This window comes from Erinaceus europaeus, chromosome 9, assembly GCF_950295315.1.
Source record: "Erinaceus europaeus chromosome 9, mEriEur2.1, whole genome shotgun sequence".
NCBI lineage: Eukaryota > Metazoa > Chordata > Mammalia > Eulipotyphla > Erinaceidae > Erinaceus > Erinaceus europaeus.
In genome coordinates this window covers 13,145,859-13,287,528 of record NC_080170.1, presented here as the reverse complement: position 1 = coordinate 13,287,528, position 141,670 = coordinate 13,145,859, and the positions used below count along the sequence as shown (strand labels likewise).

Below are 141,670 nucleotides of genomic sequence, written 5' to 3'. Positions count from 1 at the left end.
CTTATGGTGGTGCTGGAACCTGAGAACTCTGAGCTTCATGCATTGCATAATCTGTTGTACTAGCTTCCCTAGCCCCAGATTTGTCTTTAGGCACACCAAATGATTTGGAATAAGGTAAATCCTCAATCTACAAATCTTTGGGAGGCTGCATGTTGCCTTAGCTTCTGACAGGTAGTTATGATTATTATTTTTTAAATTTATTGGATAGAGACAGAAATCGAGAGGGAAGGGAGGGATAGAGAGGGTGAGAGACAGAGAGACACCTGCAGCACTGCTTCACCACTTGTGAAGCTTTCCCCTTGCAGGGGGGGACCGGGGGCTCAAACCTGGGTCCTTGCACATTGTAACATGTGCGCTCAACCAGGTGTGCCACCACCTGGCCCCGATTATTTAAATTTTTAAGCATCTACCACTATCCTTAAGAATTTCCTCTGCCGATGCCCCTCCCACCCCACCCTTCTTGTAAGATTTATTGTCCGTGTTCACCATGCTTTTATTACCATTCATCTGGTTCATTTCCTTATATTGCACACAGAGTTGAAATCATCCAATAGTTATCATTATCCTTCTGAATCAGTTCATTCCTCACAATCCCCTGAAGTCCCTGCTGTTGTGTTGCAAGTGGCAAACATACACCAATTGCCATTCTTCTTGGATACTAACAACAGTTTAGCATTCAGCTCCAGCTTCCACTTGATTACAAGGATGCCAAGTAGGAATCATCCAGATGAGAGCCTAGTTATGGTACCAAGACAAATGCTACTAAGCTGTTGATTTTTCTTTCTTTCTCTTTCTTTTTTTTTTTTTTTTTTGGCATTGCTGGCAATCCATCCTCTAGGGGTGACTTTCATATTGATAGACATATAGACAGATGATAGATAGATAGATAGATAGATAGATAGGAAGAAAGGAGGAAAGGGATCACAGCACCGAAGCTTCCCCCAGCATGGTGGGGGCTGGTCTCAATTCTGGGTGACAAAGCAGGCAAGCTGCCAGGTGTGAAATCTTGTTGACCCAAACTGTTTTAAACCACTGAAATTTTATTTTATTGATGTGTATTGATGGTTTAAAGTATCCTCTTTGATACATAGTCACAACCTCTCATCTCCCTTTGATTGCTGTCTAGGAGACACAACAGGATTTTAACGTCCCTTCCTCACCTTCCTCTGTCCTTTGCTTTAGTGCAAGATGCCACACCCAGTTCAAGTTTCACCTTATGTTTTCCGTTAATATTCTTTGTTCTTAAGTTCCACCAATAAGTGAGCTCATTCAGTATTGGTCTTTCTTTTTCTGGCTTGTCTCACTCAATATGATACCTTGGAGTTCTGACTGAAATTTTGCAAAGGAGATGACCTCATCATTTTTGATAGCTGCATAGTAGTCCACTATGTTTTTGTACCACAACTTCCTTAGTCATTCATCTGTTGTTGAGCATCTGGGTTGCTACCAACTGTGCTGCTATGAACATAGGTGTGCACAGGTCTTTTTGTTTTCCCTGGCTAAAATCCTAGGACAAGGATTGCTGGATCACAAGGTAAGTCTATTTCTAGAGTTTTGGTAAATCTCTAGCCTATTTCCCATAGGACTAGACCAACTTACATTCCCACCAGCAATATAGGAGAGCCCCTTTCCCCCAACAGCCTCCCTAACAATTGGTGTTTCTGATGTTTCTAATGTGTGACCTTCTCACAGTTGTAAGATGTAAACCACTGAGAGGGATTTAGGGGGGAGTTATTACACAGAAATGTACAACTAGAATGCTTTCTCATTTGATCATGCACTAATCTTACCACATGTTTATATGACATAACATAAATTCAAATTTTCCAAAAACTTATCCGATATGGAGATTCCAGTGATGCTAAAATTCAGTGGGATGCTCTAAAAGCCATGTTTCCACATAGGTTTGGTTTGTTCATTTTCATACAGTGTTAATATTCCAACATTTATTCACTCTCCTATTGAAAGGCTATTTTTAAATAGTTTCTATTATGACTTTTGCTAATATATATATATATAATATAGGATGCTTTTAATATATATATATATATATATATATATATATATAATATAGGATGCTTCACAAATTTTGTGTCATCCTTGTGCAGGGGCCATGCTAAACTTCTCTGTATGGCTTCAATTTTACAATATGTGCTGCTAAAGTGAGCATGCTGCTAATATACTTATATCGTAAATCTTTTTAGTGATCGTATGAAAATATTTACCGACACATGCTCAGGCTTACAAGAAGTCAAATTATATGTTTATGGTAGAGTATGGTGCACGTTATTTCATATGCATTCCCTTAATTTTTGTTTATGTTCTTTAAAAATCCTATCTGTGGTCCTAGCTTGCATTGTTGACTACACATGAAAGGATCTTTTTGTAGATCAGTAATTCTACTTTTATGAAACAAGTAGGCATGTATCCAGACTCTTTCCACTAGACGATGTGCTTTTAATTTATGTGTACAAATTAATTTAAAATTCTAGATGGTCAATACTTTAGTGGGCATATTGTAGACATCTCCTTCTATATCCTGTCTTGAATTTTCACTTCTTTTTGTAATACTTTAATAAGTAAAAGCTCAGAACTGGGTGCTGGCACACCTAGAACAGCACACAGTATAATGCACAAAGAGCTGGGTTCAAGCCCTTGGTCACCACCTGCTGAGTGAGAAGTTTCACAAGCAGTGAAGAAGTGTAACTGGTCTCTCTTGCTTTCTGTCTTCCCTTCTCTCTCAATTTGTTTCTAGCCAAAAAAATTAAATTATACATAAAAGTTCTTTAGTCTGAGCAAATAACTTACATTGTTTGTATCATGTCAGAAAAATCCTTTTCTATCCTGAGATCATAATTATTCTTTCTGTACTTTCCCAAAATTATATTATTCCCACTAAATTAATTCTTGTACAGTTAGGAATTCAATTTCTTCTATATGAATAAGTCACTTGCTCTTTTATTCATTTTATTATTTATGTACTTATTTATTTTTACCTTAGCGCTTATCAGCTGTGTCTGATGGTGGCACAGGGAATTGAACCTGGAACTTTGGAGCCTCAGGCATGAGAGTCTCTTTGCATAATGATTATGCTATCTATCGCCACCCATTGCTTGTTCTTTTAAAGCCACTGTTGAAATTTATTCTTTTCATGCAGTGATTTTTGTCATAAATACTTCTGGTATTTTGCCATTTTAACCATATTTTTTGGTAAATACTCTACTTGGTTAAACAGGTTCTTTTCTTTTGCTTTTTGGAATAAACCAGGAAGGTCTTCACCAAAACAGATCTTTTATTTTTATATTTATTTTCCCTTTTGTTGCCCTTATTTTTTTTATTGTTGTTGTAGTTATTATTGTTGTTATTGATGTTGTCATTGTTAGATAGGACAGAGAGAAATTGAGAGAGGAGGGCAAGACAGAGAGGGGGACAGAAAGACACCTGCAGACCTGCTTCACTGCCTGTGAATACACCCCCATGCAGGTGGGGAGCCAGGGGCTTGAACTGGGATCCTTAGGCCTGTCCTTCTGCTTCACACCATGTGCACTTAATCTGCTGCACTACTGCCTGACTCTTTCAAAACAGATCTTGACCTTGAACGTTCCAGTTATAAATAACTCTGATAAATGAGTTTATTCATACACTATCCAGTCAATAATCTTTTGTTAAGAGCAGTCCAACTGGAATAAGGTAAGGCAAGGTGTTTTCCTAGGAATTTTTCCACCTCAGGTAACTTGAGAATTTAAAAGTATGATTGTGGATTATTGTACATGGAGAATTAAATGTAGTGTGACCTAATTGAATTTTCCTTTGGAATACATATGAGTGGGGTAGGAGTGAGCATCATCTGATGGAGGTGAAAGCACTCCCATTTACTTTACCTCCAGGGAGATGACCCATATTACATACTGATACTGGGCCTTCCTCAGGGCAAATAAACAAGTAACTCAAGAAAGCAGGAACAGTTTGGGAGCCAAGAGTTGAGCTCTCTCTACACTCTGAGAAAAAAATTTAAGTATATCAGTAAACTTATTTCCCCAAACAGTGAATATCTGAATACCCTTTATTTCTCAACACTGCAAAGGTAATCACTTTATGAGACAATCAAGTAAAATACCACATATTTTGTAACTTGAAATGGTATTAGATCTGATTCAGAGTATAGAACAAGTAGTCAGGGAGAAAACTCACAGGACTGTATAACTGCATAGTTGACTATAATTTTCTTTTCAGGCTTAGAAAGTACGAATAGAGGGCTAGACAGTGGTGCACCTGGTTGGGTGCACACATTGCAGTGTGCAAGGACCAAGGTTCAAGCTCTGCCTACTCACCTGAAGGAGGGAAACTTCACAATTGGTGAATCAGTGTTGTAAATGTCTCTCTTTCTCTCCCACTTTATCTCCCCTTTCCTTACCAATTACTTGGTGTGCATATCCAATAAAGATAAAAAGAAAGTGATGAATAAACACCAAAATTTTAAGAACCAAGTATACATAGAATTTTCTTTTAGACCATTAAAACTTTTTATTGATGTGAGGTAGCTACATGTCACTTGCTTACATATTTCTCCAAAACTTTTTTCTTGGTACAAATGACTTGTATAATGTTTAAATGTAGTTTCAAAAATATATTTTACTAAATTAATCTGAAAGTTGGATTTTATGGCTGCAATTCTGACAACAGTTAACATGCTTCTCAGTGACACTCATGAAAACTGGTAGAAGTTATAAATCACAACAAAGAAAATATTACTAGTAATCCTTTGCTCTTATACATTCTCAATCTTATAGTAATAACTTAAGGACATATATTGGTATGTTCCCTTCCCCCCCGACCTCTGAGAAGAATTGGTTTGCCCCTTGCTAGTTTCACACCCCGCTTTCTCCCCGCCCCCTATGCTAAGGACTGGGCAGAGTCCCAGCAGCGGGCGGAGAGAGGATGATGGAGAAAAGCACAAGGTGTGGTGATTTGCCCGTTCGTGAATAAAGATTAAACTGCGTTCTCAGCCCAGCCATGTGTCTCTGGTTGTCTCTGTTACCCACCCGTGAAGCCAGCCCGGATAAAACAACATATGGCGCCTACAACGTGGGACTGGACCTGCGCATCTCTCAGATAAGTGAAGACAATTTGGCTACCTATGCACAATGGCCTTCTCTTCTGCTTGTGAAGAGATCTCCAAAGGCATCTGCCCTTTCTTCACGAGACTGTTTTGCTGTTTCTGGAACATTTATCTCTGGACCACTCTGTGGTTTCTGCCCAACACCAGCCCGCAGGAGCCCAACGCCAGCCCGTATGAGCCAGCTTTCCGCCGAGTGGTGCGGGGCACTGGGCGTGGGCTCCCTCCACGCTGCTCGGCCACTGGGAGCAGGGCAGCAGACATGGCAGGGCCATGGGGCAGGGCCACGGCAGCCTATCATGGCCGCCACCCCGGGGCACCTCGGCCCGCGCCTTCTGCATAGCTGGCCCGCCCACCCTTGTGCTATGAAGTCTGGACAGATCCCGGACCACCTGGAGACCACAGGCACCCTGCCGAAACTGGGCCCCCTGGCCGAGATCTCCAGCTTGGGTCTGAAGAAAGACGAGCTAAAATACGCAGAGATTCATTCAGAGATCACAACGTGCAATTCCTAGAAGTGAAGCTGCCCAAGAGGCCATTGCTGGACAACGCACTCCCAGAACGGCTAAGACAATATAGATCTAAATTTGTGTTTAAAATGACATGTCTTCGTAACAAAAGTTTCTCTCCTTGTATATTGAAGACCATGTGTATGTGTGTCTTTAAAGTTTGGTAACATTAACTTTAAGGTTAAGAATATAACTTTAAGGCTAAATTCTTACCAGGCAAAGTTAAATGAAAACGGTTTTCAACATAATTCTCATAAAGATAAAATTAACTTACATTTAAAGTCTGAGGTAAAAATTAGTTAACAATCAATATATTTTAACTAAGTTGGTCTAAACAAAACCTGTGCACACCTAGGGTGTGTCTCCATCTTAAATGGGTGTAACAAAAGGTTAAATAGACTTGTTGATATGTAAAACTCTCGATTACCTTCCCTATTAGAAATGGTAGATTACACAATGGCTATGCTAATGATACTCATGCCTGAGGTTTTCTTTCCTTGATTCTCATGTTTACCTTTTCACATTCTATTGTTTAAACTTTAACCAACCTTAAAATCATTCTAAAAAAGACTTCTAATTGTAATAGTTATCAATTGTGATAAACTTCTAACCTGCTACAAGTTTGTTTCATAGTAAGTAAATTGCAGCTGTCAAGTTCTCTACAGAAAAGCAGAATTCCGGCAGCAGACCTTCCTGATACAACGCTCCACCCCCTGGCATTCTTCTGTGGACATCTGCTTTCGACTGGCACTCCTATTGGACTCACTGGTACACCCTTGGACACTTTGCATGAAGTGTAAAAGTGCGCTATATTTCTCAAACACTGACTGCAGCCAGCTGCCTTTGGGACTCTAGGCTGTTCCCCGCCCCCATGCTATAAAATGCCCGTTGAGGCAAGTACGCCCCCCAGAGGCAGGAAATGTTTTTTTTAAGCTGATAAAGTTTTGCCCACAGAGGCAAAAAATGGCCCCCTCAGGCTCTCCCTTGGCAGCACACTGGTTCTTGTTACTTGCTTACATGTTTCTCCATGTTTGTGCCAGTTTCTTTTTTGAAAATGCCTGTATGATATAGGTTTCTGTTCACCCCACACCCCTGATACTGTGGTCATTTAGTTAAAAACAGAAGGGGGAATTGTTGGTATGTTCCCTTCCCCCAGACATCTGAGAAGAACTGGTTTGCCCCTTGCTAGTTTCACGCCCCGCTTTCTCCCCGCCCCCTACGCTAAGGACGGGCAGATTCCCAGCAGCAGTGGCAGAGAGAGGATGATGGAGAAAAGCACATGGTGTGGTGATTTGCCCGTTCGTGAATAAAGATTAAACTGCGTTCTCAGCCCAGCCGTGTGTCTCTGGTTGTCTCTGTTACCTGCCCGTGAAGCCAGCCCGGATAAAACAACAGACATATAAACATTTTATAGAAGTTTCCATAATATTACTTAAGTTATACTGCATCATGGAAACTGGTATTTGATGAAATTGAAGTTCTGAAATTTAACCCACAATTAACTAATATTTATCACTGTCTCCCAAGATGAGTTACTAACATTCAGTATGAGGTGAACATCATTTGGAAAGTTTTCTGCATGCATTTTATTTATATTTTTTTCTAGTATGAGTTCTCTTATGATTTGTAAGGGATGAGCTCTGACTAAAAGATTTCCCACATTCTTTACATTTGTAAGGCTTTTCTCCTGTGTGAATTCTCATATGTGTCATAAGGGATGAACTTTGTCTAAATGCTTTTGCACACACTTTACAGTTGTATGGTTTTTCTCCAGTATGAATTCTCTGGTGCTGAATCAAAGCTGAACTTTGGTTGAAGGTTTTTTCACAGTCACTACACTTATACGGTTTTTCGCCAGTATGAATTTTTCTATGAGTATTAACTGCTGAATGGGAACTGAACGATTTTCCACATTCTTTACAATGATATGGTTTCTCTCCAGTATGAATTCTACTGTGTATATTAAGTCGTGAAACCCAGGAGAAAGCTTTCCCACATTGGCTACATTTGTAGGGTTTTTCTCCAGTATGAATTCTTTGATGTTGTATGAGAGCAGAGCTTTGGCTAAAAGCTTTCCCACATTCTTTACATACATATGGCTTCTCACCAGTGTGGATTCTCTGATGTATAATAAGGGCTGAATGATAACTGAATACTTTCCCACACTCATTACAATTAAACGGTTTCTCACCAGTGTGAATTCTATGGTGTCTACTTAACCGAGAGATTGAAGTAAAAGCTTTACCACATTGACTACATTCATATGGTTTCTCTCCAGTATGAATTCTGTGGTGCTGGATAAGAGAAGAGCACTGGCTAAAGGCTCTACCACATTCATTACACTTATAGGGCTTTTCTCCAGTATGAATTCGCTGATGATTATGAAGGGATGAGCTACCTTTAAATGTCTTTCCACATTCACTACACTTGTAGGGTCTCTCTCCAGTATGCATTCTCTGATGTCCAATGAGAGATGTAGTGAAACTGAAAGCTCTTCCACATTCACTACATATATAAGGTTTCTCTCCAGTATGAACTCTCTGGTGCTGAGTTAGAGATGAGCTTTGGCTGAAAGCTTTCCTACATTCTTTACATTTATAAAGCTTCTCTCCAGTATGGATTCTTTGATGCTTACCCATGGATGAACTGTGAAGGAAGACTTTTTCACAGATATTACATTTATAACACTTACGTATTATATTGATTCCCAGTTGTTTAAATAGAATTGAATATTTCTGTGAGTTTGGTTTCCTTCCTCTGCATCCAGTACTGGGTTTTTTATTAAGTGATGACTTCAGGCCTATATTTTTCTCAAGTTCAATGCCTATAAAATTCCTCTCCTGTATGTAAGTTTTCTGGATTGTAACAAAGACTGTCCTGAAAGGATTGTTCATTTTGCCTTCTTGCTTCTCTAGATTGTTTTCATTTATGCAGGCTTTTTCCAACTTGATGTCAAAAGTATCACTTATGGGCTTATTTATTAATCCCTGGTTTTCTTCTTGGCAAACTGTGGTTTCAGACAACCTCTCCCATCCTAAAATAAACAAGACATGTAAATTTCCTTTCACTGAGAATAAAGTGACCAAAAAAATCCATAAAAATAGTTAGCAAGTGGATCCAAGTTATTGTCTGGGGAGATAATGTCATGGCTGGAGAAAGGACCAGAAAGCTGGATCAGGGAAGAGAGTAGCTCCCAAATATGGGAAAGGTGTATAAATACTGTTGACTATAAACCCAAAATGGAGACCCCCACAACTCTTCATCTGCACTATTCCAGTCTTTAGGTTCATAATTAGTCAACAATTTATTTGGCTTTATATGTTAACTCTCTTTTCAGCCACCAGGATCCAGATGCTAGCACGATGCCAGCCAGACTTCCCTGGACAGACAACTCCACCAATATGTCCTGGAGCTCTGATTCCCCAGAATCCTCCCCCACTAGGGAAAGAGGCAGGCTGGGTGTATGGATCAACCTGTCAACGCCCATGTTCAGTGGAGAAGCAATTACAGAAGCCAGACCTTCCACCTTCTACATCCCACAATGACTTTCCGTCCATACTCCCAGAGGGTTAAAGAATAGGAAAGCTATCAAGGGAGGGGATGGGATACGGATTTCTGGTGGTGGCAACTGTGTGGAGTTATAGCCCTCCTATCCTATGGTTCTGTCAGTGTTTCCTTTTATAAATAGAATAAAGTAAATAGTTAGCAAATATAAACTTGGAATTTTGAGAGAGGATGGAGAAGAAGGGAAAGAAAACAGCAGAAGGAAAGATGACTTTTAGGTGAGAAAGGTCTAAAGAAATGTATACATTCCCAAGTTGAGAAATTCAAAGGGAGGTATTCCAACAGAAGGAACTAGGTCTGTCTACTAATCAAGCACAAGTTATTTTTAAGTCAAAAGACTATGTTATTCCTCAACTTCTCCCATGCCAGCCACCAGTACAGTCAAGGTAATTCCAAGAAAAAACTTCAGAGGTAGTATATAAATAAAAAGTATAAGTGGTACTGTCTATACGCAGCTCTCTGAAAAACAAGGGCTCAACTACTGATATCTGAGGACTCATCTGAGAGCAATATGTCATGTGATGAACTACTGCTGTCTCAAACACAAACAATATTTATTGAGTACCTACCATGATCCAATTAAAGATATAGCCTCAGAATTACAAGAAACAAAACAGACAAAAGTTCAATTTTCACAGGGTTTATGTGATAAAGACCAACTAACCAAATAAAAAGTAATATTATAGAGTAATGATAACTCTAAGAAAACAAACAAAAGCTTGCACCAAAATAAAAGATTCTGGGGTAGGTAGGTGAGAGAGTTAATGTCCTAGAACAGGATATCAGAGGACCTAGTGGGGGTGGTATTGTTATATGGAAAACTGGGATATGTTATGCATGTACAAACTATTGTATTTACTGTTGACTATAAAACATTAATCGCCCATAAAGAATAAAAAAAGAAAAGTAAAGGGGAGAGATATTTGGATGTTATATGTGGCTTAGAGGAGAACAGAGGATTAGACCTGGAAGGAAAAGGGGGCAATTACATAAAAATGTAGACAACAGTTGTAGAGATGACAGTTAACCCATGTCTGCAATCTTGGGAGAACTGCAGTGGTATGCAATAGTGGGACTTGGGATGCAGAACTCTAATGGTGGGAATGATGTGGGGTTTTACTCCTATTGACATGTAATTTTGTAAATCAATATTGAATCACTAATGAAAAAAACACTGAAAAAAAAGAAACAAAAGCATGATGATGGACACATAATAAGAAAGAAGAAGTTAATTAATACATTAAACTGATAGAAGTTTTTTTTTTTACTGAAAAATAAATGTTCAGTTCTTGATATTTTATGTAAATATCAAGAACTGAACATGAAAAATAAAGTGAGTATAGAGTTTATTCAAGTGAGAAAGAACAGGTAGCAAATATAAAAATTAAAATACCCATAAGCATACAAACATAATCAATGTTAATAGGTAACTTAGATAACCAGAATTTGTATAGACAAAAACATTTACTTAAAATATAAAAATAAGGGGGCCTGGTAGTGGCACACTGGGCTAAAGCACACATAAGTACTAAGCACAAAGATTTGTGCAAGCATCTGGGTTTGAGCCTCCTAGTTCCCCACTTGTAGGAGGGTTGCTTCCCAAGCTTCAAAGCAATTCTTCAGGTGTCTATCTTTCTCCCTCTTTACCTACCTCATCCCTCTCAATTTCTCTCTGTCCTATACAACAAAATGGAAAAAAAATAGTCACCAGGAGAAGTGGATTCATAGTGCTGGCACCAGGCCCCACAGATAACCCTAGATGTAAATATATATATTTGAAATTAAGCCAGCCCCCTGCCTTCTCCACTTAAAAAAGAAAACTGTTAAGTACAGAAATTCAAACAGTAACTAAAAGTTTACCTAGGAACAAATGGCAGGAACCATATGGCTTCATTAGTGAATTCTACCAAATTTAGAAAGAAGACCTAAAACATATTATTCTCAAACTCTTCTAAAAACAATCAGAGGCTGAAAGCTTCCAGGCTCATTGTAAGGCAATGCTTCTAACACCAAACAAGGAGAGTGAATAAAAGAAAACAAAAGACTGATATATCTGATGAACATATATAGAGAAATTCTCAAAAAAAAATCTTGGCAAATGGAGTCCAACAATATAGTAAGAGATTCACACATCATGACCTTACATTTAGGGATGAAGGATGATTCAATATAAGCATATCAATCAATGTATAGCATAACAATATAAGAAAAGACAAAAACTGCATGATTAATAGATTGAAAAATATTTCACAAGAATCAGTAGTCACTTATGATAAAAACTCTCAACATAAATTTGAGTTAAAAAGTACTGCAGTATAAAGAATATGCATGACAAATCCACAACTAACATCATACATAAGGGTGAAAACTGAAAGCTTTTCCCCTAAGGTCAAAAAAAAAAATTCAATGTCCACACTCATTACTATTGTTGAACATAGTTTTGGAAGTTCTAGTGAGAGCAGTTAGGCAACAAGGAGTGATAAAAGAAATTTAAATTGAAAAAGAAATACTTACCTAAAACACTTTATAGGTTCAGCTCCTATGAAAATCAATGGCATTTTTTAAAGGTAACAAATAACTCAAACTCTAAAATTAGTACAGAACCACAGATGAACCCATAAGTCAAAGTAATACTGAGAATAAGTAAGAAAAATGGAGGTAATATCACTCCTAACTTCAAAATATAATACAGATCAATATAGGGGTCAGGCAGTGGTACACCTGGTTGAGAACACATTACAACACACAAGGACCTGGGTTCAATTTCCTAGTCCCCACTTGTGGCAGGGGAAGCTTCACAAGTGGAGAAAGGTGTTTCTCTACCTGCCCTTTCCCTATCAATTTCTGCCTCTGTATAATAAATACAAAATAAAAAGAGATACAAAAAATCAGTAGTAATCAGAACAGTGTGGCACTGAAATAAAAAAAATACATGGACAAATAAAACAATACTGAGAGCCCTTAATAATCTCACACAAATGCATACAGTTTATAACAAATGAGTCAAGATTATATAATGGAGAAGAAAAAATATACTGAGAAATTTAGATAGCCACATGCAAAAAATAAATAAGTAAGAAAAGAAGAAAAAACTAGATTATAAAAAATGCCTAATCCATAAAATGGATCATAAAGAAGCACTGGCAAGGGTGTGGAGAAGAAATAATTCTTGTATACTGCTGGTGGAAATGTAAATTGAGTCTCTATGCTGAAGAGGTTTAAAAAAGAAAAAGAAAAATATCATATGATCAATAATTTCACTCCTAAAGAATATGAAAACACTAACTTGAAAGGACCTATGCACCACTATGTTAACAGAAGCACTATTTGCAATAACCAAGACATGGAAATAAGCTAAATGCCCACTGACTGATGGATGGCTGCAAAATAAGCTTTTGTATATATACTTGGTGGAATACTGAATGGTAAAAGCAAACAAACAGAAACACAACAAAAACAACTGTTAGACTGAAAAATATATTGTAGCTGTCAAAGAAAAAGAGAAGTAATGAGGAATGGGTAGAGAAGTTAACTTGATAATTAAATTTTTATATTTAATAATCACAGTATTGATTATTTTATGTAAAGTATTTATAAAAGCATCATGAATATCTGCACTGTCACTCTAGTGGTGAGTGCAGTGTGGAGTATACACATATCAAGGTCGAAGCTGTGTTCTCAAAATATATGTGCTTGAGAGTTGGGCGGTAGGGCAGTGGGTTAAGCGCATGAGGCGTGAAGCCCAAGGACCGGCATAAAGATCCTGGTTCAAATTCCCGGCTCCCCACCTACAGGGGAGTTCTTTCATAAGTGGTGAAGCTGGTTTGCAGGTGTCTATCTTTCTCTCTCCCTCTCTGTCTTCCCCTCCTCTCTCCATTTCTCTCTGTCCTATCCAACAATGACGACATCAATAATAATAGTAAGTACTACAACAACAAAAACAACAACTGGGCAACAAAAAGGAAATAAATATTAAAAAAAATATATATATATATATGTTCTCTACATCAATCAGAACTGTATTTAAAAAGTAGATCAAAATAAAAGATACTTGAAAACATTTACTGACTTCCTTTTATGTTAATAAATCATTTAGTGACATCATCATTTTAATGACCACATATATTCCAATGCACTAATATGTCATAATTAAATAAATTTCCCTCTGGGAATCATTTAAATTTTTTTTACCCCAAATAATGCCTGAGGTTGTAATAAATATTCTCTTATACTATCTTTGCAACTGTGCACAATTATACATTTATTAAGATACATTTTTAAACCTGGGATGAATTTTCATAAAGACATATTTTCTAGAAAGTCTTTGCCAATCAAAGTCCCACTAAAGACATGCTTACTATGCATAATAGAACAAAAGATTGGGATATAAATTTTCTAAACTCTGGTGCTTAAGAGCAAGAAGAATATCTTATTTCCTTAGTTTGAGGTTCACTGATTATAATTCAACAGCTTTATGAAAGTTCTTGTGTGAATGTTCAATTCACAGTCCTTGACTTTTTCTCGAGCATTAGTCTGTATTCTGGCACAAGTGGTAGTGGGACTGAACTCCCCGCAACTCACTCAGGAGCTAATCCTTGAGAGCTCAGTGCTCTATCTTTTGAATCACCTTCCAGGTTGTCACATCTTTTGATTTTTTTAAATCTTAATATTTGTGAGTTTGTACTACAATTGTGTACTCTTTGCATTTGTATCTCTACATTATACTGTTGTATTCTATAGTCATCACTATAATTAATACTAACGACAGGAAAAAATATAAGCTAAGATTTTCCCCAAAATTTGTTTAATAAAATGTGGTATAACTTTACAACAGAATTCTTTCAATGAAACAGGCCTCTACTTTTTTTTTTTTTTCTTATTTTTTTATATTTATTTATTTTCCCTTTTGTTGCCCTTATTGTTTTTTATCGTTGTTGTGGTTATTACTGTTGTTGTTATTGATGTTGTCATTGTTGGATAAGACAGAAATGGAGAGAAGAGGGCAAGACAGAGAGGAGGAGAGAAAGATAGACACCTGCAGACCTGCTTCACTGCCTGAGAAGCGACTCCCTGGCAGGTGGGGAGCTGGAGGCTCGAACCAGGATCCTTACGCCGGTCCTTGTGCTTGCACCATGTGCGTTTAACCCGCTGTGCTACTGCCCAACTCCCCACAGGCCTCTAATAAATGCCATGACGATGGAAACAGGCTTCATAAACATATATGTAATCCATCTGTTTCTCTCTTGCTCTACAAACCATATAAAAATATACTCAATCATATAAAATATACTTAAACATTCAGTCTAATAGATAAGTAGTAAAATATCAACAAAAATTCATCATAACTGGCAAAATTTCAGGCAAATCACTCTCTCCTCTCTTTGATCCACTGTCTCTATTATTTGAAATGTAACAAGTATACCTTTTATGAATTAAAAATAATCATTAGTATATACTTGTAAAAGAACAACACAGCTATTTGATATTAATGACTTTCTGAGATTCAAAGTTACAAAACCCATGGCTATTTGTTCTGGTCCTTAGAACAGAAGCATTTTATTCTGTTTTTCTTTGAGTTTCATTTTATTATATTATTATTAATATTATAGTCAGCTTCCTCAAATTGTTGGTGGAATGGGAAGAATCTCATTAAGCATCAGAAAAAACAGACTCCTGAATGAAAAGAGACTTGGATCTTCAAAGGGCCCAGTGAGTGCTAAGTAACAATATTAAAAACCAAACATTCCATGATAAAATCAAAGAATTTCCTAGACTCCAAAAGACAGAGGAGATCCTATAAGATTCCAAACAGATGATAAGGGGAAAAATATGTTATAGACAGCAAATATAGAAAAATAATTAACAGATTAACAGAAAACTTTCTGTCAACAACCATGAATGTCCAAAGACTGTGGAGCAAAGTTTGAACCACTCTCAAGGGGAAAAAATTATGCAAATTACAGATCCAGGTGGTGCACTGGGTTAAGCGCACATAGTATGAAGCACAAGGACCTGCAAGAATCCTGGTTCAAGTCCCTGGCTCCCCACCTGCAGTGGAGTCATTTCACAAGTGGTGAAGCAGGTCTGCAGTTGTCTATCTTTCTTTCTCCCTCTCTATCTTCCTCTTCCCTCTTAATTTCTCTCTGTCCTATCAAAAACAAACAATCAGAAAAAAAAAAGGCTACAGGAGCAGTGGATTCATAGTGCAGGCACTGAGCCCCATCAATAAACCTGGAGGGGGAAAAAATTACAGATGCAAAGCATCATCTCCACAGGAGACTGGTTTTGGACATGAACACCTGACATTCCTGAAAACATTATTCAAGAGTATGTTTTAGAAAAACCAAAAGGACAAATATGGAGCATTACTGGTGTAATGCTGGAAACACAAGAATGAACTAATACAAAAGCTCTCTCCTGTCTTGGAACGAAACAAATGTTGGTTAAGAAATAAAACAAGGGTCGGGGTATAGCATAATGGTCATGCAAAGAGACTTTCATGCCTGAGGATCTCAAGACCCAGCCAGGTTCAATCCCCCCACACCGCCATAACCAGAGCTGAGCAGTGCTCTGGTAAAAAAGAAAGAAAGAAAGAAAGAGAGAAAGAAAGAAAGAAAGAAAGAAAGAAAGAAAGAAAGAAAGAAAGAAAGAGAGGAAGGAAGGAAGGAAGGAAGGAAGGAAGGAAGGAAGGAAGGAAGGAAAACATAGAACTATCCTGTGTCAGAGACCAAGACAAAAGTCACTGTAGAACAGAAAGACAACTATGATATACCCACCCATGGCAGTTTCAGAGCTTAATGTCAGTCCTCAGGGCCAGGTATGGAACATATTTTGAATTTTTTATACAAAATATTTAGAAGAGTGCAGTGAAGATTATCTGAAATCCTCTGTCTAAATCTATTAACTTACTATGTTGCTGCCTCTGCTATACCTCTCCCTTTCTCTCTGGTATGTATGTCAATACATGTAGACCTGCTTTTACTTTCTTGCTTAACTATATATATAATAGATTTTTTAAAAAAAAGCAAAAATCCAAGATGAAACTGTGAGGGCTGTACTGAAGTGACAAAAGATCTGTTTAAGTCATATAAGGAAAATAAGGATTCAGGAACAAGAAACAAAATAAGGAGAATCACAAAGTCTTACATACCACATACTATGTTGTATACTGGGCATTCACACTGCAAGGGACATATGACAAAAGAACAGCCCACACTGGGAGAACTCAGTCCTCTCTGACACCTACATAACAAGAACTGGCAAGGGTGAAGAGGATGTACCTGCATGAGAACCTGGGTTCAAGCCCCCACTCCCTGCCTGCAGGGGGTAAACTTTACAAGCAGTGAAGCAGTGCTACAGGTGTCTCTCTTTCACTCCACCTCTCTATCTCCTACTCCTCTTTCAATTTCTCTCTGTCCTATCAAATAAAATTTTTAAAAAGTAAAAAATGGCTGCCAAGAGCACTGGATTCATCATGCAGGCACCGAGCCCTGATGAAAATCTACTGGCAATGAGAAAGAAAGGAAGAAAAAGGAAAGAGAGAAAGAAAGGGAGGAAAGAAGACAAAAAAGACATTATAACTTTTCTGACAACCCAGTATTTCTGGCTGGGGAAGTAGCTTAACTGGTAGAACACAAAGCATGCATGCCTTGAGGCCTCCAGTTCAGTCTCAGGCTTCACATACACCAGAGCAGTACTGACTGTCCTCCTCCTCTCCCCCCTCATGTGACATCTCAATCACATATGAAATAAATGTGGAAAATAGAAAATGAAAAAGAAGAGGTTGTGGCCTTCCCAGCATTCCTCTCCTGGCCTGGCACATTGGGGAAGGTCCTGCTCAGCTGCATCTCATCTTCTAAGTCCAGCCTCTCTGCTGATGCGCAGAGCCAAGTAGTGAGGAAAAGCTGTCTGCCACGTCCCAGTGACCCAGCCTCTCACCTGGACACACAGCTTGACAAGCTTCATTTTCCACCATCCAGGGGTCTTCGCCTTGCTGTAACTGGAGGATAACCTTTGGTTTTGAAAACAGAATTCCTGTCCATGAGTAAGAAAAAGAAAATAAGGCCAAGGCACAAATCTGATCAGTCTCTCTAGGACACAGATCCAGCCCTCCTGTCTCTGGGCAGAGGGATAAGTGGAGGAGAAAGAAGGCTTATTCTGATGGTCCAAATGGGGCTCTCCTAGAGGATGGTCAGGAGTGATCTCAGGAAGAATGTCACAGGCTGTGCACACTGCCAAGCTGGATCTTCCCTTGAGGTCCCTGGTGGGGAGGGGTGGACAGATTTCAAGGAACAGGAGACAGAGCAGATGTGCATCACCCCTCTATCACGCTGCTGTGGGGAAAGCAACCAGCATTCCTAGACCCCCCACAATCCACACGTGGCAGCCCACAGCTGTCTGCATCAGGACGGATAGTCCTTACCTATAGAGACCAGGGTGCTGTAGTTCTCCAGCATCACCTCCCGGTATAGATGTCTCTGTGCAGAGTCCAGGCACAGCCACTCGTCCTGGCTGAAGAACAGGGCCACATCCCTGAATGTCACAGACTCCTATAAAGGTAAAGCCCCAGTGCTGCTCACCAAGGACCATAACGGATGAGTAAGCAGCAGCCTCGTTAAGGAGCTGAGCAGCTCCAACTGAGGATGTCCTGACCCCCTCTCAGTTGTTAACTGCCAGCTTCTCATGGCCCTACTGTGAGGGATGCTCACTGTGACAGAAGCATTGTGTCCTCCGAGGGACTAAACACAGCAGCCACCAGAGATAAACACTTGAGGTCAGTAGACAACATTAGGGATGGACACACACACACACACACACACACACACACACACACACACACCTGTAGACTTGGAAATGTACAATCTCCTAGATCAAAGTCTCATTTTACAGATGAGGCCTGGAGCTTAGGGAAACTTAGCAATAGGTGAAGCATGTTAACCACCTTGAAACCAGAAGGTGGTTTAAGAAAGAGGCCGTCACTCACCTGAGCCTGGGCTGGCAGTAATCCTGAGGCCATGCCTCCTTCCCCAGTGCCCTCTGGGAGACAACGCCTGAAACCAAAACACAAGCTCTGAGGGCTCCATCCTGAGAAGAACTGGGAGACAGTCAGTTGAAGAATGCTATGTTAGGGCACACACCTCTGGATTCTTCAGAGGTTGGACAAGTATCAGAAAGGTTGATGAAAAGAGAAAAAAAAAAATTAAGCCTTGGTAAGAATATGCATATTTTCTGCATACAATGGAAAAGACCTAGCAAGACAAGTAACTTATCTTCTGATGGCCTAAAGGCAACTAAAACAGTTTCAATAAGACAGGGAACACTGGCAAAGAGAAAAGAGCTTATCAGGGAAGAGGCAGTAACAAAAGTGGATTTCCCTGCCTTTTCCACTGAAAAGACACAAGGAAATGAGGCCTTTCCAGAACAGTGTCAGAGATGGCCTGGCAGAGCTGACATGTAAATTCCCAATGAGTGAATCCAATGGACAATTACAATGGATCACTGTGCCCCTACACTGATCACAGAGCTCCTTGAAATCAATAACTCTGGATTCCAGAAGAATTTAAAGATGGGTGCTATCTTTGTTGATCTCACAGCAGCCTATGACACGGTCTGGCACCGTGGTCTCCTAGTCAAGATGTCAAGATGCCTGCCTCCATGGGTGACCAACACTATATTGTTTCTTCTCCAAAACAGAAGATTTCGGGTGCATATGGGTGACAAGTCTAGCAGATGGAGACTTGTCTCAAGTGGCCTCCCCCAGGGCTCTATTCTGGCTCCTACGCTATTTAATATTTACATCAATGACCTCCCAGAAACTTCTTCAAGGAAGTTCATCTACGCCGATGACATCTGCTGTGCAACTCAGGCATCCAAGTTCGACATCCTTGAGGAAACACTCACGAAAGATATGTCTCTGATATCTTATTACTGTAAAAAATGGCGACTAATCCCTAGCACTGCAAAAACGGTATCATCTGTTTTCCATCTACACCATGCCTCGGCCTCGCGTGAGCTTAATGTGCAGCTTGGCGATACGAGAATCCGAGAATCCGGCATGAAGCCCATCCAGTCTATCTTGGCGTTACTCTCGATCGCACTCTGTCATTTCACAAACATCTCATAAAAACTGCAGCAAAGGTGGGCGCGAGGAATAACATTGTTGCAAGACTGGCCAGCTCCTCATGGGGCGTGAGTGCTTCCACACTATGATCATCCTCTCTGGCATTATGCTATTCCACTGCAGAATACTGTGCCCCAGTATGGTTCCGTAGCCCCCATGTCCACTTGGTCGATTCCAAATTATATTCCTCCATGAGGATAATTTCTGGAACCATCCGTTCCACCCCGGTTCCATGGCTGCCAGTTCTTAGCAACATCGCCCCGCTAGATATTCGTCAGGATGCGGCATCATCTAAGTTCATTTCCCACGTCTACGCTCGACCGGACCTGCCAATATACGCGGATATCTTTGCCCACCCTGTTCAACGCTTGACGTCTCGTCACCCAATCTGGTCCCCTACGCCTACACTGAATTTCTCTGTTCCAGTCTCTTGGAAACAGAGTTGGCAGTCAGCTGAGGTAAAGAACAAACACCTCATCACAGACCCCTGCAAGTGTCAACCCGGCTTTGACCTAGCACGTTATGATTGGGCCCTCCTCAATCGCTATCGAACAGGCCATGGCCGGTGCGCCGCTATGTTCCATCGCTGGGGAGCCAGAGACGACCCAAACTGCCCCTGCGGCTACAGACAGACTATGACCCACATAGTCAACGACTGCCACCTCTCCAGATTCAAAGGAGGTCTCGAAACTTTACATCAGGCTCAACCTGACGCTGTTGACTGGCTACGGAAGAAGGGCAAACGCTAGAAGAAGAATAACTCTGGGAAGTGGGTGACAGCTACCCTAGGGGATGACAGCTACCCTAAGGTCTGTTTTCAGTGTACACAGAGACAAACCCTATAAAATTCTTTCTATCTCTCTTTCCTTCTTTATATTTTTCTTTTTTATTATCTTTATTTATTAGATAGATAGCCAGAAATCAAGAGGAAAGGGGGTGATAGGGAGAGAGACAGAGATACGTCTGCAGCCCTGCTTTACCACTCATGAAGCTTTCCCCCTGCAGGAAGGGACCAGGGACTCGAACCTGGGTCCTTGCACATTGTAACATGTGTGCTCAACCATGTGCGCCATCACCCAGGCCCTTTCTTTCTGTTTTTCTCTCCTAAATATACTGCCTCCTTCCTCGAGACTCTGTAGCCTCACTGACATGGCCAGATGGTGGGTTCCATGGCACTGTTGATGTCCTGATGTACACATCATGCCACAGTGGCCTCTCTTCCCAACCTAATCTGACCACTTTCCAGCCCGTGGCCCTTTGGGCCAGGGGTTGGTGAATATGGACCATCAGACTAGAGGAGCAGAACCAGCTCAAGTGCACTAACAGAGAAAACAGAAACCACACAGGTGCACAAAGATGTTAACCTCAGGAGAACTTAAGCACTCACATTACAGGGCACAAGGACCAGGGTTCACCTGCAGGGGGAAAGCAGGTGGTGGAGCAGGGCTTCAGGCTTCAGGTGTCTCTCTATATCTTTCTCTATCTCCTCCTTCCCTCTCAATTTCTCTCTGTCTCTATCCAATAAAAAACAAAACAAAACTCCTAGGGGACCAGTGGTAGCACACTGGGTTAAAAGCAAATAGTGAGGGGAGTTGAGCAGTAGCGCAGCGGATTAAGCGCAGGTGGTGCTAAGTGCAAAAACTGGCATAAGGGTCCCGGTTCAAGACCCTGTCTCTCCACTTGCATGGGAGTCGCTTCACAGGCGGTGAAGCAGGTCTGCAGGTGTCTTTCTTTCCCTTCTCTCTGTCTCCCCCATCTCTCTCCATTTCTCTCTATCCTATCCAGCAACAGTGACATCAAGAACAACAACAATAATAACTACAACAATAAAACAACAAGGGCAACAAAAGGGAATAAATAAATATTTTTTAAAAAGCACATAGCAAGAAGTGCAAGGACCAGCACAAAGATCCCAGTTCAAGCCCCTGGTTCCTCACCTGCAGGGAGGTCACTTCACAGGTGGTGAAGCAGGTCTGCAGGTATCTGTCTTTCTCTCTCCCTCCCTCCCTGTCTTCCCCTCCTGTTGGTATGCTTTAAAAACCCCTTCTGTTTCATTTGGTTTAATCCCCCCTGCATTCTATTTACATAACACTGTATTCTATTTACATAACCTCTGTTAACAAGCACCACCTTCCCTCCAGGGCATTGGTGGTTTAGTGGTAGAATTCTCACCTGCTCCGCCCCCTCTCCTTGTCATACCCTGATTTTCACCAGCCACTTTTCTTTCCACCCTCTCTGCATCGCATCCTGTTCCCACCCTACTGGGCTAGTATATTTATAAGGACAAGATTGTTTGTAGTGTTTAGTTTAGCTTAGCTTGGTATAGATTGCGCTGCATCCTGCATGAATAAAGAGATACTGTGTACAACCCAGCCATGAGTCCCTGGTCATCTGTTACCCGCCTGTGAAGCCAGCCCGGCGAAAACAACATATGGCACCCAACCTGGGGCCGGACCTGCACAACTCCCAGATAAGTGAAGACTTTGCCTACCTATGCACTATGGTCTTCTCTTCTTCTTACAAAGAGGTTTGCCAAAGCCTCTACTGTTTCATCATGAGACAGTTACTCTGTCTCTGGAACATTTTGCTCTGGGCCACACTTTGGTTCCCTGACCAGGAACTTTGGTTTCTTGTGACCCTAATCATAGAGCTTGGGAGATGCACGGAGATTTCTCCTTGGACTTTCTGGATTCCCTTGCCCATGTTTCCTGAGGAAAAGGGAGACATTTTGCTCCAGGTCACAATTTGGTTCTTTATGACCGTGATCGTAGACCTTGGGATATGCATGGGGATTTCCACTGGGACTTTCTGGACTTCTTCTCGCATGTTTCCCATGGAGAAGGACTACTCTAATTTGAGGAGCGTTCTCCAGTACCCTGGAAGTCCCCAAGAATGGAGACACGTGGTTAGTTCTACTCTCCTGATTGGATTCTTTCTTCGATGGGAAGACACTTTTAAAAATGGGTGCCTGAAGCAATCCAGCAGGTACAGTCAGAAGCACCCTAAATGGAATTTCAAGGAGCTTTTTGGACTAGGACGCACTCCGGGGACTCTTAATCCTACATGGTGAGATCTGTTTCATAAGAGAGTGATTTGAATGACTGAATTTTTATATGACATTGACTTAAAAAAAAATGCTAGACACAGCCATGATTTCTAGAGACATCCAGAAACAATCCAAAAAATTGTTTTTTCCCTCCTTTGATTTCTTTTTTACGTCTTGGCCTAAATCTGAAACGTTTAATCCTGAAACAGTATGAGTTATGGGTGGGGCAGATAGTGCAATGATTATGTTAATTATCCTCATGCCTGAGGCTTTTAACTGTGATTCTTCTGTTTACCTTTCCACATTTTATTGAGTTTAAACTGTTTAAACAACCTTAAAATCATACTAGAAAGGACTTCCAATTATAATGGAGTTATCAATTATAGTAAACTTCTAATCTGCTACAAGTTTTGTCTGACAAGTAAGTGAATTTCAGCTGTCAAGTCTTCACATGAAAAAGCATCTACTCAAATGGAATTCCTGGAAATCCATTTGGATCCTGTTCTCTGACATCGCCCACAAGATGGAATGACTACAACACACCCCCGGAAACCAATGATGTGACCTGGCATGACCTGAAGAAACAGATTCACAGACTCCAAACATCACTCTCTACAGAAAAGCAGAATTCTGGTGGCAGACATTCCCCATCGAGACAGACATGCAGCGTTTCATCCCTTGGCATTTTCTTCTGTGGTCAGCTACTTTGGACTGACACCTCCATCGGACTTACTGGTACACCCTGCTGTGTTTCTCAAAGACTAACTTCATCCAGTTGCCTTAAGACTTTATAGACCATGTCCCCTCGCCTGCAGGCTCTGTGCCCAGAAGCAGAAAACTCTCCCTCCTTATTAGGTTATGCCCACAGAGGCAGGAAATGCCCTTCTTCTTCTAGCATTTGCTCTTCTTCCGTAGCCAGTCAACAGCATCAGGTTGAAAGCTGTCAGGAGCTGCTTGTTGCTGGCTTTGAAAGTGACTGGGATCCATGTGGATTCAGTCGGCTAGGAAGGATCGTCAGTTTCCCCAATGAATGGGTACTCACGGGATGCACCACATGAAGGTCGATCCAAGGAAACACCCTTTGAGGCAAGAGATGCCCCCAGAGGCATGAAGTGCTCCCAGAGGCAAGAAATGCCCTTTTACCTGCTAGGCCTTGCCCTTTGAAGCAAGAAACGTTCCCCTTGGCATCACATTGGTTATTGCTGCTCGCCTATTTTGTTTTCCATGTCTTATGCCAGTTCTTTTGAAAACGCCTGTACAATATAGGTTTCTGTTCACCCCACAATCCTGATACTATGGCCATTAGTTAAAAAGAAAGGGGGAATTGTTGGTATGCTTTAAAACCCCCTTCTGTTTCATTTGGTTTAATCCCCCCTGCATTCTATTTACATAACACTGTATTCTATTTACATAACCTCTGTTAACAAGCACCACCTTCCCTCCAGGGCATTGGTGGTTTAGTGGTAGAATTCTCACCTGGTCCGCCCCCTCTCCTTGTCATACCCTGATTTTCACCAGCCACTTTTCTTTCCACCCTCTCTGCATCGCATCCTGTTCCCACCCTACTGGGCTAGTATATTTATAAGGACAAGATTGTTTGTAGTGTTTAGTTTAGCTTAGCTTGGTATAGATTGCGCTGTGTCCTGCATGAATAAAGAGATACTGTGTGTTAAAGAGCGAAATCAAACCACCATCCACTGCAAGGAAGCAAAATATGTTTATTCACGAATTGCAATCCGGGCCGAGATGGTGACTGGTGTCAGTCTACCAAGCTCGACCCTGAACAAAGCTCAAACCATACAATTTATAGGAATTCAGACTACACTCAGGGAGGGGGAACACATCACCTTATCTGCCTATATCCAATCATTTCAAACTTAGCAAAAGCCTGATCCATTCAGAGCAAAGCATGGGCTATTTCTAAACATCACACCAGACCAATAGGTCATTGCCAAAGTGGGGGTCACCACATTTTTTTGTTCTTTATTGGGACCACCGACCATCTGTTTGCAATCTATCAGGTCATCATTTGTCAGGCCATTTTTAACTGTCTGGTAACAGTATTCTGTTGCAGAGGTCATGATGAGTCCTGCTCGCTGCAGGGTCTGTCAAAATAATTGATGGCCTCTCAGGTTCTGTCGAGGGGAAAGGGGCAAGGAATTTTCCACCTCACTGGTCAGGAAGGCAAAAAGCAACTAAACTATTCTTAAAACTCAAACTTAAAAAGCAACTATAACTATTTTAGAGTTACTGCCTCTAACATTCCCCACTAGTCTTAGCTGGGAATCAAATCCTTGATTCATCTTCTTCTTCTTCTTCTTCTTCTTCTTCTTCTTCTTCTTCTTCTTCTGAGCTATATTGCTCCTCGACATACTGAGACTCCAGGAGCATAACCTTCTCAGTTCTCCTTTTAATCAAGGAGATCAAAGACCTCCATAGACAAGGCCCCAGGGTAAGAAGTAGAAGTAGGGTGATCAGAGGCCCTGCCAGGGAACTAATTAGTGTTTTTAACCAAGAGGGCCAAGAAAATAGATTTGCGAACCAGCTGTCCTCGCTCAGGTCCCTTAGACGGTTATCTCTATCTTCTATTCTTTTCTTGACCTCACTTAAAGTTTTCTTCACCATTCCGGAGTGGTTGGCATAAAAGCAACAGGCCTCATTCAGGGCCACACATAACCCACCCTGTTTCATGAATAACAAATCAAGTCCCCTACGATTTTGCAGGACCACCTCGGCCAACGAAGATAGGGACCCTTCGAGAGATTCAATAGTGCCCTCTAGTGTGGCCATATCTTGATTGATCTGCTGATCTAACTGTACTAGAGTAGTCTCCTTAGCTAGGGCTGCAGCTCCCATTGCCGCTGTCCCTGCTATGGCTGTCCCCACGAGTATAGGAACTACTATCGGGACACGTTTCCGTCTTATTGGTCCGAGGTAGTCTGTTCCTTGCCGTTCAAGGTGAGCCCAACCTTCTTCGCCATGGGAATAGTATACATGGGGCAGGATATGGGCCAAAACACAGAGGTCCTCTTTGGTCATTCCGTAGGGGGTGATGCAGGGGGTCATGCCCGAAGTACAGGCCCACCAAGTCCCCTCAGGGGCTTTGAGGAGGGTCGCCCACTCTTGAGTCTTACTAACTTTAATGGTTAGGTTGCAATTTCCCCTGTACGGGGAGGATTCCAATTTATAGTTGGCTGTGATAATACAAGTTCCTGTTCCCTGGATATCTCCCAGTGTCATGTGGGGCTGTACTCCCCACTTACATTCTGGGCCCTTAGAGTTGCTAGAGGATAGAGCCAGCTTCCTTATGTCTCCCTTCTGGCTACCTATTCCTGCAGAGGCAGCCACACCTATGTAATAAGGAGGCTCAGGGTGTAAACACAGCCAGCAGTTTCTGGTTATGTTAGGGTCAGACTCATTCAAAAGGTAATACATTAATTCTACAGTTTTCACTAGTGGCTTCACCCTGGGATGCAAAGGTTCTGTGTCAGTCAGTTTAGTGCCACTTGGTGCAATGTCAGTCTGATCCCCATTAGTCTCATTCTCTTCACCCATCCGTAGAGAGGGGGAGAGAGTAGGTCGGGGGTCTTCTCCTAAAATGATGGGTCTCAAGGGCCCAATAGGATTCTGAGTCCATGGCAGCATCCGCAGTTGAATAGTGAATAATGTCCCAAAGTCCTTTTCAGAAAAAGGAATCTTAATGCCCCACATTCTCCCTCTCATCCATGAATCAGTCTCATTCCAAGTTTTAACCGTCACCTCCACAGGGTTACAGTCTCCAATATAGCAAGTACCTGGTTCGGTCGGGCCACCTGGTCGAATCACTCTTGTGACTTTCAGGTGCTTATCACCATCCCTCCCTGGAGATGCTGTCAGACATTCCCCCCACAACCCACAGAAAAAATATGGTTCTCCTCTGCAGTTGGTGGGGCTGTCTTCTTTGGGACATACATAATAGGGTCTGTCCCAAAGGCGAGCCTCCAGGTCAATGGAGCCACACCCCCCATCTATAGTAGTCCCTCCGGTTGCAGTCTGGCCGGCATAGATTACCCTGGTCCAGTTGGCATCAAATAGATCACACAGATCAAGAGTGAATATAGGCTGCCCGGCAGTTAGTTGATTGGCGACCATCTTTCCCTCTTTGTTTTTCAGCTACCATACATACAGAGAGGACACTCGGGGGTGGGAGGCATGTGAGCTTGGGCAGTGGCAGAGGTAAAACAGAAGTGCACCAGGCAAAACACACACACAAGTTAGCAGGAGACCAAGCGGACCTTCATTGGGTCTGGGGTGGCTACGGCACACCATTTCCTCAGATTCTCTATTTCCGGGGGGTCCGCCACAAATTTCTTCAGGCGAGTATGATGAATCCAGTGTCGTTTCCCGGCAACCTTAGCAGCAGTTGGCGTACTCAGAATCACGGTGTATGGTCCTTCCCACCGGGCTTCGAGATGGTCAGGATGCAGCTTCTTCACCAGTACGGAATCACCAGGCTCGAACAAGGGGACTTGGCCTCGGCTTTCCTCCCTCCGGGTCCCAGGCTTTTCGTCCCGGACGGCGGCTCTGGCTTTTCCTCGCACCACCTGCAAGGCCTGTAGGGACTTGAGGAGTCTGCCCCGTGACACTTCGGCCAATTTTTCAGTCTCAACCCGGGGCACCAAGGTTGGCAGTTTACCATACACAATCTCAAATGGAGTAAATCCAGACACGTATGGGGTATTCCTGCTTTTAAGCAAAGCAAAGGGTAAAAGGGAAATCCAGTCCCCGCCAGTCTCTATTTTTAACTTGGTTAAGCTTTCCTTAATAGTCCTATTCATTCTTTCTACTTGCCCCGAACTCTGGGGGCGGTAAATGCAATGTAATTTCCATTTAATTTTTAAAATTTCTGCCAATTGTTGGGTGACCTTGGCAATGAATGCCGGGCCATTATCCGACCCCAGTGAATAAGGGAGCCCAAACCTGGGGATAATTTCAAAGACCAGTTGTTTCACTACTACCTGGGAAGTCTCTTTCTTAGTGGGGAAGGCTTCAGTCCACCCTGAAAAGGTATCTACCATGACTAAGAGATACTTATATCCTCCTTGAGCCACAGGCATCTCAGTGAAGTCCAATTCCCATTGTTCTCCAGGTTCCCCCCCCCGCCACCTGGTTCCTGGTCCTTTCACTTGTACTGGGTTAGCGTTGACTCTGGCACACGTTGCACAGCGACCTGCCACACTCTGAGAGATCCTGTGCAAACCAATTATCAAATAAAATTTACTGATCAGTTCAGCTAATTTGTTTCCCCCAAAATGGGTACCTTGGTGCGTTTGAGAGACCACCTGTCTTCCCAGTGGCTGGGGTAATAGAATCCTATCATCCGGGAGGACGATCCATCCTTCCTCATTTAATCTCCCCCCCAGTCTCCGGCTCATCTCCTCTTCCTGTTTCGAGTACACTGGTTTCTGTCCTTTTGTCACTTCTCCTGGTATAGGGGTAGCCACCACCAGTTGGGCCGTGGTCCCCACTAGTCTTTGGGCCGCTTCCCTAGCTGTCTGGTCTGCCAACCGATTGCCTCGCGAGACTTCTGAGTCATCCTTCTGGTGTCCCTTACAGTGGATGACAGCAACCCTCTCTGGCCCCCAAACAGCTGCTAGCAGGGCCAGTATCTCCTGAGCATGCTTGATAGCTTTTCCCCCAGCCGTCAGCAGTCCTCTCTCTTGATATAGTGCCCCATGGACATGGACGGTGGCAAAAGCATACCTGCTGTCGGTGTACACATTTATCTTTTTCCCTGCTCCCCACTTGAGTGCTTGAATGAGTGCTATCAGCTCCGCCTTTTGGGCTGATGTCCCTTGTGGCAAGGATGCAGCCCACAAGACCTCCCGGCTGGTGACCACCGCGGCACCTGCATACCATACGCCGTCTTCCACAAAGCTGCTCCCATCCGTGTAGAGGGTTTCCTGTGCGTCTGGTAGCGGGACGTCCGTCAGGTCAGCTCTCAATGAGGTCAGGGCTTCCAAGATTTCTCCACAGTCATGGGTGGCGTCTTCCTCTGGGTTGGGGAGCAAGGTAGCTGGATTTAAGGCTGCAGTCTGTTTGAAAGTAATGCGGGGTGGGTCCAACAACAGTACCTGATAATGGGTGACCCGAGAATTGGTCATCCATCGGTCCGGAGGGGAGCGAAGTAAGCTGGCAAGATTGTGGGCTGTGGTGATTTCTAGGGTCTGCCCAAAAGTTAGTTTGGTAGTCTCTTTCACCAGTAGGGCGGCTGCTGCCACTGTCCTCAGACATCCAGGCCATCCGGCCGCTACTGGGTCCAGTCGTTTAGACAGGTAGGCGACAGGCTTCTTCCAGGGCCCCAGGGTTTGAGTGAGTACTCCCTTAGCCACACCAGCACTTTCTGCTACAAACAGCTGGAACGGTTTGTTCAGGTCTGGGAGACCTAGAGCTGGGGCACTTACCAGGGACTCCTTCAGTGCCTGGAAAGCCCTTTCCTCCATCTCAGTCCATTTCAAAGGAGTGTCGCCCCCTCCAGTGGCGGTGTAGAGGGGCTTTGCTAGTTCAGCGAACCCTGGGATCCATAGCCTACAGTAGCCTGCCGCTCCCAGGAATTCCCGGACCTGTCTCTTGGTAGTGGGGGTCGGGATCTTTAGGATAGCCTGGACTCTTCCCTCAGACAGGGCCCTTCGTCCTTCTTTAATTTGGTAGCCCAGGTAGGTTACTTCTTGGGTACACAGCTGAACCTTTTTGGCCGATACCCGGTACCCCAAGTTCCCCAGTACCTCGAGTAGGTCTCTGGTTGCCATTTCGCAATCCTCTCGAGATAAGGCAGCGATCAGCAGATCGTCCACATATTGTAGGAGGCTGCACTCAGGGTGCTCACTTCGGAAGGTCAGTAGGTCCTTGCTTAGGGCTTCATCAAACAAGGTCGGAGAGTTTTTAAAACCTTGGGGAAGTCGGGTCCAAGTTAGTTGTCCTGACTCACCTTCCTCGGGGTCTGTCCATTCAAAGGCAAAGATAGGTTGGCTCTGTGGGGCCAAGGGGAGGCTGAAAAAGGCATCTTTCAAATCTAGGACGCTATACCAGGTTCGATCAGGCGACAGTAGACTGAGGAGAGTATAAGGGTTGGGAACTGTGGGATGAATGGTCTCTACCCTCTTATTTACCTCTCGCAGATCTTGCACTGGTCTGAAGTCGTTCGTTCCAGGTTTTCGGACCGGGAGAAGGGGTGTATTCCAGGCTGACTTGCAGGGCACCAAGATACCAGCCTCTTTTAGGCGTCTAATATGGTTCCTGATACCATGCTGGGCTTCCCGACTCATGGGATACTGCCGGACTCGGACTGGGGTGGCAGTGCTGACCAATTGGACTATTATGGGGGTCACATGTTTAGCCAACCCTGGGGGGTTGGTCTCTGCCCAAACTCTTGGAATCTCCCGCTTCCACCTTGTTAATAAGTCCGGGTTGCCTACATTCTGTGGTGCTTCATAGAGACGATATTCCTCCCTTACCGGCATGGTGAGCAAAATTCGGCCACCTGCTTGTACTATTGGTCCTTCATTTGTCTCAAAGGAAATGGTGGCCTGTAGCTTATGAAGGAGATCCCTACCTAATAGTGGCTCAGGGCACTCGGGTATCACCAGGAAAGAGTGAGTAATAGTCTTCAGGCCAGGGCCAGCGACTCTTCCTATGGACTTTGGATAACTCCTTGCTTCCCCAGTGGCTCCTATAATCTTAACCTTATCTCTTCCGGTGGGTCCAATTGGTTGTTGAAGTACTGAGTGGGTGGCCCCGGTATCCACCAAAAAATTAATTACTTTCCCCCCTACCGCGAGTTTTACCCTAGGCTCCCGGGGGCTGGAGGAGCCCTGACTTCCTCAATCTAAAACTAAGAGGGGGGCTTCCTTCCCCATTCTCTTTCCTTCCTCTTCTTTTCTTTTTGGACATTCTTTCCTCCAGTGCCCTTCTTCCTTGCATAGGGCACACTGAGTCTTTCTCAGTCCTCTCAGGGGTTTATCTTTTCCCTTCATCTGCCCTTTTTCTCTCATATACCTCCCTCTTTCCTCTCTATTTCCTATTTCCCTAGCCAAAAGGACCTGTGCCATCTTCTTATTCAGTTCCAGAGTGGCTTTCGCGGGGTCCTCTCTATTATCAAAAACCTTCTGTGCTACAGCCAACAGCTCCGAGAGAGATTTCCCCTCAAAACCCTCTAACTTCTGCAACTTCTTCCTAATATCTGGGGCGGATTGGGCCACAAACTGGAGGGCGACTGCCTGCACATTCTCAGGGGCTTTGGGATCTATGGGCGTCCAGGTTCGATATACCTGGTACAACCTCTCCAAGAAGGCAGTCGGACTCTCGTCTGCACCCTGCTTACACTCGGTCGCCTTAGACAGATTGGTGGGTTTCCGACCCGCAGCCCGGATACCCCTTAATAGAGTCTGGCGGTACCTGGTGAGGGCCTCATACCCGGTGCTTGTGTTGGGGTCCCACTTAGGTCGGGATTGGGGGAACACCTCCTCCACCACGTCCTGGTCAGTGGGAGGCTCTCCCTTTTTATCCCGGACCTGCTTCTTTCCCTCGATTTTAATTCTCTCCCTTTCTTCTAGAGTGAATAGGGTACTCAGCAGCTGCTGACAATCATCCCAAGTAGGTTGATGAGTGTAAAAAACTGACTCAAGTAGAGTTGCCACCCCTTCCGGGTCTACAGAGAAAGGAGGGTTTTGATTCTTCCAATTATACAAGTCAGAAGTGCTAAACGGGACATAAGTTCGGAGGGGCCGTCCTGACATATCTAATTCCCCCACCTCCCGTAAAGGAAAAGTCCCGACTGGTGTGGACTCTGACCCAAACATAGTTCCTGCTCTGGTATGAGGTGGGCTCAGGACTCCTGATGGCAACCCAGAAGTGGAATCGGGTTCAGGAGTGGTAGCCCCTGAAGTGCCAGCATACGGTGGAGGGTTCTCATCCCTCCTCTTTTTCAGTCGTATGGGGGATTCGGGCTTAGTGGGGAGGACAGGAGGAGCTGTAGGCCTCCTAGGGAATCTATCCCCCTTCGTGCCCTTGATCACCAACACTCTCGACCTGCTTTTGACCTTCTTTTTTCCTTTGGAGTCTCCCTGACACTCCCGCAGATACCTTGGTTTATCATTAGCAATACTCATCCAGATCTCAATATATGGCATTTGGTCAGGGTGCCCGGGATTCCCAAAGATCACATCGTGCACTGCCGTGCACTTTCCCAGGTCGAGACTTCCCGTCTCAGGCCAGCCAACCTCAAAGGCTGGCCATTCCCTTTCACAGAACTTCCTCAGTGTGAAGACGTCCACCTGGGCTCCAAACCCAGCAGCTCTCCTGGAAAAATCTGAAAAATTTTTAGTCAAGCATTCAAGGGGGGTTAGCGAGCTGGTTTTGGACTGACTCTGTCCCATCTCCTCGTCAAAGTGGAAAAGAAGGGAGACAAACACTGCAACAAGAATCACAGCAATTAGACCAAAGATTCCTCTCACTCTTCCTTGTACTTGCTGGCCAGCACACCATACACTCTCACACGTTCTCTCACTCTCAACCGTTTTTCCTGCTAACCCAAAGGGTGTCCACCTGGGACTTTCTCCCTTAACTAGACTGCGCGGAGCTTCTATAAATGAGGACTCCAGTTTTCCTACCCAAGAGTTCCTTATTATTATTTTTTTCTGAAGCCTATTGGTGTCTGGACACAGAAAGACAGCTGACACAGAAAGAGACAAACAGTGGGTGTTGGAAAAAGAACTGACATCCGATGGATGCCAGACAATCAACTATGCTCGCCTGGCCGGGCCCCTCGCGGGACCTTAAGGAGTCTTAGCTTAGGAGTAGCCGTATAAACCCCGGCCTCGGTCTCAGCAGGCTGAGAATCTCCACTTAGCTGAAACGACTCCACGGACACGCAGGTTGGAGCCCAATCAAGCCCCGTAGTCTTTCGACCGTGAGGCATGCAACAGGCACACTAGCATTCACATCAAACCATTCATCCAGTCAAGGGAGGGCGATTACCTTTCCGGCCATCGCTACTAAGGCATCACAGGTTAGGCCTTCAGGAGTCACCGGAGAGTAGCTCCGGCCAGACCCGTCAGTTGCACTAACAAGGTCAACCTTTTCGCGAATCGCCAAAGAGGAGAGAAGACAGACACAACAAATGGCCACAAAAGACAGAACTAATATCCTGGGCTGTCGGACCCTATTTCAGATCCTTAGGGTGTGGACCCTGTTTCAGATCCAGTTATCACCCAACCCTGGGCTGTCGGACCCTGTTTCAGATCCTTAGGGTGCGGACCCTGTTTCAGATCCAGTTATCACCCAACCCAAGCAGCCTGGAAGTCGTCACTTCCCAGCGCTGCAGTCTGGGATTTCAATGCGGCGTCCCGCAATCCACAGACCCAGGCCCCGCGGGGACACACAAGCACACAAATGAAACGGTACCGTGCACAAAAATCAGGCCTGACTTACCGGCGCCGGGCAAAAGCTTCCAAGGTTTTTCCTAGGATCCGGACCCAGGATGGGGTGTCCTCAGGAGCCTCCGTCTGAGGATATCTCGCTGGAGCCTCCAAATGTTAAAGAGCGAAATCAAACCACCATCCACTGCAAGGAAGCAAAATATGTTTATTCACGAATTGCAATCCGGGCCGAGATGGTGACTGGTGTCAGTCTACCAAGCTCGACCCTGAACAAAGCTCAAACCATACAATTTATAGGAATTCAGACTACACTCAGGGAGGGGGAACACATCACCTTATCTGCCTATATCCAATCATTTCAAACTTAGCAAAAGCCTGATCCATTCAGAGCAAAGCATGGGCTATTTCTAAACATCACACCAGACCAATAGGTCATTGCCAAAGTGGGGGTCACCACATTTTTTTGTTCTTTATTGGGACCACCGACCATCTGTTTGCAATCTATCAGGTCATCATTTGTCAGGCCATTTTTAACTGTCTGGTAACAGTATTCTGTTGCAGAGGTCATGATGAGTCCTGCTCGCTGCAGGGTCTGTCAAAATAATTGATGGCCTCTCAGGTTCTGTCGAGGGGAAAGGGGCAAGGAATTTTCCACCTCACTGGTCAGGAAGGCAAAAAGCAACTACATTTAAACTATTCTTAAAACTCAAACTTAAAAAGCAACTATAACTATTTTAGAGTTACTGCCTCTAACACTGTGTACAACCCATCCATGAGTCCCTGGTCGTCTGTTACCCGCCCATGAAGCCAGCCCGGCGAAAACAACACCCTCCTCTCTCTATTTCTCTCAGTCATATCCAACAACAACAGCAGCAGCAGCAACAATAACTGCAACAACAATGGAAAAAAGATGGCCATGGGGCTGAGTGGTGGTGCACCTGGTTGAGTGCACGTGTTACAGTGCTCAAGGACTAGGTTCAAGCCCCCAGCCCCCGCCTACAGGGGGATAGCTTCATGAGTGGTGAAGCAGAGCTGCAGGTGTCTCTCTATTTCTCTCCCACTTGATCTCCCCACTCCCTCTCTAATTCTGGCTATCTCTATCAAATAAATAAAGATTAAGAAAAAAAGAAAAAAGATGGCTACCAGGAGCAGTGGATTCATAGTGTAGGCACCACACTCTAGCAATAACCCTGGCGGCAAAATAAAAACAAACAAAAAAACTCCATCATAAAAATGAGAAGCTTTCTCCACTCACGCTCCCTACCCCACCCCTAACCCCCCATAAAACACAAGATTCAAAAGCAACCACCTCATTGGCTAGTAATGAACTTAAAACATAGAGCAAAGGAAAACAACTTTACAAGAAGACAAGGTTAACTGTAAGGAAACCTCTTAGAGAATCTGGAAAACACCAGAGGAAGCCAGGCACTGTCTAGCTTATCTGGGAGGGGAGAGGGAAAAGGAAGAACACTTGGAAGTACTAACAGGTGTAGCTGTGTCTTAGAAAGGAAGTGAAGGGGGAGGGGGGCCCACTGGTGGTGCACCTGGTTAAGCACACATAGTACAGAGCACAAGGACCCATGCAAAGATCTGGGTTTGATTACTGTGTGTGTGTGGGGGCACTTCATAAGCAGTGAAGCAGGTCTGCAGGTCTCTCTCTTTCTCTCTCCCTATCTCCCCCTCTCTCAATTTCTCTTGGTCTTATCCAATAAAATGGAAAAAAAAAATGGCCTCCAGGAGCAGTGGATTCATACTGCCAGCACTGAGCCCCAGTGATAACCCTGGAGGCAATAAAATACATACATAAATAAAAGAAAAATAAAAGAAGTGAAGGTAGGGCTGCAGAAGTGAATTGAAATGAATACCTATCTATCTATGTGGATATACATAGCAGGGGTAGGTAGCAAAATGGTTATGGAAAGAGACTGTCATGCCTGAGGCTCCAAAGTCCCATGTTGAATCCTCTGCACCACCATAAGCCAGAGCTGAGCAGTGCTCTGGTTAAAATATACATATATTGGTCAGTGGCGCAGCGGGTTAAGTGCACATGGCACAAAGCAGCAAGGACCAGTGTAAGGATCCAGGTTCAAGCCCCCGGCTCCCCACCTGCTGGGGAGTTGCTTCACAAGCCGTGAAACAGGTCTGTAGGTATCTTTCTCTCCCCCTCTGTCTTTCCCTCCTCTCTCCATTTCTCTCTGTCCTATCCAACAAAGATGACATCAATAACAACAACAGTAATCACTACAACAATAAAACAACAAGGGCAACAAACGGGAATAAATAAATAAATATAATCATAAAAAATCAAAACCATATATATGGGGGGGAGAGACAGACAGAGAATAGAGAAATAGTCAATCCATACTTATGACCTTGGGAGAACTATCACAGTTTCTGCTAGAGAAGGATGGGGACACAGAACTCTGGTGGTGGGAATGGTGTGGAATTATACCAGTTAACTTATGATTTTGTAAATCACTAATAAAAAACTAAAGCTAAAAGAAACCAGCGCTGGGGAGGTAACTCTGTGGGTTTGTAAACCATGAGGCCCCAGGTTTCCCCACCACCATTGTCTGCCAGAGTGCCCTCCATGTCTCTCTCCACCTCTCATCATTTCTCTCCATCTCTCTCACCATCTCTCTTTCTCCATCTGTCTCTCCATCTCTCTCCACTTCTCTCTCAACTCTCCATCTCCATCTCTATCTCTCATAAGCAATAAACCTTTTAAAGAAAGGGGGAAAATAGTTAAATCAGTCTAAGATTCACTTGATGAAAAACAAGACCAAACAGGTCAGAATAGGAAAACAATGATTAAAAAAAAAAAAAGTTTAAACTCCAGGGAATGGGCGAAGGCTGCTGATTCGCGGGACGCCCTGGGCTTCACAAGCCCCCAGACCCAGCTCCCTGCACCTGGGGACGGTTCCTGGGGAGCGCGGCCGGAGGTCGGGGTGCTGGGGGCCAGGGGGAGGAGGGGTCCCCGCGAAGCCCCTCGGGCACATCCACCTGCTGCAGCTCCTGCTGACGGCGGGGACTCCAGGGTGGCCGGTCTCCGCCCTGGCCCGCCCCGCCCTACCTGGGCGCAATCGCTCCCAGTGCAGACCCCACCAAGGCCAGCAGAATATCTAGTAACGCGACAGGGATCTTGGGGGGGGGGGGGGGGGGGGAGGGGAGCTCAGGCCGCGGGGAGCCACTGCGGTTGCGCGGAGGAGTACCTGCGGGTCCCGGCTGAATCGCAAGGCTTCCACTTCCAGACTACATTTCCCAGGTGCCGCCGCGGCTCGTCCTCTGTACGGTGTCCGAGAAGGACCAAGAATGCCAAAGCTGAAGTCGGAAGTCTTTCTGGATCAATGCCTGAGAAACTGACTGCTGCCTAGTTTCAAGGACTCTAAGCACTAAAATCATAACTATACGAAATAAAGACATGAAAGTGCTATCCTTTTGCACACCCATTTCAATTCATAATTAAAACGACACTGATAATAACATGCCAAATGTTTCGTAAGGCATATTTGAAGGTAATTTAATAACGGGACTGAAAATTCAGGTGTTGATAAGAGAGCAGTGGTCATGCTTCTGCAAAAGACTGTAGCTGCAGCTCTGAGATCCCAGGTTCAATGCCCAGCCCTCCTCACAAGCCAGAGCTGAGCAGTGCTCCAGTAGAAAACAAAACAGTGGGAAAGGATATGATAATAGGCTGCGGCTCTTGTCTTATTCAGGGGAGAGACGTAAACATTTTTACTGTGTGTTTGACAGACAAGAGACAAAGGTCAGAATGTCACCCTGTCACTATATAGTGTTGTACCTGGATCCGTGATATAAAGAAATCCACAAGGAACCAAAGGTGATGTAAAAGCAGAGAGCCTTTATTATATTCTAGCCGGTTAGGGCTGAGTTACCGAGGGGCTGACACACCAGCTCTCTGGTAATCGACCCTGTACCCAAGTCCTATTAAGGTTTATATACCTTTCAGATTACATGGCTACGTGACAAGGTTCAGCTACACAATGTGGTTACATGACAGTTTTACATCGATAGCCCACAAGTGCAGGGAAGGGGAGGGGGGTCTTTTTTTGTCCTTGGAGTTATCTCTTTTTCTTGACTCCAGGTTCCCAGGCTGTTTTCTCAGAGTCTGCCCTTGTATTTATCTCTGGCCTTACAGACTACCAGGCCTGTCTTGTAATTGCTTACTTAACCCTTAGGTTGCCCGAGTCTAGGTTCATTTGTCTGTTCATATACCATTTTACATTTATTACTTTTTGCTTAGTCCCTACAATAGTGCCTCAGATCAAACCCAGGCCTCATGTATACAAGTCATGTGCTCTGCCACCGACCCACCTCTTGAGCCAAGTAAATGTAACTGGCCCACTGCACATGTAAATCTAAAATTACTTAGATATATTTTTTATGTTGAGTATATAATAGAAATCACTTTGGCAAATAAAAGTCCATGATTTTTGGGCCAGGAACCTGATGTGGTGCACCTGGTTAAACACACATTACACTGTGCAATTCTTCTTCTTCTAGCATTTGCCACACTGTGCAATGACCGAGGTTCAAACCCCTGGTCCCCACCTGCAGGGGCTGCAGGTGTCTTTCTCCCTCTCAGTTTTTGTCTCTATAAGATAATAAAATTTAAAAAGAAATACATGATTTTCGAACGAGCTGCAGAATATCTTAAAGCACGTTTAGCATTCTTTAATGTAGATTATTCTATTGATCGCCATAGTAGAGCTTTATAATCAAAGTGGTCTTCTCACCATCTGTGTTTTAGTAATAGATTGTAGCTATGAGCAAAAAGTCAGTTGTCTGGAAAATGATAACTGTCTATTCGGTTTGACAGAAATAAAATCACATTTTCCTTGAAATACAAGTTTTTGTTTGTTGCACAGCCTTTCACCATGCATTTATGCCAATTTGTTGTTGTTGTGTTTTTATTTTGGTAGTTTAAGTAGTGAAAATTACTTGTGCTGCTTCAGATTTGGGTGTTGGCTGCTCCCACACAGCCTCAGCCTTCTCTCTTCATCTATTATGGGTCTCCCCTGCAAGAGGGAATTCAGGCTTAATGAACACACAGTCCTGTCTTAGGCTCCTTCAGGAGCTTCCTTGGCATCCTATTCCTGGACAGTTCAGCCAACAATCAACAGTGATCCAGGTCAACAGTGGTCCCATAGGCTGCGTCACACAATCTAAGTGTGTGTTTAGCTCTAACCACCTAGTTTTCCTCGTTGATGTTTGCACAGTGAGCAAGTCACAACATCATGTGTCTCAGGCTACATACATGTATTCTGTTTCTCTGGAGAATCTTCAACTGGAGTCAAGCATTTTGAATTCAACCATCATGTTTTTTTTTTGTTTTTGGTGTCACTTCCCTAGGAGTGATAGATAAATGGATTGTGTTATCTTCTTCAGAATTTAAATACAATACATAACTTGAAATGACTCTTCCATCATTGAATATAATATCTGTTATGTGCTGCTGGTGGCCAACTTTATCAGGCTAAACTCAGTTGCTAAGTTCTTAAAACCATGACTGAATATTGGGAGTTATTAAGTGCTTTTTTTTCTGCCTCCATTTAGATAATCATGTTTTTCTCTTTAATCTGTTAATGCACCAAATCACATTAATAAATTTTCTAAGTCACTAATCGGCTCAAGTACATTTCTAGGACAAACAAAACTTGATTATGATGATTTTATTTACTGTACTTTGAAATTAAAAATATTTAATTTTTTAAGTTTTTTTTGGTAGCATACTATGCAGATGTTTTGAGTATTTTTTTGTTTTAAATCTAGGCTCCTTAGTTAATTGTAATTTCCATTTCTTGTCCTAGGTATGGATGAGACTAGTAAAACGCACTGGGAAAATTTTTTTTTTTTTCCCCTCCTCTGACATTGTTTATGAAGTACTGTGCTCGTGTTACAGATTAGGTTGGGGTTATGCAGGTTTTGGGGTTCACATGAGATTTTCCCCAGCACATTGCCACTTTATACTCCACAAACGAGCATCTGAGTGCAGACCAGCATAGCTGAGACCTGAAGTACTGGAGGAAACAGGATTGCATCTGGTATGCCTTTCTACTTCCTGTCTCTCCTTCTGCTCCAGGTAGCCACCTGCTCATTCTTGTGTGCTCTTGTTCTCTCTCTCTCAGGTACTTCTCTGTGATCTTCAGGATTCATTGGCATCAGCCACTCAGCAGATTCTCCAAGGTGCTTTCATCTTTCTTAATGGATGTTTTCTTTCTCACACACACATCATATGTATGCGTTTACACATACACACATAATATAGGTGTTTCTATTTGTATCTTTAATTACAATGTCTTTTAAACTAAGCTATTATCATTTTAGTATTGTGGCTTTGGTATCTGAAAGGGATGAGGATAAGGCAGTCTTGTGGACCTGAGTTCTTGCCCTAAAGGGCTAATTCTTACCCAGGCGCACAGTGTTGGGACGAGTAACACTGTAACTCAGCTGATGTCAGAGAATCTCGGGTGAAGAAAGTGCACATCAGAATTGTTATCAGAGTTGGCAAGGTCGACTCTCAACAGGACCTTGTTTGGAAGAAGGGCGTTTGGGATGTAAATTAGTTTCACTGAGGTCATGAGGGTGAGTGTCTTAACTTACATATTGGTGGGCGAACAATCTCCCAGGTGGAGAAGAAAGATCATTTCAGCACACAGTGGGCAGGGAGAAGGCAGCCCTCTGAAAGCCAGGGAGAGCCCCACCATCTCCCGCCATGCTGACACCCTATCTTGGCCTCCCAGCTTCCAGAACAAGAAGAAATAAATGTGTGTGGGGTTTCCTTAAGGCAGCCAGAGCAAATACCTCATCGCTGGGCCAGGGAGGAATCAGGGGTCCTCTGAGGAAGACTTAACAGTTCATCTCAGGCCTTCTATGAACCTCCCCACCATTTCATAGGGCTCAATACCCTGGGGTCTGCTGCGGGGTGTCCCCACCAGCATCTGGGCTTCAGGCTGGATAGGTGACTTTCCAGCCTCAGTCAGCTTCATTGCCAACAACACTGGTCCTCACCAGGCTCTGCAGTGGGTTGGGGCACCCCCTACTGGTGGTGCATGAAATGTGCATGTTTGCACAGTCCAGTGGCTCCCAGAGTGGGTGAGGACTTCCAAGATCTGAGTGGTCCTGGGAGGAGGGGCTCAGGAAAGTTGTCCTCCAGGGACCAACAGAAAGCCTGGAGGGAAGTGGTGGGGGGGGTTGGTGACAGCCCATCCCCTGCTGTTGTGCAGGGATGCAGGGTGGGGACCCCAGAACCAGCCATCAACAGTGCTCCCCTCCCTTCCCTTAGGTGAAGGGGCTGGGGAGAGGGTGGCTCTTGTTACACATGCCTCATACTTATCCACACCAGGTATTCAGGGAGGGGGGGGGGCCCAGGTCCAGATGCCATGCTTCTGCTCAAGCCCTGAGGAAGATCATGTCCTCCACTGTGGTGGGGGCAGAGAAGAGCAGCAAAGCCTTTGCCCGCACTCTCTGCCAGCTTTTCCCAAATCCCCTCGGCTACTTCCCTAATCTACAGTCTAATGGGGTCCAAGCTGCTCAGCACCCCCAGGGCCAGCCTGCTAATCCCAGGAGGAGGGGGTTGCCACCTGTCTCTGACACGTCCCTGGCCTCTGGGGATTGGAGAGTTGAACTGGGGTCTCCAGTAAGGGATGGTGATAAGTGTCTTTCAGTGAAGCCCCCCTCCCTGCCCCTCAGCCCTTAGGGCAAAGTGAGACAGGCACAGATGCAGAGAGCCCAGGGCCTCACTTGTCAGCTGCTGCTTTAGTCTCTCAAACCAGGGAGGCTCTGTACACTGTCTGAAGATGCTTCAGGCTTTCTTAGGCCCCAGCCCCTCCCTCCTGTCCTTTGTCCATCAATGACAGTGTGGGCTGGTGGAGCAGGTCGTGGTGCTGACATGTGCCAACCATGTGCCCCTAGGCCTCCAGCACTGACTGAGCTCTGTTCCTTCGCCTGTAAGATGGGCTGGTGGTGAAGATCAGCTTGCAGGGCTGCTGAGTGACTTGCACAGACCTGGACCATAGGAAAGGGTGCCTGGGGGTCCCCTCCTGCCCAGCTCTTATCTTCCTCCTCCCCCAGGATGCTCAGCTCACTATGACTTCCCTGGTGCCCCCCTTCCACTTTCCTGCAAAGATAATTAGGGAATCCCTTAGGCAGCTGAGTCAGGAAAGGGGTGGGGAGGGAAAAGGAAGAAAGAGGGGGAGAAGGAGGAGAGGAATAGGAAGAAAGGAGTGGAGACAGGGAGGGAAATACATAGAAACCAAGACAGAGACTTGTGTGTGAGGGGGAGGGACAGGGAAAGAGGAGGAGAGAGAGGGAGACAGGGGGAGAGTGGGAGGAAGTGAGGGAGAGAGAGAGGGAGAAAGAGAGAGGAAAGGCAAAGAGGGAGAGAGGGAGAGATAAAGGGAGAGAGTGAGGGAGCTTGAGAAAGAGAGGGAGGGAGAGGGAGGGTGAGACAGAGAGAGTGAGAGAGGAGGGGGAGGGGAGAGGGGGAGAGAGAGAGGGGAGAGAAAGGGAGGAGGGAGAGTGAGAGAGGAAGGGAGAGGGAGTGAAACAGAGCTGGGGTCACACAGGACTCAATGGGAGGAGGAGGGAAGTTGTGGGGGCAGCTGGCTCAGAAGGGTTCCCGCCCTCCGGGCGTCACCCCCAGACTTAAATCCTCTCCGTGGAGCCCCAACCCGTGGGTGACAGTCGCGGCAGCGAAGAGGGAGCAGCAGGGGGTCCCCGGGTGAGTGAGGGCTACAGAGCCCCCACCTCGGGGTCCCACTCGTCTCCGCGACCCCTATCGGGACCCGGGACTCCCTCCCCCGCCCCCCAGGGCCCCTTTTCTATCCCAGCCCGGGACTCCCTCCCCAGTGTTGGTTCCCCCTCTGCACCTGGGCACACACTCCGGTGCCCTGCATTCCCCACCCCTTAGCCTGGTCCCTTTCCCTCCTCCCCGAGGGGGGACCTCTTTCTTGTCCCCCACACCGCGATCCTTCCTCCCCCAACCCCGAGGCCTCATTTCCTCTTCTCCCTCCCAGCCAGGGGTCCCACTGTTTCACCCTTTCCCGGGGATCTCTTTTCTCCTCCCATCCCAGGGAACCTGTCTCCCCCCCATCCTGGGGGTCTCCCCCTACGCCCGCCCCCTTATTGTCTCTTCCCCCAGCCCAGGAGTCCTTCCCCTCCCACCCACACCAGGACCCCCACTCTTTTCTCCTTCCATCCTGGGACCCCTCTTCTCTGTTCCATCCGGGGCCACCTCTCCAGGTCTCACCCTAGGAACTTCCTTCCCCTCCACCCGGAGGGCCCCTCTCCACCCTCCCGCTCCCATCTCTGGACCCCCGTCTCCCCCCACCCCGGGGCCCCTCCTCTCCCCCCACTCCGGGACCCCCTTCTCCTGCCCCTCCTTCCACCCCGGGACCCCCACGCCCTCCTCCCACCCCGGAACCCCCACCCCCACCCCCGGAGCTCCTCCCCTCCCCCCGCCCGGGGCCCCGCGGAGCGATGGCGATGGCGCGGGCGGCGGCGCTGTGGCTGCTGGCGGGGCTGCTGGCGGCGGGGGCTGCGGGCGCGGCGGGCGCGGGCGCGGTGCGGCTGGCGGGGCGGCTGACGCTGGGCGGGCTGTTCCCGGTGCACGCGCGGGGCACGGCGGGGCGCGCGTGCGGGCCGCTCAAGAAGGAGCAGGGCGTGCACCGGCTGGAGGCCATGCTGTACGCGCTGGACCGGGTCAACGCCGACCCCGCGCTGCTGCCCGGCGTGCGCCTGGGCGCTCGGCTGCTCGACACCTGCTCGCGGGACACGCACGCGCTGGAGCAGGCGCTGAGCTTCGTGCAGGCGCTGCTGCGCACGCGCGGCCACGCCCACGCCGACAGCCACGCGGACCCGCCCGGCGCGCAGTGTCCCGGCGGCGCCCCCCCGCTGCGCGTCGCACCCCCCGAGCGCGTGGTGGCCGTCGTGGGCGCCTCGGCCAGCTCCGTGTCCATCATGGTGGCCAACGTGCTGCGCCTGTTTGCGGTGAGGCTGCGCCCCCCTGCCGTCCTGCCCGGGGAAGCGGGGCGCTCTGGTCCTGGCTGGCGGGGTGCAGGTGCAGGTGCATGGGGAGGCGGCACCCGCCCGCCTCCCGGGTTCCCCAGTTCTGCTGGGGCGCCCTCCCGCCGTCGCCACAGCCTGCTTCTGGGCTCCTGAGGCCGGACCCCCACCCCGTGGATCCCCGCCCACGTGCAGGCTGCAGGCTGCAGGCTGCAGGCAGCAGGCAGCAGGCACCAGGCAGCCTGAGTCTGGGGGCCGGGACACCTTGTTGGATGCGAGCGGTTTGGGGCTTCTGCCTGGGGACCCTGTGCACAGCGTTGGGTGATGAGGGACAGGCTTTCTGTTATTTATTTTAGTTGAGTATCTTTTTTTATTTATTTATAAAAGGAAACACTGACAAAACCATAGGATAAGAAGGGTACAACTCCACACAATTCCCACCACCAGAACTCCATATCCCACCCCCTCCCCTGATAGCTTTCCTATTCTTTAACGCTCTGGGAGTGTGGACCCAAGGTCATTGTGGGATGCAGGTGGAAGGTCTGACTTCTGTAATTGCTTCCCTGCTGAACATGGGTGTTGACAGATCAATCCATACTCCCAGCCAGGCCACTATTATTATTGTTGGTATTATTTTAGGCTGGAAGGACAGCATGTCTTTATTTATTTGTATTATTATTATTATTCTACCAGAGCATCGCTCAGCTCTGGCTTATGGTGGTGTGGAGGACTGAACCTGGGACTATGAAGTCTCAGGTGGGAGAGTATCTTTGCATAACCATTGTGCTATCTAGCCCCGCCTATTATTATTATTATTATTTGGTGGGGCAACTGGCCACTGGCTACTCTGGAAGACAAGGCTAGGAGGGGACGAGCGTCATTCCCCACGATTTCTGTCTCCTTGTCACTTTTTTTAATCATTTAAGTTCAGTTCAGTTTTTTGTTCCTTCTTGCCATCCCCCACCCCTTCTGTTTGGCAGGACTGAGAGAACTTGAGAGGGAAGGGGGGGAGACAGAGGGATAGAGATAGAGACACCCCCGCTTCGCTGCTTGTGTTGCTTTCTCCCTGCAGGTCGGGGCCGATGGCCTTGAACCCGGGGCCCTTGCGCAAGGTAACACGTGCGCCCCAGTGGGCGCGCCACCGCCCAGCTTTAAGTTCAGTTTCAAAATGTGTCCAGCAAGGTGAGCCGCGGGGGGGGGGGGAGGTCCTGTGAAAGCAGAGGCAGCGGGGCGACCTTGCTGGTGATCTTCGGGGGCCTCTGAGGATTTTTTGTAGCAGTCATCGGGGCGTGGCTTCCGGGGAGGACACTGGCACCCGGAGCGCACGTGTGGCCACCCAGTGTGTGCTGGGGGCGCAGTCTCTGGTCAGGTCACCCCTGTCCTCCCTGCCAGGCCCCTGTGGCCCCAGCTTCCCCGGCCCGGGTCACTATCTGGTCACCCTTCTCCAGCTTCCTGCGTCTGTGTGTCTGTCCGGCTGGTCCCAGGCGCCCCCTGTCCTGATCCTGTGTCTCCGCCTCCCCCAGATCCCCCAGATCAGCTACGCCTCCACCGCCCCCGAGCTCAGCGACTCCACCCGCTACGACTTCTTCTCGCGCGTGGTGCCGCCCGACTCCTACCAGGCCCAGGCCATGGTGGACATCGTGCGCGCTCTAGGCTGGAACTACGTGTCCACGCTGGCCTCGGAGGGCAACTACGGCGAGAGCGGGGTGGAGGCCTTCGTACAGATCTCGCGAGAGGCGGGTGCGCTGCCGGGAGAGGCAGGGAAACAGCGGTGGTGGGCGGGGCAGCCACTAAGCCACGCCCTCAGAACCCTCTACACCCCCCCACCCCCACCCCCACCCCCCGCTGCTGTTGGCCAGGCAGGCGGGGTGGGGATCAGAGGGTGCTGAAAGACACCACCACCCAAGCTGGACTTTCCCCTTCCTGCCCCTCCAACAGGCTCATAAGTGGGGGGTCCCGGCTCTGTAGGTGGGGGTCCTGCAGGTAGGTGGGTAGGGTGGGCAAGGCAGGCCCTGACTCCTGCCTACCCTGACACCCCAGGGGGCGTGTGCATTGCCCAGTCCATCAAGATCCCCAGGGAGCCCAAGCCCGGGGAGTTCAACAAGGTCATCAAGAGACTCATGGAGACGCCCAACGCCAGGGGCATCATCATCTTTGCCAACGAGGATGACATCCGGTGAGGCCTGGGGAGCACCCCTTCCTGCCACACACACCTCCCTCCCATCTCCCCCCACCCCCACTAATTATCAATACTTTCCCCGTCTTGGTATGAAGTACAGATGATCCAGGCCTAAAGCCCAAGCACACATCTATTTTTATCATTGTTATTGTAGACACTTATTTGCTAGGACAGAGAAATTGAGAGGAGAAGGAGCAATAGGGAGAATCACCTGCAGCACTGCTTCACCATTAGTGGAACTTCCCCTCTGCAGGTGGGGACTGGGACTTGAGCCCGGGTCCTTGCATGTAGTAATGTATGCACTCGCTGGGTGCATCACCACGTGGCCCCTAGAGGTATCTTTCGCTGCTCCGTGCAGCATCAGTCACTTGCCAGCACCCTGCCACGGCTGTGACCCATCAACACAACTGCCCAGGAGGTGGTACAGCAGCACAACACAGGACTTGCAAGCATGAGGTCCTGCGTTTGATCTCTGACATCATATGTACCAGTTGTATGTGCCACCTCCCCCTGCCCCCTTGATTTCTCTCTGTCCTATCAAATAAAATGGGGGGAGGGGCCCCCAGAGTGGTGGGTTTGCTCTAAGATCCAGGGATAACCCTGGTGGACAAAACAAAAACAAAAAAAACAAAACTCGGATTCAAGTCCTGAGCCCAGTGAGATGAAGAGAAAGCAAGAAGCTTTGCAAGTGAACTCTGTCTTCCAGCCTGCAGGAAGGGGGCTTAGCTGCATAGAACAAGAGGAGTGGCTTTGGGATCTGAGCCTGAGTGGACCCGGGAGCACTTGGGAAGCCCAGGTCAGGGTCTTAAAACATTCCTGACCATGAAAGGAGGCAAAAGGTGTGACAAAATGCAGGAGTTTGGGGTCTTAGGAATGGTGATTGGGGGAGCGGAGAGACTGTGTAGCTTTATGTTTATTCCCTATGGTGCTTGGTGCTGGCGGCTCATCTAGGCCTAACAGGCAGACTCCGGACAGGTTCTGAGCACTTAAGACTGATGGCATCTGCAGTAGGGATGACACCTGTGTAGCTGCCACTGTACCTCTTAGCTGGTGCAGAACCCAAGGCTGTGCGGCCAGTTGTGGCTGGGCTCTTAGTTCAAGGCCAATTTCCACTAGACCCGGTGGGTTGGTGATGTGTGTAGTCAACACTCCCAGGGTGGCCTCTCCAGTTCTGTGTCATAGAGTCTCCTGCCCTGCTGTGTCTCTTTCCGTCCAGTCTGCACCCCACTCAGTTCTCCTAGTGAAGGAAGATCTGCTGAGGCACAGGAAGAAGGGACTGAGGAGATAGGGAGGTGGCCAGGGTGACCTGGAGGACAACCCTGGGCACTCACTCACTCACCTCACCCCTTGTGCTGTCCCTGCCAGGAGGGTCCTGGAGGCTGCGCGCCAGGTCAACCTGACCGGGCACTTCCTGTGGGTTGGCTCAGACAGCTGGGGATCTAAGACGGCCCCTATCCTGAACCTGGAGGACGTGGCCGTGGGCGCCATCACCATCCTGCCCAAGCGGGCGTCCATTGATGGTGAGTCTGGGCTGCCCACTCAGGACATCCAGGGGACTGGGAGATAGCTCACCTGGCTTGAGCCCACACAGAAGCACCGTGGCACCAGGGGAAGTTCCATGGGTGCTACAGTGTGGGGCTTTGGCATCTATCTATTGAAAACCAAGCTGAGAAGAATGACACGAGTTGGCATCTGAGAGCAGTGGTGTCACCCATGCTCACAGCCCCAGCACTGCATTTAAAAAATAAACCAAGGTTCCGTTCAGTGGCCACATTCTGGCAGAGGGCTTCCGATTGGAGGAAAAGTATGGAAAGAGCAGCCAACGATGTGGGGCACACAGCCCTGCTCTCAAGGTGCTGGCCCCTTCTTTCTGACCACTGGCCTTGGAGATCCCTGGCTAACTGGACCACATGCTTCCCCAGAGGTTGAACTGAAGGGCCCTAAGGTGCTTTGAGGCTATTTATGAAGTACTGACCTTTGTAAAGTCTCAATTACAATAATAAAAAAAAATATAAGAGGGAAAAAGAGAGAGCAAGGGGGGGGGTGAAATAGCTCACTGGGATAGTGTGCTGCTTTGCTATGTGCATGGTGCTGTGGTCTCTGTTTCTCTCTGCCTCTATCTAAGATACAATTAGAAGCAATAATAATAATGAGAGAGAGGAGAGTACTGCTCAGCTCTGGCATAGGTGGGGGCCAGGGATCAAACCCTGGGACCTGATGATTCCAAGTCCTGTGCTCTACCTGCTGAGCTATCTCCCAGTCCTTCAATTACTAGCTTTTATGAAGTTAAAAACTCAGGTTTCACACTTTACCTTGTGTGAGGAACTGGGTTTGAGCCCCCAGTCACCACATGAGAGCACAGGCACAGGGGAAACTTCATGAATGGTGCCGTGGTACCTCTCCTCCTCCTCTGAAAATAAAAAGGGACTGGGAAGACAGCATAATGTTTATACGAAATACTCTCATGTCTGAGGCTTTGAGCTCCTAGGCTCAATCCCCAGTACCACCACAAACTAGAGCTGAGCATTGTTTTGGTATCTCTCCTTAATTAAAAATAAATACAATATTAAAAATATGTTAATTCATTCATTAATGTAAAATAAAAGTCTGTCAGTCTCAGTGATGAAATCAATCAATCAACAAAGCACACTAGTTTAAACGTTTTTAACTCAATTCTCCCAGCAAGTATGGAGCACTTTCTTTCTGCCATGCTCTCTGCTTAGTTAAATAAAAAAGCCTTGATTCCTGGGGACTCCAGCCTTTGGGGGAGGGGGTACACACCACCTTGGTACTCTGTCCAGTAGGATGCCTTGAGTGGGAGTGGGCATGCCACCACAAGACCTATAGGTCTGCTTCAGGCTGGGGCAGGGAGTGGGTGACATCCTTCAAGCCTTGGGGCCTGGCCCCCTCCTGCCCCACCGGGCTGTGTGGCTGCCATGTCTTGGTGCTGGCTGCACCACCTTATAACATAGGCACAGAGGCTTCCCCAGCAGGAGAGAAGGGAGGGGAGCAGAAAGGGATGAGCACACAGCAGGAAGCAGCTCCATGACCCATATGCAGATGTTTGAGCCCTAGTATTTGCATGTGCCAGAGTGATTCCCTGGTTCTGTCCCTTTTTCTCATTCATAAAATATAATTTAAGTGTTTTTAATTTTATTTTATTTTAATGAGAGATACTGAGAGAGAGACCAGAGCACTGCTCAGCTCTGGCTTATGGTGGTGTGGGAAGGTTTATAGAACCATTGTCTCCCCTGCCCCTAAAAAGTTACTTATTATTTAAAATTAAAAGAACCAGAGCACCACTCTCACACATGTGATGCAGGGGATTGAACTGAGGGCCTTATGCTTTAGAGTCCATTGTTTTACCTGCTGTGCCCCCTGTCAGCTGCGAAACATTAAAAACAAACAAAAAACACCAAGTTGGAGTCAGACGGTAGTGCAGTGGGTTAAGCACATGTGGCACAAAGTGCAAGGACTGGCAGAAAGATCCCGGTTCAGCCCCGGGCTCCCCACCTGCCAGGGGTGTTCATGGGCGGTGAAGCAGGTCTGCAGGTGTCTATCTTTCTCTTCCCCTCTCTGTCTTCCCCTCCTCTCTCCATTTCTTTTGTCCTATCTAACAACGACATCAACAACAACAACAACAATAATGATAACTACAACAACGATGAAAAACAAGGGCAACAAAAGGGAAAATAAGTAAATAAATATTAAAAATTAAAAAAAGAAGTTACAATATTTTTTTAAAAAAACACCAAGCAGCTCTGCTGTGTCCAGCAACCCAGGGGGTGGAGCCCGTGAGGTCCTGAGGTGGCACCACAGCCAGAGCAGGTCGTGGGCAGTGGGGACCCGGCACCCCGGGCTCCAGACCCCCCTCGCCCCCACAGGGTTCGACCAGTACTTCATGACTCGCTCGCTGGAGAACAACCGGAGGAACATCTGGTTCGCGGAATTCTGGGAAGAGAACTTCAACTGCAAGCTGACCAGCTCTGGGGGCATGGCGGACGGGGCCACCCGCAAGTGCACAGGTGCGCGCCGCCAGGGTCGGGGGTCCTGGGGTGCATGGTCTGAGAGGTGGGAGGGTCCTGGGGTGCAATGTCTGGGAGGTGGGGGGGGTCCTGGGGTGTAAGGTCTGGGAGGTGGGAGGGTCCTGGAGTGCAAGGTCTGAGAGGTGGATCCGGGTCCGGGAGCCCGGCCAGGGCCAGGTGGGGCAGAGAGGAGGGCTGAGGAGATCCCTGGGGGTGGCGGTGAGGGGGGGCTTGTGAGGCTGGAAAGGGTTTGGGGGAGGGGCCAGGGGTAGGCGGGGTGAGAGGGAGGGTGACAGGCAGTGTAGAAGCCAGGGTCGGGCTCCTGAAATGGGGGGGGGGGTTTGGGACTGGAGGAAGCCCGGGGCTGGGGCATCAGAGCGAGGCAGGAGGGTCAGCGGCTGTGGGACCAGGCCCCAGGAATAAGGGGGTTCGGGGCTGGGGCGTCCCTGGGTGGGGTGGGCAGGTGGGGGCACATGGGGGCTGGGACGGGCCCTGGAAATGGAGGGGGTAGTGGCTGGAGGGATCCCGAGCGGGGCGGGGCCGGGCCTTGGGTGGCGCGGGGACCCGGCGCACTTCCCGGAGCGTCCCCAGGGCAGGCGAGGAACGTATTGGCCGCGACTCGGCCTACGAGCAAGAGGGGAAGGTGCAGTTCGTCATCGACGCCGTGTACGCCATCGCCCACGCGCTGCACAGCATGCACCAGGCGCTGTGCCCCGGTCACACCGGCCTCTGCCCAGCCATGGAGCCCACAGACGGCCGCACGCTGCTGCAGTACATCCGCGCAGTGCGCTTCAACGGTGAGGGGTGACCAAGCCCCGCAAGGCCGGGGAACAGCTGTCCTCACTCCTCTAGCCAGACCGGAAAATAACATTATTTTTTTATAATGTTATTTCTGTTTGTTTTTAAGATTAACTAGTTTATTTTAACGGGGGGGGGGGAGAGAGAGAGATGCAGAGAGAAATACAGAAAAACACACAAAGACCAGAGCACTGCTAAGGTCTGGCTTATGTTGGTGCTGGGGATTGAACCTTGGAGCCTCAGCCATAAAAGTCTTTTTGTATAACCATTATACTATCTCCCCTACTCGTAACATTATATTATCATTAACCAGCGTACTGCTCATCTGTGACATTTTCCTTTTTATCTTTACTAGTTTCAAATTATCTTATTATTTATTTTTTTTTTTGCCTCTGGGGTTCTTGCTGGGGCTCAGTGCCTGCATGACGAATCCACTGCTCCTGGAGGCTTTCCCCCCAGCCATTTGTTGCCCTTGTTGTTTTATTGTTGTTGTGGTTATTATTTTTGTCATTGATGATATTGTTGGATAGGACAGAGAGAAGTGGAGAGAGGAGGGGAAGACAGAGAGGGGGAGAGATAAACAGACACCTGCAGACCTGCTTCATCACCTGTGAAGCGACCCCCCTGCACTTGGGGAGCCAGGGTCTGCACTACTGCCCAACCCCCCATGACATTTTCTTTCTTTTTTTTTAAACCAGAGCATCACACAACTCTGGCATATGGTGGTATGGGGGATTGAACCTGGGACTTCAGAGCCTCAGAGCCCAGCAATAACCTTGGAGAACAAGACATGGAGGTCATATAGCAGTTTGGCTCAGGCATATGTAGTGCTGCATATCAAACCTGGGACCTCATATACGAAAGCCACCTCTGGTCCCTTTATAAAATTGAAACACTCTGTTCTTGCATCGAATATTGACTGTCTTCTCTCTGCCATAGTCTGCTAAGTACCTGGACTTGCTAGCACTTTGGGTCAGCTCTGAGTTAGCAACAAAGAGAACAAATTCAAATCAACCCTCATTTCATGTCCTCATGGGGACTTTTGTCCTGGTCTGAACTCATCCACTCCTGGATGGCAGGCTCTTCTTTCAAACTTGTGTTGACTTACACACAGCCGACTTAGCTACCATCTCTGCTGTCATGAAGTGCACAGCTTAGCGATGTGCACTATTGTGAGACCAGCCTCCAGAATGAGTTTCTTTCAGCACAGCTGAAACTCTGTCCCCATGGCACCCCATCTGCCCCCACTGGCATCTGCTCCCTTGATTGGCTTTACTCCACTCAGCATAGGGCCCTAAAGCTTTTCTCAGAACTGAACTTCCTGGTTTTTTTTCCCCTTAAAGAATTATTTACTAGTGAGAGTGAGAGGGTGAGAGAGAACCAGAGCATCCCTCCAGCACATTTTGACAGTGGGACTGTATTTGGGACCTCATACTTGAAGGTCCAATACTTCATTCACTTCACTACCTCCCTAGCTATGGGATTTTAAAGTATTCTGTTGTATATACAGTCATGGTATCACTTAACAAAAGGCAGTTTCAGAGAAATTATTTGACTTTATTGTGTGCCTGTCAGTGTATCAACAGTCTAGATTACACTGGCTGGACGGTGTAGCCTCTAGAGACCATGATCCTTCAAAGGTGCAGCGACACTGACAGAAATGGTGACATGTGACTATACACACCACATATTTGCTGTCTTGCTTTTTTTTCTTTCCAGAGCACTGCTACACTCTGGCTTATGGTGGTGCTGGGGATTGAACCTGGGTCTTTGGAGTATATACAGCACATATTTATCCCTTTAATCCTCAATGTACATTTGAGTTGCCTCTGGCTCTTGGGCCACTGTGAGTGAACTCAGTAAAGCATCCTCTCAGCCATTCTGCCTTCAGCTCTTTGAGGGCATATATTTAGGAGTGAATTTGGTGGTGCGACTTAATCTGCTTAATCTGCAGTGGACTCTCGAGCTCAGGGTCCTGAGTTCAGGCTCCAGCAGCACATGTACCAGAGTGATGTGGTTCGCATTCTCTCCTTTCATTAAAAAAATTTAAAAAAAATTGTGAATTTGCTAGCTCATGGGGTAACTGTTCACTTTCTGGAAGGGCTACACACTCTTCTCCCAAGATTGCTCCATTTTACACTCCCACCAGCAAAGCAGGGGACTTCGCTGTCCCCACACCCATATTTCCTGATGTGACAGATGATGGTCCTCAGGGGTGCAAGGTGGCATCTCCCTGGGGTACTGTTCTGCCTCTCATTGACCAGACGGTGATGATGAACACCTTTTCCTTCCTCTGCCCCCCATTCCAGCTGGGCCTGGGGCCTCTGTGGAAGCCAGACAGGGGTGACAGGCTCTCTCCCACCAGGCAGCGCAGGGACCCCAGTGATGTTTAACGAGAACGGGGATGCCCCAGGTCGCTATGACATCTTCCAGTACCAGGCGGCCAATGGCAGCGCAGGCAGCGGCGGGTACCAGGCGGTGGGCCAGTGGGCAGAGACCCTGCGGCTGGACGTGAGTGGCCAGGGCTGAGCTTGGGGTGCAGGCCCCTGGGCCCTCTGTATCCGGGAGGCCAAGGTCACAGGCCCACTGGGGTGTCCCTCTTCCACTCCAGGTGGAAGCCTTGCAGTGGTCGGGGGACCCCCAGGAGGTGCCTTCGAGTCTGTGCAGCCTCCCCTGCCGGCCGGGTGAGCGGAAGAAGATGGTGAAGGGGGTGCCCTGTTGCTGGCACTGTGAGGCCTGCGATGGCTACCGCTTCCAGATGGACGAGTTCACCTGCGAGGCCTGCCCTGGCCACCTGCGGCCCACGCGGAACCACACGGGCTGCCGGCCCACGCCCGTGGTGCGCCTGTCCTGGGCCTCGCCCTGGGCTGCGCCACCCTTGCTGCTGGCTGTGTTGGGCATCCTGGCCACCACCACCGTGGTGGCCACCTTCGTGAGGCACAACGACACACCCATCGTGCGCGCCTCGGGACGCGAACTCAGCTACGTGCTGCTCACCGGCATCTTCCTCATCTACGCAGTCACCTTCCTCATGGTGGCTGAGCCCGACGCTGCTGTGTGTGCTGCCCGCAGGCTCTGCCTGGGTCTGGGCACCACGCTCAGCTACTCGGCGCTGCTCACCAAGACCAACCGCATCTACCGCATCTTCGAACAGGGCAAGCGCTCAGTCACGCCCCCACCCTTCATCAGCCCCACCTCGCAGCTTGTCATCACCTTCAGCCTCACCTCAGTGCAGGTGGGACCTGGATCCCGGGGGCAGGGGGCAGGAGTGAACTCTGGAGTGGTGGGAGGGTGGTTGCCCACTCATGAAAGAAAAAAAAAGTTTCTTGGGGGCCGGGTGGTGGAGCACCAGGTTGAGCACACATATTACAATGTGCAAGGACCTGGGTCCGAGCCCCTGCTCCCCACCTGCAGGGTGGAAGCTTCATGAGCAGTGAAGCAGGTCTGCTGGTGTGTGCCTCTCTCTTTCTTGGGGCGGCATAGATAGCATAACAGTTATGCAAAGAAACTTTCATGCCTGAGGATTCAAAGTCCCAGGTTCACTCCTCTGCACCATAAGCCAGAGCTGAGCAGTGCTCTGGTTAAAAAGAAAAAAAAAAAAAGAAAGAAAAAAATGCGGGGCTGAGTGGTGGCACACCTGATTGAGCACACATGTCCCTCTCTCCCCCTCTCAATTTCTGTCCTATGAAAAGAAGAAAAAATGCAAAAATGGCCGCTGGAAGTGGGGAATTCTTAGCATTGTCACTAAGTCCCTGAGATAATCCTGGCAGGAACTAAAAAATAAATAACAGGTTCCCGTGTGTGTGTGTGTGTGTGTGTGTGTGTGTGTGTGGAGAGAGTGAGAGAGAGAGAGAGAGTAAACTGAACTGTTGTTTCTTATGTTTAGATGTTCTATTTTCCCTCCTTTTAAACTGACTTAACAGCTTGCCTGGGGGAATATATCATAGTGCTTCTGCAGAAGACTTTTATCATGCCAGAGGCTCTGAGGTCCTAGGCTAGAGCCTCAGCACCAGCTTAACCCAGAGCTCAGCAGTGTTCTGGTAAACTATGACTTAACATTAGCTTCTATCAGTAGTATTACAAGATTTCAGGAGTACAGTTGTCAAATGGAGCCCAGGGTCCTATTTTTATTAGGGTTCATGGTTGGGGTTTGGGGTCCTAAGACCAGATGTGCTGTTTACCTCCAGGTAACTACGTTGGGTTACCTTTTTCTTTTTTTAAAACTTAAAAAAAAATTTATTACCTTTTTTATTGGATAGAGACAGCCAGAAACCGAGAGGGAAGGGGTGATAGAGGAGAGAGAAATAGAGACACTTGTAGCCCTGCTTTACCACTTGTGAAGTTTTCCCCCTGCAGGTGGGGACCAGGGATTCAAACCTGGATCCTTGCATACTGTAACATGTGCGATCAACCAGATGTGCCACCACCCGGTCCTGGCTTATCTTTTTTTAAATAAAGGATTTGTTCTTTTATTTAATAGTACAGAGAGAAATTGAGAAGAGATAGGGAGAGAGGCAGAGAGATACCTGCAGCCCTGCTTCACTGCTCATGAAGCTCCCCCCCACCCCACAGGTGGGGAGTCTGAGCTCAAACCTGGGTCCTTGTGCATGTAATATGTGTATTTAACCACCACCTGGCTCCTCTGAGCTTACTATTTCAGATATAGACAGGGCGGGGGAGAGTAAGAGAGAGGGGAGGAAGAGAGAGAAACAGCACAGCACCACAACTTCCTTCAATATGGTGGCAGCTAGACTTGAACTTGGCTTGAGTCTATGGCAAAGCAGGTGCATTATCCAGGTGAGCTAGTTTATCAGCCCTGTCAAGAGTAGAAATATAAAGCTCAGGAAGTGAGACCCTCCCCCCCAAATAATAATAAGAAGAAGAAATGGAAAGAAAAAAGAAAAGAAGCCAGTCAGTCCCAACTAGCTGGTCATGGAAGTAAACCAGGATTATGAGGTCACACAGCCTCCATGGCAGGTGGCCCGACTGCCCAGTGGTGGTGGCCACATCTGCCTGAGTTGATTTCAATTTGTTTTAGTTAATTAATTAGAGACAGTGAGGAATTAGCGAAGAGGGGGAGATAGAGGAGAGAGAAACAGAGGCACCTGCAGCATAGCTTCTCTGCTCATGAAGCATCCCCCTGCAGGTAGGGACCCAGGGCTTGAACCTAGGTCGCTGCACATGGTGACGTGTGCGCCACCGGCTGGCCCCACTTGCCAACCTCACTCGGAAGCGGATGTCTTGGCATCATCTTATCAGGTGCTTGCCTTCTCGAAGAAATGCTGGCTGGCTGTGGGGTCAGGGTGCGTCTCACTGGTGTGCTGGCTCCCACAGGTGGTGGGCGTGATGGCCTGGCTGGGGGTGCGCCCCCCCCACAGCGTGATTGACTATGAGGAGCAGCGCACGGTGGACCCCGAGCAGGCCAGGGGGGTGCTCAAGTGTGACATGTCGGACCTGTCGCTCATTGGCTGCCTGTGCTACAGCCTCCTGCTCATGGTCACGTGCACGGTGTACGCCATCAAGGCACGTGGCGTGCCGGAGACCTTCAATGAGGCCAAGCCCATCGGCTTCACCATGTACACCACCTGCATCATCTGGCTGGCCTTCGTGCCCATCTTCTTCGGCACTGCCCAGTCGGCAGAGAAGGTAGTCTGGGTCCATGTCTGTCCAGGGCAGGGGGTGGTGGTTCAGTGCCTGAGCTGTGCATTTCTCTGAAATGCTGAAATTCCTGCTATTTTCTTCCCCTTGTCTTTCTGGTCCCCCGTCTCTACTGGCTCATTCAGCCAGCCACCTTCCCTGGTCTGTTGGTCCATTTTCTTCAGCACTTCTGACCTTTGATTCATCTTGTTTTGTTCTGTTACTTCTTTGTGTGTCAATCTATTAATCTCTCAGTTCATTTGCTTGACCACTATTCAGTCATTTACTCCTCCATATAGCAGTAATTCTGTTTATTCAATCCATCATCCATTTATTCAGTCTCCACTCAATTCATTCATTCATATATATTTATTTTCCCCTTCCTTCTTTCCTTCTTTCTATCAGAGGACTTCTTAGGTCTGGCTTATGGTGATGCTGAGTCTCAGTCTTTCTGCAGAACCATTATGCTATCTCCCCAGCCCCATTCATTTGTACATCTGAAAACAAGTTCATTAAGTCACAAACATGCTCTAACCCTATCAGATTGGTGAGCTGTTTCCTCAGGTCTCGCTGCAAATGAACCCCTTGCTTTCTAGGCCCCTTGTGCACTCAGTGATACTCTCCTTCCTGCCCATGTCAGACCCACCCTGTGGCTGCCACTTCTTGCTACGGGGCCTTTGCTTTTGCTGCTGCCCTGCTCTGGGTGCCCATTCCTATCACCTGCATGGGGGCGGGGTGGAGGGGAGCGCAGGGCTGAGTCCCAGCTGGTCAATTCCTCTGCCTCAGATATACATCCAGACCACCACTCTGACTGTATCCCTCAGCCTGAGTGCTTCGGTGTCCCTTGGCATGCTCTACGTGCCCAAAACCTACGTCATCCTGTTCCACCCGGAGCACAATGTGCAGAAGCGGAAGCGGAGCCTCAAGTCAGTGGCAGCGGCGCCCCCCAAGGGCGAGGACACAGAGGCCCCTAAGTAGCTTGTGGTTGGGGTGGAAGGAACTGTTGCTCTGTTGCTGTCCCCTTCTTTCCCTGGCTTCACATGGACGAGGTGAAGAGTGTAGGTCTGCGGTCAGAGGCCAGGGGGCCACAATGGCCATGCCATGTGGGAAGGGCAGATCTTCAAAGCTGGGGCCTTGTGCCACATCCTGTCCCTGCTTTCTGCACCTGCCCGTATCCTCTCTGCAGGCCAGGTTTCCGCCCAGGGTGGGAGACAGGCACAGAGACTTCAGGGTGAGGCCCAGCCTGAAGAGCACAGGAGACCTCTAAGAGACCTCCATGGTTAGCCGCACCAAAGTCTTTTCCATGGAATCTGTCCTCTCCAAGAGCTGGGGGGAGATGGCAGCCTGTTTCCCTTTCCACATCTACTCCCTTAAGTGATCTCCTAGCCTTGAGAAACTTCAGGTGCACTTGTGTTGCGTGAAAGTAAATAAAGATGGACACAATCTTTACTCCCAGTCTTTATTGGGAGGTCCCCTTTCAAAGGGGAGCGTGAGGCATGGGGAGGTAGATGCACTGATGGTGTCCATTTCTCAGCCATGTTTTGTCTACAAAAAGCTTGGCTTAAGTTACAGGATTTTGTTTCCCTAGAGTAGATTTTAAATGTGCAGGACTTGACTATCAGTTCTCATTCCCTAGAAGCAGTTAATGTCCGAATGAATTATGAAGACCAGCCAAAACTTCACAGGACACAGAGACCCTTCCCTGCACACATTTCCAGGGGGCGTTGTGGGACTTGGCCTTGGGATAAGTTTAAAAAATAGAGCTTCTCCCTTGAATACCATTTCTCATCTGTGCATTCTCCTCCTTTACCTTTGTTGCATCCTAGGATTTCTCCAGAGTCTGAATCACAACATGTCATTTATTACTGGATGCTTTTTCAAAGTTCCTAATTCTGCAGGCCTGTCTCCTGTGTGAGCTCTTCTGTGTGAGCTGAGTTTTCTTGTTGGAGATTATTCCATTTTCATATTTTTATAAGATGTACCTCCTGTATGAATCCTGAAGTCAGTAAATATCATCTCCAAATGAAGATTTTCCTACATTTATTATTTTTCTTGATGCTTTCTCCCAGTATAAACTCTAATATGCAGTGAGTTTTGACTTCTAGCTGAAAACTTTGCTAGTTTTCACTTTGTGATTTAGTGTTACAACTATTTCTTAGTGAATTTTTCATCCATGTTGACTTAAGGACTCTGGCTTCCTGCTGAAGATGATCACATGCTCCCATTGATTCGTGCTTTCTTCCCTGAGTTGACTTCTTTGGTGTGGTCTCTCTTCCCACACACTTCCTCACACTCTGTTCTTTGGTAGCTTGTCTGCCTAGCTTACAGCATTGTGTGTGGAGTGGGTGTCTCCCATTTTAAGGGTGTTGCCCTATTCAGCACACTAGGGAATTCCCTACTGTATACAAAGGTTCCATTTCTAAAAGAGTACTTTCCATATTCTATGTGTAAAACTGACCCCTTTGATAATTTCCTTGAGATGTAATGGTGTGTGTGTGTGTGTGTGTGTGTGTGTGTGTGTGTGTGTGTGACAAACTGCTGATATTCTTCTGTGCTAGGTGCATGCATAGTTTTTATTTCTTTGACATCCAATCAGTTTGAATAAAGCTTTTCTTTTTCCAGTTTGTGGGATTTTATGAAGTATTCTGTGTATACTGTCCTTATGATGGTTAAGAGCTGGGCAACACTAGTGGGGTTTTCTCACAGTTATCACTTTTGAATGATTTCCCCCAGGGGGACATAGCATGATGGTTATACAAAGAGACTCTCATTCCTAAGACTCCAACGTCCCAGATCAATTCCCCTGCACCACCACAAGGCTGAGCTAAGCAGTGCTCTGGGAGGGAGGGAGAGAGGGAGGGAGAGAGAGAGAGAGAGAGAGAGAGAGAAATTTCTCCCAAGTATGGATGATGTTACAGTGAAAATGAGATTCACATGGGGAGCTTTTCAACACTGTTGCATGTGTTGGTCTTCACTGTGAGTTCTCTAAAGCAGAGTAATATTACACCTTGATATAAGATTTCACGCATGTATTCAGAAGGCTCTTACCTAAGTCCAACAAGGCAAGGCCAGTATAGGAGGGATTTTTGTATTAATCATTCTTGTTTTTTTCACTCATGTGAATTCATGAGCACATTTGTTACACAACCTTGCCACATTTATCACAATTTTTTGCTCTGTGAAAATCCCCTCATTAAATATATTGTCTCTTGTTTTACTCAGTGACTTCTTGTTATATAAATTCAACTTTTCTCAGTGGCTTATTTGGGCTTTCTATTTCTTTTTAACATTGTGGGGTTGTGAAAGCATGGTAAGAGCATAGGGGAATTCCCATCACACAGATGGAGGTCTGAAAAGTTACCCCACCTATCAGTCTCTCCCTTTCAGGGGCCAACCATGGAGGGAAAAGCTTTCCTGACTCAGTTTCCCCTTGTCAGTCTCCCAAATATCACAGGATCCTACACCTCCTAACACTTAACTCTTTTCCTTGTTATAAACCAAATGGTTTGCCTGCTTAAAGTTCACTATAGTTCACCAGCTGTGATGACACATACTCCACATATCACCATTCTGCCTTGACCAAAAGACTCTTCCTTCCTATTTCCTTAAACCCCTCCTCCACTTTGATCTAACTCCTCTATCTTCCTTCAAGGCTCCTCTCTGCTTACTTCTCCCTTGTTGAGATAAGTAACATGTCCTTCTAAACACCTTCAGCTAATTGACTCTTACCCAATTGCCACTAATCATTCTGGAACTCTCCCCTCTACCACTATCAATTCCTTAGAACCTTCACCACGGGGGTGCTGATCTGCCAAAGCCCACCCTTACCGCCACATGTGAAAATTGTGCTTTGTTCCCTTCTGCTATTTAAACCCTGCCTTCTGTATAATAAATAGATCGTTTGTGACTAAATGGCCTCCTGGTCTTTTCCTGTTGTTAGCCACTAGAGCTAACACGAGAGGCCAGTATGGCTTACTTCTGCTGTGAGGCTCCACACGTGAGTACCAGCAAACATAGTTGTCAATTTACTCCTCTTTATGCTTATCTAGTTTATTCCAAAATACTCCTTCTAAATTGGAATACTATGCATGATTCAGATGAATCTTTCCACCATCATTTCATTGCATAAAATCTCTTCAGAAATATTCTTGTGTCAATAATTTTATCTCTACATATGAAAATTTCCCAGGTATAAATATTTCCTTTTGGGGCCAGGTGGTGGTGCACCCAGAGTACACTGGTTACCATGTGTGAAGACTCTAGTTCAAGCCCCTGTCCCCCCCAACACACGTGGATGTATCCTTCCCAACTTCCTACTCTCTCCCTTGATCTTATCCATTTCTCAAACTTTATAGAAATGCTTGCCAGGAATAGTGGAGTCATGTCATGTAGGCACTGAACACCAGTGATAACCCTGGTGGCAAAACTAAAATGAAAATATTTTCCATCTCTTGAGCTATGAGGAGGGAATCTGCTCCAGTGTGGAGAGAGTAGAAAACTCGAGCTGGGAGTCTCAGTGATGTTCTGCTGTGAAGCCAAGTGTAGGATCCAAGAAGGAAAGATCACTGAGGCACACAAAGAGGGGGAAAATAGAGGAGGGGAGGGAAGGGGAGACAGAGAACTCAATAGATTAGTCAAGGGGCTGGATTTGGAGATTTGGAGCCTCATCTCCTTACTCTTGGGTTACTGTGGCAGAACCCCACCTGATATTTGTGCTCCCACTGTCTTTCCCTTCTCACCCCACAGACCACTATCAGACTCCCCACATTCACAGGAACATCATTGAGGGAAGACCCTGCCTTTCCCCAGCACCTGCAGCTGGGTTTGATTCATTCTTGAATTTTCCTGTAGATTCAGAAATAGAACCAGTGGAAAGGTCATCTTTAAAGAACATGGCCCCATATACTTGACAAGAAACAAAAAAGCAAATGGAATTGTCCAAGTTTGGATAACCAAAAACTGACTAAGATGGCTATTGAAGGCCTGAGGTGTCACTTCACACTTATGAGAAGAGCCTGTAATTCAAAAGACCAATAAGCTGGCTAGATAGCTCACCTGGGAGGGTGCTTGCCTTGTCATGTGTGCAATCCAGGTTCAAGTATGGCTGCTACCACACTAGGGCAGTGCTGTAGTACCTTTCCCTCCTTACCGCCCTCTCTCTGAAAAAGTCATTCTGGAGCAGTGAAGCCCCAAAGATGACAAAAGAGAATTGGAAAAAAGGACCAGTAACACGTGTTAGTGAGGGCAAGGAAAGGAATTTACTTGCACTATTGGAGAGAGATATATTCACGAACATCCAATACAGTAATCTGTGGGCCAAATGTAGCCACTGTTGACCCGTTATGTAGTTGAAAGTGAGTCACTGCTGGTCCAGTGGTCTCTCTCACCCTGCGCTCATGTCTATCTGCATATGTTGGTATGCAGTTACATGTATATATAATTTAAATATTTTTTAAAGAAAAAGTGTTTTGTTGCAAGGGTGGTTATTAGATAAGCAAAGATGAGAGGGTTGATTTTCTGTGCTGGCAAGACTTGCTAGAGTAGGGGCTGGGCAGTGTCGCAACCTGTTGAACATGTGCTACAATGTGCAAGGACCAGGGCTCAAGTTTCCAGCCCTACTTGTGGAGGAGAAAGTTTTGCAAGCAGTGTAAGTGCGGCAGGTCTCTCCCCATCTCCTCTCAATTTCTGTCTCTATGCAATGAATCGATACATTTTTAAGACTTGTTAAAGTATGAAATGACACATATCCAAAGATATTAATTTCAGCATTGTTTGCAGTAACCAAAAAAATGGAAACAGCCTCTCTGCTCCTTAGTTTGGGGCCCCTGCTTTCAAAGAATGATGATGTACCCATATGATGGAACATGGGCCGGTCACAGCAGTGACTGAGGCAGCTTCCCAGCACTGGCCAACTTTGGCTTTGCAGCAATGGCATCCTCTTACATAAGCAGACAACCAAACCCCAACTTGAACATCTTAGAAAAGCACAGCAAGCTTTTCTTTTCTTTTTGAAAGACGCAGGATTAGAGAGCTTATGGCAACACATCTTTTTTTAAGTACAGTTGTGAGAAAAACAGCTACTTGGAGTTGCTGCCTGGGCATTTTACAGTGACAACAAAGTTTATACCAGAGCCTGGACATTAGATAAGGACTAGAGCTTAGCACCCTGCTTCCTGTTTTTCCCCAGGCACCTTTTAAAATACTCTTAGACTTGAGCCTGTGAAAAGGAAGGGGATTGTGAGTACAGTGGGCTCCTGAACAACATGGCTTTGAACTGAATGGGTCCACTTTCGTTCATGTTCTCCCAAGAAATATATTGCTTCTGTTTTTTAATCTGCAACAGTTTGGAAAGTTGTGAATCACATAGTCTAGAAATATGTATCTTTTCACATATATGCATATGAAAAATGTCATGAATATGACTGTAACACTCTATGGCATATATAAAAAAAAAATCACCATTTATTTCTTAGTTATAGGCCAGGCTGCTGTAAAGCAGTTTTGAGGGTAGCATTCAGCAACCATAAAACAATGCTGCTGCTTCTGTGTGATCATGATTATGTCTGCAGATAAAAATGCAGTTTTTTTCATATCTTCCTCTTTGATGATGTATAGTATCAGAAAGGTACACCCTTTTCTAATACATAAGGAAACATTTATAATAGGTACTGAAAGACAATCTGTTTAGTAAAATGACAGTGTAAGTTCACAGTACTGATAGACCCATCACAGCATTATAAATATATACTGTAAATACATGTTCTCATGTGATTTTCTTAATAGTATTTCTCCCCTACCTTACTGTCTTGTGAGATTCCAGTACAGAATACATGTGACAGAAAATATGTGCTGTTAATGTCATTGATAAGGCTTCTGGTTAACAGCAGGCTTTAAGTCAAAAGTTACAACTGGCTTTTTCATTGCATTGCTGGGGGCAAGGGAAGCCCCCACCCTGTGTGGCATGTGCCTGCTGCCTGTTACCCTCCTCTGTCCTGTTCTCTCCTGGCCTGGGCTGGCAGTCTCCCCAGCCTGAGCCATTTGCACTAAACTTCCCCACCTCCATTTCAGGATCTGTAAATAGTAAATCCTGTGGCTTGATGTCCTCTGTGCAGGTGTACTGACAACACACCTTTAACCAAAACAACAGAGGGTTTATTTCTCCAAACTGATGCTCAGCTGCTGAGGGAGCCACTCCTGATCATGTGTTTTATCTCCTTACCCAGAAGGTTATAATTTGCATGTTCTTTTCCTTTTAAAAAAAAACATTTTGTGAGAGACTATGAGCACGTCTGGTCTATACAGTATGGGGGAATGAACCCAGGACTTCACCAATGCAATCCTGTGCTCTACCCACCAAGATAGCTCCCCTGCTGCAGCATAACCCTAACCGACTGGTCTCCAGCTCCCAACACAACAGTGATATGTGATGTAGATAGTTGAGGCTTTCTGGCTCAGAGCTGTTCTGACAGGGTGGGTAACAGGAGTCACTGCTTCTGTATTGCGCCCAGACTCATCACCTTGAGATAGTGTATCACTGGCACATAGTCTGCTAGCCTGGATGGTCCTAACCATCGGCCCTCACCACTCAGTGCCCATGTGGGTGACTAGTCAACTCTTCCTGGGAATCACAGGATCTTTTAAAATAAACTCATTTTAGGGCAAGGAGGGGGAAATTCGAAGTCACTCGCCACAACAGTTGAAGTCTTGTCTCACACATGCAGATCTGCTGGCAGAAGATGTGATGCAAGGACCTGATTTCAGGGTTCTCAAATGTGCACTTTTAGGGGATGAGTCAAAAGAGATGACGGGGCAGGTCTGGCAAGGGGCTGAGGAAATAGTAAAATGGATGTGCAAATGGTCTTCATGCTTGAGTTCTGTGTTTCCAGGTTTAATCCCCCAGCACCACCAATGGCCAGAGCTGAGAGTGCTCTAGTAACAACAAAAAACACTAAACAAACAAACAAAATCAACTCAGAGAGCCACAAGGATTCAAATACGTAAACACAGACTATTACCCAGACAAATGTTGAGTCCTTTGAGATATATGGCAGTATAAGATAAAGTTTTGGAGAACTGCCTGGTCAAAAAGCATTAACACAAATGCATCCAGTGAGCCCGGACATGTCTAACTTTTTGCTGCTGCTGAAAGGCTAGGTGAACAGGCATCCCAGAAGTCAAATTTCTCAAAAACTGAAGAATGACAGACATGAGTTCAGGAGTGTGGCTTGGAACCTAAAATGAAACCTTCCTGCTGCACTGTCTCTGTTGTGGGGACAGCCACTGGAGCTGCCACCAGGATCAACAAGTTGCCTTGAGCCCAGCACAACTGTAGACACATCACAGTGGCTCTCAGGGAAAACAAACAAAATGAACAAACTTAACTTTGAAGGGTGTTTCTCAGGGATTCAAGAAGGCAAATGTGTGAGAGGCAGAACCAGTCAGGCCATAGGGGTGGTAGTGCAGGCAGAGATCAGTGGCTGTGAATTTTCTAAGGTTATTGTAATAACTGGGATGGTTGGGATATCAGGGTGTAGATGAACATTCCCACGGCAGGGAAGGTCTCAAGTGACCTCCTTAAAGGCCACTCCACTTGCAGTGTAGTAGGGTGAGAAACAGTCAGTCACTGATCACCTCATATTAGATACCACCCCATACAAATGACCTTTACTGGATGGAAGTTAAATCTGGAGAATGTGGGCCTGAAAGTTGCTGGAAGTTCCAAGCCTGTGTCCTGGAGTCCAGCAATCCCATATTGATACATTCCATCTTCTGTAACTAGGAGCTGAGGTATAGGATTTGTAGAGGCCAGCAGGTCATCCAACTAAATGAACACTTCCACAGATCAGATTCCAAGTAGTTTACTTGCTATTCCATCTGTCTGTTATGGTGTGCTGCAGTCTGCAGCAGTGCTAGGCTCCTGTTCTTTGAAGTAGAAGAAGGGCAAGTGCCACCAGAGGTGTGTGTAGCCACAAAGATGGTAATTTCATCTGAACTCACTGAGGGATTAAAGATGGGAAAGGAACTGTACTTTCAGGGTGACCCAGCATCACTCACATTTTGGGGCATGGGCACTGCCTCTGCTAGAGAATGCTATAGTTCACTTCTTGACCTATGGAATTGCTTCATGTTGTATGACCACCACTGTCAGAATGGCATAACCAAAAAGTGGTGAAATACCCCAGAGGAGGAGAGGAAATGGTCACAACTGTATAAAAATACTAATTCAGGGAATTAGATAGCATAATAGTTATGCAAAAGACTTCCATGCCTGAGGCTCTAAGGTCTCAGGTTCAATCTCCAGCACCACCATAAGCCAAGGCTGAGCAGTGCTCATTAACATAAGTAACTTTTTTAAAAGTAATAACTCAGGGGGCTGGGCGGTAGCGCAGTGGGTTAAGTGCACATGTGAAGCACAAAGACCTGCATAAGGATCCTGGCTTGAGCCCCTGGTTCCCCACTTGCAGGGGAGTTGCTTCACAAGCAGTGAAGCAGGTCTGCAGATGTCTGTCTTTCTCTCCCCTCTCTGTCCTATCCAGCAATGATAGCAATAAAAACAATAATAACCACAACAACAATAAACAATAAGGGCAACAAAAGGGGAAAAAACAGCCTCTAGGAGCAGTGAATTTGTGGTTCAGGCACCGAGCCCCAGCAATAACCCTGGAGGCAAAAAAAAAAAAGTAGTAACTCAAAGCTTGCTACTTTCCACAGATCATTGTTTCAGAAAATTGAACAAAAACATGACAAAGAATGCAGATCAATATTCTGAAAGGAACAAACTCACTCTAATGCAGAGGACATAGAAAAGACAAGAAGGGTGAACTGGAAACATCTGAGAATTGAACTTGAGATTGCAACATCTCATGACAGTTGTACCTTAGGAATGACACATTATGGGGCTGAGGTCTATACCACTACATGATTGGGATCATCACAACCTAAGTTGAATTTTCCCTTTCCTACAGTGTGAAAAACATCTGTAGTGCAGAACAACTGTGTACATAGATGAAGTCAATGTTTCACATGTCAGCCCAGAGTCGAAGTCAAGCTGATGCCCAGAGGTACTAAGTAAAATGAGAAATTTTGATTGCACATTCTGAAAGCTGGGTGTGTATGTGCAATATTTGGGAGTATTAACTGTGTATGAGGTCTTACCATGGGGTGACAGTAAGTGTCACAATGTTGCTAATAAAAGATGATGAATCAAAAGACAGACATGTCTTCAAATGAAGTGTCCCAGATTATGAATGAAATGAAGAAGGCAGTGAACATAAAGGATCAGGAAGAGCTAGCAAAAGATGCTTTGCAGAAGAAAGTTGGAAGCACTAAGTCCAAGGTGATGATAGGTGATTGCACTTTCTTTACACTGGGTAGTAAGGAGAGAACTAAGGATTCCTACTGAAGGTGGGTTATCATATAAGAGAACCTAGGGTTCTCATTTTTGTTTTTGTGTTTCACAATACTTTCATAAATTTTACTATATATCTTGTTAAAATGTAAATTTGGTAAAACAATTTTTGTATTTTTAAATTTTTTTTATGAAGTTTCATTTTGGTTCTGGTATTTGGTAATTCAGACTCATTAAATGCTACTGCTATTTAATGGAAACAGTCTTGGACTACAAAAGTATGTTTCATCATTCTTAAATTTTCAAAACACACCATGCTGTGAAGCCTGACTTTTAGTAGACAAAATGCTTACCTTGGGGCCCACTAGAATGGATTCTCTACATTCAATGATCAATATGTCCAGTCTCAAGGCTTTTCTTTGTAAACTGCAATTCCTACTTTTCTCCAACATGATGCCTCTGATGCTGAATGAGGTTTGCAGTCTGGTTGAAAGCTTTCTCACATATATTACATTTGTAGGGCTTCTCTCCTGTGTGTATCCTCTGGTGTTGAGTAAGGTGTGTGCTTCGGATAAAGGCTTTCTCGCAGACTTTACATTTGTATGGTTTTTCTCTCGTATGAATTCTCTTATGCTGAGTAAGGGCTGAATGGTCACCGAAGGCTTTTTCACATATATTACATGTGTAGGGTTTTTCTCCAGTATGAATCCTTTGATGTTGGGCTAGGGCTGACTGGTCTCTGAAAGCTTTTTCACACAAACCACATCTGTAGGGCTTCTCTCCAGTATGAATTTTCCGATGCCGAGCAAAGGATGAATTATCTCTAAAGGCTTTTGCACATTCACTACATTTATAAGGTTTCTCTCCAGTATGAATTCTTTGATGCTCAGTAAGGGAAGAATTTACCCTGAAGGCCTTTCCACATTCATTACATTCAAAGGGTTTCTCTCCTGTGTGGATCCTCTGATGCTGAAGAAAACTTGTACTCTGATTGAAGGCTTTTCCACATTCATTACATTTATATGGTTTCTCTCCAGTGTGGATATTCTGGTGTTTGGTAAGATGTGCCCGGCACACAAAGGCCTTGTCACATACATTACACTTAAAAGGCTTTTCTCCAGTATGTATTCGATGATGGTGGGCAAGGTGGATGTTTCGGATAAAAGCTTTTCCACATAAGTTGCATTCGAAAGGTTTCTCTCCAGTATGAATTTTCTGATGGTAAGTCAATGAAGAGCTCACTGAGAAGGCCTTGCCACATTCCTTACATTCATATGGTTTCTCTCCAGTGTGAATTCTTTGGTGATGGATAAGGTGTGTGCTCTGGTGAAAAGCTTTCCCACATTCTCTACATTCATATCGCTTTTCCTTAATATTAGTTTTCTGATTTGCGTTAAGTTTTTCAGTATGAATTTTCTGATGTTTATTAAGAGTTGAACTCTTTGAGAAGACCTTCCCACACATATCACATTCAAGGGTATTTTTGCTAGACTGAAGTGCCTGACTATGGGCAAAAGATGATCTGATAATGCAGTCCTTCCCAGATTCAACACCCTCCTGCTCACTAACCTTAGGTGAGGCTTTCTGGTGAGCAACTACTTCTTGCTCCAACTTTATCTCCTGGTTTCCTTGAAGCAATCCCAACAGGCTGTCACATTTCCAGTGACCACTGCTAGTGAATCTTCCTTTCACTGCCACCTGATCCAATTCTGCTTCAGATATATCTGCTTTAAAAGTTGACATCTTACTCACAAGCATAATCATCCAGTCTAAAAAACATAAAAAATAAAATGTTTGCTTTACTCTAGTAAAATTTCTAGTTGGAAAATAGAAATTTCTGTTTATAGAGTCAACAACGAGGCTGTAGTTTTCAAATTTCTTGAATGAAGGTAAAGATAAAATATGAAAGAAAGGAGAGGTGAATCGAGGACATAGTTGGGAGTGGTTGATCTAATATATATGTGAAACACTATTTTAATACTAAGAAAAAGTGAACTATGTTAACCCTAGTCAAATGGTCTTTAAAGGAATCCAAATTTAGCCTTAAGAATCCAAGTGTAGGTCAGGTAGACAGCACAGCAGTAATGTATAAGACTTGCAAATCAGAGGACCCAGGTTCTAACCCTAGAACCACTGGTCCTTGGTCAAACCACTGGTCACAAAATAAAGAGACCATTGGAGTTAGAAGTCAAAACAGTGGGAAAAAAAAATTCAACTCCAGACTAACTATAAAACCCAACATTTTAATTTTAGATTCATTCTGCCATTCAGATGGATTCATAAAAGTTAAGATTCCGGGGCCAGGTGGTGGTGCAAGTCCTTGGTCCCCATCTGCAGGAGGAAAGGTTCGCAAGTGGTGGAGGAAAGGTTCGCAACTGGGGCTCCACTGCTCTAGGATGACTTTTTCAGAAAGAGATAGAAACAAAGAGGGAGAGAGAGACCAAAAGAGACAACAACAATGAAGCTTTCTCTAACTCAGTGGGATTTGGGATTGAACCTGAGTCATATACATGGCAAAAACAAAGCCCTGGAATAAATACTGGGTGAATACACTGAGTTCTTCTAGCTTGCTTACTAATGCAGACTACACCACAGGTCAGGTCTTTGATTTGTCTGAAAAGTTAGAGCAGTCAGAAGCTCAACTGGGACGAGGAAATTTTATGTTGGGGTTAGAAACACATGACCGTAAGTCAGATGACAAACTTGCCAAAGCTACACGGGACAGCTGTAAGACTACCATAGAAGCTATCCATGGATTGATGTCTCAGGTTATTAAGGATAAACTGTTTAATCAAATTAACATCGCTTAAACATGCTTTTGCCTGAATGCCAGTATGAGAAAAATATTCAAGTAACACTTTAAAACCAGTTATCAAAAGTCTGATTTGAAGTATAAGGTGCTCTGAAGTGTTTTGAATAGTAACATCCTGTAATAAAACTCTTTAAAATGAAAAAAAAAAAAAAAAAAAAACCAAAGCACTATCCAAGTAAGCTATTTTGCCAGTCACCTCATCACATCTCTTCCCTAAGGTAATCTTCTACAATGAATTACAAAAAAGAAAAAAAATCATTTCCCAGCTGAAAATTCCTTTACTTATTTGGAAAAGAAAATTAAGAATGGTAGGAGTGGGGATAGAGACAGTGATGGTAACAGTGAGAAACTATACTCCTAATGGGGGGGGGGAAGCAGACAGAAAACTGAGAAATGCTATATATGTACCAACAACTATATTGATTGCAAACTATTAATGCCCCCAATAAAAAAAATTAAGGAGGCACATTTTAATGCTATAATCTTGGTGTGCTTAGAATAATATGTTTTTGTTCATAAACAAAAATCCAAAGCTAAACACCAAATTTAAGTATTGTTGAATCTCAAAATCTTATTTATTTGGTGGAACCAGGACCTCAAACATGTGCAATCGGACAGCTCCATTGTCACTCTTTCATTCAGACACTGAGACAGAGAGGGAGACACCACATCACTGAAGTTGCCTCTGTTTTTATAGTCCCTCTGTGTGGTGCTAGGGCAACTGGTTATGCGCACATGTTACCATGCAGAAGGACCCAGGTTTAAGCCCCCTTGTCCCCACTGGCAGTGGGAAGCATCACAAGTGGTAAAGCAGGCTTCAGGTCTCTTTCTTGCCCTCCATCTGCCCCTTTCTCTCTCAATTTCTCTCCATCTTATCAAATAAAATTAATTAAGGAAGAGATAGCATGATGGTCATGCAAATAGACTCTCATGCGTGAGGCTCCCAGGTCCCATGTTCAATACCACAAGCCATAGCTGAATAGTGCTCTGGTAAAAAAAAAAAAAAAGAGAAAAAACAAACTTCTAAAATTAATAAGAAAATAAAATAAAGGTGACATCAGGACAGAGATCTGTAAAATATAACATCATGAGGAAATTTACTGTGCCAATAAACTTGACAATTTAGACAAAAGACTCAAATTTCTAGAAATTGTGCCAAAACAGACACAAGTAGATACGGGGAATGTGAATGATCCTATACTTAAGAAAGTGACTATTAAATAAAAATCTCAACAACTTAGAAATCAAACATTACAAATGGGGAGATCTTGTGATTTACCCACACTGTATGTGTGAAGCTCCTATTTGATCACTGGAACCAAATGCCACCAAGTGGTGTGCTAGTCTTGTTCTTGTCTCATAAAATAAGTAATTATTTAAACACAGAAAAAAGAATGGGGGGGTGGCCGTAGCACAGCAAGTTAAGTTTACATGGCATAAAGACTGGCATAAGGATCCTGGTTTGAGCCCCCAGCTCCCCACCTGCAGGGATGTTGCTTCATAGGTGAAGCTGGTCTGCAGGTGTCTATCTTTCTCTCTTCTTCACTGTCTTCCCCCTCTTTCTCAATTTCTCTGTCCTATCCAACAACAACAACCACAACAACAGTTATCGCGATAATAACATTAACAGTAACAATAAGGGTAACAGCTAGGGCAACAAAATGGGAAAAATTGCCTCCAGGAGCAGTGGAATTTGTAGTGCAGGCATCGAGCCCCAGCCATAACCCTGGAGGCAAAAAAAAAGAAAGAAAGAAAGAAAAAAGAATGGGGACAATCTTAACAATCCTGTAAACTATCTTGACTAGCTGATATAATCTGAATACTATCCAACAATGGAATACACATGACATTTAAGCAAAATTTACCAAAATGACCATGTGCTGGACCATGAAGATGTTTTATAGGACTGAGCTAACTCAGTATATGTTCTCTGAACTCATAATTAAGCCAGAAACATATCAAAATACCTAAAAGATGGTGAGAAAACTCACCTGTTGCTAGAAAACTAACAAATAACAAAAATTATAATAAATCTATGACGTTGAACTCAAGAGGATGTAAATTTAGATATACTGCCATGTTCAGAAGAAAATATATAATTATCTCTATCACTGATTATAAAATATAAACTTCAAGAAACCAGAAAAATAGCACATCAAATCCAAAGGAACAGAAACTGTCACTGTCACAGGAATTAATTTATTTCTAGTAAGAAATGCCTGGAGCCCCCCCAGCTCCCCACCTGCAGGGGAGTTGCTTCACAGTGGGTAAAACAGGTCTGCAGGTGTCTATTTTTCTCTAGCCCTCTCTGTCTTCCCCTCCTCTCTCTATTTCTCTCTGTCCTATCTAACAATGACGACACCAGTAACAACAACAATAAAAAACAAGGGCAACAAAAGGGAAAATAAATAATAAAAAAAGAAGAAATGCCTGAAGAGAAGGCACCTGCTGAGACATGATAAAATAATTATGCACTATCCTATTAAGCACCATGAAAAAGGGAATCTTCACAAGTGGTGGAGCAGTATTGTGGTTTGTCTCTCTCATGCTCTGAGAGGGAGGGAGGACAATTGTGAGTGGTAGAATCATACAAGAATGAAGGCCCAGGGAAAAATTGTGGTGAGAAAGGAGTATTTGCACTGTACACTGTTGAGTTGTGTACATTTCTATTTATTATTTTAAAAAATGATGGATTCAAGTCTGATCTGTACTGCACTGGAGGAAGCTCTGGGGGTGTGGTGTATTTCCTTTTTTTCCTCTGCTTCTTTGCCTTTATCTGAAAAAGTTGGTAAGTAGTAAAGCCCTGGTAAGAATAATAAGCAAAATCACTCTCAGCCCCTGCCCAGCCTCCCAGTGGCCTTTCTTACCAAGACAGGAGTCTCCGGAGGTGTCCTTCCACAGGTGTCCTGCCCTGCTGTCTGACTGAGAAAGCACATCTGATCTGGGTCCCAGGAGTCCTGTTTTTGAGAGAAGAAGCACCACATGAGCTTAAACCAGAGAGAAAAGCATGGAAGACAGGGAACTGGCCTAAGTTGCTTCTAAGGCATAAGCACTTAAGACAGTTTGGCGTGTCAGATCTGCTGGGTCCTCCATCAGCCCGTCCCCACCCAGTCTCCCCCTAGGAGCCTGCTGAGGGACTGAGGGGATCTCTCGGTGTGGAGATGAGTTTTCCTCAGGCCCCACTTACCCAGTGAGGCCACATTGCTATAGTTCTCCAGCATCACATCTCGGTACAAGGCCCTCTGTGCTGGCTGCAGCCAGGCCCACTCCTCCCAGGTGAAGAGCACAGCCACGACCCTGAAAGTCACTGGCTCCTGAAACAGCAAGACAATCACTGTGTGTGGCTCTGAATCCGGCAGCCCCAGGACATGGGCAAGGCCTGCAGGATTGTCACCATAAGGGGAGCCGGTGCTCCATGCAAGGCAAGCAGTCCCTTGGGGGGATCTGAGGGGCCCAGCTTTTATTTTTTATTGTCACCAGGGTTATCTTTGGGGCTCTGTGCCAGGATGACAAATCCACTGCTCTAGTGGCCATTTTACCCCTTTCCTTCTAGTTTATTGGATAGGAGAAAGAAATTGAGAGGGAAGGGGAGACAGAGAGGGATAGAAAAAGACAGACATCTGCAGACCTGCTTCACCACTTGTGAAGTGAACCCCTGCAGGTGGGAAACAAAGGCTTAAACCCGGGTCCTTGTAAATGGTAATATGTAAGTTTAACCAGGTATGTCACTACCTGTCTCCCTTACCTTTCATCGCTATTACACTTTATTCCCGGCTCTGTCTTTTTTCTTTTTTTATTTTTTGCAGTGTTGAGGACTTAGACATGAGCAATTCCATGGTTCCTGGGCCAACTTCATTTTCAAATGAAGAAGAAAAAGTGACCCCCAAATGGGTTGTAATGGTTGTGTCAGACACTGAGAGGACAAGCAGTTGGGTCAGCAGAGACAGGGTTAACTGTAACCCCTTCAGTCGGCTGTCTACTCCCTTCTAATATGTCTGCCGGGCCCCTGGTCAGTGTCACACCAGTAATGACAGGCTACCCCTGAAACTAGTAAAATACTACATGTCAATCACGCCTCAAGCAAAAATCAGAAGCTTCATAGCTTAGTTGGTTAAAGTCCCTATTTTTTTATTAAATTTTTTTTTTTTTTTGTGCAGGGTGGGTTTAAATGTCAAGGAATTAAAAGCTTTTTTTCTGTTTCCCCTCTATTTGTTTATCATTGTTGTTGTTATTGCTGTCATTGTTGGACAGGACAGAGAGAAATGGAGAGAGGAGGGGAAGACAGAGAGGGGGAGAGAAAGACAGACACCTGCAGATTTGCTTCACCGCCTGTGAAGTGACCCTCCTGCAGGTGGGGAGCCAGGAGCTCGAACCAGGATCTCTATGCCAGTCCCTGCGCTTCGTGCCACATGTGCTTACTCTGCTATGCTATCTCCTGACTCCCCTCTTTTTTTTAAAAAAAAATTGCTACTACTGTTATTGCTAGGAGTCAGTGCCTGCATAACTAATCCACTACTGGTTGCTATCCCCCCTGCACCTTTCCCCCCCATTTCCTTTACTTGATAGGACAGAAATTTGAAGGAAGGGGGAGATAGGGAGAAAGAGAAGACACCTGCAACACTGCTTCACTGTCAGTGAAGCAGCCCCCTCCAAGTTCAAGGGGACTTGAAACTGGGTCCTTGTGCATAGTGATGTGTGCGCTCAGTGGTGTGTACATGAATTAGAATATTACTGAATGTGTACACTCAAATGCAGAACCCCCTCCAGTGAAGTCCACACTTTTGCTCTAAGCCTTTTGAGTCAGGCTTTGAAATCAGACACCTCTATCTTTTGAACATTGTCACTGGCAATGTAAATATAAATATAAATAGTCCAAGAAATCATTTGATCTGGCCCTGGCAAGATGCCCACAGGCTGAATATGAATTTCAGTAATTGTTTATTTTTAAGTTGATCATTCTGCATGACCTGAGAATGATGTCATAAATGCCTAAGTGACCCTTGGCAGAAGGGAAAAAAAAAAAAAAAAGATTTTCCAGCCCTTCTCTAAGGCAAAAAATTAAATGCCATTAAAGAAAAAAAAAAAGTTCAACCAATCCCACCTCCCTCCTCTCGGCTCCAGAGGCAGACACTGCCTTGGCTGCTTTAGGCCCCATCTTACTTGCTAGTGGAAAGAGCACAGGCTTCCATTCCAAGCCAACCTGGCCCCTGGTCACTTCCTGTGACCTTCAGCGTAGTCAGGGCAGGTTCAGGGTTCAGTATGGGAGAGGTAGAAAAAAAGCAAGTGGCTCAGGCTTCTGGGTGAGCAGATTGGGAGTAGAGCTGCTGGCCAGGGAACAGACACGTGTCCAGTCTTTGACCCTCCAGTTCACATCATCATAGGCAACTGAGCAGCTAGGCGCAGCATCTCTCAGCAAGTTTCCACTCACCTGGACTATGCTGGGCAGGCACCTGAAGGCCATTCCTTCTACTCTGATGGGCCCTTTAATCAATGGGGTGAGCCAGATTCCTCAAGTAAGAAACCTCCACAACCCTGTAATGAGAAGACTGGGTTAAAAGCAGTCACAGCCAGCCAGAGGGAGGCTGTGCTACTCCTATCTTGGAGCCCCCCTTGGCAGAGTCAAATCCTCCCAGTCTTCCATCTGCATCTTAGTTATGTCTTATGGTGGTGCAGAGGACTGAACCTGGGACTTGGCAGCCTCACACATGGACTCTTCTGCAGAACCACTATGCTATCTCTCTAGCTCCTCATCTGCACCTTAAACTCCTTGATTTTCCCTTTTGAGAAAGCCCCAGTTCCCACCCTCTGGGCTTTATTCTTAGGTGTGGGAGGTGAGGATGTCTCAGGAGCCTTCCTGGGGGGGCTCTGCCTGCGGGGGCGTGGAAGATGCTGGAAGAAAAGGGGTGTGGGTGTCTTCTTTCTCCTCCAAAAGGAAACTATGGGCAAAAATCAAACCAATCCTCAAGGTCAGCACAGGACTTGCTTGTTTGAGGTCCTGAGTTCCATCCCAGGCACAGCATACATATGTATCACAACTCAGCTGTGTTCTCTCCCTCTTCTATACATAAATGCATCTTTATGAAAGAGGAGTATGAAAGCTGACCCTTGGGCCAGGGGTTGGCGCTGTGGGTGGATGGTGCTAGACTCTCAGGATGGAGGTCCTGAGTTCAATCCCCGGCATCATCTCTCTGTCCCCACTTTAAGCGAATAGATAACATCTGTAAAGGAAGTCGGCGGATCTTTATAGCCTCGGCCTCCCATGCAAAGGGGGGTGTCCGGGCTGGGCTGGGGACCCCGAGCCCCGACACCTGGCTCTGTGGCGAGCTTCCTCACCCAAAGCTCCGCGGGCAGCTGGGCCCCAGGCCCGGCGCCTCCCCCCTGCAGGCTCGGACCCGGAGCCCCAGCGCCTCCTCCCCACAGGCTCGTTCAGGCTCGTACCCAGAGCCCCAGCGCCTCCTCCTCGCAGGCTCGTTCAGGCTCGTACCCGGAGCCCCAGCGCCTACTTTCTGCTTCGAAGCCAAACAGCAGCAGAGCATTCGGAAGCCTGGGCCCCTGCCTGGCTTTCCCGGCCCTCCCCAGCCCGCCCCAGCCATCGTGCCTGATCACCGCTGCATCGCCTTCCGAGCAGCCTCTGCCCGCGGCGGCCGCAACCCGCAGTCCCCATATCGCCCGCCCAACACAATGATCAAGCGGCTGTGCCCACGGCCCTAGAGCGCCTGCGCGTTGCCGTGGGAACCACGCATTCCCACCCGGAAGAGCGAGGAGACAGCACTGTGCGCCTAGCCTACGAAGACAGTCCCCAGGCCAGCGACTTTAAGCGCAGATACTACATTTCCCAGGAGGCTCTGCGCGGGCGACAGCGTTCAAAAATTCAACCCCGGTGCCCCTGGCCCATGCGCGAGACTTTGGTTCCGCGCTCCTCAGAGGGTTCTGTTTGTGCGGGGAGATAATGCTTGCAAAGTTACCACTTCACGGAAAGAGGAGGGTGATACGAACTAGCGACTTGGGATTCAGTGAGGAGGACGGGTCAGGGCAGTCTGCAAGGCTGCAAACCCACAACCAGACCCGGAGGACCTGGGGTTCCTGTGGGCAGGGGGCCGGGCCCCTAGGCACTGACTTGTGCAGTGGCAATTAGGGAAGGAGGCTTTGATTTGGGGGGACATTCATGGGGTACCCGGGGCTCTTTATATCTCCCTATATCTCTCCCTTCCCTTTCAATTTTTCTATCTAAAATAAATATTTGGGAAGGGAGTAGATAGCATAGTAGTTATGCAGTCTCTCATGTCTGAGGCTCCAAAGTCCCAGGTTCAGTCCCACGCACCACCATAAGCCAGAGCTGAGCAGGTGTCTCGTTAAAAAACAAAAACAATAAAAAGAAAACAGACCCTTCGAATGAAGGTATTTAGTTCCCTACGAGTCCTCTCACCACCCTGCTTGCCGGGTTGGACGGTAGTGCGGGCCAACACTGGATCTGGAGAATTCCGACTCAGGCGCTGGGGGGATGGCTTAATGGTTCAGTACAAGTCCAAAAGGCAGGTTCAAACCGAGCTATTTCTTCTAGCTGCTCTCCTTTAAATGCTATGACACCATCCTCTACTCATTTTTGGTTTTCATTTTCTTTAAGCAATTGTTCCTCTGAATTTCCTTTCATTTCACTTTCTCTTGTTGTCAATCCTCCCAGAGTGCCCTTTATCATTTCTCTTCTACTTATTCTGCCACCTATAAGACATTTTCATTCGGGTACCAACAGACTAATAAAGATGGTCCCAAACTCATCACTATCCCCAGTAATGGCCAGCATTATGTTTTTAATTATAGTATCCCTTTCTACCCATATTCAGAAATTCAAGCTGTGACTTAGGAGGTGGTTCGGTTGATAAGGCGTTGGACTCTCAAGCATGAAGTCCTGAGTTTTATCCCCAGCTTCACACGTCCCAGAACGATGGTCTGGTTCTCTTTCATTAATTAACTTTACAAAAAAGAAATCCTAAACAAGCCCTTTCTTCTCAAATGACTATATTCAGTTACTTACTACGTATCTAGATAATGTCTCCATAATGCTTTAATTCCTTTTCTTTCCCACCCCACTGGCACTCTCTGAGATTAGCCCTAAGTAAACAAAGTCTTGAATCACTTTTTTTGACTATGCCAAGCACATATTTACCACCGATTAAACTGTGTGGAGTTACAGAAGCCAGACCTTCCACCTTCTGCATCTCACAATGACCTTGGGTCCATACTCCCAGAAGGATAAAGAATAGGAAAAGCTAGCAGGGGAGACAGAGAGCTGGTGATTGGGAATTGTGTGGTGTTCTACCCCTCTTATCCTATGGTTTTGTCAATGTCTCCTTTTTATAAATAAAAAGATAAAATAAATTTTTAGAAAACTTTTGTATTACTGTTTTGAATTCACCTGACTAGTATGTCTTATTATATCAAATTTTCATGTCTGCTAGTGTTTGATTTTGTCTCCTTTCCACTTTGATATCAGAATATGATGCACAGATAAATACTTGAATCTTGTGTACTTAAAATTGTTATACTGTTTTCTAAAAAATTATTTCATCAGTTTAATAACTTATTAATTGAAAACTCAAATCAGCCTTTCGTTTCATTAAGATTTATACAGTTATTTCATCATTTGGTAGCAACCAGCCTGTAGTTTAGGAGGGGAGTGAGAGGAAGGGACATGGAGGGACAATAGGAGTGGTAAAGAGAATTTTGACTGAAAACATTCAGGAAACCCAGACTGAAGCAGGAACATCTGGGTGTTGTGCATAGCATGGCTAATGATGAAGCATTTCCTCATTCAATTTATAGATTTGTTGCATATTAGCGCTCACAGGGATCCTGGAGACTCTCAAACCAAAATCTCTTATCTACCAAGAAAGGAAAAATGTGACCTGGTGAAGGTAGGTTAGTTACTCCAATCAGTGACAGGTAAGAACTACATCTCAGTTCTTTTGACTGTCCAGTTAAAAACTCTCATTTTCTCTCCAGTGTGAAGTTTCTAACATACTCAGAATTTTCAGTATGGCACCTAGAATTTATCTTCAGAATACTTCATTGTTCAGCACTTTGTTTAAACCATCTCATGAAGTTTTTACTTGCCAAATGAAGATTTCTTCACGTTAATATGGTTTCTCTGCTCTGATCTGTATCATCTGATAAAGTATACTTCAACTACAATGACTGTAATTGTTACATTTGTATGGTTTCTACATTACATGACATAGATGGTTGAAGAGTTCACCATGGTGAAGGAACCAGTGAAAACTTTACGTATGTGTTTTCTGATGTCGTGTCAGGTTTGTACTCCTACTGAAGGCTTTTCCACATTCATTACACTGATAGGGCTTCTCTCCTGTATGTGTCCGCTGATGCACTATAAGTGATGAATTCTTAATGAAGGCTTTTCCACACTGACCACATTCATAAGGCTTCTCACCAGTGTGAATTCTTTGATGCTCAATAAGGTATGCACTCTGGCTGAAGGCCTTTCCACATTCACTGCACTCATAAGGCTTCTCTCCTGTGTGAAGAACCTGATGCACAGTAAGAGATGACCGTCCAGTGAAATGTTTCCCGCATATCATACATTCATAAGGTTTCTCTCCAGTATGAATTCTCCGGTGCTGAGTAAGAGATGAATTCTTACTGAATGCCTTCCCACACTGATTACATTCAAAAGGTTTGATCCCAGAATGAAGTCTCTGGTGTTCAATAAGGTATGTACTTTGGCTAAAGGACTTCCCACATTTGTTACACTTATAGGGTTTTTCTCCAGTGTGATTTCGCTGATGGAGGGTTAGAGTTGAGCTCTTACTAAAGGCTTTTCCACATTGACTACACTCATAGGGTTTTTCTCCAGTATGACTTCTTTTATGTACAATAAGATGCATACTTTGACTGAAAGCTTTTCCACATTCATTACATTCATAGGGTTTCTCTCCTGTATGGGTTCTTTGATGCACTGTAAGATTCATGCTTTGGGTAAATGCTTTCCCACATTCATTACATTTGTAGGGTTTCTCTCCAGTATGGATTCTCTCATGTTGGATAAGGGAGGAATTTTTACGAAAAGCCTTTCCACACTCTTTACACTGATATGGTTTCTCTCCAGTGTGAGTTCTTTGATGAACAGTAAGGTTCATGCTCTGAGTAAAGGTTTTGCCACACTCATTACATTTGTAGGGTTTCTCTCCAGTGTGAATTCTGTGATGTACAGTAAGGGAGGAACGTTCAATGAAGTGCTTCCCACACACATTACACTTATAGGGTTTTTCCCCAGTGTGAATCCTTTGGTGCTTAAGCAGAGAGGAGCTCTGGCTGAAAGCTTTCCCACATTCACTACATTCATAGAGCTTCTTTCCTACAAACATTCTTTGAGCCTTAATTAATTTATTATTTTGTTTAGTGGATTTCCCATGTAAATTACAATTATGTGGTCTTTTCCCTATAGGAATACTTTGTTGAGTATCAAAGATTGAACCCTGACTAGAACATCTTTCAAATTCACTGCCTCCACAGACTTTCATCTCAGTGAGGGCTTCATTATGAGATACTGCCACATGGGTCAAATGGTTTTCCTCATTTTTCTGTTGGTCCTCAAACCAACTGTCAGGTTTCCAAGTTTCCCCTAATGTTAACTTCCAGACATCTTCCCTTTCCATAATTACCCCATAGAATAAGTCTTCAGTAGTGCTGGACTTTGTAGTTGACTCTTTGGTTTCAAGTTTTGTCACCTGGTCTGAAAAAGAAAAGCAAATGTACATTGGTTTCTGTATGAGTAGGCCTAAAACTATATGAAAGAATGAAATTGATTATTACTACAAATAAGCTCTTTAGGTACTTAGATACTTATTATAGCCTTTTATGTCAACAAAACTATGCATCCATACTAATTATTCATGTGGCTTAATGAAGTTCTTATTAGCATGAAGGTAGGTAGATATTCTGTGACAGTATACAAATTCTATCTATGTATGTAAATATGTATAAAGTAGTAGTAGCACATTTGTGAGAAAGATTCAGGGGGCTGGGCAGAAGTGCAGCGGGTTAAACACAGGTGGCGCAAAGCACAAGGACCAGCGTAAGGATCCCAGTTTGAGCCACTGACTCCCTACCTGCAGGGGGGGTTGCTTCATAGGTGGTGAAGCAAGTCTGCAGGTGTCTGTCTTTCTCTTCCCCTGTCTTCCCATCCTCTCTCAAATTCTCTCTGTTCTATCCAACAATGACAACAATAATAACAACAACAATAAACAACAAGGGCAACAAAAGGGAAAAAATTGCCTCCAGGTTCAGTGGATTCATAGTACAGGTACTGAGCCCCAGCAATAACCCTGGAGGCAAAAAAAAGATTCAAAATCATATGTGAAATGTTTTCATGTTAAGAACAACTTTCTGTAAAGCTTAACACGTTACATAGTCCCAAACTTATTTAATTAGATTTAAATGTCTGATAATTAATTTTTTGTACTTGTTCATGTTCCTAACTTTTGTTTCCTTAACTGAACATCAACTAATAGATGTCTAATGGCCACTTATTAAAGGCAAAATAATGCACTGCTTTCCCCAACTTAATAGCCTCCACTTTTTTGTCACTAGAAGTCCAATGTGCTATACATTGCGCCACAGAGCCACTTGCTTCCACTTTTAAAAAATTATTTATTTATTTTTCCCTTTTGTTGTCTTTCCATTGTTGTTGTAGTCATCATTGTTGTTGCTATTGATGTCGTCACTGTTGGATAGGACAGAGAGAAATGGAGAGAGGAGGGGAAGACAGAGAGAGGGAGAGAAATATAGACACCTGCAGAGAGAAGAGGGGAAGACAGAGGGGGGAGAGAAAGATAGACACCTGAAGACCTGCTTCACCAACTGTGAAGCGACTTCCCTGCAGGTGGGGAGCCGGGGGCTTGAACCGGGATCCCCTTGCCACTACCTGCGCCTTGTGCCACATGTGCTCAACCCGCTGGACTACCGCCCGACTCCCTCCAGTTTTTTTTTTTTTTTATCATTAGCAAGTTCACTAGGCTAACACTGTTGCTAGGAATAGCACTTCTAATGCTCTAATAACTTTCTACTAATCTTTTACAAAGTGGGAGCAAAGTGTAGTGAAGTTTTCAATAGACACGGGAACAGAAAAAGAAGACAACAGTACAAAAAGGCCAGGATATGAAGGTTCTGTTTTCAGTAAATAGCAAGGCAGGGAAAGAAAGTTAATTATTTTTTAAATCATCATTAAACCTGAAAACAGAAACAAACAAACAAAACTGAAAAGCCTGAGTCTCAATTCTGGTCTGTTATTCCACCTCTCTGAGCACATGGATTCCCTAGCAGAAGGGCCAATGCCACCTACCCCATAGGACTGTTAGGACAAGTGAGTCAGATGATGGTGCTGGAAGAGTTGAGTACAACACTCAGTCTATGCTTTCTTCTCTTGGTTTTGGACAGGAGAAAAAGACCAGATGTTAGCTTAACCTAGCAGGAACACTGGAGGAAAACTGGAAGGAACAACATCTGGAGTTTGGACATCGTCATGCTTTCTGGGCTCCATCCTCTTCTTCCATTATTCTAGGATTAGTTCCTCTGATCTAGAGTATAGCTCCTCTGTTACTGTAAATGCATTTATTTACAATTCATGCTAAAAAAAAAAAAAGAAAGAACAAATCAATGCCGTCTACCTGAGTCGTCCTTTCTCCTTCTTCCTGCAGAGCAGGCCTTGTTGGAATAGCACACTCTACGTGCAGGTGCTCACCTGCCACCTCCTCACATTTCCCTCAGCACTAAGGAGGTCTACTATGTCCACAGGTCCCGTGCTCATGTCAAGCTCGTGTTCTTTGTGTTTGGCACTGTTGTACTCTCCCTCTGCTTGTCTCTCTTCTCTGGCTCAGCTCTCCCTAAACCCTCTCTTAAGACTACTCTTTACTCATCTTTGTTAGAGCGTCTTTGCCTCCCCAGTTGAATATCTTTGTTCCTTAGGGCTCCGTTCCTGCTGCTTTTTCCTTCTCCCTCATTCTTCCTGTTAATGATCCATATTCATTGACATGAGTGTTTCAAATAGGACTATAGCACTCACCTCTATTTTCACCTGATATCTAAAAATACTACTTGATGTCATCCATTATTTACTCACTAGGCATGTTAAATACTTATGCTGGCAGGCAATGTGACAGGCATAGGCTTTGAAGAAGATTAAGAGATTATGGGGGTAAAGGAACCTTCTACACGGCTGGTGAGAATGAAAATTGGTCCAACTCCTATGGAGAGCAGTCCGGAGAATACTCAGAAGGCTAGAAATGTCCCTTCTCTATGACCCAGCAATTCCACTCCTGGGAATATACTTTAAGGAAACAAACACACCCATCCAATGAGATCTACATATACCTATGTTCATAACAGTGCAATTTGTAATAACCCAAACTTGGAAGCAACCTAAATGTTCAACAACACATAAGTGACTAAGAAAGTTATGATATATATATATATATATATATATATATATATATATATATATATATATATATATAATAGAAAATACTCAGATATTAAGAATAATGAATTCCCCTTCACCTCATCTTGGACGGAGCTTGAAGAAATCATGTTAAGTGAAATAAGCCAGAAAGAGAAAGTTGAATACCAGATGATCTCCCTCAGAGGTGGAACTTAAGAAACAAACACAGAAAAGGAAAACACAAAGTAAAAATTGGATTGGATGTGATATATTGCAACAACACAAATTATGGAAAGAAAGTAAGGAAGAGGTTGGGGGTGGCACTTTGGGGTCCTGGTACATGATGACGGAAATGGACCTAAGCTGGGGGTGAGAGTGTTTTGCAAACACCTATCATGAGGAGTTAAAAAGTTGTACCCATGTGTCAACAACAGTGCTATAAATCATTTCAATGAAAAAAAGGAAAAAGAAACTCAGTAAATGACCTTTTCAGTGAGTCTAATATGAGTGGGTAGACATCTGAAGATATGAGGAAAATACACTGTGAAAATACAATTGTAAACAAGTAGATGGAGGGAACAGGGACCTAGTAGAGTGCACACCTTACCATGTGTAAGGACCCAGGTTTGAGCCCCTGGAGACCACACAGAGAAAGTTTTACAAGTGGTGGTGCAGTGCTTCAGTGCTGTGGTTTCTTTCATTTTCTCTGCCTTTCAATCTTTTTTTTTTTTTTTTTCTGACCAGAGCACTACTCAGCTCTGGCTTATGGTGGTGTAGGGGATTGAACCCGGGACTTGAAAGCCTCAGGCATGAAACTCTTGTTGTATAACCATTATGCTATGTTGGTCATCATTTCTCCTTTGGCTAATTCTGCTTCTGTTCCCCTGCACTGCTTAACACTGTGGTCTATTTACATAATCATTGTTTGGTATAAGACCCACCCTGCCTACAGGGCATTGGTTTAATCCCCACTGGTTCTCGCTCTTTTTCTACTCCACCCCCTCTCCTAGTCACTTCCTTTTTTCTACCCTGCCACTTCCTTCCTGGAAAGTATAAATGCTGATTCTTTTCTGATCAATAAACATTGCATTGCTTCCCCGCTCAGCCACAAGAGTTCCTGGTTCCTCTACCGCATCGCTGAGTAAGCAGCAGCCTAGGTTGGCTCTGGTCAAATTTTCTCCAACCTGGAAAGCACATGCCCGGGAAGAAACAACCTCAGGCTAGCCCAGCATCTATACCCCACCCTTGCCTTTCTATCTCTATCTAAAAAAAAAAAAAAAAAAAAGCAAGTACCCTATTAGAATTGTCCCTGAAGACAGGGGAAGGACCATGAATGTAAAGCCATGCATTTAGAGGCTACACAAGATGTTTACTGGAAAGGAATACCATAGTAGGCATGAGCTCCAAGGAGAAGCTCTTACCTGGAGCAGCCAGGCTCCTGGAGTTCCCCAGCATTGAGAGGAATCCACTCCTCCCAAGAAAAATCCACAGACACATCCTTGAAAGACACTGACTCCTGAAACCGTAAATTCCTGCTCAGCAAAGTGTTATGCCAATAAAGGCCTTGAGGGAAGTGAAGAAAAAACAAAACAGCAGCATTAGGAGGAGGGACAGGATACAGAAGTCTGCATGACAAATGTGTAACCTTCCTAGAGAGTCAGTTTCAGCAACAACAAAAAAAGGTGTCACCATGAAATAATCCGAGATAAAAGACAGGGAAGTACACTGGCCTTTAGGAAAGGGAGAGCAGGTTGAGGGAGAGAGAGTTGAAAAGAGCTGTAGATTATTCTAGAATGTTGTTGGGGAAATGTCAATTGGGTTCAAATCACTCTTTAAAAATTTTTTTTTGTATTATCTATTTATTTATTGGGTATCGACAGTCAGAAATGAAGAGGGAAGGGGGAGATAGACAGGGAGAGAGACAGAGAGACATCTGCAGCACTGCTTCAACACTTGCAAGGCTTTCCCCCTGAAGGTGGGGACTGAGGGCTTGAACCTGGATACTTGCACATTGTGACATATGTGCTCAACCAGATGTGCCACCACTCAGCCCTCAAATCACTCTTCACCCCATACACCAGGCATTCCAGGGCAACTGGGATGATCATCTTGTCCTGGCAATGGGTAGATGGGGCTGAATGTGGCTCTCAGTCACATGTCCCCACAGCTCAGGGGAGGCAACTACACCTCGAAGGGCCTCTGAGGGGTTTGAGCCAGGAAGCATGGAACAGGAGCTATGGGAAAATAAGTATTTTTATGCTGACAAGGAGGTGAGGTGAGCACTGGTGGCTAGGTACTGGGGAGCGTCCAATACAATACATACATCTTGATATTCTGGGCTTATGCCTGTTTCAGATTAGCACAGACTATGACTTAATCAATCACTCTGTAAGGCTGACAATTCCATGGCTTCCCAGAGGGCAGTGGGGGTTGGGGGAGGTCAAAGTCTTTCTCTCTGCCAAAGTGATCACCTGAGAATGACTATGTGACCTGTTTACCTTCAGAGACATCACCTACCTTAACACGATAGTGGAGTAGTTGGTAGAATTGTGAAACTATTGTACATGTCCTGAGAGAATTTATGTCCCTGACATTCGACTATTTACCTGATGTAATCTCTGTCTCTTCTGTGACCCCACAACTCTTTTGCAGATGTACCCATTATGCTTTCTTCTGCTGTAAGCTCTCTGTGGAGTGTCTTTGTGACAAGCCTATAAAAAGATGGGTCATTCTTGTTAGAGGTGCACACTTCTTCTGTCTCCCTCAGGCAGAAGGGTCTCTGCCACACTGGCTTTCCTAAGTATAAGCTTCAGTCTTAGAATATTTTCCTGGTTTGAGTTAGCCTGAGTGAGATTTCAGTATCAAGGACTGGTGTGGCATGTTCCTGCAGCTGAGGGGAGGTGTGATTAGCCTGTGTGAACAGTTTCTCTGGCTGGGAAGGGGTGACACTTGTACTGAGGGCTGGGAGCGGGTGTTCCTAGTCTAGCTAAGAGGGAAGATCACTCGCTTGAGGTGTATCTGGTCAAAGCAGGAAAACCACAACTAGCCTCTGGAGCCCCGTGAGACTTTCAGTTGTCAAAGCAGCACATGGGATGTTAGGTCTTACAAAACAGGTGCGAATCCCGGCTAATGGGAGGAAACAGATTCATCTGGAATGTGGTCTATCAGAGGGCAGTTAAAACAGCCCAGCTTGACTTAAAAATAGAGGTAAGAGTGCCCACCACTTACCCAACCACCTCTAATGTGCCAGGAACCACACTAGGTACCTTCTCATTTACAATATGTCACCCGACTTTTCCACAAACCTACAAAGAAGAATTATTAATGAAACAAACCATGTGTGATATTTTTACCATTGCCACGTATGTGATAAACACTTAACTTTTTTTTTTAAGTTATGTTTTACTAGATAGGGCAGAGAGAAACGGAGAGGGTAGGAGGAAATAGAGAGGGAGAGAAAAAGAGACACCTGCAGCCTTGCTTCACTGCTACTGAAGCTCTCCTACAGGTGAGGGGTTGAGGAATGGGGGCTTGAACCCAGGTCCTTGCATAGTAATATATATGCACCACCACCCACACTCCCTTCTCCACCCTTTTTATTTCTAACCAGAGCACTGCTCAGCTCTGGCTTATGATGGTTGGGGCAATGAACCTGGGACTTTGGAGCTTCAGACATGAGAGTCTCTTTGCATAACCACTAGTCCAACAGTCTCTTAATGCTGTTATTTCTGCCATCACCAAGAGGACATGTTTTCTTTTCTGTTGTTTGTTGTTGTTTTGCTTTGTTTGCTTTATCAAAGTACAGCTAAACTCCTGCTTATGGTGGTGCAGGGATTGAACCTGGGACTCTGGAACCTCAGGCATCAAAGTCTTTTACACAACCACTGCTTACATACATTGCAACTACTAAATGGCAGAGAGTTCGGATTTAAACCTGGGACACTCTGAGTCCATTATAGCAAGCCCTCTAATTATGCTGATCCAATCCTGGAGACAGGTTGGGTTGATGCCAGTGGAAACACTAACACTTATTATTTTTTCTTTTGCTGCCAGGGTTTTGCTAGGGCTTCATGCCTGCATGATTCCACTGCTCCCAGAGGGTGTCCCGCCACCTCAGCCTGCCCTGCCCTCCTTCTGTTTATAGGTAGAGGGTGAGAAACAGAATGACAGAAAAACAGAGTGAGCAGAGACACCACAGCACTTATCCACTGCTGGTGAAGCTTCCTCTTTTGCATGGTGCTCCCATGTGGTGGGCTCTGCTGTGTGAGCTCCCTCCCAGCCCTGCTGGGGTCAGGGGATAGACAGGGGGAGCCTGGGAGCACAGAGACTTTGCTGAACCATGTCTGCACACATGGGAAGTGGGAATCGGGGCACAAGGTATCACACACACATGGGAATTGGGAACTAGAGGACAAAGGATACCTTTGAACACTGTGGGAGGGGTTTTAATAAGGTAACCACACCTGGTGACCACAGCAGGTCAGTGGGAAGCTGGCTCAGGTGTGACCCATAAGAGGAGAGGATATGCAACACCAAAAAAAAAAAAAAGAGGAGAGGATATTCACACAGAGAAGCTCTTTGCAATGGCCCTTGGGGACCCTGTCTCCTGAGCTTTCTCTTCCCTTTAACTTCACTTCTCTTCAATTTCTACCTAACTTTAGTAAAGGAGTTTAGGATTTGTATATGGATCATAGAGTCTACCTTGTAATTCTTTCAAGAAGTCCCCGGACGGACCCCAAGGGAGGGAGCTGGCAAAGTCCCTAAGTTAGCTCCTCCCCTCCCCCAACATCACTGAATCATGAAGAGAATAGTCTCAAGTCTTTCCGGTTTCAAAATACAATCTACTGAGTCACACTTAATAGGAGTGTTGTACTGTAGGTGAATAGGGGAACCTGAGTAAGAGGAGTAAGGGAGAGGTTTGAAAGAGGAAAATGAGCTCACCTGGGCTCCCCATGGTCGAGGCCTGGCAGCCATTGCCTTCTGCCTCCTTCCTGTGGTGGCCCTCGTTAGGCTGGGGCTGGATCCAGAGGAGGCAGAGCTGAGGGGAGAAACAACACTCAGGAGAAAGGAGACTCCTGCAATAACAGCAGAGACCCACAGACAAACCAAATAAGTGGACAGCATCTAGATAAAGAAAGATACTATACTTTTAAAAATTATTTTACTATAATTACTTTGATATATACAGAAAGATGAACACCCAGTAGAGAACACATATCACCACGTGTAAGGATCCAGCTTTAAGCCCTCACTCCCCAACTGCAGGAGGGAAGCTTCACAAGTGGTGAAGTGGGTCGGCAGGTGTCTCTCTGTCTCTTCCATTCAGTTACTAACCAGGCCCAACCTGCTTAGCTTCTGAGATCAGACGAGATCGCATGTTCAGGGTGGTACAGCTATAGACTCTGTCTCTCTATCTCCTCCTTCCCTCTAAATTTCTGTCTCTCTAAAAAAAAAAAAGTGAGGGGGGGAGTAGGGGACATGTACTAGGAGCAGTGATTTTTGATGTGCAGACACTGATATCCAGCAATAATCCTGGATTATCACAACTGAAAGAAAGATAGAAAAGTGAACAGACTGAGAGACATACCATTTGGCCAAATACAAGCCGTGACTTCTTTGAAATTTATAGAATTCTAACAAGCAAAGTTATAAACCTTTAAATATATAACTTCTCTTAATCTATAGACCTGGCATACCACCCAACTTATACCTAAACAATAATGTCTTGAAATTAATTATGGGGAGAAATTTTTGTTTTAAAGTTAGTGGTGTCACTGGGAGATGATTCACTGGGTAAGGTGTATACCTTGCTAAGCCTGAGACTGTGGGGAGCCACATGTGCCCTCAAGGTTGCTATTGGCATGACCATAGAGTCTTTGTTAAAAGATAAGTTCCTGCTTCCCTACACCTTAGAGTCTTTGTTAAAAGATAAGTTCTTTTTCCCCATGAATCACCCAGGACCTTCCAGATAATGGCTGATTACCATGACAAATAATAATAATAATAATAATTAATAATAGGAAAGATACATCCCCCAATACTCAGTTGGCTAAGGTACCAAACCTCTTTTTCTATAAAAAATTCAAATCAGATGCCCTGCTAACCACGAGAAGCAGATTGTTTGTTTCTTTCACAGGAATCCCGGGAAAAACCATCTGGACCCCTGCACACCCTGACATCACCCACTAGATGGCACAACTACAGTGGCATACCCCCCCCCCCGAAACCCTAGATGTCACCTAAAGCGATCTGAAAAACCTGATTCACAGACTCCAAGGACAGAACTTTTTTTACTGCCTGTCTGCCCTTTCTACTTCTGCTTTGCCTGTCATGTTTTGGCGGTTCCAGCTCACTGTCTAGAGAAGCGGAATTCCAGCGGCTGACCTTCCTCATGCAGCGTTTCACCCCCTGCCATTTCTCCCCCTAGTTGCCTACTTTGGACTGACACTTATATTGGACTTGCTGGTTTACCCTTTGGACACTTTACACAATTTTACAGCAGCTTCCTTCCCTTCATGCTGCTGACTTTTCAAAGACTGACCCTGAGTAGTTCATAGACTTTGCAGACTGTTGCCTTGAGGACTATACAATGCCAAATAGCCCCTCCACTTGGCGGGCCATGCCCTCCCGCCTACACGTCCTGCGCTTTGAAGCAGGAAATGCCCCCTTATTACGAGCCCTTCCCCCCTCCCCCATAGACGGGGAACGTTCCTTTGCCCCTACACTACTATTCCTCTGTCACAGATGGAGTCTTTTACAGACATTGACCCATCTTAATGTGATGACTAGATAGAAAGATAGGGAAAGATGTAGAAAAATTGTGAGGAGATGGAGCCTGGCAGAGCTTAACCTATGAGATGAGTCCCTCCAGATAAGTCTCTCTCTCTACAGAGGGGCTGAGCACAGGGGGGACACACAATCTTACAAGGCTGGCGGCCATGTAAGTCTTCCCTCCCCCACAAAAACATCCTACATCTTCCCACCTGAGCACGGCATTCCTTAAAAACATTTAAGCCTGCTCCACTCTAAATTTCCTATACTGTGGCCATTAGATAAAAGGAAAGGGGGAGATGCTGGGAAATTGTGTAGATGCAGTCACATCTGCCATGTTGTCCCCTCAGGCTATTGCTAGTTCCCGCGAGAGTTGGGACATTCTTGGAGCGTCTGTTCCGCCATGTTGTGTCCTCTGGGCTGTCTATATCCCTGCGATATTTGGAGTGCTTTGGTTACTCCTCCCCCTTCCCATTCCCGGAGAGTTATTATCCTACCCTGGAGTGCTATAGTTATTCTTCCCCCTTCCCAATCTCGCGAGAGCTACTCCCATAAAAGCCCTTCTTCTTCTGCACCTCTCTCTCTTGCCAGCCCTTCACTTCGGTCTTTAGACGCAGGGAAGGTTACTGCGTGAGGCGTCCATTTTTGCTGCCTCCACGTGGCCCAACCTGCTTTTCTCTCACCCAAATCTGAGGTGCCAGCGCAAATAAAGATTTGTGTTCCCTCTTCGCTCTGGATCTTCTCTCTCTCTTCTCCACGGCGCAGTTCAACATGAGACCCTGCATTTAATCCCAACACAACTTGGAAGCACCACAGCACAGGGAAATTCCAGGGACAATGGAACAGTGCTGTAGTCTCTCCCTCTATTTAGAAAAGGCAGTATGAAAAAGTTTGTCCCAGGAGTAGTGGAACTGACACATGGATAATGTTAACAGTGCAGGAATTTTTTTTTTTCCTCCAGGGTTATTGCTGGGGCTCGGTGCCTGCACTATGAATTCACTGCTCCTAGAGGCCATTTTTTCCCATTTTGTTGCCCCTGTTGTTGTCATTATTATTGTTTCTATTGATGTTGTTGCTGGATAGGACAGAGAGAAATTGAGAGGGGGAGGAGAGACAGGGAGGGGAAGAGAAAGACAGACACTTGCAGACCTGCTTCACCCCCTGTGAAGCGACTCCCCTGCAGGTGGGGAGCTGGGGGCTTGAACTGGGATCCTTACACTGGTCCTTGCTCTTTGTACCATGTGTGCTCAACACACTGCGCTACCTCCTGACTCCAGGAAGTTTTTTAAATAGGATACAGATGAACAAGAACTGGGGGCCAGGCGGTGGTGCACCCAGTTAAGCACACATAGAACTAAGCTAGGTTTGAGCCCCAGCTCCTCACCTGCAAGGGGGATGCTTCACAAGTGTCGAATCATGTCTGCAGGTCTTTCTCTCTCTCCTCTCTCAATTTCTGTCTTATCTAATAAAATGGGGGAAAAATGGCTATTAAGAGCAGTGGATTCAGAGTGCTGGCACCGAGCTCCAGCTGAACAAGACGAACAAGAACTTTCCCATCATATATTCTCATTAGTTAGAACCCAGAATTGGGCCAGTGGAATAAAAAGGAACCCAGTATTACTGAACAAGCATAATCACTCATCACCACTGAGTCCCAGGGAGGGCATGAGTAGAACCGTCAACAAAACACTCCCTGCCCTCATGAATATTCTGGTTTAACAAGGAAATGATTCAAGGGTCCAGATTAAAATTAAAATCATTATTATTATTTTACCAGAGCACTACTCAGCTCTGGTTTATGTTGGGGTAGAGGATTGAACCTGGGACTTTGAAGCCTCAAGCATATTGTTGTTTTCGCCGGGCTGGCTTCATGGGCAGGTAACATTTGGATCCTGTTCTCTGACATCGCCCACAAGATGGAATGACTACAACACACCCCTGGAAACCAATGATGAGACCTGGCACGACCTGAAGAAACAGATTCACAGACTCCAAAGATCACTCTCTACAGAAAAGCAGAATTCTGGTGGCCGATATTCCCCATCGAGACAGACGTGCAGCGTTTCATCCTCTGGCATTTTCTTCTGTGGTCATCTACTTTGGACTGACACCTCCATCGGACTTACTGGTACACGCTGCTGTGTTTCTCAAAGACTAACTTCAGCCAATTGCCTTGAGACTTTATAGATCATGTCCCCTCGCCTGCAGGCTCTGCCCCAGAGTCAGAAAACTCCCCCTCCTTATTAGGTTATGCCCACAGAGGCATGAAATGCCCTTTGAGGCAAGAGATGCCCCCAGAGGCATGAAGCGTTCCCAGAGGCAAGAAATGCCCTTTCGCCTGCTAGGCCTTGCCCTTTGAGGCAAGAAATGTTCCCCTTGGCATCACACTGGTTATTGCTGCTCGCCTATTTTGTTTTCCATGTCTTATGCCAGTTCTTTTGAAAACGCCTATACGATATAGGTTTCTGTTCACCCCACAATGGCCATTAGTTAAAAAGAAAGGGGGAATTGTTGGTATGCATGAGACCCCTTCTGTTTCATTTGGTTTAAATCCCCCCTGCTTAACACTATTCTATTTACATAACCACTTCATTCTATTTACATAACCACTGTTAACAAGTACCACCTTCCCTCCAGGGCATTGGTGGTTCAGTGATAGGATTCTCGCCTGCTCTGCCCCCTCCTTGTCACACTCTGATTTTCACCAGTCACTTTTCTCTCCACCCTCTCTATGTCACATCCTGTTTCCACCCTACTTGGCAAGTATATATAAAGACAGCATTGTGAGTTTTATGGTACCTTGAGTTTAGCTTAGCTCGTCTTAGATTGTGCTGCGTCCTGCATGAATAAAGAGATACTGCCTACAGCTCAACCATGAGTCCCTGGTCATCTGTTACCTGCCCGTGAAGCCAGCCCGGTGAAAACAACATAACCCGTCGAAAACAACAGCATATGTCTCTTTGCATAACCATTATGGTATCTCCCCCACCCTCAGATTAAATTTCTTCTTTTTTTTTTTTTTTTTGTCTCTAGGGTTATTGCTGGGGTTTGGTACCTGCACTATGAATCCACTGATCCTGGAGGCCATTTTTTTGTTGCCCTTGTTGTTGTTATTGTTGTTGTTGTTAGATAGGACAGAGAGAAATTGAGAGAGAGGAGGGGAAGGCAGAGAGGGAGAAAGACAGACACCTGCAGACCTGCTTCACTGCCTGTGAAGTGACCTCCCCATCAGGTGGGGAGCCGGGGGCTCGAACGGGGACCCTTATGCTGGTCCTTGTGCTTCGGACCACTGCCCGCCCCCCCGCCCCGATTAAATTTCTATATGAACAGTTCAGAAAAATATGAACACATCAAAACATGAATAGAACGACACTTAACGAGGGCTGGGTTCTTCAATGACTGACAGTACCTTACCATGGGGGGGGGGATCTGTGCATAAAATGAAACTAAGGTACTAGAAGAAAAAAATGAACATTTTCACTATCATGGACTACACGTCTCTCTGCACCCCCTAGAAGTAATCTCCAAGATCCAAAAGTAGTTTTTCACCCACGACCCTATGAAAATGTGAGACTTGTGCAAATTCAAAAAACACTTGTGCCAGATTCTATGTCTAGCAACAAGTGAGTGTACAGAACACTGGTGTCTGACAAGCACATCTTAACAGTCCTCTCACTCTCACCTCTCAGAGGGCTGAGAACAAGCACCCTCTTGTTAAAAGTAGGTTAGGAAAACTTGTGGGAAGTCTTCCTAACCTACTTTTCTGGAGAGAACAGGACAGGTGTCTGAAGCATGACAGTCTCCTTGACCCAGAAGTTTCACCCAAGAGGATGACAGAAAGACACCTGCAGCCAGATGGTCTAGGTAGTGTAGACTATGATGGGGGGAATGGTGTGTGTGTGGGGGGTGGTCCAAAGGACTAAAGAGTATGTTAAATATGGCACAGTCCTCCTTTCTAGATGTTTTTTTTTTTTTTTGTAATGGCAGTAAAGAGCTATTTTCCACATATTAAATGTCTCAGAGTGTATTTTATCTTCTCACCAGAGTCCTGCTCAGCTCTGGCTGATGGTGGTGCCGGAGCTTGAACGTGGGACCTCAGAGCCTCAGGCAGGACAGACTTTTTGCAGAGCCGCGATGCGGTCTCCCCAGCCCTGTACTGTATCTTAATCGGATGACAAGCAAGGAAATGTTTATAAAATTCCTGCCGGAGTTGAGCGGTAGCGCAGCGGGTTAAGCGCACGTGGCGCAAAGTGGAGGGACCAGGGTTCCAACCCCCGGCTTTCCACCTGCAGGGGAGTTGCTTCAAAGGTGGTGAAGCAGGTCTGCAGGTGTCTATCTTTCTCTCCCCCTCGCTGTCTTCCCCTCTTCTCTCCATTTCTCTCTGTCCTATCCAACAATGACGACATCAACAACAATAATTACAACAATAAAAAAGAAAACAGCAACAAAAGGGAATAAATAAATAAATTAGAAAAAAAATCCCACCTGCAGATGTATGCACCTTACACAGTGCACTTCCTGACTTGCTTTTTAAAAAGCCCTTGGAGACTTGGGCGCAGGGCTGGTGTGTCAGAAGAAAGACAAAGCGTTTCTGCAGGTGTTCATCTGCAGATTCCGAACAGACAGATTTCTGACAGTTCTCGAATGATCTTCCTGCTGGCCTGAATTTCCTGGCTGTGCTACAGTGAACTTTGTCTTTTTAAAAGAGATTAAGACAGCTCTAATAGGAGAGAAAGGGTGCCTTGAGTTATTTTAATTAACAGATCCCTGATAACTAATTAAAAAAAAAAAAAAGGGCGGGAGGGGCTGGGTGGGGGCTGTGCAGCTCTGGGGGGGCTGCCGGCGGGGCGGAGCCGGGGCACCGAGGGCGGGCGCCATACCCCCACCCTCAGCCCGGGGCTCTCAGGCGGGTCCCCGCCCCCCCTCGGACCCGGACCGGGCCGCCACCCCCGGAAGAGACTCCCAGGTCGCTCTGCATGCTCACCGCGGGCAAAGGAGGCGCACCTGGAGCTCCCGCCCGCAGCCGCTCAGGGCGAGAAGGATGCGGCCCACGCCTTCGGCTCCCCCCGTCCTCTGCCTCGCGGAAACCCCCAATCCCCCGCCCGCGCTCACCTCTTGCAGCCGAGCTCCGGCCGCCGGTGTCCACCCGGCCCGCCCGCGCCGAACTACATTTCCCAGAAGGCCGCGGGCGCAACGCGGCTCAGGCGTGCGCGTGCGCGTGCGCAGGCGTGGCTGCGGGGGTGGGTGGGCCGAGTGGTGCCCAACATGGCCGCCCTGAGTTCTTGCGTTTGCAGCAGGCGGCGGTGGTGAGCGGGTCACGTAATGAAGCGCGATTTAGGGATAGGTCAGGCGCCCGCTGGGAGAGGAAATAAGGAGCCCAGAGGACCCCGGAGGTGACGCCGTGGAGAAAACTTTATAGAATCAAATGAAAGTCTCTCTCCAAAGCTATGACAGTAGCTGTGACTAGAATGGTCATGCTGTGAACAGGCGTCCAGCCCCCCACCTGGGAAGGGGTTACAGGATGGCCTCTGCAATCAGGTGTTCTTCTGGAATACATGTTCTAATTGCCTTTCTGGCCAGTTCGTTTTTTAAAAAAGGCATGAAAGGGATGTGGAGATAGCATAATGGTTATGCAAACAACTTTCAGAACCCTAGGCTCTGGAGGTCCCTGGTTTCATCCCCAGTACCACCATAAACCAGAGCTGAGGAATGCTCTGGTAAAAATACAACTATGGCACTCATCACTTAGTCTTTTAAGTCCCCGGAAACAATTCACAGCTGTTTATTTTGGTCATTTACAAGATAACTAAAAGGTTTTCCCCTCCCCTCGTGTTTCAATATACAATTTTATACTAACTTTATTCTAATTTTATACTAATTTTATTCGCATTGGATCGACCTTCCCGTGGTGCATCTCGTGAGTACCCATTCATTGGGGAAACTGACGATCCTCCCTAGCCGACTGAATCCACTTGGATCCCAGTCACTTTCAAAGCCAGCAACAAGCAGCTCCTGCCAGCTTTCAAGCTGTTGGTCCTGCTCTTTGAGTCCTCCAACTTAATGTTGAGGGGCTGTCCTTTGCCAAACGCGTTCTTATTGGTCAATTGGCGATACAGCATCAGGCAGATGTTATCTGCCTACCCACATAGTCAACGACTGCCACCTCTCCAGTTTCAAAGGAGGTCTCGAAACTTTACATCAGGCTCAACCTGATGCTGTTGACTGGCTACGGAAGAAGGGCAAACGCTAGAAGAAGAAGAAGCATGAGAAAAATCTTGAGTCCAGGTGTGGTGGATTTCTCATTAGAAAGACACCAACTTGGGTGGGGAGATAGCATAATGATTATGCAAAAAGACTTATTTTCTGAGGTTCTGATGTCTCAGGTTCAAATCCCAACACTATCATATGGCAGAGCTGAGCAGTGTTCTGGTAGGAAAAAAAGAAAAATAGGCACCAACTGGTAAAGTTGTTAGCATATTTATTACAGCTAAAACCTTAATAGTAAGCAAAATGTTTATCGTAATATATATATGCACTTCTAGAACAAAAGACCAAATAAAGGATTTTTCTATATCTTCAAAATACGTCTCAGCCTCTGGAATGTGTTTTCTCCTAAATTGTCAAACATTGTGTGTGGGTTTCATTAAAAAGATAAAGAAATATATTCTCTTCCTACTTATTTCTTCTAGCTATTTCCAAACTGTCCCAAATAGTCCCCTGAGATTTTTTTTTTTTTTTTTTTACACAAGCTCCAGTGATAACCCTGGTGGCAAACACAAGACATTTAATCAATCAAGACCATTTAAAATATTCCCTTGATATTTGGTTCTAATGATGTTATTACTATATATGCATGCCTAATTTTTTAAACAAATGTACAGTATCTCAATATAGTGCTATGTGAAGTTTTAAAAATTTGAACTTTCAAGGGGCCAGGAGGTGGTGCACCTGGTTGAGTGCTCACATTACAATGTACAAGGACCTGGATTCACACCTCTGGCCCCCGACTGCAGGGGGGAAGCTTCACAAGTGGTGAAGCAGGGCTGTAGGTCTCTCTCTGTCTCTTTCCCTCTCTACCTCCTCCTCCCTTCTCAGTTTCTCTCTGTCTTTATCCAATAGTAAATAAATAAAATTCTTTAATTTGCTTTTTTCCCCTCTTTTGTTGCCCTTTTTGTTTATTGTTGTTACTATTATTGTTGTTATTGCTGTCATTGTTGTTGGATAGGACAGAGAAATTGACAGAAGAGGGGAAGACAGGGGAAGAAAAGATAGACACCTGCAGACCTGCTTTACCACCTGTGAAGTGACTCCCCTGCAGGTGGGGAGTTGGAGGCTTGAACCAGGATCCTTACGCTGGTCCTTGCACTTTGTGCCATGTGCATTTAACCTGCTGTACTACCGCCCAACCCCCATAAAAAATTTTAAAAATAACTGAAAGAAAAATATGAGATTTCAATATTGTGTACCTACAGATAAAAAGGATGAAACATGGCCCATCTCAATGGGTAAAGTCTCACAAAAACTTGCTGCCACAAACTGTCACTTGTGTTGATACTGCTCTACTCTGCTGGGAGGGACCTCACTCTGGTGTTGAGAAGATCTGTCACTGCTTCAGCACTGTCGGGACAAGTCAGGTTAGTCTCTTGACATACAGTCTTAGTCTAGAGGGACTCAGCAACAAATCAGAAGTTCATTTACCTAAAACAGCTATGTGACTTCACATCAAGAAAATGAGACAAAATCACGAGTCTCATGGCACAGTGGCTAGTTGTCTGCCTTTTCTTTCTTTCTTTTTTTCTTTTCTTTTTTAACCAGAGCACTGATTAGCTCTGGCTTATGGTAGTGCAGGGGATTGAACCTGGGATTTTGGAGCCTCAGGCATGAGAGTCTGTTTGCATAACCATTATGCTATCTACCCACTGCCCTCTGCCAATTATTCATTCTCTCTTCCTTTCCAATAGAACCTTTATGTTATTGAAAGTGGCAGTGTGTATAAGTCTAACTAAAACAATAACAGCAGCCCATAGTGACTCCATTTCCTAGCCTGATTTCAACTGAGATGATCTTTCACCTGTGAACAGAAGATGCAGAATGGGAGCCTTCTGAGAAAGTTCCAGAGAGTCACAAGCCTTTTGCTCTCACTTTGTCCTCTTTCCTACCCAGGACAAAAAGAGATGGAAGGAATGCCACCAGTCATCTTAGAATCAGAAGGAGAAAATCTCATTCAAGGAAAAGCAGAGGAGAGAACTGGATGGACACTTTGAATTTCTCAGAGGGGTAAGTACAACTAAAAATTTCTTCTAATGTCAAATCTTTTTTTCTTCTTTTAAAAATCAGTGTGTGAGTGAATGTTGTTGAGGTGAAGTCTAGAGTCTAGTTCCTGTTCTTTCTGTCTGGGATATAAAGAGATGTGAGCTTAGCCCTCCCCACCACTAGGAGGACTTGGAGCCTCTATTGAAGAGCCTCCTCACAGCCTCCTTCATGTTCTTGTTCCTCAGGCTGTAGATGAAGGGGTTCAGCATGGGTGTCACCACTGTGTACATGATGGTGGCCACCGTGTCCTGTGCGGAGAAGGTGTCCGGGGGTCGGATGTATATGCCAAGGACAGTTCCATAGAACAGAGTGACCACAGACAGGTGGGAGCTGCACGTGGAAAATGCCTTGCACCTTCCCGAGGTGGACGGGATCCGGAGGATAGCCACCGCTATGTGCACGTAGGAGACCATGATGAGAATGCAGGGGGCCACAAACAGGACCACAGCCCCCAGGAACACACACTGATTGACCCGAGTGTCAGAGCAGGCAATCTTCATGAGAAGGTAGGCATCGCAGTAGAAATGGGAGATCTCCCTGGCAGAGGGGCAGAATGCCAGTCTGCTCATGAGGAGGGTGTGCACCAGAGAGATGAGGCCGGATGACAGCCATGTGAGAGCCGCCAGCCCCCCACACAGCTGGGGTGTGATGATGGTACAGTACTGCAGAGGGTTGCAGATGGCCACATAGCGGTCCAGCGCCATGGCCGCCAGCAGGAAGGTGTCCAGGTTGGCGAAGGTGATGAGGAAGTACATCTGAGTCAGGCAGTGGGGGTAGGAGATAGTCCATGCTCCCGTCACATGGTTGAACAGGAGCTTGGGGATCAGGTTGGTGGTGAAGCAGATGTCCACAAAGGAGAGGTTGGTGAGGAAGAAGTACATAGGCGTGTGCAGGCGGGAGTCAGAGCTGATGCCCAGGATGATGAGTGTGTTCCCAGCCACCGTGACCAGGTACATGCACAGGAAGAACCAGAAGAGGACCTTGCGTTGTTCAGGGTCACTGGTGATGCCCAGCAGAAGGAACTCACTGACTCCCGTCCCGTTCTCTGTTCCCCTGGACATCCCCTTGCAGCCCAGGGAGGTGACCGGCTGTGCACATAGAGGGGAGGAGAAAGCAGCCCCAGCACAGGGGGGCTGTGGGTTCAGAATCAGACCAGAAAGCATTACAAACAATGTTTTATTGGAAATGTTAGCATATGTACAAGCTACTGTATTTCACTGTTGATTGTAAACCATTGATCCCCCAATAAATTAAAAAAATTAATTATCTTTATTTATTGGATAGAAACAGCCAAAAATCGAAAAGGAAGGGAGAGAGACAGGAAGACACCTGCAGCCCTACTTCACCACTTGTGAAGCTTTTCCCCTGCAGGTGAGGACCGGGGGCTCAAACTTGGGTCCTTGTGCACTGTAACATGTGTACTCAACCAGGTGTGCCACCTCTGGGCCCCTCAATTTTTTTCTGAACTCCCCCCCCAACCCAGAGTCTCTTACTTTGGTGCATAAAAAAAAGCATTTTAATGAGGCAGGTGGGCAGTTTTTATTTTCCTTTTGTCCTTTTCCTTTTTTTTTTTTTTTTTTTTACCAGAGCGATGCTCAGCTCTGGCCAGTGGCGGTGCAGGGGATGTGAAGCTTTCCTCTGCAGATGCGGACGGGGGCTCAAACCTGGGTCTTTGTGCATTGTAACATGTACATTCAACCAGGTGCACCACTACCCAGCCCCTCTTTATTAAAATTTTAGAAGACTTTTATTAGCGATTAAATAATGATTTATAGGATTATAAGACAATACCACAATACCACACCACTCCCACCACCAGAGTTCTGTGTCCCTGCCCCCTCCCACAGTAGTAATCACCATAGTTCTCCTAAAGTCACAGTTACGGGTTGACTATATATATACGTATGTTTTTTTTCAAGTTCATGTGTTTCAATTCTCTATATTCCACTTATGAGTGAAATCATCTCATGGTTGTCCTTCCTTTTCCTTCTTTCCTCTCAGATAGGTGAAACAGTCCCTGACTTCTTCAGGTGTTCTCCTGGATCTGTTCTCTCTGAGTGATGGTGGAAAAACAAAGGTTTCATGGCACCAAAGTTCCAGGTCCCAGTGGAACTAGGGTTCAGGGGCCTCTGCCCATCTTCCCTTAACATTTCCCCTTTTGTGGGAGTATAGACCAAATTCTTTGTGAGGTGCAGAAGGAAGGAGACCTGGCTCTTTTTTAAAAAAAAAATTAAAAAATTATATTTATTGAATAGAGACAGCTAGAAACTGAGCGGGTAGGGGAAGATAGCGAGGGAGAGAGACACAAAGACACCTGTAGCACTGCTTCACCACTTGCAAAGTTTCCCCCCTGCATGTGGGGGCTGGGGGCTTGAACCCAGGTCCTTATCATTATAACGTGTGCTCAATCAGGTGTGCCAGCACCCATCCCCGGAGTCCTGGCTCTTATAAGTGCTTCTTTAGCAGGCCTGCTTACTGTGCTAATTCTTTCAACAGACTAAGATGCCTAGCAGATGGCTCAGCTGGCACAGCACAAGACACACATGTCTGAGTCCCTGGTGACAGGACTGTGCATCTGGTCTGTGTGATCCAGGACCTGTGTCACTTTAGACCCGAGGGAGCAGCAAACTGCAGCCTGCAAGTATGTTTAGTTTAAACTGTCTATATTTTCTCCTGTTTTATTTTATGTTGGAGAATGATCCCATGGCCTTATGCAGATAAGTTTTGCACTGAGGTGCTCTGCCCATAATTCTATTCAGTTGTTACAGGGTGGGGAAGGAAAGAGAGGGAGAGAGAGAAGAGAGAGAAGAGAGAAGAGAGAGAGAGAGAGAGAGGCACTGTTTCTCCATCCATGTCTCCATCTATGTCTCTGATGCTCTCGTGTGGTCCAGGGGATTCAACCCAAGGCCTCACTCATGGAAGGCATGCACTCTACTTGCTGAGCCACTTTGCTGACTCTGGACCCTTGCTCCTTTACAAAATATTTCTTACTGACATTTTAAAAATCAAGGAAAACCTGGATTCCAACCTCTTCTTGCAAAGTCAGCAGACTTGGAAACATTGGTCTCTTGCTTTCCCAGGTGGCGAGCAGCTGGGAGCAGAGTGAATACTGAACACTCCTTCTGCTGTGCACTAGGCACAGGTGCCTCAGGTAGCCCGCAGAGCCAGCCTCTGCAGTTTATCAATGTCCCTACTCTCGGGGCCGGGTGGTGGCGCACCTAGTTAAGTGTACATATTACCATGCACAAGGACCCGGGTTCAGTCCCCACCTGCAGGGGAAAAGCTTCACAAGTGGTGAAGCAGGTTTTTTTTCTATCTCCCTTCCTTTTCCTTTCCCTCTCTATCTTTTAATTTTATTTATTTATTATTGGGTAGAGACAGAAATTGAGAGGGGAGAAGGAGATAGAAAGGGAGAGAGACAGAGTGGCATCTGAAGCCCTGCTGTACCACTCTTGAAGCTCTGCCCCCTGCAGGAGGAGGCCAGGGGCTCGAACCCGGGTCCTTGCACACTGTGGTGTGATCAGTTAACCAGGTGTAGCACTGCCTGGCCCTTTTCTCACCCTCTCCACCTTCCCTTTCAATTTCTCTCTGTCCTATCAAATAAATAGTTAAAAAAAAACCTTCAGTGTCCCCACTATACATGAGACAGGGGCCCCTACATGTGGCAGAACTAAATGTCTCTACAGAGCAGCCGAGCTAGTGTCTTACCCTCTGGACCATCTAAGTCAGTTCATGCTGATCACTGAGATCATCTATTTTGGTGCCTTCAATCAGGCAATGTTGACTCACTTCCCACAAGACATCATCTTTGCTATTAGCTGGAGGCTATCATTTCCTGAAATGCCCTTACTCTGTGCTGTGTAAATTCTGAACAATGTTTTTTAAAGTGGGGGGTGAAGAACCTGGACCACATTCGGTAGGTTACAGAAGTCTTATTTTGATGTTAGAATCAGAGTTGTTCTTGTTCATAATTAAAAAAAAACCTTTTTTCCTAAAAAAAATATTTAGAAAAAAATTTTGCCCAGGGTCCTAACCTCACGTCCTCAGCATTGTGTCCCACCTGGGTTCCTTTCCTCCTGGCCTTCTGCTACACATTTGTAGCAGAGAAGTCAAAGTAATATATTTACTTGGCTTTGTTTGGCTTGTGGAAAAAAATATCTTGCAGTCACTGTGACAAATTTAAAGCATAAACCTGATTTTTTTTTTTAATTAATAGAAATCATCTGAAACAATGGGATCACCAGCCAGGAAGCTCCGTGGTCTTATCAGGTGCTGTTGGGAATTTGTGCTTTCGTCATGCTCTGTGTTACAGGATTTGATTGGCACCGCTGAGTCTAAATTCCTTATGGGGTAGCTGCAGTTATTTCACACAAGTCCAAGTAAAACAAAGTGTCAGGAATGATGGGTGCCTCATACACAGCTGTCAATGTCAAGGGCATAAGTGCTCAGCTTCTCTTGGTGTGGACCCCAGAGAAGGAGCAGGCCCTTGCCTCCCCCAGCAAGCATTAATAAAACTCAAAATGGTGTTTAAAGCTAAGGAGGAGTCACCAAAACTGAAAAACATGCTGGGAAAAATTTGGGTGTGATGTAAGGGGAAATGATAGCCTGTTTGTGAGGGAGAGCACTGGCGAGTATGGACAATATACTTTCTAAGAAACGTCTTCTTTAAACATCTTGGTTGCTTAGTGTTGTCCAGAAGTCCAAAGGGAAGTGTGAAGCATCCTGTCTGTGTAAGACTTTGCATCAAGCATTTCTGCTGTTCACAGGGCTGCTGAGCCTGAGAAAGGCATGAGACTCTGGGTCCTTCTGATCCTGCCTGGCTCACAATTACTCTGGAAATAGATTTGATGCCTATTGCTCATCTTTCTTCTGTGCAGAACTGGGCTAATTCATGAGGATGGTGTAAGTGTCTAGCACAGGCCTGGTGACCTGGAAGCAGGGGTTGTAGCTGCAAGTGCAGCTGTCATAACTCTGCCCAAGATTGCAGAGGCAACATGCAAGGTATGGAGAGGTTGATGCAGACACCAGAAACCACTTCGCCCTAGAACCACCAGAGGTCAGATTGATGGGGTAGTCAGTTATTGGTATTTATATAGTTTCCTTGTGTTTGGGAGCTACTCTTTGCCCTAACCCAGCTTTCTAACTCTATTCTCAACTCTGACACTATCTTTCCAGTTTTTAATCCACCTGCATATTAGCTACTAGGCTCAAGCAAAAATGACTCAAGTCATGGGTCCCTTGGAACATACCAAAAATAGATTTCCTAGATTCCTTTCACCCTAAAATCCCTATTCTCACCTGCTCTATTCCTGCCTTTGGGCTCCTGATTATTAAACATTTTGTCCTGCTTTATATCTTATGGCCTTTCAGCCACCAAGTTTCAGATGCTATATGATGCCATCCTGACTTCCCCGGGCAGACGACCTCACCAATGTATCCTGGAACCTCACCTCCCCAGAGTCCTCCACTAGGGAAAGATAGAAACAGGCTTGGGGGGGGGGGTATGGATCAACCTGTCAACATCCATGTCCAATGGAGAAACTATTACAGAAGTCAGAACGCCCACCTTTGGCACCCCATAAAGAATTTTGCTCCATATTCCCAAAGGGATAAAGAATAGAGAAGCTTCCAATGAAGGAGTTGGGATACAGGAGTCTGGTAGTGGGAACTGTGTGGAGTTGTACCCCTGTTATCTTACAATCTTATTAATCATTGTTAAGTCACTAATAAAATAAAAATAAGTCAAAAGAAGGAGGAGGAGGAGGAGGAGGAGGAGGAAAGGAAGAACCCTCAGAAGACGACCCAGTATGAATGTAAGTCACCTCAGGTGGGGCCTGAGCACCTCATCCACTCTAGCTGTCCCTTTGGTTTACCTCTTCTGTCTGGGATGAGCTGAATTCCAGCCTTAGCCAAGCTCTGTAAGCTTGTGGCTTTATTGCCTCACCTGGAGCAGAGAAGCAGCAAGTGAAATGCCCAGGCTCTGCCCCCCACCATGCTGGGGAAACCTGGCCTGGAGCAGGCCTGAGGCTCCCACCTTGAGGGCACCCACCCTCAGAACGGGCATCCTACTTTCCCCTTCCCAGGGCAGCCTGCTTCTGCCTGAAAACCTTTGTTCAGAAATCTTTATCCATTAATGCCTGAAGGTGACCCCTATGTGCCCCTATGGGGCTGCTGTTGGAAGCAAGCTCATTCATGGAATCCTGGGAAAATGTGTCTCCAGCAGTGGAGTTCTGGTTTGAAGACTTAATTCCTGCCTTCACCTGAGTGAGACTGGAGATACAGCCACTGCATGAGCTCCAGACATTCGCTCTGTGTGTTCCTTCTGGGGATACTGGACAGAACACCAGCCTCTTAGGCTGGGATGAAATAGTTTATGAAAGAGTTCAGTTGGTCTGAGTGTATCAACCTTCCCCACAAATTGCCTGACTTACCTTTCTGCAGCCCAGTGGGTTAGGTGAATAGGACAGCCATGGATAATCAGAGCCAGAGGAACTCAGTAAGGCTGCGGGGCGACCCGATGCCAATAGAGTTGTGGGTAGCAGCCCATTCAGACCTCACTGCTCCGGGATGTGGAGGCCCAGCAGCCCAATCCTTTGATTCTCTGGACTGGAACACAGTCCCCTCCTGGGTGTTGTGGGGGTGGTTTATGGTCCCACTGTAGACTGAATCCCCAAAGTTCTTTATTACAGGCAATCCACAGGAGAGTTTGATCACAAATTAATCCATTTCTCCAGGGCGTAAAGAAGAAGAAAAAGGATAAACAGTCACACTGTCATTTGGGAGTATCAGATACTTACTTCCCTGATGGGAATGTTCAAGGGTTGTCAAGTCCTGGCTGAGCTGTGGGCCACCCCTACAGGTCCACGGTCACTGAAGTGGACACAGTGTGTTTATTTTTTTATGTTCTTTGTTCCACATTGCCCTGGTGAAAGGACTAAGGAGAGATGTTGAGAACCTAGGTCCTGCTTGGGAGTAGACTCCCTTTATCCACTGACTATTCTGAATATGTGTCTTGGGATTTGGTCAGAAGGGCAAAAGAAGCTGGAGAACATCCACTATGTGCATGAGTGGGGGGTGCAGGTCATGGGCAGAGTGAGGTCAGAGGCCCAGGACGGGCTGGGTTTCTGTGGTGGGGTTTGGGATGCTTCATTCCATGTTATCCTCAGCGTCAGAAGTCCCTTACTCACCTTCAAGGGATGATTTGATTTCTGAATATAATCTTGGTAGTCACTATGGTGAAATTTGTGATGATTTAGTGAAGCTACTGACTATAGCCTGGAAATCTTGTGATGAAGATCTGACCTGCAAGTCTCCTCAGAGAATCAGGAAGTCAGACATCATCACTGATCATTGCACCAGGCTCAGTTAGCTTTGTGACTTTGGGATCTACTCACTTATGAACTATTATATGACAATGACATTACAGTTAGCCTCCCACTATGTATAGTGGGTCTTCTGGCGTAGAAACTATGTAGATGAGGCCCAGCTCTCGCCTCTGGCCTCTGGAGTAGAAATGTGATCCAGAAGGACCTGGCATTCTTGCACTGGACTCTCAGTTACCATAACAATGGCTCCTAGCCATGAGGGTCAAACCCCCTTCCTCCTACTTGAGTGAGTCAGTAAGTCACATAAACCAAAACCAAACATCTCATTATTCTTTTCTAGAAAGAAATGTGTTAGATCAGATGAAAGGATTAGGCCAGGATAATTTGTAGATGGAGGAGAAGCATTTGAGTAAACGAAGCATCTATTTTTGAGCTAACTGAATGAAATTCATTGTCCAGAACACCTGAAATAGTCATTTGATAATTATGTTTAGGAATGGGAGGCTAATTTTTTTTATATTTAAATGGCTTTATAGCAAACAATGTTGGAATTTAGGAAGTAGGACTGAGCATCTCAAGTGAATCAGACACATCAGAAATAACAAATACATAGAGAAAAAAAATCTCAGGACAATGGAGAAGTCTGTGAAAGCTGGGTATGGGTTGAAAGGTCCTTCACAAACTGAATGTTTGTGTCACCCCCAAATTCATGCCTCCAACGAAGGGGAACAATGAAGGGGGACTTTTTTGGGGGGAGGAAGGGTGGTTAGATCTTGAGGGTGAAGACTTTTGTTTAAAAAGATTTTATTTAATTATACACACATATAGATAGAAGGGAGAGGGGGAGAGAGAGAAGAGCACTGTTCAACTCTGAGTTTTGGTGGTTCTGAGGATTGAACCTGAGACCTTGGGATGCCAGGCATGAGATTAAAGACATAGATACATTGGGACTTATTTTTTATGATTCTAAAAACTTCATTTTTGTCTACATAGCTATCTAGTCAGCTGTGTATAACACTATGTTATATTGACACATTACATTTTTTTGTCATTAAAGGGAATTCACTGGTCCAGGAAGGTATTTTAATAATTTATAATTAATTAATTATACTTTTTTTTTTTTGAGAGTGCTGCTTGTGGTGGTGCTGGGGATTGAACCTGAGACTTTTGGTGCTTCAGGCATGAATATCTTTTTGCATCACCATTATACTAGTTCTCTAGTCCATGGCTGACACTTTTAGATAGAAAGAGAGAGATAGACAGACAGCCAAAGGAAGAGGAAGAAATTTCCCTAGTGTGATGGGGTCCAGGCTGGAACCTGGGTCACACACATGAAAAAGCAGACACTTTCCTAGGTGAGCTATCATTTTATTTTTTATTTTTCTCACAGTTTTAAGAATAGGAGGAAAAGAAAAAAAGGAAAAAATGAGGCACCCTTATGGGATTTGCATTTGAAAAAATCTACTGCATGCTCAGCGTTATATATTCTTTAAATAAGTTTAGTCAAAATAACCACTAGAAAGTCCCTTTGATGACTTTGTTGCTTAGTGCTTAATAAACCATGGCACATAATTAGGGTGATAAATTCCAACAGCCTTGCCAACTCCTCTCTCCCCAATGCTGACTTTGGGTGCTTCTGATAAATCACTATCGTTTCCCAAGTGTGTAGCTATCCTGGACAGAAACTGCTGTAGCATAATGTAGAATAGCTAAAATAAGATTATAACCTAATTCCTTTCAAACAATGAATGCATGAGAATTATGTGATGCATACATCACATGGACTATTTATGAAAATGTTGAAATCTTGGTATTTCTGACATGACTGTTTGCCAAGAGTGTTATGTTAAGTGAGGCAGGTTAGGTAGAGAAAGACAGTCAACTCATAATGCTGTACACCTGGAACATTTACAATGTTGTAAAACAGTGGTTTCTCAATCCAGCCAGGACTCAGAGAAAGACCGATCTAGATGGGGAGTTCCTTGTCCCCTTCCTCCTGGGATGAACTGCAGTGCATCTGGAATCCTTGAACTGTGCTTCCAGGACCCACAGGAAGTTGAAGTCCTTCTACTCTGGTTTGAAGTGAGGGGAGGAGATCATATGGTAATCGAGCAGCGACAGAAAAAGAGGGACCTGCTTTTGGGTTAGCTCTGTGATTCTCCCACTCTCTAACCATCTTGTTCATTCCCCAAATTCAAAAAGCTGACAAAACTTAAAGTACAAATATTATCACATTTAGTTAAATACTGTATATGAAAGCAGCTATTTCTGGTACTCACTAAATAGGACTAGAATAAACAAAACTAGGGTCTGGGTGGTAGTACACTGGGTTAAGCACATATAGTGCAAACCCCTGGACTGGCACAAGAATTCTGGTTTGAGCCCCTGGCTCCCCACCTGAAGGGGGTAGGGGTAGGGATGGGGGGCTTCCACAGCAGTGCAGCAGGCCTGCAGGTATCTATTTTTTTCCCTCTCTATCTTCCTTTCCTCTCTCAACAATATCTCTCTGTCCTATCCAACAACAATAACAGCAGCAGCAATAACAATAATGGAAAAAAAAAAGATGGGCCTCCAGGACCAACCTGAAAATTAAAAGCATTGAAACAGACAAGTCCCAGTGTAAGACGCAGAGAAGTTTTAGGGTTATGAAGGTAATATTCAGGAAGCAAAAGCATCTTTAATTGGGAGGGGCTGTGTGGTCTTCTTATGGGGGCAAAGTAGGCAAGCTAGCGGAAATGAAAAACACTAACAAGGAGGAGAGGATCGTATACCTAAAAGTCACCACTTTGTTTAGCATCCATATGCTGGGTACTTTTCAAAAATAAATACATTCCTATAAATATTTCACTTTATATTCTGGTCAATACAGAAAATAGTTTCAAACTTTATTCCTTTCTTTTCCAGCTTTGCATTTCTACTCTCTCTCTCTCTTTTTTTTTTTTTTAAATCAGAGAACTGCTCAGCTCTGGTTTATGGTGGTGCAGAGCATTGAACCTGGGATGACTTTGGAGCTTTAGGCATGACTACCCCATCCCCAGCTTTGCATTTCTAACCAACTCTTCTTTCCGTGCTGTTGAGGCTGCTGATCCAGGAACTGTATTGTCAACATCAAGATCCTGGAGTATTTATTTATTTTTTTTCTGTCTTGAGTTGTGTAGATGCTTATAAGAGTGAGTGCATGCGTGTGTGTGTGTGTGTGTGTGTGTGTCTAGTTTGCATGAGCTTGGGGTTAGACTGTCCTCTGGGTACAGTGTGTTCCAAGGAAGTTCATGTGTTCTCACTGAGTCACTGTTCCTGAGAGGTCAGAACTTCATGGCAGAGGGGAGGGGTATTTCCTAGGAGAGGTGGAATGTTCCGGGTTTCAGTGTCCTAGATGATCTTAGAGTCATGAAGTATTGGGGTGTCTTTAAAAGCCCTGCCTATGCTAGGGTTGAGTGGTACTTTGTATTGCTTTCTCTCCACCTCAACATAAAAAAACAAAATAAAAATCTAAAATTTTAGAAAAAAAAATAAAAGGTCAAGATGTACTTCCTGGTCTTAGTCACCCCCAGAAGCAGAGTGCTGTGGATGAGACGGCGTCCTTGAGTATTCAGGGATTCTGGTGTGCCAGGGTTTCTGAGAGAAGCAGAATGTCAGCATGTCATGGGAACCTCAGTCTCCCACAGAGTCCTGAGGGGGAAGAGGCTTAAGATGCCCCTGAATCTCAGATGCTCTTGAGTATCAGGGTTCTGTGATAACTGGGTGACCTTGGCAGTCATGGATTCCTGAGGGTTCTGAGTGAAGAGGTAACATTTAGGGAGGAAGGCAGAGTCTGTGAGAGTGATGGCACCCTGGTTATCCACCCTACAGAGCAGGGTTATCTTGTGAGGTGTCTGGTATATTTTGAGCTACTAAGAGGGACCAGAATGCACTTGAGCCACCAACTTTCAGATTCTGGAAACAGGTCCTTGGTTGTCACCACAAGCTGAGATGCCAGGAAGGCCCTGGCTCCCATCTGCTCCCCCTCCGCCTCTCTCTCTCACAGTGGGGCTCTGAGGAGGGGGTCTTAAGAGGAATAGAGGAATGCACTTTCTCCTCTTTGCCCTGCCTGCTCCCAGGAGGGGATTTAACAGGACAAAAGAACTTGGTCCTCTGGGAATCTGAGCTCTTGGCCCAGGTCCCTGGACCCTCCAGCCTAGCACTTTCCCTCATCCGGCTTGTGATCCTCCCTGAAGAAGGGGCTCTGGGGACCAGGCCTTGATTGGATGGGCCCACAGGGGCCAGCAGGAGGTCACTCCTCCAAGGTGCAGGAGGAAGAGGGGGGCTGGGATTGCACACTGGAAAGTCAGTAGCTGAAAGGAGAGCATCCCAGAAAGAAAGGCCAGGAGAGGGGAGGGCAGAGAGGAACAGAGTGAGGGCAAGAGAGTGAGAATAAGATGTTGCTGGGGTGAAGGGATGGAAAAATAGAGAAAGAGGCTTATGCAGAGAGAGGTAGAGGGAGATAAAGAGAGGTGAGCCAGCAGATATAGAGGGAGAACAGAGAGAGTAAGACTTACTGGGGGAGGGCTAGGACACTTGACTGCCTCAGGCCCTTGCTGTTAGTCATGGAAGCAGAAGGAGGGAGTGAGCAGGGGAGGCCAAAGAAGGGGCAAGTGTGCAGCAGCCTTTGGCCAGAGAGCCACCCAGCCTCCGGGACTCTGACCTCCATGCTGGGTGAGTGACTATTGGGGTGGTCCTAAGGAGGCAAGGCTGGAGCACCTCTTGGCTTGGCTCCTGGGGGTCCCCTGCTTTGACTCCCCCCACCTTCAGTTCCTGTGGAGGCTTGGTTCTCCATGAGGACAGAGAAGAGGGGAGATGGAGAGAAGAATGCTTAGCGGTCATCTGTGGTGACCTTGCAGACATGGGCAGGGCAGCTGCAAGCTTGGGGAGTGGGGACAGACCCCTGGCTCAGTGGCTTCTGGACAGAACACATCATAGTGGTGCCCAGCTAATGCAGAATCTGCCCCCTCAGTCCTGACTCAGTCTCCCCACTGTGCTGTCTCCTCTGATGGGGGAGGGAGAGTTGATGAGGGCCCAGGGTTTGGGCTCCATGGTGAGCAGGGGTGTGGGGAGCAGTGACTCAAGGGGTATGTGTCTCCAGGCTAGACTGTGAACCCAGGGTTTGGGCCAGGCACCTGAGTCCCCATGGGGATGGGGACGTCAGCTCCAGACATCTGGGCTCAGTGTGTGGCTCCCAGGTATCTCCTTTCACCCCCTCTTCCCCCTTGCCTGCTCTCAGACTAATTAGTATGGGGGCTTAGGGTGCCTGTGAGGAAGCCTTTCCCACGAGCTCAGGTTCCTGCAGCCAATGGCCCAGCCAGGGGGACAGGGGAGATGATGAACACAGGGGGTATCAGGGATGTCAGGGCAGAATAGGGGACTTGCATTTTCTCAGGTAAGGGGTGTGGGGGGATGGGAGCAGTGGAAAGAAGGTAAAATTAAAGGAGAACCCCAAAACAGGGCATGGGTGATGGGGGTGGTGGTGGGAGTTTTAAGAGACCTGGACTGGTTAAGGGGCAAATGGGACACTTGAAGGGTGAGGCCAGATGGGTGGGATGTGAGCTCAGAGAGGTGTGGGGGCTGATGCAATCACATGAGAACTGGGTGGGGGGGGGGTAACTCAGAACAGGCAGAGCCCCAGAATGTGAAGCTAGGTGGAGGGGTGCCCCACCTGTGGAGGGTACAGCTGGAATCAGGGAGGGGTGACAGAAGAGAAGCAGGGGTCCAGGCAGAGCAGGACCTAGGAATTGGCTTCAGCTGAAGGATTTCCAGTGGGGCAGCATCCAGGGTGCTGAGCAGAATCTAGGTGTCTAGAGTTTGTGGACAGGATAATGGGGGGCATCCCCCTCAGCAGCCTCTCTCTCTCCTCCTCGCTCAGACAGGAACAGCAGGGCCTGCAGAGGCTTCTCTGGCACAGATGTGGGGAGACCCAGGCCAACTCCAAGAGGGGGAGGCAGGGGGCGCCCGCCGTCCCGGCGCCGCCACCGCACCACCTTCAGCCCAGGCCAATTGGAGCAGCTGCAGGCAGCCTTCACCAGGAACCAGTACCCCGACATCTGGTCCAGAGAGAGCCTAGCCCGGGACACAGGCCTCAGTGAGGCCAGAATCCAGGTGATGCCCGGGGATCCCTTCCTTCCTCTGTGTCCTTCCCTCTTTCTCTCCCTCCCATTTTCTCTTTCTTTCTCTGGAAGGGATGCAGTTAAGGTGCTTGGAGCATAGCTTTTCCTGGGCAATGGAACCCTGACTGAATCTAGAACTAGGCCTCAGCTGACAGTCAGCATAGCCTCCTTGGCAGGGGTGGGCCACTTGAATTGAACCCAAACACTGACCTCATCCAACCTTAATTTTATATATTTATTTTTTATTAGATTTCTATCCTACCCTACCCTACCTCACTCTATTCTATTGTATTCTATTGTATTCTACTCTACTCTACTCCATTCTGAGGCAGAGATACAGAGAGAAAGACATAGAAAGAGAACAGAGTACTGCTCATCTCCGACTGCTGGTGGTACATGGGATTGAATCTGGAACCTTGGAGCCTCAGGCATTAAAGTCTTTTGCAAAACCATCATGCTGTCACCTAGCTCTCAGCCTGAACTTTTCATTGACCCACTAACTGTAAAAACAGTGTGAAATCCACCAGCAACTCCATTCTAACCCCCCCCACACACACACACATAGGTAACCTTGTCCCTAACCATGGCCTGGAAGCTCAACCAGCTGGATGCTCCCTCAACCCCAACCAGAGTTCATTCATCTGAAGCATCAGCCTGACCCTAAATTCAACCTTGTCTCTAGAACCACTAACCTCGGCCATAATTTGACCTCATAGTCCCAGGGGAAATGCCCCTTCTCTGAGGAGGGAGGAAGCCATCCTACTATTTTATGCCTTTATTAGAAATTGAGATATTTTATCTCCAAAAGGTGCTGAAGGGCAACTTTTTTCCTTTTAGTTTTTTAAAAATTATATTTATTTATTGGATAGAGACAGCCAGAAACTGAGAGGGAAAGGAATGATAGGGAGAAAGACAGACACCTGCAGCCCTGCTTTACCACTAGTGAAGCTTTCCCCCTACAAGTGGGGACCAGGGGCTTGAACTTGGGTCCTTGTGTATTATAACATGTGCGCCCAACCAAGTGCACCACAACTTGGCCCCTACTTTTTTTTTCTTTAGATAGAGACAGGAGAAAGGGTGTGTGTGTAGGGGGGAAATAGGTTACAGCACCAAAGTTTCCTTCAGTGCACTGGGGACAGGGCTTGAACCCTGGTCCTGCACATGGCAAAACAGCACACTATTCAAGTGAGCTATTTCACTGGCCTTAGTGAGGGTGAATTTAGATGCAGGTTGCAGGTGGTGGTGTAGGATTCACTTTGCTAGTATACTTGGCTCAGACAAGCTTTCTAGAAGGTTTCAGTTGCTTCTGTCATTCTCTCTCTCTCTCTGTGTGTGTGTGGGTGACTTATTTCAGAGAGGGGTTCTGACATGGTCATTCTCCTCCTTCCTCAGGTCTGGTTCCAGAACCGTAGAGCTAAGCAGAGGAAGCAGGAAAGGTCCCTGCTGCAGCCACTGGTTCACTTGTCCCCTGCCACCTTCTCCGGATTCCTGCCTGAGGCCCCTGCTTGCCCCTACTCGTACCCAGCACAGCCTCCCCCCATGGCCTGCTTCCCTCACCCCTCCTATAGCCACACCCTTCCCGCTCAGCCCTCCACAACCAGCTCCTTTGCTCGGCACCCCCAGTCTGAAGACTGGTACCCCACTTTGCACCCAACTCCTGCTGTCCATCTGCCTTGCCCTCCTCCCCCACCCATGCTCCCCCTCACCCTGGAGCCACCAAAGCCCTGGAACTAAGGCCAAACAAGCACCAGGGTGATGTAGAAATAGGGTGGGGGGTGGGCACAGTTCAGAGCTTGGGAACTTGAAAACAGGAGTTTATACTGCAGGCTTGGGAGGTGACTGAGAGGCCTGGGGAGCCAAGTGCTGAGAGGTGGGGTAGGTGGGGGAGGGTGGCACTGATGTTGTTGCAGGTGATGGAAACATGGAAGGAGGTGGGTTCTGTCACTGGGATCATGACTAAAACCTTGTGCTCCCAGCTATTCCCGGCTGACTTCAATACAGCTTTGAAGAGGACCTTTCCCCACTGCCCATCTCACTGCCAACAGCAGATGTGAACTTTGGTTCATTTATGGAAGTATCTCTTGAATGTATTCCCTCCTCTCCCTTCTCCTTGAAGACACTTGGCTTTCTCTGCTCCCGCATTTTCTAAGTAGCTCTCATGATTTTTCCTATGCACTGGTCTTTCCCACTTCTGACAGATCTTGTAAATCTGAGCACGGAAGAACAGCTCTCCAATGTGTCAAAAATAAATAAGACTTGGTGTGCTGGGCCTGTGTGGGATCTTCACCGTCAATGCAGATCTAACTTTCAAGTTGACTGCATGTGTGGACAATGTGTGGCTTCTGATGTAGGGGAGACAGTTTGATTTAGAGCAAGATTCTCCATGAGTGAACCAGGAAACTTGTGGCTCCAGAGAAGACCCTGCTGTGAGCTGATTTCTCAGACACAGCATGTGTAACTGATGCTGGTGGCATCAGTTAAAGGTCATGAACTCCCACTAATGGTTGGCTGTCCTCACCTCTGGCCAGGCCCTTGGCAGATTTCACAGTAAACAAGGCCTTAAGCGTAGATTCTTGTGCTGTTTTCAGGGTTTTTTTTTTTTAATAGATTGTTTAAAAAAAGTGATTGATAGGGGGTTGGATGGTGATGCAGCCAGTTGAGTGGACATTACATGGCATAAGGACACAGGTTCAAACCCTTCACTACCCATCTGCAAGGGGGAAGTTTCACAAATGGTGAAGTGGATCTGTAGGTTTTTATCTTTCTTCCTCTCTATGTCCCCTTTCCCTCTCCATTTCTCTCTGTCCCATAAAAATAAATGAATAAATAAATAAAATAAAAAATTGATAACAGGACTGGGCAGTGGTGCACCTGGTAAAGTGCACATATTGCAGTGCACAGGGCACCAGGTCCAAGCCCCCGGCCCCCACCTATAGGGAGAAGCTTCATGAGTGGTGAAGGGGTGCTGCAGGTATCCATCTCTGCCTCTTCCTTCTCAATTTCTGCATCTATCCTAAATAAATAAATAAATATAAAATCATCTTTAAAAATTTATATTGTTATCATAGATCATCAGAGAAGTCCATATAAGATGCCATCTATTCCTGGTTCTCTCTGGGAGCTGGCTCCTCCCCCTCCACAGTGCTCCAGACTCTCAAAGGAGGCACAGTGGGTCTCTGCTCATGCTGCAGGCAGAGTGCGGCTGAGAAGGGCAGTTCATGGCACCCTTCTGTGGAGCCTCCCCTTGCCCCCCACCTCCAGCTCTGTCAGCCTTCTCTCTGGTACCCTAGAACTGCCCTGTCACCCTCTGTGGGGATGGGAGGGAGGGAGAGGAAGGCCCGTAGGGGGTGCTGCACCTGCCAGGCCCACACAGAAACCTCATCCCCTTTCCCCAGATGTGCTGAGTGCACCTGTGGGCTTTATACTAGGAGTGCCAGAGTGTGGGGTGAGGAGAAATGTGGGGGTCCAGGCTGCCCCACCTCAAGAGTGGCACCTCAAAAAGTCCCTGGGTGTCAGGTGCTCTGTACACTGACCCTTTGGGTCTACATTGGATCTCAGGGGGGTAGTGAGTATTGATGTCCGGGGGACAGGGACCTCCCTAGATGCAGTGCTTTCCCTCCCCCTCAGCTTCCTCCCCACCACACACACACACACACACACACACTCTCTCTCTCTCTCTCTCTCTCTCTCTCTCTCATGTTCACAGATATGCTCACACACATTCACACACACACTCTCTCACATGCTCACAGGCACACACACGCTTACACACAGATGCTCACACACAGTGCTCACATACACACTCACGAATACATATGCTAACACATACTCACATATGTACATGCTCACACATATACTTACACACATGCTCACAACATGTACACACACACACACACACACACACACATGCTTTTACACACACTTCCTCCCTGGAAGAAGCGACTGAGTTGGCATGGGCATGACCCCAGAGCTCCTGAAATTAGGACAGTGACAGCAGGAGCCACACTGGAGTGCAGAGCAGTGCAGCTGCCTGGAGGGCAGAGGTTGGCTCTCCCCCGAGACTGGCAGGTCAGCTCCAGGGAGCTTGGGGTCTCTGGGGCTGGGCTGTTATCTTACTCTTTCCTGAGTCGACTTTTGGATGGTCTGCTAATTGGCTTTTCTCATTTTAGCCTAGTGGTTTTCAGATTCATCCATGTTATCAAGGTACCACAAATTTGTGAATTCTATTAACACCATATTATTTTTAATGCTTAAGCAGTGAAAAATAGTTTACAGTCAACAATAAAATATAGTAGACTGTACATGTGTAACATTTCCCAGCTTTCCACATTTCCATTCAACCTCCACTAGGTCCTCCTCTGCCATCATGTTCCAGGACCTGAACCCTCCCTTCGACCCCAGAATCTTTTATTTTGGTGCAATACAACAAAGGCTATCAATATTTTCTATGTTTGTTTCCAGCTTTAAAAGTAGTAACAATAAAAATGCTAGCACCATTTTCTTTTTTAATTTGGAGTCACAAAGTTTGGTGCTAAGGATTATATAGGAAAGGAATCCAGCAGAAACATCTATGAAGTGTCTGGGGAGGTAGCTCAGTAATTAGAGCACACTCAATGTATGTGTTAGGCCCTGGGTTTGATCCCCAGCACTGAATATGAAGAGAAGCACTCTAGTCTCTGTCTCCCTTTCATAATAATTAAGTGGAAAATACATTTAAAAAGGAAAAGCTAGGAGGGCAGGCAGTGGCACACCTGGTAAAGCACACACTTTGTCGTGCACAATGGCCTGGGTTCAAACCCTGCAGGGGTCCCCACCTGCAGGCGGAAAGATTCATGCACGAGAGGTAGAGCGGGTCTGCAGGTGTCTCTCTTTCTCTATTCCTTCCCCCTATCCTCTCTGTTCTAGTAAATAATAATAATAATAATAATAATAATAATAATGATAATAATACAATTGGGAGCAGTGGATTTGTTGTAGAGGAACTGAGACCCAGCAGTAACCCTAGTGGAAACAAACAAACAAAAAGAATAGCAATGAAAACTGACTCCACCAAATATTAACTAGCATCTTATACAGTTTCTATAGTCAAACTAATGAATAGTCAAAAAATATATCTCCCTTTCTCCTGCTTTCACTGAATTTTCTACATAGAGGGCAGACTAAGGAAAGGGAAGAGTACGAACTGTAAAAAAAAAAAAAAAAAAAAGTCTGTACAAGACTCTAGTTTCTCTGAGTCTTATTTCCTGTGTCCAGGCAGATATCCCACAACACTTAGTAATACATGTGTCTTTAATGAGGAGCTGTGGGGACTTAGTCCCAGGGGCATTCAAACTTGGCTACTTGGTTGCCCTGATCCCTGTGAAAATGTCACTCTTCAGGGAAGGAAGGTCTGTTCATTTTCCCAATCATCTCAGCCACCCTAGAAGAACCGCAGTGTAGACCTACAAATGTCCACAGCCCAGACTGTGGCTTCCTATCATTCAGGGTTGAGCAAGAAGCCAATGGAGCATTTAAGAACAGCCAGGTAAGAGCCTGCTGGGGACACAGGTCAAAGGACAGTCACTTTCAATAGCAGACATTGACATGGCTGCAAACATATAGATTTACATTTAGAAAGACATACACTGAACTCCTCTGCATCTAGCCAAGCTTAGAAGATGAGCATCTCTTGGTTTGACACGGACATGCCATTAATGGGCCATCGCAGAATAAAGCAGAGGTGCATCCAAACAGAAATGTTAGTAGAGGGAAAGGAAGGAGATAGCTAAGGTTAAAGGCACTGGGGTTGGTGCTACAGTTGCCTAAAACTCTAAGCCGGGGGCTAGAGAGACAACATAAAGGTTCTGTGAAAGACTTACATGCCTGAGGCTCCAAGCTACCAGGTTCAATTCCCAGCACCACCATAAGCCAGAGATGATCAATGAGCAGTGTGTATTCTGTATCTCTGTGTCTCTTTCATTAAAATAAAGTAAATAAAATATTAAGAAAGATTCCACACTCCCAGAGGAGTAGAAATGTTAGGGGAAGGTGACTAGAGGGTTCTAAAACCCAATTCCATCAGGACCCAGAGAGAAAAGAGGAAAAAAAGAAAGACATTTGGAAGTAGTAATAAGTATAGGTTTGACTTAGAAAGGAAGAGAAGACAGGACCATAGAAAAAAATGGACAAAAGTATAGATAGATAGATAGATAGATAGATAGATAGATAGATAGAAAGGTAGATAGATCATTATAGAAACAATAGTCAACTTGTATCTTGGGAAAACCACTGCAGTTTCCAATGGAGGGAATGGGGACACAGAAATCTGGTGGTGGGAATGATGTAGAATTGTTCCCCTCTATCTTGTAATTTTGTAAGCCAACATTAAATCACTAATAAAAATAAAGATTTTAAAAAAGATTACAGATACTTAAAAAAAAAAAGAAATCCAGGCCAGAGACTCAGATCCCTAACCAACCCCCACACACATACAAAAGAGATTACATCTAGATTTTCTTGACCTTTCAATTGTCACAACTCCACTTCTTTTTTTTTAAGTTTTTTTTTCTTTTGCCTACAGGGTTATTGCTGGGGTTCAGTGCCTTGCACCATGCATTCACTTCTCCTGGAGGCTATTTTTTCCCCTTTTGTTGCCCTTGTTGTTTATTGTTGTTGTTATTATTATTGTTGTTATTGCTGTTGTTGTTGTTAGATAGGAAAGAGAGAAATCAAGAGAGGATGGGAAGACAGAGGGGGGAGAGAAAGACACCTGCAGAACTGCTCCACCACTTGTGAAGTGACCCCCTGCAGGTGAGGAGCCAGGGGCTCGCACCGGGATCCTTACACTAGTCCTTTTGCTTCACTCCATGTGCGCTTAGCCTGCTGCGCTACTGCCCGATCCCCACAACTCCACTTCTCTGTCAGCTGCTCCCTGTGTGCAGAGAACCCATTGTTCTCTGTGACAACATAATAAATGTCTGTAAAACAGGCTACTTGAATGCTAGAGAGATCTTCTCCCCAACACACACACACACACACACACACACACACACACGACATTAGCTTTTTCTGGGCTGCAGACACTAAAGGGCCCATTTTTCCCCCATTAAAAAAAGTTTGTGGTTGATTGATAGTTGTCTACAATATTTTACGATTACAATGTATAGTTACACAACACACCTCCTACCAAAGTTTTGTGTCCTCACTCTTAAGGGGCCTTGCTTTAAAGTCCAGGAATAAATGCTCACTGCACCAGGTAAGTCAGCTTAGAAGACACAGTAATGTGATTATATTTAAGTTAATGTGGTAAGTTTAAGTGTTTAAAAAGATGCCTGCCAAGGGAACTTATTGGATCATTACCTGGGAAGTCAAATTAAAATTCTGAGGTGGGCAGTGAATATGAATGACACAAAGAGCTATTCAGTCATTGACCTACTGATACTATAGCTCCTTGGGGCGTGGGGTGAGTTAGAACTCACACTGTTTCAGATTTAAGGCATAAAATGATCATTTTTACCCTCTGTAACTGACCCTCCTAATGCCGGCATCTCTATAAAAACTCTCACAAAGGGATGAAGGCTGTCTTCAGTGTCTACTTTTAGTAGCAATACAAAGGATACAGGAAAAAAATTCCATTGTAGTATGCTATCATTCCCTTTGCATCTTCTCCTGGTTCCACAGTGGGAAACTACTGGTGTGGAAGATCATGACATTCACATCTGATGACCAAGGCATGATGCTGTGAGTCTTGATAGCCCATCTGCCACACCTCCAACTTCCAGAGCCCTTACTTCCCTTGTTCTTCCTGGAGCTTCTTCAAGCTTTTGGCTACTACTGCTTTACCTATAATTGTTCTACAAAATAATACAGTTTTTTAAAAAATAACTTCAAAGTCCAGCATTCTTATTGATTCATTTATTTTTCTAATTTAACTCTCACAGTGATAGGTACTACGAGTCTGTGCCTTATTACATAAATCTTACAACAAAATCCCAAGAAGCCTTTGCCACAGTTAAGAAAACCATGTCTAGCTTTAAGCCTCTTCTCTTTTCAAGTCTCAGATTTTATAAAGAATGTATCCCCTCTCTTTTCTTTTTTTAAAGATTTTATTCATTTATGAGAAAGATAGGAAGAGAGAGAAAGAACCAGACATCATTCTGGCACATGTGCTGTCGGGGATCGAACTCGGGACCTCATGCTTGAGAGTCCAAAACTTTATTACAGCACCACCTCCCGGACCACCCCTCTCTCTTTTAAAATGATCTTTTTTTAAAAAAAAATTGGATATAAACAGAGAGAAATTAAGAGGGGAGAGGAAGATAGAGAGGGAGAGAGAGATAACTGCATCCCTGCTTCCCTACTCGTTAAGCTTTTTCCCTGCAGGTGAGGACCTAGAACTTGAACTTAGGGCCCTGCACATGGTGAATTGTGTGCTCAACAGGGTGTGCAACTGCCAAACACCTCTCTTTAATTATCCACTCACCAACAATACCTCCAGGGCACTATATTCACAGTGCTTTTCCTGAACCCTTAGCCCTGGGATTATTTGTTGGATGTACCACATGAACTTGCTCTTTATCAAGCAGGAAACCCATTTCACCCAACAGAAAAAGTCAGCCAGATACTATACCTGACTGCCTTTCTCTCTCTGGCAGGAAAATAGAATGTTACACATCGAAACCCGAACAGAAAGCTCAGGTCAGGTGACCCAATACCTATGATCTGTGCTGAGCTCAATTTAATGACAGCTGAAACACTGAAGCAAACCTCTAAGAAGATCTTTCAAACCAACAAACTTCCTAAATTTGGGGAAAATATAAATGCAATAGATAAATATTGCCAGTTTTGTAATGCTGTACAGTTAGTTCAGACTCTGCTACATGGTTGATGATAAGTGGTCGCTAATCAAAATATATCACAAAGGAAAAAGCACCAAGCTTGTTTGGAACTGCTAGTTTTCTTAGCTCTGTGAATTTAGGTACATTACATAACACCTCAAGCCTCAGTATCTTAGCAATAAAGTGAAATATAACTCCCCATTATTAAACTAAGTTAAATTCTGAACACAGAAGTATTTATCTATGGTGCTCAACAAATAGGAGCGGAACAAAAAGCTATTAAATTAGTGAAGCTTTTTAAAAATTTTATAAAATAACATTATATATTTCTTCCATTTTGTTAGTCTCAACAAAATGAGTACACTGTCCAAAAATAGATGTTTTACTCAAATTTGGGAATATGGTCTTACACTGTGATAGCATATTCTCCCTACAGACATGGACAAAGTCAATCAGACTAGAGTCACAGAATTCCTTCTCCTGGGACTCTCTGGGAAGTTAGAGCAAGAAGAGATTCTCTTTGGGCTGTTTTTCAGCATGTACCTGGTCACCATTATTGGGAACTCTCTCATCATCCTGGCCATCAGCTGGGACAGCCACCTCCATACCCCCATGTACTTCTTCTTGGCAAACCTCTCTTTTGTGGATATTTGCTTTACATCAATTACAATCCCCAAGATGCTGGTGAATCACATGATGGGAAGCAAGTCCATCTCCTTCGTGGGATGCATGACCCAGATCTATCTCTTCATCACCTTCATCAATATGGATGGCTTCCTCCTGAGTGTCATGGCCTATGACCGCTATGTTGCCATCAGCTCCCCACTGCACTACACCATGATCATGAGGCCCAAGCTCTGTCTCCTCCTGCTGGCTGTCTCCTGGATCATCACTAACCTGCATGCTCTCCTGCACACTCTTCTCATGGTCAGACTCACATTTTGTTCCAACAGTACTTTGCACCACTTCTTCTGTGACCCTTACCCTGTCCTAAAGCTCTCTTGCTCTGATACCTTTATCAATGTCCTGATGGCACTCATTGTGGGTGGACTGACATCTATTTCACCCTTTACATGTATCATAGTCTCCTATGTTTACATCTTCTCTAATGTCCTGAAGCTGCCATCTGCACAGGGAATAAAGAAAGCCCTGTCTACATGTGGGTCCCACATCACAGTGGTCTCCCTGTTCTATGGGGCAATCCTGGGGGTCTATATGCACCCTTCATCTTCCTACTCAGTGCAAGACATAGTGGCCACTGTGATCTTTACAGTGGTGACTCCCCTGGTCAATCCCTTCATCTACAGCCTGAGAAATAATGATATGAAAGGAGCCATAAGAAAACTAATCTTTAGGATACTAGTTTTGTCAGATCCTCAATTTAGAACATTTTAGATAAAAGAGGGAAAATAAATAACAAGTAGTCTTTTACAAGAAAGAAATAGTTCTACAAGTTCCAATGTGCCACCTATGGGATATTATGTATGTAGGAGAGAATGACAATAGAAATGGAAGCTCCACAGATCTTTTTGGATGAGTGTGTTTGATTCCTTAGGATATATCCCTATTATAGTAGCACAAACTAGTAATAGCCCAAACCTGGAAGCAACCCAGGTGTCCAAGAATAGATGAGTGGCTGAGAATGTTGTGCTCTATACAGTTTATATACACAATGTAATACTACTCAGCTATTAAGAATAATGAGTCTACCTTCTTCACTCATCCTGGATGGGAGCTTGAAGAGAAGGATAAATATGGGATGAGATCACTTATGGACAGAAGTCGAGAAATAAGAACAGAAAAGGAAAACACAAAATAAAACTTGGACTGGGTGGTCCAGGAGGTGGTGCAGTGGATTCTCAACCGTGAAGTTCTGAGTTCAATCCCTGGCAGCATATATACCAGAGTGATGTCTGGTTCTTTCTCTCTTTCCTTTCTCATGAATAAATTAATAAATTATTATTAAGAAAAGAACTTGGACTAGGTTTTGTATATTGCACTAAAGTAAAGGACTTGGGGGTTGGGGTTAGGGGGCTTTCAGGTCCTGGTGCATTATGCTGAAGGAGGATCTAGGCTGAGGTTTTACAGAAAATTAAGAAATTTTACACATGTATCAACAACTGTATTTTCTACAAGCCATTAATCACTTCCCCAATAAAAAAAGATTGTTTCCTCTGTCTTCTCCACTGTTTGAGCCCCATATATACCTCTGTACTTTACCTCAAACACGAATAAAAGGACAACTATGAAACTTTCTCTGTTGGTACTGGGAGCCAGGCCAAGCATTCACACTATATCTGAAGCTACTCAGAAAGAAAGAGGTGGGTAGGAGACTTATGGCTGAATTGTTCACATGTTGAATTCTGGTTTCTGTTCCTAGTATGTTCTGTACCAGTCATTTTTTTTTTTAGAGTCTTCAACTAGCTGTTTTTTGTCATCTGGAAAAATCTTACACTGCATTCAGTGTGAAAACAGATTAAGGTATGAACATCCATTTTAAAAAGCGGCCCATTTTCCATTTCTGAATTAGATTGTTCTTTTATTCTATGCTCAAGCCCCTTCCCCACGCCATTTACCAGAGCCCATCCTCATCTACCACTTTTCTGCGAGGTTACTCTGTACATATCTTAAGAAATCTGGAAAGCAGCTGTAAATCAGTATGGGGATTTTGCTGTTCTCTCAAGTGTCTGTGGAAAAAAGGAATTTTCTTTGAAACTAAGTAATTCAGTGATCACAGAAACTAGGGAAATGGAAACACACATACATTATAAGATTTAAATGACAACCTAGATTTTTGATTCCTCATCCATAGATTTTTAAAAAGATTTATTCATTTTGGGCTGGTAGGTAGCTTCCATAAAGACCCAAATTCAAGACCTGAGCTACCACATGGTAATGCTTGCAGGGGAGAAGATTTACAAGTGGCAGAACAGTGCTGTGATAGCTCTCCTCTCTCTGTCTCTTTTCTGTCTCACCTTCTAGGTAAAGCAAGGAATAATGGCCACCAGGAAACATGGGGTCTCATAGGCACTGAGGCCCAGCAACAACTCTGGTGTCAAAAAACAAAACAAAAAACATTAAACAACTAATTTTTGAGAGAGAGAGAAGTAGAGGGAGAGAGAGAGAGAAAGAGAGAGAGAGAGAAAGAGAGAGAGAGAAAAAGAGAGAAAGAGAGAAAGAGAGAGACAAAGAGAGAGACAAAGAGAGAGAGAGAGAGAGAGAGAGAGAGAGAACACTGCTCATCTCTGACCTATGATGGTATTGAGGATTGAACCAGAAGCCTCAGATATGCAAAGCCCATGTGTTCTTTTTTTTTAAAATATTTATTTTATTTATTTATTCCCTTTTGTTGCCCTTGTTGTTTTATTGTTGTAGTTATTATTGTTGTTGTCGTTGTTGGATAGGACAGAGAGAAATGGAGAGAGGAGGGGAAGACAGAGAGGAGGAAAGAAAGATAGACACCTGCAAACCTGCTTCACCGCCTGTGAAGCGACTCCCCTGCAGGTGGGGAGCCGGGGTTCAAACCGGGATCCTTATGCCGGTCCTTGTGCTTTGCGCCACCTGCGCTTAACCCGCTGCGCTACAGCCCGACTCCCAGCCCATGTGTTCTAACATGGAGCCATGTCTCCTGGTCCTAGTCCATAGTTCTTTTACATTTCATGGGGCTTGACTCATGCCTTGCCTTTCCTAACTTCCCTCTTTCTTTTTGTGATGCTACTATTGCTGAAAGGCCTCCTTTATTTTTCAAAGCTCTAATGAGTAAGCATTTCTTTCATCTTACATTCTAATAATACCTAACAGACATGTCAGTCAAGCTCCATTTTGCTTCTCAAGTTGAAAAGTGGGAATCCTTAAAGGCAGGTATTCACATGTCAACAGACACTTGATAATAAGTAGTTCGTTCGTTCATTCATTCACTCATTCATTCTGCAAGGATTTCATTCATGTCTGCATGAAGCCAGTGGTCCTCAGGGACTATTGTGAACAAATACAATAGTCCCTGAGGACCACTGGCTTCATGCAGACATGAATGAAATCCTTGCAGAATGAATGAGTGAATGTGAGAGACAGAGAGAAATGGAAAGAGAGAGAAGGACAAATATCACAGTGCTGCTCCACTGCTTCTGAAGCTTCCTTTTTGTATGGTGCTCTTGTATGGTGCCTGGAATCAAAGTGTGTGTTCTACTGGTGAGTGAGCTAGCCGGGATCCCCTAGTAGGTAAGGTATTAACATGACACACTGGTGTATAACAGCGTTGACCAGGGGCTGCCACTACTGGCTATATGACTCATCACATTCCTCCACACAGGATGCAGACCTGGATGTTTCTTCCCCATTATAATCTTTGCTCATTAAAAAAAAAATTCATTAATTTTGAATGTTTTGATATGTCTCCTGAAATACTCTCTAGAATTTTTATTGATTCTTAGTGGAAATGACTTAAGTAATAACTGGGGCTGAGTGGTGGCACACCTGGTTGAGAGCACATGTTGCAATGCTCAAGGACCAGGGTTCGAGCCCCTGGTCCCCACTTGCAGGGGGAAAGCTTTGCAAGTGGTGAAGCAGAGCTGCAGGCGTCTTTATGTCTCTCTCCCTCTCTGTCTCTCCCTTCCTCTCAACTTCTGGCTGTCTCTCTCCAATAAATAAATAAAGAAAGAAAATAAAAAAATTAAAAAAGAAGTAATAATGATGTGACAAGCAAGTCTGACAAGGGATATGAGAAGGGAATGTTGCTAGATACCAAAAACCTACTCCAATGAGATTGCTCCAAGATCTGGAAAGGTCTCATAGGGCTGTCATATTAGTTGTTTTAGAAAAATAAATACATCACTTTTAAAAGAAATAAAATAAAACATATTCTCTCTCCCACTTCTATCTCAAATCCACTTTAATGTTCCCTCAGGATGACTGACATCTGTCTGTCTGATACCCTTTCTTCTGACAATACATTGAAAAATTTAATATATATATATATATAATATAATATAAATTCATGCATACACTATAGGAATTGGCCAGTTTAAACATTCAATGTTGAATGCAGTGGATTTTGAAAAATTATTTTTTTCATTTAACTCTGTCTTTCTTCTTTCTCTTCCTCATGTTATCTCTAAAGGATACCTCCAGCTATTTTCTTTACTTTTTTTTTTTTTTCTGCTGGGGTTTTGCAAGGACTTCTGACTTGCATTTCCACCTTCAGGGGAATAGCTTTGTGAGTGGTGAAACAGTGTTGCAGGTGTCTCTTTGTCTCTCTCCCTCTCTATCATCCCCTTCTCTCTCAATTTCTGGCTGTCTCTATCCAATAAATATATAAAGATGCTAAAAAAAAACTTAAAAAAGAAAAAGCAAATGGTGTATTCAAAGGTCATGCAAACACTAATTTGAAGAAACATATGCATCTCTATCTTCAGAGCTGCATTACTCACAATAGCTAGAGTGAAAGCAGCCTAAATGTCCATTGACAGATGATTGGGTAAAGAAGTTATTGGATAGGGGCTGGGTGGTGGTGCACCTGGTTGAGTTACACATTACAGTGTGCAAGAACCTGGGTTCAGACTCCTAGTACCCACCTGTGGGGAGTGGGGGTGGGAGAGGAGTTTCACTAGAGTGAAATGGTGCTGTAGGTGTTTTTCTCTCTCTTTTCTTCTCTATCTCCCCATTCTCTGTCAATTTATCTCTGTCTCTATCCAAAATAAAATAAAATAAGTAAAATACATTATGCAGTTATATAGATTACTACCTTTTAATCTTACAATTATGTAATCCACTGTTAGCCACAAATGAAAAAATGAAAAAAAAACTTCCAAAAATAAAAAATAAGATAAAATGACAATACAAAGTATAAAATAAGTATGAACAGACCATGAAAATATGAAGAGCCTATAGACTTATATAAAACAGAGGATAATCAATTCTTATTAAATAGTTTAACTTAACACTATATTATTATCTTTCTCTATTATATTTATTGGGTTCCAAATTCTATTAGGTTATGATGTAACATTATGACTTATAAAAACATTATGACCTTGGGGAAAATTTAAAGATTATATTATAAGCAATAAAATGTTCAATACTAATGAATAGTCCCAAGGTTTAAAAGAGCATGCCATATATCAAATGATTAGTAACCAAAATATATAAAGATTTCACCAAACTCAACAATAAATAATAAACAGTTTCATTAAAAATCAGGAGATAACATGGATAGAATATTTACCAAAGAAGAGATTAAAACAACCAACAAACATATGAAAAAATGCTCAAAGTCACTGATGATCAGGGAAATGCAAATGAAAACAACAGTAAGATTACCACATTAGACCTGTGAGAATATCATATATTAGAAAAGATAGAAATACCAAGTGTTGGTGAGGATATAGGGGAAAAGAAAATCATTCTACAATGCTGGTGGCAATGCAAATTTGTCCAACTCCTGTGGAAAATACTAGAAATGAACCTATCCTATGACCCCATAAATTTTTTCTCTTGGGGATATAGTCAAAGGAAGCAAAGGCACCTATCTAAAGAGAGTTATGTACACCTATGTTCACAGCAGTATAATTTGTAATAGCCAAAACTTGGAAGCAACTAAGATACACAACAGCAGATGAGTGGCTGAAAAAGTTGTGGTCTATGGAATACCATTTAGCTGTTAAAAATCATGATGCTATCTCCTTTGCCTCCCCTTGGACCGGACTTGAAGGAATCATATTAGGTGAGATATGCCAAAGGAGAAGGATAAATAACAGCTGAGCTCACTCATAGGTGGAACTTTAGAAACAAGGACAAAAAGGGAAAACACAAAGTAGAACTTAGACTGATGGGGTGTATTGCACCAAAGCAAAGGATTCTGGGGATGGGGAGAAGGAAGAGGTTGGTGTGTGATGGTGGATAAGGACTCAAGTTAGGATGAGAGTGCTCTGCAGACACCCCTCTGTAGAGATGAGAAATTATGTCCATGTGTCAACAACTGTAAACCATTACCCTCCCCAATAAAGTGATATGAGGAAAAAAAAGAAGTCTCTTTATATGGCACAAATATGTCTATGTGCGTGAATATACAAATACATATATTTAAATGTGTAGATCACACTTTAAAATTTTATAATCCAGATCTCTGGTACAACTTTAAAAAAATTGCAATTTACAACTTCTGTGCCCAGAAGAATATTAGCAACAAACATCTGTCACATGCACTTTTAATGAGAAGCTGTGGGGGAGTTCACCCTAGGGGGCCCCAAATTGAGCAACTCTTGCTGCTGCCCTGAGCCCATGAAAATCATCATCTCCAGGGAAGGAAGGTCTGTTTATTTGATCCCAATTACTCAATCCAGGGCTAGAAGAGACAAGGTGTCTAACTCTGAACATCCTCCCCCAGTCAGAAGAGACTCCTTGGTTCTCTGTCCAAACTGTGACTTCCCATCCCCCAGGGTCAAGCCAGCAGCCAATGGACATGGGGGCTTCTTGAGGCATCTGAGAGCAGCCAGGTAAGAAGAGCTGGGGATGCAGGTGAGGGAGGAGAGGGCATAGTCACCTCTCATGGTAGACAGATTAACACGGACACCAGCATATGGGTTGGCATTTGGAAAAACAGGCTCACTAAATGAAGTTCCAAGCGGGACCATCCCTTATTTGACACGTGCTAACTTTTCTTCTTGCAGGATGTGCTGGCCTTTGCAGGGCAGAGCAAGCCTGTTTCTAAGACGGAAACAGTAATACAATCAGTGGAAAAATAAATAAATATCTTAGGTTAGAGGTCTGTTATGGTGGTTACACCCTCCTTAAACCCATTCTGATGCTCAGAGTCAAGAGTCACCTGCCCTTCTGACAACAGAGCCTCTGCTTTTAGATACTTGAGACCCTCTGTCTGCCCTGAGTGACCGACCACCTTTTGCTAGTTGCCTTACAGTGTTGACAGAGGTCTCACGTAGAGCCTGCAAAGGGCATTAGTTTCGGCTTCATCCAGGTTCCAAGCAGTGTCTTTTTTTTTTGCTTTCAAGGTTATTGCTGGGACTCAGTGCCTGCACCATGAATCCACTGCTCCTGGAGGCCATTTTTCCCCCCTTTTGTTTTTTTGTTGCCCTTGTTGTAGCCTTGTTGTGGTTATTATTGTTGTTAATGTCGTTCGTTGTTGGATATGACAGAGAGAAATGGAGAGAGGAGGGGAAGATAGAGAGGGGGAGAGAAAGATAGACACCTGCAGACCTGGTTCACCGCCTGTGAAGCGACTCCCCTGCAGGTGGGGAGCCGGGGGCTCCAACTGGGATCCTTACGCTGGTCCTTGCGCTTTGCACCACGTGTGGTTAACCCGCTGCGCTACTGCCTGACCCCCACAGTGTCAGTTTTAAGGTCCAAGAATATTAACACTTAGTGCTGCAGATACTGCAGCTGTCTCAGAGACAGATATACTAACCAGATTCATGAGAGATTAATGCTTTGATATACCAGTAAGTTTAAACCTTGTAAAAATGAGCATTATCGTCACAGAGAATAGTTAGACCCTTCTCTCCACATGGGTAGCTCTTTGGGAAATTGAGTTAAAAATTCACAGGTGGGAGGGAAATGGAAATTATACTTAGAGGAATTGAGTGCTTTATCTCTTTTGACATCAGGCTACACAAGGTGTTCCAGCTTTGGGGGATTAAACATAAAATGGTCGTTTTTGCTATAGTAGCTGATATTCCCAGTGCTGGCAGTGCTAGATATACAGATTTGGCCATGGAGAGTGTGGAATACTGAGCCTTTGTGTCAGTATTAATTCTTGGAAGCAATTCAAGGATAGGAAAATTCCCACTGGACATCCAGTTGCCCTCATCTATTTGCTCTCAGTTTCCAGTATGGGATCTGTATCTTTCACACTGTATTCACAGTATATTTCACACTGAATTTCACAGTATAATCTCACTGCCTTGTCATGGTCCTCTTGTTTTCACTTTCAATGTCTACCATCCATGATTGATCTAAAGCATCTCCTAGTGCTGTCTAGTGTTGCTCTACTTACTCCTACTTTGAAGGGGGGGAATAACACAGGAAAAATGATTTCAAATCTCAACATGTTTTCTTTAATTATATTAATTTAATTTCCACAGTGGTAGGCATATCACTGAGTTCATATTCTGTAACTCCTACAACAAGCATCCTAGTAGTATTCTCTTCCATATCTTCTGCTCTACTGTAGGATAAGAGGGGTACAATTCCACATAATTCCCAAGACCACAGTTCTGTATCCCATCCTCTCCATTGGAAGCTTTCCTATTCTTTTTCTTTTTCCTTATTTTAAATTTTTTATCTTTATTTATTGACTGGATAGAAACAGCCAGAAATACAGAGGAAAGGGGGTGACAGGAAGAGAGACAGAAAGAGACACCTGTAGCCCTGCTTCACCACTCGCAAAGCTTTCCCCTTGCAGGTGGGGACCAGGGGCTCGAACCCGGGTCCTTGAGCACTGTAACATCTACGTTCAATCAGGTGTGCTACCACCTGGCCCCTCTTACTCTTTTTTCCTGTGGGAGTATGGACCCAGGATATTTTTAGGGTGCAGAAAGTGGAATCTTTAATGTGCAATTAGTTCAGACTTTGCCACAAATACAGCATAATGAAGAAGGCATTTTACTAATCTGGAACTCTAACTTTTGCTGAACTATAATCTTGGGTGCATCATTTAAATACTGTAAGATTCCATTTCTTTTTATAAAAATGAAAATGAAATACAGCAGTTATTAAAATCAAATACTGAGTATTAAAGTAAGCATGGTAGTCAGAAAATAGGAGTAGACTAAATAAAACTATAGTTTCTGCAATTAAAATAAACTTGGATTTCTGGTAAGTAACCCAGTAAGATTATTCAGGTAGAGCTAATTCTTTAGAAAACAAGTAAACAGTTCCACATTTCAAAATGATTTTATCCTGTGCTATCTTTTCTTCCTTTAGTCATGGAGAGAGTCAACCAGACTAGAGTCACAGAATTCCTTCTCCTGGGACTCTCTGGGAAGTCAGAGCAGGAAGAAGTTCTCTTTGGGCTGTTCTTCTGTATGTACCTGGTCACCATTACTGGGAACTCTCTCATCATCCTGGCCATCAGCTGGGACAGCCGCCTCCATACCCCCATGTACTTCTTCTTGGCAAACCTCTCTTTTGTGGACATCTGCTTTTCATCAGTCACAATACCCAAGATGCTGGTGAATTACATCATGGGAAGCAAGTCCATCTCTTATGTGGAATGCATGACCCAGATCTATCTCTTCATCACCTTCATCAATATGGATGGCTTCCTCCTGAGTGTCATGGCCTATGACCGCTATGTTGCCATCAGCTCCCCACTGCACTACACCATGATCATGAGGCCCAAGCTCTGTCTCTTGGGTCATTACAAATCTACATGCTGTTCTGCACACAGTTCTCATGGTCCAACTCATATTTTGTTCTAATAATACTGTGCACCATTTCTTCTGTGATCCTTACCCTATTCTTAAGCTCTCTTGTTCTGATACCTTCATCAATGATCTCATGGTATTCACTGTGGGTGGAGTGATATTTATGACACCATTCACATGTATTATTGTCTCATATGTTTTTATCTTCTCTAATGTCCTGAAGCTGCCATCTACCCAGGGAATAAGGAAAGCCCTGTCCACATGTGGGTCCCACATCACAGTGGTCTCCTTGTTCTATGGGGCAATTCTGGGGGTCTATATGCGTCCTTCATCTTCCTACTCAGTGCAAGACACAGTGGCCACTGTGATCTTTACAGTGGTGACTCCCCTGGTCAATCCCTTCATCTACAGCCTGAGAAATAGAGACATGAAGCAAGCTTTAAGGAAAGTAGTTCTTAGATTCTAGAATTAGCAAGCTAGAACTCAGAGGAGTCTTGAAATTCATATATCTACTTATTTTAAAACAGAAACAAAGGCCCAGGTAGGGGCATAGCCCACTCATAACTATTCCTCTATGGCATTTTTTTTTACTAAGATGATAAATATTATCATGGTTATGTTATAAGGTATTTATATGGTCTTAAGTGATAAAGTTATTAATTTGCTATCATAAAAATGGTTGACTCTCTAACATTATTTTACAGACAACAAAGCTATGGATAAGACATAACCTTGATATTCTTTGAGAGGCTCTTGTAATTCTTTAAGACAGTGATGACCACAGTGATTTGGAAATTTCAGAGAACTTTAGAACCCACTCCCTTCAGAGGCAACTGCTCTCAGTGATCTCACATTAGAAGATGCAAAAATCACCCCTTTCCCAATGTACTGAACATAGAAAGGTTGACTTACCAAGGACCATTTGAGTAGTCACTGTTGATTATAGAATGGTTATCTGTATTCTCAGGATCTTGAGTCACTGAAGAGTTAGGTAAGTTTCTCTCTTCCATAGATCTTTTCCCTCCTCACCTCTTACATCCTGAAACCTGCCTCTAAGCCATTCCTCACCCCCGACCCCCACTGCAAGCATTAGCTGAACCATTTTGGTGCTTTGCTTCTCAGCATGGGTAACAGAAATGATAATCAGAAGGTTATTTTTAGATAGTAGCTAGAGGCATTTGTGGATCTTATTAGCCCTTTTAAGTTTAGTTAGACTGAGAGATACAGAAGTTCCCTTAAAACTGAAGTGTCCAGAGTTCCTATCACACCATAGGAACATGAACTCATGAAGTAATACAGGATTAAGAACCAGGTTTTGTGATTCCTAGCGCAGAGTTTACTCCATCCCATGGGAACAAAAGAGCCTTTTCTACTCTGAAACTGAGGCTTGAGCCTACTAGGCTGCCTCCCACCTCATCTTTCCTGGTATGAAGAGAGCTCTCACCTCAACCTCTAGGGCTCTGTCTCTGATGCCTTCCCTTTGAGTCATCTTACATCTTACTTCTTTCCTTCCTCAACCTCTTCCACCTTCATGGCCAATCAATATTCATTTTCACCATCAGTTCCTTTCTTACATGGTGTCCACACTAAGCAATTCCTATACCATAGAAACAGACTTTGGTTGGAATGATGGCCTCCTGCTTCTCTCTACACATATCTGCCCTGCACACCTGGTCAGGCTGACCTCCTAAATTAACTCTTAAAGCACCAGCCAGTCTGGTGGTTGTGTAGAAAGAGGAAATGCTCTGTTGTCTTTGATCATGGAGTGAGAGGCTACATGCTGGCAACCTCAGGGCTTTAGTCTTCCTACTTCTGGGAACCACTTTCACTGACCTCCTTCATTACCTAGTGGGAGCCAGGTGTGGGGGTGAGAACCACATAAAGAGACCACAGAGGAGACTGTGAAAGGGGTTGACCACAGGGGCCCAATGCAAAATCAGTCGTTGTTGAAGACTGCTCTCCAGACACAAACTGGTCATATACTCAAGCTCAGCATCATGGGAGATTGACCACTAGTACTCTCTCCCTCAGAAGCAGAGCAGGGCTAGGCTGGCAAGTCCTCTCTGGGAGCAACCAGGAAATCAGGATTGTGTTTTGAAGTCAACCTCCAGGGCTGAGTTATCAGAGGTCAGGCTTCTGCTACAGCCTCCTCTCTGCAGCTCCAGCCCCTGGAGGCAGCACACCCTCTTCCCCATAGGAGACATGCATCTAGTGCTAATTAACCATTGGGGATGAACTCTATGCAGCCAATTATATAACTTCATGAGCAAAGTCTGGCTTCAGTCAGTGAATACTGAAACTCCTCTTCCCAGCACAGGGCCCCAGAGATTGCTATTCCCTGAGGAGCAGGGACTCCTCCATGGCACAGGCCCTGGAGTTATTTTCGAGTGTCATGAGGTTGCCTCCCTCCAACCAGGGCCTCACAGGTCTGCTCCAAGGCTAGGCCAGTCTGGGAGCCTTCCAGTAGAGCTGGGCACTGTTTCTTAAGGGCCCAAGAGGCTCTTCCTGCCTTTCCAAGGACACTGCGACCTCATAGAGATTGTTACTTCCTGTCTGTGGTATTTTGTCTCCCTGTTCTGAGGGCAGAAACTGAGCCACTGCAGGGATTTTGTCTCTCAGAGAATCAGTCAGGTTCAGCAGGTTCTTTGGCCACAAGTCTTCTCAAACCCTTTGGGAATAAAATCTGTTCCCCAAAGCTTGAGGATGTAAACTTCTTCCTATGAGTGAGATCATCCCATAATCATTCTTTTGTTTCTGACTTATTTCACTTAACATGATTTCTTTATTTCTTTTTTTTTTTATTGTTGTAGTTATTGATGCTGTCATTGTTAGAGAGGACAGAGAGAAAGGGAGAGAGGAGAGAAAGACAGAGAGGGGGAGAGAAAGACAAACATCTGCAGACCTGATCCACCACCTTTAAACCGACTCCCCTGCAGGTGGGAAGCTGGGGTCCCGAACCCGGATCCTTACGCCAGTCCTTGCTCTTTGCGCCATGTGTACTTAACCCGCAGCACTACTGCCAGACTCCCAACATGATTTCTTTAAACTCCATCCAAGATGGGCTGAAAACGCTGAACCCACCATTTTTAATAACTGAGTAGTATTTCATTGTGTATATAGACCACAACTTGCTCAGCCACTCATCTGTTGTTGGAGGCCTTGGTTGCTTCCAGGTTTTGGCTATTACAAATTGTGCTGCTATGAACATGGGTATACACAAATCTTTTTGGATGGGTGTGTTGGGTTCCTTAGGATATATCCCCAGGAGAGGAGTTGTAGGATCATAGGGTAGGTCCACTTCGAGCCTTCTGAGAGTTCTCCAGACTGCTCTCCACAGGGGTTGGACCAAATGACATTTCTACCAGCCAGTAGTCCTTTGTCTCCACAACCTCTCCAGCATTTGTTGTTGACATTCTCACAGGAGTGAAGTGGTATGTCACTGTTGTCTTTATTTGCATTTCTTTGACCATTAATGACTTGGAGCATTTTTTCATGTTTGTCAGCCTTTTGGATCCCTTCTTTGGTGAATATTCTGTTCATGTCCTCTCCCCATTTATGGGTCATTTTTTTCTTTTGATTTTTTTCATGGTTTCCTTTTTTTAATTGGGGGATTAATGGTTTACAGTAAATATAATTGTTGGTACATGTGTAAAATTTCTCAGTTTTCTGCAAAACATTCTAACCACCTGCCTAGGTCCACCTCCACCGTATCACACACCAGGACCTGAACCACCCCTATTGTCCCCAGAGACTTTTACTTTGGTACAATACAATAATCATGATTTTCAAATGTGAGATGCAACTACTACTTAGGCATGTTCCTGCCTCTGTACTTTGTATGTGCTTGTCACAAAGAATGTGGAGGGCATTTTTATTCTTTCCTGTGATTTTGAGGATGGACAAGTAAATCACTTTTGAGCCAAGTTATATGAACACAATACAGAGCCTCCATAGCTGAATTTGTAGCCTGCCATTCAGTGCTTTTCAGATATTGTTATATTTTCTTTCTTCTGAAATTATTTGAGACACATGACAAGTTGTTGGTATGCTTCTAGTTCTGCTTCTGGGATCTCTTCTGTTACATTGCTTGGCGTTGTGGTCTATTTACATGGTCATTCTGTTACATTGGTTTGGTCTTGCTCCCCCTGCCTCTGGGAGATTTTGGTTTAGTCCTTGCTAGTTCCATGCTTCTTCCTTCTCCCCACCCCCTATCCTACGTACTTCCTTGGTTCCGGATGCTGTGGCTGGAGGAGAGAGATAGAGGAGGCCATTGTGTTGTGATTAGGTTGTTGGACTGCTTGCCTGCTCATAAATAAAGATTAAACTGCATTCTCAGCTCAGCCATGAGTTTCTGATCTTCTGTGTCTCCTGCCTGTGAAGCCAGCCATGGAGAAAACAACATAATGGCGCCCTGAACAGGGACTGGCTGCAGCGCCCCATGCCTTGACCCCCCGTGGAGCTTGACAAGGTCAGCTGCCACAGCCATAAGGATGACAGACTTCAAGGAAGCTGCATCCCCGGGAATGGGCTAGGACGCCACAAAGGGAATCTATGTTGGAATGTTTTGATGATTCTGATGATTGAGCTAGCTGTAGTAGCTTGGGAACCTGGTAATTTTCCAGAAGCAGCCCCTATGCATGATAAATCCCCTAAGACTAGAAGATGGCACCCCCCACACAAACATAATAAACCTATAAACCCAAAAAGTATAGCTCCCACGGTCATGAGTGACCACGGCCCTGCTTACAAAATAGGTGACATTTCTCATGATTAATATCAACTGTTTATAGAATTTGGATGAGGAATCATCCACAATATGGTCATGATCCATCAGCTGTTACTAGGTGTGCACTCATAAGACTCATGCTCCAAAAATCCTAGCCAAAAGAATTTGCAGGACAAACAATAAAGTCACTGATAAGACAGCTGATTATACAAATGTCAAGGGAAAAACAAATTAACTAAAAGAAAAAGTGCTACATGTACAGTACAGAGCAGGAACTATGATTCTAGGCAAAACCACAAACCCCATGCTTATCATTTGCTTTCATTTTGTACCAATGTTTATGTAACTGTGGAACTGTATAAAAGCAGAAGTTCTAATCAAGTAAAATTGAGTTAAGAGAGATAATCAGACTTGTGAGTGTGTAGATAAAACTAAAAGAATGTTATAGTAAAGTGAAAGTAAAAAGAAAACTGCCATGCCCCACTCAACTCCAGGACGATGGGTCTGACAGGGTTGGCACCCCGGAAAACTCTCTTCAAGGAGGAAGAATTCTGGGAGTGGGTCTTGGCATCCTGAGCAGATCTAAATGGAAACTCTGATTATTGTTTTCGTTGTGTACATGGTAATGATGCCATGTAATCGGGGATGAACAGCCCCTGTTCCCAGATTAGATACAGATGAACAAAAAATGAGGTGGACAAAGTTATGGGTCATCAAATACATAAAGTTTTAGAAAAAATTCTTAATAACACTTATTCACCTCCTCTTATGAAATATGTTAAAACTCTATGTAAAATACTATCTGCTAAGCCTATTACTCAGGAATACATCACCCCATAAAGTACGATATTTCTGTAAAACTGCAAGGCCATCTAATCAAGAAATGAGCTTTACTTTCTGTTTCAGATATTGTTTATGTAAGACTGAAAGATATATAAACTCTCACTGGATGAATAAAACTTGAGTTCAGATTCACCCTCCAACAGAGTGTGGTGTATTCTGTGCTCCCCTGCGCCGACTCCTGACCCACCTGGTGGTTGCCTTCAGAGTTCCCTGATCCTTCCTGATGCTCCTCTGCCTGAGCGGTCCGTTGCAACTGGCAAATGGCAACCGGCACCAATGTGGGACCTAACCCTCCCATCCCCCAGATAAGTAAAGCCGCTTGGTTACCTATCCACTATGGGCTGCAGTTGGCGAGGCGGGTGCAGCACATGGTCCTGCTGCTCTCCAGGTCTCTTCCCTCCCAGCTTTCGGCATTGCTGCTGGAGCCGCTGCCTGACCCACAGGCCTCAGGGGGCTGCAGAGTCCATGAAAACATGGGTCCTGCCTCCACGGAGTCACTCTGGGCCACACTTTGGTTCCCTGACCAGGAAACTTTGGTTCCTTGGTGGCCGTGATTGTGGAGCTTGGGAGATGCGCAGAGATTTCCCCTGGGACTTTCTGGACTACCTCTCGCATGTTTCCAGAGAAGAGAGACTAGTCTGACTTGGGGAGTGTTCTCCATTGCCCTGGCGGTCCCCAAAAGTGGAGACACGTGGTTGGTTCTGCCCTCCTGATTTGCTTCTTTCTTAGATGGGAAGAGATTTTTAAAAATGGGTGCCTGCAGCAGTCCAGCAGAAATCGTCAGGGGCACCCTAAATGGAATTGCAAAGAGCTCTTTGGACTAAGACACCCTCCGGGACTCATGAAACCAAATGGCAAAATATGAAAAATTAGTTCACAGAGCCCCAAAACAAAACTTCCCTACCATTTATTTCTCCTCCCCACACTCTCTCTAAATATCTTAAGCCTGCTTCTGTCTAACCTCTCTGCTTTCAGTAGTCTTAACCCATGTGAGTAAAAATGGTTCAACTAAGACAGTACAGATCTAAATTTGTGTTTAAAATGACATGTCTTAGTAACAAAAGTTTTTCTCCATGTGTATTGAAGACCATGTTTATGTGTGTGTTTGAAGTTTGGTAAACATTAACTTTAAGGTTAAAGATGTAACTTTAAGGCTACATTCTTAGCAAGCAAAGTTAAATGAAAAAGCTTTTCAACATAATTCTCATAAAGGTAAAATTAACTTTCATTTAAAGTCTGAGGTAAAATTTAGTTAAAAATCAATATATTTTAACGAAGTTGGTCTAAAACACCTGTGCACACCTAGGGTGTGTCTTCATCTTGTATCGGTGTAATAAAGGGTAAAAAAAAAAAGACGTTGTTGATATGTGAAGCTCTCAAATACCTTCTCAATTAGAAACGGTGGATTGCACAATGGTTATGCTAATGATTCTCATGCCTGAGGCTCTAGCAGTGGTTCTTTGCCTTATCACATTTTATTGTGCTTAAATTGGTTAAGCAGCCTTAAAATGAAACAAGAAAACCTTCCAAATTTATAAAGATACTTAAACCAATTATAATCATCGAGTTATCAATTGTGGTAAACTTCTAACCTGCTACAAGTTTTGTTTCATAAGTAAGTGAATTGCAGCTGTCAAGTTCTCTACAGAAGAGCAGAATTCCAGTGGCTGACCTTCCTCATGCAACGTTTCACCCCCCTGGCAATTCTTCCATGGACATCTGCTTTGAACTGGCACTTCTATCAGACTTACTGATACACAACTCTACAGTAGCTTCCCTTTATGCTGCTGGGTTTCTCAAAGACTGACTGCAGCCAGCTGCCTTGGGACTTTATAGGCCATACCCCTCCCCCTTGCTAGGTAATGCCCACAGAGGCAGGAAATGCCCGCTGAGACAAGAGAAGCCCATAGAGACAAGAAATGTCCTTTAGCTTGATAAGAGAGGCCCACAGAGGGAAGAAACTCCCCCCCCAGGCCTTCCCTTGGCATCACACTGGTTCTTGTTGTTCACTTACTTGTTCCTCCATGTTTGTGCCAGATTTCTTTTTTTAAAAAATGCCTGTACGATGTAGGTTTCTGTTCACCCCACACTCCTGATACTATGGTTAATTAGTTAAAAAGAAAAGGGGGAATTGTTGGTATGCTTCCCTCAGTGTAGTTTTAATTACATTTTTGTAATAAGTGAAGTAGAACATTTTTTTTCATATGTTTGTAGGCCATGTGCATCTCTTCTCTAGAAAACTGTTAATTTAGTTCTTTTTTGCCAGCTAGTTTCTGAACAGCATGACTAAGTGCAGTGGAATACCATCATATCCTTGGCATATTTTATTCCACAAGTGGGTAGGGCTTCCTCATGAAATGAAGAGTTTCTCCCTTGATGCTTTCTACTGTTTCTCAAGAATTTTCATTTTTGAAAAATTGACAGTACAATCATATTCTATATAACATTTTGGCTAATGACAAAAATTGCATCTGGTGGACTTTTTTTTTTACTTTCTTTTTTCTTTTCTTCTCTCACTCTCTCTCCCTCTCCCAGAAATAGGGTGAGAAACACACAGAGAAGGAAAGACAACAGAGTACTACCCCACTGCTAGTAAAATTTCCCCTTTGCATGGATCTCTCATGTGGTAGCCAGGGCCTTGAACATAGGTCCTCAAATATGACAAAAAAAAAATACTCTAGCAGAAAAGTTATCTCCTGAACCCACAAAACAAATGATTAAAATTTTCTTTTTAATTTTTTTTTTTTGTGGGTTAAACAAAGCACAAAGACCAGCATAAGGATCCCGGTTCAAACCCCCAGCTCCCCACCCGCAGGGGAGTCGCTTCACAAGCAATGAAGCAGGTCTGCAGGTGTCTTTCTCTCCTCCTCTGTCTTCCCCTCCTCTCTGTCCCATCCAACAACAATGACATCAATAATGACAACAATAATAACTATAACAATAAAAAACAACAAGGGCAACAAAAGGGAATAAATAAATATTAAAATTTTCTTTTGTATGTTTTAGATGGAGAAAAAGAAGGTAGAGAGAGAGAGAGAGTGAAAGAGGTGGGTGATATCACAACATGGAAGCTTCCTTCAATGAGGTGGGGGCCAGGCTTGAATCTGGGTCAGGTGTATGCATGGTAAAGCAATACACTATCCAAATGAACTATTTCACTGACTCCTACAGTTTTTTATAAGTGATTTAATTAGTGGTTTATAAGATTATAAAATTATAAGAGTATAGTTCCACACCACACCAACCACCAAATAAAACATTATTTTTATCCTGCATAAAATATGGCTCATTTTTTAAACCGAGTGAACACTATATCATTTCCTATATTATAGTTGTTGGGATTAGAGTCAACTATGCTATGGTCAAATAATATGATTGATAAAGTCTGTGTTTCAGGGATATTTAATTTTTATTATAACAAGCAAAATGTCTGATATTATTAAGTACTAGCACTCTGTGTTTATGAGAAATATATACAGTACAAATGTGTGTGTAAAATTGTATATATGTGTATATACATCTATATTTGGTTATAATTTTTAAATCAGTGATCTGGGAGGAGGTGTAGTGAATAAGACATTGAACTCTCAAGCATGAGGTCTTGTGTTTGATCCTTGGTATTGCATATGCCAAAATGACACACTGGTTTTCTCTTATTTTTTCCTTCTATATCATTAATAAATAAATACAACTTTAAAATAAAAAAATAAAATTTAGATGGTGTTTTTTATTTAGCAATTATTTATTTAGCAAATATCTGATTATCATCTACAGTCGACATCTAAGTTTCCTGCAACTTCCTTAACAATAACCTTCAGGATGGCTGAGAAGAGCATAATGTTTATGTAAAGACTTTCATGCCTGAGGCTCTGAATCCTGAGGTTCAATGCATAGGTCTGCCATAAACCAGAGTTGAGCAATGCTCTGGTCTTTATCTTAATCTTTCTCTCTGTAATTCTTTCATTTAAAATAAATAAACAGGGAGTCGGGCTGTAGCGCAGCGGGTTAAGCGCAGGTGGCGCAAAGCACGAGGACCGGCATAAGGATCCCGGTTCGAACCCCGGCTCCCCACCTGCAGGGGAGTCTCTTCACAGGCGGTGAAGCAGGTCTGCAGGTGTCTATCTTTCTCTCCTCTCTGTCTTCACCTCCTCTCTCCATTTCTCTCTGTCCTATCCAACAACGACAACAACAATAATAACTACAACAATAAAACAACAAGGGCAACAAAAGGGAATAAATAAATAAAATAAATAAACAAAATATTTAAAAAGCCCAATAACCACCATGGTGACTATCCTTAATTTTAAGTACCAGGATTAATGATTCTGAGAAAAAAAATAAATAACTATAGTAACATTCTTTACATACTTCTAAGAGTTTCCATTTTTTTTGGTGATTTTTTTTTCATGTAGTTTCTCAACCTATAAAATACTTACATGTTTTCTATTACAAAAATTTCCCCTCTCTCCTCCCTAAAGAATAGTCTAGGGGCTGGGTGGTGGAGCACCTGGCTAAGTGCTCATGTTACAATGCGCAAGGACCCAGGTTCAAGCCCCCAGCCCGCACCTGCAGGGGGGATGTTTTGCAAGTGGTAAAGAAAGGCTGCAAGTGTCTTTATCTCTCCCTCTCTACCTCCTCCTCCCTAATGCATTTCTGGCTGTCTCAATACAACAAATAAAGATAATAAAAAATTAAAGAAAGAGAGAGAGAATTGTCTAGAATGGGGGAACTAAGTGTTAAAATTGTGTGACAAGTATTTTAGCAAAAAAAAAGGCTTCTCCTGTTTGCTGTGCCTAGAAGAATAACAGCAACAGGGAGCCAGGCAGAGGCACACCCAGTTAAGCGCACATAGGATCTGCACAACTACCTGGGTTCGAGCCCTCCCTCCCCGCTTCCCCTCTCAATTTCTCTCTGTCCTGTCCAATAAAATGAAAAGAGAAAAGAAAAGGAAAGGAAAGGAAAGAAGAGAAAAGAGAAGAAAACAAAAGACCTCCAAGAGCAGTGGATTCATAGTGCTGGCACTGAACCCCAGCAACCAAAGGAAGAAGGAAAAATAAAGGGACTATTAGCAACAAATATTAATGAGGAGCTGTGGGGGAGTTCACTCCAGGGGCCCCCAAATTGACCAACTCTTGCTGCTGCCCTGAGCCCATGAAAATCATCATCTCCAGGGAAGGAAGGTCTGTTTATTTGATCCCGATTACTCAATCCAGGGCTAGAAGAGACAAGATGTCTAACTCTGAACATCCTCCCCCAGTCAGAAGAGACTCCTTGGTTCTCTGTCCAAACTGTGACTTCCCATCCCCCAGGGTCAAGCCAGCAGCCAATGGACATGGGGGCTTCTTGAGGCATCTCAGAGCAGCCAGGTAAGAAGAGCTGGGGATGCAGGTGAGGGAGGAGAGGGCACAGTCACCTCTCATGGCAGACAGATTGACAGGGACACCAGCATATGGGTTGGCATTTGGAAAAACAGGCTCACTAAATGAAGTTCCATGTGCTAACTTTTCCTCTTGCATGATGTGCTGGCCTTTGCAGGGCAGCACAAGCATGTTTCCAAGACAGGACCGTAAACATTGTTGAAGGAAATCTACAACTAAGGTTTGGGATGACCATAGCCTCCTAAAATTCCTGACAAGATGCTCAGAGACTGGAGGAAAATTACCTCTTGGAAAAAAAAAGAATATTTTATCTTCTTAATATTATTTTAGATATTTGGGACCTCCTTTCTGCCCCCCAATATTCACTATGTGACTAATGGCTTTGTTGTGCTTGTCCACTGCAGTCTGGACTATAGATATCTCAGGACTGGACTGTACACTACATGGCATCCACTGAGGCCATTGCTGTGGGCTGGGTCCAGGCTTTAAGCAGTTCATTTTTAATTTCAGGAACACAAATATTCAACACTATAGATAAATCATATATCTCATAGATAATCACACTAACATGACTCATAATATATTTATAAATTTCCTAGAGGACTGGTAGAAATACTCTATCAAGAAACTGCCTGGGAAGTTGAGTTAAAATTCGGATGTGGGTAGTGAGTCTTGAGTCAGATGCTGTACAGTGAGATCTGAGGTGACTCATCTTTGGGAGGATAAATGTGAAATAAAAATTTTATTCAGCAAGTCACCCTCTCACTTTACTTTTTCTCCACAATATAGACCCTACATCAAGGAACTAAGGGATCATTATATCTTGTCTTTAATTTTGCCTTAGCAGCCACAGGACTACAGGAAGAAAAGCATTTAACAGCTTGTTATTCCTTTATTTTTTTTTATCCTGTATTTTTACTATGTGGAAACAACCTGT

The 141,670-nt window shown here is 45.0% G+C and overlaps 7 protein-coding genes, 2 long non-coding RNA genes, 1 other non-coding gene and 1 pseudogene across 41 annotated transcripts; 5 read left to right on the top strand and 6 right to left on the bottom strand.

The window, feature by feature from the left end:
- Window positions 1-2,064: 2,064 nt before the first annotated feature.
- Window positions 2,065-2,170, bottom strand: LOC132540557 (U6 spliceosomal RNA). The gene has a single exon (XR_009551755.1). It is a non-coding gene; the product is annotated as a U6 spliceosomal RNA (small nuclear RNA).
- Window positions 2,171-6,886: 4,716 nt separating this feature from the next.
- On the bottom strand, window positions 6,887-17,216 carry LOC132532439 (zinc finger protein 879-like). Its single transcript, XM_060197310.1, has 2 exons — window positions 17,128-17,216; window positions 6,887-8,659 (listed from the first exon to the last, which is right to left on the bottom strand). Exons 1-2 carry the CDS (start codon window positions 17,162-17,164, stop codon window positions 7,212-7,214), a joined length of 1,485 nt encoding a protein of 494 aa, XP_060053293.1. The 5' UTR covers window positions 17,165-17,216; the 3' UTR covers window positions 6,887-7,211.
- A 113-nt stretch (window positions 17,217-17,329) lies between these two features.
- Window positions 17,330-35,998, bottom strand: LOC132532406 (zinc finger protein 879-like). Its single transcript, XM_016190022.2, has 4 exons — window positions 35,844-35,998; window positions 18,173-18,239; window positions 17,612-17,738; window positions 17,330-17,449 (listed from the first exon to the last, which is right to left on the bottom strand). The coding sequence occupies exons 2-4, from the start codon at window positions 18,203-18,205 to the stop codon at window positions 17,370-17,372; spliced, it is 240 nt and encodes a 79-aa protein (XP_016045508.2). The 5' UTR covers window positions 18,206-18,239; window positions 35,844-35,998; the 3' UTR covers window positions 17,330-17,369.
- Window positions 35,999-42,613: 6,615 nt separating this feature from the next.
- GRM6 (glutamate metabotropic receptor 6) lies at window positions 42,614-56,755 on the top strand. Of its 3 annotated transcripts, XM_060197278.1 has the most exons (9): window positions 44,025-44,536; window positions 44,837-44,972; window positions 46,341-46,495; window positions 48,860-49,000; window positions 49,597-49,797; window positions 52,164-52,309; window positions 52,410-53,033; window positions 55,133-55,444; window positions 56,222-56,755. In XM_060197278.1, exons 1-9 carry the CDS (start codon window positions 44,425-44,427, stop codon window positions 56,411-56,413), a joined length of 2,019 nt encoding a protein of 672 aa, XP_060053261.1. In that variant the 5' UTR covers window positions 44,025-44,424; the 3' UTR covers window positions 56,414-56,755. The 3 variants fall into 3 exon arrangements, with proteins under 3 accessions (XP_060053260.1, XP_060053261.1, XP_060053262.1); XM_060197277.1 differs by lacking the exons at window positions 55,133-55,444; window positions 56,222-56,755 and adding an exon at window positions 42,614-42,781 and having other exon boundaries at window positions 44,320-44,536; window positions 52,410-54,218; XM_060197279.1 differs by lacking the exons at window positions 44,025-44,536; window positions 46,341-46,495 and having other exon boundaries at window positions 44,859-44,972.
- A 127-nt stretch (window positions 56,756-56,882) lies between these two features.
- Window positions 56,883-58,229, bottom strand: LOC132540342 (uncharacterized). Its single transcript, XR_009551497.1, has 2 exons — window positions 57,617-58,229; window positions 56,883-57,045 (listed from the first exon to the last, which is right to left on the bottom strand). It is a non-coding gene; the product is annotated as an uncharacterized LOC132540342 (long non-coding RNA).
- A 3,173-nt stretch (window positions 58,230-61,402) lies between these two features.
- Window positions 61,403-93,993, bottom strand: LOC103117108 (zinc finger protein ZFP2). Of its 30 annotated transcripts, none has more exons than XR_001601603.2 (8): window positions 93,932-93,982; window positions 93,305-93,539; window positions 86,990-87,123; window positions 74,024-74,127; window positions 71,783-71,909; window positions 71,463-71,552; window positions 66,137-67,552; window positions 61,403-64,431 (listed from the first exon to the last, which is right to left on the bottom strand). XR_001601603.2 is itself a non-coding variant. In XM_060197300.1 (8 exons), the coding sequence occupies exon 8, from the start codon at window positions 79,266-79,268 to the stop codon at window positions 77,874-77,876; it is 1,395 nt and encodes a 464-aa protein (XP_060053283.1). In that variant the 5' UTR covers window positions 79,269-79,345; window positions 80,954-81,238; window positions 83,470-83,611; window positions 84,655-84,759; window positions 85,277-85,353; window positions 86,990-87,123; window positions 93,305-93,539; window positions 93,932-93,971; the 3' UTR covers window positions 77,200-77,873. The 30 variants fall into 30 exon arrangements, 28 of the variants coding, with proteins under 28 accessions (XP_060053264.1, XP_060053266.1, XP_060053267.1 ...); XR_009551495.1 differs by having other exon boundaries at window positions 61,403-63,364; XM_060197300.1 differs by lacking the exons at window positions 61,403-64,431; window positions 66,137-67,552; window positions 71,463-71,552; window positions 71,783-71,909; window positions 74,024-74,127 and adding exons at window positions 77,200-79,345; window positions 80,954-81,238; window positions 83,470-83,611; window positions 84,655-84,759; window positions 85,277-85,353 and having other exon boundaries at window positions 93,932-93,971.
- A 94-nt stretch (window positions 93,994-94,087) lies between these two features.
- On the top strand, window positions 94,088-96,454 carry LOC132540147 (uncharacterized). The gene is made up of 2 exons (XR_009551388.1): window positions 94,088-94,212; window positions 96,292-96,454. It is a non-coding gene; the product is annotated as an uncharacterized LOC132540147 (long non-coding RNA).
- A 797-nt stretch (window positions 96,455-97,251) lies between these two features.
- LOC103117106 (olfactory receptor 1D2-like) lies at window positions 97,252-98,193 on the bottom strand. Its single transcript, XM_007527114.2, has one exon. The coding sequence runs from the start codon at window positions 98,191-98,193 to the stop codon at window positions 97,252-97,254; it is 942 nt and encodes a 313-aa protein (XP_007527176.2).
- An 11,802-nt stretch (window positions 98,194-109,995) lies between these two features.
- On the top strand, window positions 109,996-112,428 carry PROP1 (PROP paired-like homeobox 1). The gene is made up of 3 exons (XM_060196910.1): window positions 109,996-110,011; window positions 110,354-110,586; window positions 111,987-112,428. The coding sequence occupies exons 1-3, from the start codon at window positions 109,996-109,998 to the stop codon at window positions 112,326-112,328; spliced, it is 591 nt and encodes a 196-aa protein (XP_060052893.1). The 3' UTR covers window positions 112,329-112,428.
- A 7,420-nt stretch (window positions 112,429-119,848) lies between these two features.
- LOC103117140 (olfactory receptor 1361-like) lies at window positions 119,849-120,805 on the top strand. The gene has a single exon (XM_007527154.1). The coding sequence runs from the start codon at window positions 119,849-119,851 to the stop codon at window positions 120,803-120,805; it is 957 nt and encodes a 318-aa protein (XP_007527216.1).
- An 8,540-nt stretch (window positions 120,806-129,345) lies between these two features.
- On the top strand, window positions 129,346-130,252 carry LOC103117139 (olfactory receptor 1361-like; annotated as a pseudogene).
- The last annotated feature ends 11,418 nt before the right edge of the window (window positions 130,253-141,670 follow it).

Coding starts and splice junctions, on each gene's coding strand:
- LOC132532439 (XM_060197310.1), bottom strand. CDS start 17,164: ATGGTGGAAAATGAAGCTTGTCAAGCTGTGTGTCCAG. Junction 8,660..17,127: donor TTGTCAAGCTGTGTGTCCAG/GTGAGAGGCTGG, acceptor TGTTTATTTTAG/GATGGGAGAGGTTGTCTGAA.
- LOC132532406 (XM_016190022.2), bottom strand. CDS start 18,205: ATGGCCTCAGGATTACTGCCAGCCCAGGCTCAG. Junction 17,739..18,172: donor TACTGCCAGCCCAGGCTCAG/GTGAGTGACGGC, acceptor TTACCTTTATAG/GAGTCTGTGACATTCAGGGA. Junction 17,450..17,611: donor CAGCACCCTGGTCTCTATAG/GTAAGGACTATC, acceptor CCTCCCCACCAG/GGACCTCAAGGGAAGATCCA.
- GRM6 (XM_060197278.1), top strand. CDS start 44,425: ATGGTGGACATCGTGCGCGCTCTAGGCTGGAACTACGTGTCCACGCTG. Junction 44,973..46,340: donor GCCAACGAGGATGACATCCG/GTGAGGCCTGGG, acceptor TGTCCCTGCCAG/GAGGGTCCTGGAGGCTGCGC. Junction 49,798..52,163: donor CCGCGCAGTGCGCTTCAACG/GTGAGGGGTGAC, acceptor CTCTCCCACCAG/GCAGCGCAGGGACCCCAGTG.
- LOC103117108 (XM_060197281.1), bottom strand. CDS start 74,056: ATGGCCTTCAGGTGCCTGCCCAGCATAGTCCAG. Junction 71,910..74,023: donor GCCTGCCCAGCATAGTCCAG/GTGAGTGGAAAC, acceptor TTGCTGTTTCAG/GAGCCAGTGACTTTCAGGGT. Junction 67,553..71,462: donor CTCCGGAGACTCCTGTCTTG/GTAAGAAAGGCC, acceptor TATGTTTTTTAG/ACTGGATGATTATGCTTGTG.
- LOC103117106 (XM_007527114.2), bottom strand. CDS start 98,193: ATGTCCAGGGGAACAGAGAACGGGACGGGAGTCAGTGAGTTCCTTCTG.
- PROP1 (XM_060196910.1), top strand. Junction 110,587..111,986: donor TCAGTGAGGCCAGAATCCAG/GTGATGCCCGGG, acceptor CTCCTTCCTCAG/GTCTGGTTCCAGAACCGTAG.
- LOC103117140 (XM_007527154.1), top strand. CDS start 119,849: ATGGACAAAGTCAATCAGACTAGAGTCACAGAATTCCTTCTCCTGGGA.